Source organism: Pseudorca crassidens, chromosome 6 (assembly GCF_039906515.1).
Source record: "Pseudorca crassidens isolate mPseCra1 chromosome 6, mPseCra1.hap1, whole genome shotgun sequence".
Lineage (NCBI taxonomy): Eukaryota > Metazoa > Chordata > Mammalia > Artiodactyla > Delphinidae > Pseudorca > Pseudorca crassidens.
The window spans coordinates 3,438,660-3,550,695 of NC_090301.1; the positions used below are offsets into that span (position 1 = coordinate 3,438,660).

The window sequence follows — 112,036 nt, forward strand, 5'->3', positions numbered from 1 at the left end:
AAGGGCTGGGGCATACGCAGAAGTCAGAGTCGCCAGCTTTTCCCGACAGAATGTGAGGGTAAAGCGTTGGCTGGAGCCCCTGGGAGCACGGAGTTGACCTGAGTGGATGCAGCAGGGTTTGGGGGTAAGATCGGAGTTCAGTAGGATGGGCTGACTTTGAGATGCCAGAGGAAGAGGCAGCTGGTCTGTGGTGGGGACCTCGGGGGGTCTGGGCTGCAATCCAGCCACAGGTGCCTAAAGCCGTGGGACCTGATGGGGATGGAAAGGAGATTCGACATCAAGGGGCCGAGAGGGGCTGAGGAACCAGCGCAGGAGCTGGGAGAATTCACATCCCCGGCACCCCGGCTGCTGCCCACAACATGGGTGCAGGTCCCTGGGCCATGCACACCGTCCGGGGCCTCTGCAGTGCTGCAGAGAGAATGAAAGAGTGAGTGTAGCCCTGACCCTAATCGGAGACCCCAGCGAGAGGCCTTCTGAAGGAGGGACGGATGTGCTTCCAGGTTGGAAGCTCTCTGAGCTCAAGTTAGCAACGGAGCTAAGTGGCCACTACGGTTCCGGGGCACAAGGCCTCACGTGCCTGCTGCATCACACCCAGGGCAGTGCTGCAGGCCAGCCGGGACTGCCTCTTCCTTGATGCTAGGAACTCACACTGACTTTAGTTTACTCTGTGAATAAGGAGGGGTGCACGGAGACAAGGATGGATCCTCTTTGGCTTACTGGAATCCTTTAATCATTTTCAGCGTTGAATTAGGAGCTGACTATTTCAAGCAGCTTTCATTCTGAGAAGGAGTTTCAGAGCCATCTTTTCTGCAAATCCCAGCACAACCTGAAGCCTAGTCATTCAGATCAACTCAGATGCTGATTCGGAAAAGCGCACTGGAGCTGCCACGGGCCAGCCCGTCGATGACACGGTCTCTGCGGTGACCGTGATGCTATAGGCTCAGTGGAAACGCGAAGGGAGCTCGTGATGCAGAATCTGTAAACCATGGGTGGGGCTGTGTCCACAGTCAGTCTTCGTATCAAAGGCTCTTGGGCATCATTTATTCACCTCTTCTTTCAGTTACCACAGAACACAGACACCAAACCACTTGAGAGAGCAAACTCAAAGCTGACCCAGTCACTCCGGAACGTATCAGGATCACAGGGGAGGCTGCCTCACACTCGGGGCTCTGTTCCCTCCTCTGCAAAGTGCGCTGTTCCGAGGACTCAGTAAACCGGTCCCTCTGAAGCACGCAGCCGTGCTCAGCGAGGGGAGACAGGGTTACTGTGCTCAAGGCGGCTGTGGAGGGGGTCCCAGCGGGCTCCCCTTCAAGCTGGATGAGCCACACAGACACCCAGACTGTCCGAGGCTGAGCAGGACTTGGAGATCCTCTGCGGACCGACGGCAAGTGGCCTCCTGGATTCCACCGCAGCGAGTGGCAGTGCCAGGCTGGGCCCCGCCCGTCCAGGCTCCGCCAGTGCCTCCCGGCAGGCGGTCTGCACCTGCACCCGGGCTTTGAGCAAATGCTCACTTGCTGCCGCTGGCATGCTCTGTCCTCGACCACAGTGTGCTTTCTCCCAGCCTGTGAAGCACAGGCTGGGAACTTGCAGACTAGGTGTGTTTGTGTGAGGAGATGCGGGGGTCTATCCCTCCCTCTTATTCAGATGGACATGAGCTCAGTGACTTGTCCTGACGTCCAGTCGCACCCACACACCTGCCCTGGCTCCGACAGACACAGTCAGGAGTGTACAGATGGCTGGTGCGGTCACTGAGTCACCCCTTTTCCATTCTGGTCATGAAAGCAGCATAAGAAAGCCAGCAGTGAAAGGGCTAGAAGATCACTGAACAAAAGCTTCTTTGTGTCCTTCAGAAAGCTTAAACCCTAAAGGAGAGACGCGTCAGCCTAGATGTTTCTCACGGATCAGAGCAGGTGGGCAGGGGCGCCTTGGAGGTCATCAGAGAACGTGGGTGAAGAGCTGACGGGCTGAGAACTGCCGTCAGCTCACAGACGGGGTTTCTTCTCATTCCTCCACTGGGCTGCGTGCATTGGAAAACGCGGGGCAGGTGGAGGGACACGGAGGCTGAGGTGGAGGGACAGGACCGGCGCCACTCCTGCTCTGTCCCGTTCAGACGAACCTCCCGTTTAAGGGCTGGTGGGTCATCACGGGTTTCTGTGAACACACATGGACACGTCAGCATGCACAGGTGGGTACGCACACAGATACACGGGCGAGAGCACACGCACACTCACGCAGGCGTGGGCACAGAAATACACGGGCGAGCACAGAGGAACATGTAAACACACAGGTGTGCACACAGGTAGACACGCACTTAGCTATATGACTGTGTGTACATAAAAACACACGGCACGTACACAGACACACACACGGGAGAGCACACAGACGCGCACATGGGCTTGCTGGCCAGGAGGCATCGGTCAACCCCCTGCCGGGTTTTTTTTTACTCAACCTCTTTCTGCCTGTTTCCCCAGCTATGGGTCAATGACACCGACCCTCATCAAATGGGCTGTAAGGACGGCAAGTATGTGACGATCTAAAGCTCTGAAGCACGGAAGGTGCGTTCGAATTTGAAAGTGTGTAGACTTTCAAGCCCCCGCTGGTGATTTCTTATCGCCCGCCATCAGCCCCTGGGGATGGCCACGCTCTGGCCACGGTCCAGGCGGCCTCTTCCGGGCTCAGGTGGGGCCTGGCAGGGAGCCTCTGCCCTCTGTCCTTTCCTGTCGTCTGGGGCGGCCTAACGCTGGCTGTATCGGACACGTGTGCCCCATCTCCCCGTCTGCCGACACAAGGCTCGCACACAATCATCAGCAATGAGTACTGTGAGAAACTTTGAAAACCCGATTAAAAACGGAGTTTGTGGAAAGAACAGAGCAGTCGCTCCGTCTTCCTGGACAGCGAAGCCGTCGACTCAGACTCTCGTAACCGGCATGAAGCCATAATGACTGCTGGGTGGTCGCAGTGTGGACAGCTGTGGGGATGGGGGTGTTTGCACCTGACGTAGGCCACTGAGACCTCATGCCCACCCCTGGGACGTGGGCATGACTCTGGGGTCCCTAGAGGTCAGCTGTCTCTCGCCGTTGCAGCCCTGTGTCTGTGGGGTGCCGTGGGCACCCAGGCAGCTGACACGCCCGTCAGAAAAGCTGGTGCTTTCACCAGGCTCTCGTGCGGCTGCAAACACCAAGGACCGTGGTGCCAGAGAAGGGTGTGCAAGGTGCACTTCTGCGGGCATCAAGGCCATGACCCCGCCAGTACAGCCTGATGTCCCCTGGGCTTTGGGAGGCACTTCACGTTCTTTCTGCAGAGAGCCCTCTCCCACGGAAGTCGGGGGACAGCCTTGACGCCGGCACCTGCACAGGTGGTTCAGCTGAATGACCTTTACAGCGCTGGGTGGGCAGGTGGGGCTGCGTGGGGAGTCCTCACTGCCTCATGCGCTGTCCCCATCCCCAAGCCCAGAGCCCCCCGGGGCCAGGCGACCCCGTCACTGGTACACTGTGTACCTTTAAGAAATGTTTCTGTTTTCCTTTAGACCTTTTGCTGATTTTACTATTCCTGTTAGTGTACCCCAATTCTTTACTTTGCAAACTTAAAATCAACATGTCAATCTGAGAGAATTTTAAAGCCGCCTCAGTGAAAAGAGAAAACTTACTGCAACGCTGTGGTTGGCGGTTTCCTTCCTGCCACTGGGGTTTCTCTGTGTCAGGGATCCGCGGGACACGGACTTCCGATCGAAAGAGTCATCATCTTTGTCTTTGAGGAAAACAGGAGGCGGGGGTGCTTATTAATCACAAACTTACCCCAAACAAGTGTCTTTGCTTCCTAAGAAATTTTAAAAGGAGCATAAAAACAAATGTGCCGTCCAGGACGAAGCTGATGTCCTCGTCACCACCAAGACATCAAGGCGGGCTAATTATGTCCTGTGCGCTCTAGAAGGTGGGGAGCTTTGCACCATTATTAGCACGATTTACATCGCAGGACAAGGAAACCACCGCTGCCACCACCGTCAACACCCTTATGTGCTTCAGGCAGCAAATTCCAGGTATCCAGACACCACGTCACTGCAACGGTCCCTGAGGGTGGCCCGAGGGTAATGGAGTGTCCTTCGGGCATCAGTGGCATGACATGCCGGGTCCCACGGGTTACGCAGAAATATGGGGCCCCGACTGGCCATTTTCATGCCCCTGAGCTCACCTCCCAGGCCTGGGGGACGAGGGAAGCAGGTGACTCTTACCTTGACTTCTGGGGTGATCACTGAGCTTTCTCCTCACAGGATAGGGTACAGCCACCACCTGGAAGAAAGAAGCCGTCTCTGGGCGTCAGTACCTTGCTGTAATTGTTAGGAACACCGGGGAGCTAGGTTTGGATTTCTCATCATTCCTGCAGATTCGGATTAATCAGGGCAACTCTCTTCTGTTCCTGGGCAAAATTTGAACTTTTAACAATATTAAAATGCACGCTATCAATACATTATGCAACAAATGCCGGAATATAAAAGAGCTGCTTAGCTTTCGGAGAGCTGCAGCCTTGGGTGGGTACAGCGGAAAAGCCCAAGTTCCAGCCCCACAGACAGGTTCAAATCCTATCGCTACCCCTCACCACCGTGACAAGGACGATTTACATCTTCTCTCCGAACTGTCTCCTCATCTGGAAAATGGGTCAGCAGCCCCTGTACAGGATATTGGAAGATTAACTGTACCTAATACATTCTCAGCGCCCCATGGCGGCTGGGCCCCCCACCTTTCTTTCCCTGCCCCTTTCCTGTTGCTCACCTCTCTACTCTGGGCTAATTCATTCGCTGTTTTGCCTCTTCAAGGGGGAAGCTGAGAGCAAAACAGCCTGACTCCCTGGAAGTCCTGCCAATGCCTGACTCCCTGCGATTCAGCCTGGCTGGTTTTGTGGGCTGTACCAGGAGGCTGGCTGCAGACACGTTCAGGCTGGGCTTCCCGGGACAGGTCAGGGAAGACCACAGCCCCGAGAAGAGGGTCAGGGTGGGGCTGGGAGGCCGGACTGAGACCGCCTGTCGCTGGTCTGTGTGGTCTCAATCCAGTATGTCTACCTCCCCCAACCTCAGGCTCCGCACTGGAGCAACAGGGGCGATATCCACACCTGCTTACCAGGTTGTTTGAACATCAAATGGAAGGACGGAAAAAAAATACCATTTTTAACTACGAAGAGCTACCCACTGCTGTTGTCACGAGAAGCACAAATGACTAGGTGCTCATCACAGCTCACAAGGGGCGTATCAGGCAGCAGGCAGGACCCGGAGCAGACGGCCTGCTCTGTGCGTCCCGCCCATACCCCGCGTCCATCCTTGTGCCGTTTCGCGCACACCGGCTCCCGCGCTTCGCTCCCACGGCCGGGACCCGCGGCTCCCAGGGGAGGCCCGTCCCCGGGCCCTGGAGCCTGCTACGTCTGTGAATGTTCGTCACACAGGACAGGGGGGCATGGGGGGCAGTACGTGCCCAGCACCCGGCCCCCGTGATGTGCACTGTCTCCAGGGCTCTGTGTTCCTCTCAGCCAGTTCCCCTGCCTGGGGTCTGCCCTCTGCCCTCTGCCCTCTGTCCCACCCTCCCACTCCCCTGGCTGGGCTTTCCTGGATTTTCCCCGACAGACACCCTATGGGGAGACCAGCCTGTGAGACTTGCCAGGTTTCTAAAGTCCCAATGTTTCAGCTCCACCCCCCGCCCCCTCCGTACTTGTCACGCTTCTGGAAAAGTCGGGCCAACCGTTCACCCGCTTTCAGCCTCTCGAGCTTGGATGTAGTGACACGTACCTCGACCTCATCTGAAGGGTCTGCACGCGGATTCTTAGGACTCTGGCCCAACTTCCCAACAAGCTGGGGAAGAAATACCTGGAGAACAGGGAAGGAGCCTGTGCTTATGACTGCTCGTCTGACCTCCTGCCACAGGGCGGGCGGGCAGGACACACGGAGGGTGTTCTCTTTAGTCCTCGGTCTGGAAGGCCGGGACGGCACGGCAACACCCACAGAGCACACACCACTCCAGGGCTCTGCGCCCAGGGCTGCTGGGTTTAGCAAATTAAAGTACAGAACGCCCAGCTGGCTTTGAACTTCAGATAAACAATGATTAAATTTTTTTAGTGTAAGTATGTCCCAGATATTGCACGGAAATACTTATACTAGAAGATGACTTGCTGTGAATCTGAAATTCAGATTTGATTGGGCATCCCGGCAGCCGCATCTGGGCCTCCCCTAAGAGCATTTATCATCCTTCTGCCAGATTTCCTCATACTGTGATCTGTCTGGAGACTCCCGACTTGAATCGGGGGGGAAGGATGTTGGTCTCAGGTCTCTGTCCTGGGCAGGTCCCCATCCTGCTACCGTCACACCCGCCTTGCAAAGCGCTTTTATGAAGGCCGCCAACACGAGGTGCTGTCCAGCCTGCTTCCTTTGGACTTTAAAGCGTGTGTGTGTGTGTGTGTGTGCGCGTGTGCGTGTGTGTGTGTGTGTGTGTGTGTACCACGTGGCTGTGTTTCCAATTCTCACGCAGGAGCTGACGGTCCCCCCATATAGCACTCTTTTCCGTTAGAAACAACACTAGCAAATGAAAAGGAATCCCAGCGCAGCCCACAGGTCACTGACTGCAGAAACATGAGGCTGGCAGATTAAGGAGGAGGGCGGTGGCTGCCCCGGGGGCTCTCACTGCCAGGCCCCGGGCTGCCCTGTGCTCCTGGCCAGGGCCCTGCGGCCCCTCCACTCACCGGGAGGCTGGATTTCTTCCGGGGCTTTGCCGAGGTCCTCACAGTGAGCCCTGCAGCCTGCAAGGCTGCAATCCTGTACTCGATATCTGACACCTGGCGGAACCACAGACAGACAGACAGATGTCACTTGGACGTCCTTTCAACGTCACAGGACAGGAGGAGCTGCTGCCCCCGATTCACCGATTTCATCGTGCTTCCCCTAAGATGGGCGACCCGCCCAGGGCCACTTCCTGGGCGCCCCATTTCCATCCGTCTTCCATGGCTGTCGGGAGGGTCACCCCCAAGCGGGGGAGGGGCTCCATACATTTTCTGGGGGCTCATCCATGAGGGATTGAGGGAGGGGTAGTGACGGGGGGAGAGCTGAAGGCAGAGCCTTCTGGGAACAGGAAACGGGCCCCCTTCAGGCCCGTCCAGATCCCTCCCACAGCCCCCAACCCTTCTCACGGTCCTTGGGGCTCTCTGGAATCTGCTCTCCTCCCAGACACTCCCCTTCTCATTCCTGGGCTCTGGCGCAGGGCTCCACTGCGGATCCCCGAACACGCCACATTCGACACCGCCTCGGGGCCTTCGCCCGGCTGCCTTCTTGTATTACCCCTTCCCGACCACCCTTCGAGGCAGCCGCATCCGAGCGCTCCCTGGGGCTACCCTCTCCTCAGCCTCGGCGACTTGTCCTGTCTCCTCCCACTAGAAGCACAAGCTCCAGGAGCGCAGGGGCTTGCCCTGAGGTGCCCACAGCTGCATCTTTCGTGTCTACACACTGCCCGCCGCACTTGGGGTCCCGACTGAGAACTGCTGGCTCCATAGGAAGGAATAAATGAACGCAAAGTTCTCAGGCTCTCTTGCGCCCCCTAAGGCGCACGGCCTGGGGAGGCGCCCCTTCTTCCTTGGGGACGGAAGGGCACTTGCTGAAGAGAAAGGAAGCTGGAATGAATGGACAGTGGGTGCTGGGTCCCCTGCACTCGGACGGGCAGACCTCCTCTCCTCTGGGGTCAGCAGGGGGAGGGCAGAGCAGAGCCCAATCACCTTGACTGTCTCTGGGAGACCCTGGCTCTGTCCTTTGACCTTTGCACACCACTAACACACCTCCTACCCTAACTCAAGCCCGGGACCCAAGTTTACAGGATGCCCCTCCGTCAGAGTCTGGTCCTGAGCCCCGGGGCTGTCCTAAAATCTAAGCCTGCTTCTGGAGAAGCCCTCCTCATGGGGCAGGGAGGGGTAAGTGTCAGCATCTTCCTTCCGTGGCTGAAAACGCCACCTGTCTCTTGTCAACCTAAAAGGGAAATGGGCAGGGGTGCGGCACAGGGCGTGGCGTGGAGAGTGATTCCACGGAAAGCCCCAGGAGCCTGTCCTGGAGCCGACAACGTGGGCTCCCTGTGTGTGAGCCCTTCGGGGGGCTGACCACCCTTGCCAGGCCTCCAGGGCCCCCACTATCTATCTGGGGGAGCCACCTGCTCCCGGGGCCGCCGGGGCTACCTCGCTCTCTGTCCGCTGCACCTGAGAGGCCGTGGCGGCCACTCTGTCCTCCAGCTGCGACAGCTCCTCGTCTGTGGTCCTGCTGGGCTGCACGGGGTCCTGGGGGCCCCGGGCCCCCTTCTCCCGGCTGGGCGTCTGGCCTGCAGCTGTGCACACCTAGGAGAGGGAAGCGCCGCACGTGACCACCAGCGGGGGAGACCGCAGGGCTCGCCCCAACGCACGTCCCATCCTGGAGGTGCCCCTTTCACTACGCCAGGAGCTGCCTGGCCAGCCGGGCAGCCCGCGGTGGGGCGCCGTGCGCAGCTGGGGCCAGGCCCCCCCGGCCCCGCCTCCGAGTGCGTGCTGCCGGGGTCGCTCAGGCAGCCTCACCTCCGGGGCGGCCCCGGGGGGGTCCTCGCTGGGGACGCTGCTGCCCTGCTCCGCCCCTCCGTCCTTGCCCTCCTCCTCAGATGAGGCCCGCTGGTCACCGGCGCGGCTGATCAAGGCCTCCAGTCTTCTCTTTAGGGCCGCCTCTTCCACGTCGGCGCCTGTGGGCTTGCTGCCAACTGGACACTGAGATGGACGAGTGGCTGATCTCAGCCGGTTGGTCACCTGGAAGCGCTGAAAGCAGAAGCAGGGCTCCGGAAAGCACCGGCCCCCAGCACCCCGGGGGCTTGGCCGGAGCTGCGGCCTCATCTATGCCCCACACGAGCTCGGCCAAGGGGCCCGCGCCGCCTGTGCTCCAGAACCAGGCCCCGAAGGGTGGGATGTTCCTGGCGATCCTAACAGCACCCAGGCCACCTGAGACGCACCATTTTTCAACTTCTGTTCCCAAACTGGGTCCCCAAGCCACTTCCTAGGGTTTAAGCATCCTCATGGCGCCAAACCAAGACCTCAGCCCGGACTGTCTGCATCCGCCAGCTGAGGCCACGGGGTGCTGACAAGTCTGTTCTGGGGGTTTTTCTCGGTCGTCCCGTGATAAGACTGAAGTACACGACGGCCGTGTGGCCTCAAGCATCACCCGAGGGCTCGGGGTGGGTCCTGAACTTGCATAAACGCTACAGCACTCATGTCCACTGTCCATGCTATGTCTCTGTGTACCAGGCTCTGTGTCCACGGTCTCTCCCACGAGCCTCCTGTCGGCTTTGCAAAGGAATCGTACTCCTAGACGCGGGTCTGGAGCTGACTGAGAAGTGTCTACAGTGTACTTGTGACTCTTGGAAAACTGCAAAGTTGTGTGAACCTCTCAGTGATGTTTTCCATGACACAGTGAGTAGCACCCTTTGCCACTCACCCCTTCCTGAATCTAGCGCCAGGGAAGTTTGCCACCCAGGGTGGACTTGGAGGAGATTCATACAGCCCAGGATATCTATTTATCTGCCTTGGCTGGTGAGAAACTCAGAGCTAGACAGCGCTCATTTCTGGAAATCTCTTCTCCGAAGTTTAGCTAGGCCTCTGTTTCTTGAAATTATTTTTCAGGGTTGTATTCTTTTTTTTTTTCGTTACGTGGGCCTCTCACTGCTGTGGCCTCTCCCGTTGCGGAGCACAGGCTCCGGATGCGCAGGCCCAGCGGCCATGGCTCACGGGCCCAGCTGCTCCGCGGCATGTGGGATCCTCCCGGACCGGGGCACGAACCCGTGTCCCCTGCATTGGCAGGTGGACTCTCAACCACTGCACCACCAGGGAAGCCCCAAGGTTGTATTCTTTGGTCATAATTTTCTAAGTCTCTATAAGGGGGTGGGAGTCCCTCATTGATTCCAGCTCTTACCCTAATTCTACAGGTGGGGAAAGGATGCTCAGAGCCCCTCCTTTGCCCGGCCTCACTCAGTAAGCATCATACCAGGACCTAGACTGCAGTAAGCTCTGGCTGCTACCCGTTCCTGCACTCCAGCCAGCGGTTCACTGAGCAGCTATGTGTTTCATCTGCCTGTGGACACGAGCTTCATGTGAAGGCATTCAGTGTGTCGGTTTTAAGAAGTGACCAGAGTCATGTGAAAAAACCAGAAAAATGGCCAAATTATCCCAACTGCCCTTTACAGCCAAAATGACTTGCGAGGGGATAACGAGATTTAAAAGTTAAGGGCAGGGACTTCCCTGGTAGCAAAGTGGTTAAGAATCCACCTGCCAATGCAGGGGACACGGGTTTGATCCCTGGTCCGGGACGATCCCACATGCCACAGAGCAACTAAGCCCGTGCGCCACAACTACTGAGCCTGAGCTCTAGAGCCCGTGCACCACAGCTACTGAAGCCCGTGTGCCTAGAGCCCGTGCTCCCAACAAGAGAAGCCACAGCGATGAGTAGCCCACGCACTGCAACAAAGAGTAGCCCCCACTCGCCGCAACTAGCGAAAGCCCGCGCGCAGCAACGAAGACCCAACACAGCCAAAAAAAAAAAAAAAAAGTTCAGGGCAATTCCATCCCACAGAGCTTGCTCAGGCCAAAACCCTGGTGTCATCTGACCCCTCTCTTTCTCTCGTCCTGAATCCATCCCCACTGGCTCTGCCTTCAACAGGTACCCAGGGTCCACCTCCCATCACCTCTGCTGCCCTGCCTGGTTCACCCGCCACCTTGACCTGCCTGGACGATCCACCAGCCTCTTAACTGGCCTCCCGTTTCCACAGCCTGTTCTCAGTTTGCCAGGCAGAGGGCTCCCTGGGGGTCGGCGGGGGGACGTGAGCAGGGAGGCCGGTCGCTCATTCACTCACTGGCTGCCTCTCCTTCGGCCCACAAAGCAGACGTCAGAGTGTGAGGTGAGCGTCCCCCCAGGACCGCCTTCCGGGACTCTGAGATCCCCCTCCCCGTCCCTTCCTTCGGGGAGTGAGTCACCCGCTGACGATGCTGCTGGGAGGGGGGCTTCTGCACCACGACGTTACTCACACCCACAGTGCCTGTCGGGCTGCCTTCCGCCCCCTCGGCCCCGGGTGCTCCTGCCAAGCAGAGGGCAGTGCTGGCTATCACTTAATTTTCTCTGTGAATGGCACCAAGCAGCCTCGCAGACGAGTGCCGAGGGCTGGAGTGAGCTGACGGGGAAGCGGCACGTCTACTGGGACCCCTTTCTACAGGCTCCCAATTTCCCGAAGATGCTCAAAAAGCAAATCTCCTCAGAGGCCCCAACGGGTGAAGAGAACCCCTGTGACGTTCGGAGGGTAGATTCTATTGGGTCTGCTGGGAATAAATCTTTCAGAGCAAATGAGGTTGAGAAACTTCAGAATCCCCTTGAGAAATGGGAACCTGAGGCCACCCCAGGCAGGAGCTGATGAGGGTGTGGGGTGGGGATTTATGAGCTGCTGTCAGAAGGGGGCGCTGCTTCTACCTGGTAAATAAACACCCCACACATACAGACACACACACACACGCACGCATGTCCAACACACATGTATGCATACAAACACATATACACGTGATGGCAGCTGGCCAGCATGACAGGATACAGCTGGGGTGACCAAGGTATCCAAGTTTGAACCCCGAAAGCCCTATGTCCTGGGAACGCTTCGGCCCCTGGCAAAGAGGGGCACGGGTTGCCCTGGTGATGCTGGTGGGGGAGAGCGAGGCCCAGAGGGGGATCTGGGTCAGCCTCCAGGACGGGGTGGAGGCAGCCTGGGGTCTGGGTGGCTGGGGGTGAGCCCTGGGGTCCTGCAGGCTACCGGGCCTGCGTGGGGGACACCTGTCACAGACTCAGGTGAGAAGGCCTGTCCTGAAAGCATCCTGAGGGGCAGAGGGCCTCTCCCAGACCTGCGCAGGGGCGCTTCAGAGTGTGTTCCCTGCCGGCCATGGGCTCTGGAGTTCCCCTCCTGAGAGCCTGGGCCTGTTTCCTCAGCTAAAAACTGGGGACTGAAACTCTGTCTCTGGGTCAGCCTGGCCCCGCCGGCCCACAGAGGGTGTCAGAGGAGGGCACCTCCGTGGGTGAAGGTGGCTGTGGCCCTGGGGGCGCGTGGCTCCCACTGCCCACCCCAGCTGCCACCGGAGCTGATCTCCAGAGCCCTTGGGCGCTGCAGGGAGGGGGCCGGGTGCTGAACCGGGGCCGTGGCTCAGGCAGACTCGAGGCAGGGCCTGAGCATCGCCGCCCCTACGCCCACAGCTACCCGGCTGTCTGTCTGTCTCTCAGACGCACATGTGCATTAGACCAAGGGTTCTGTTCCATTCACTCCCCAGAAGGTGGCCCCTGTGCGCTGGGTACACCCTCACACACAGGGTGGGCAGGAGACCCCTGCCCGCTCCAACGGCCTGGACCCCCAGGCCGGATACTGCAGGACCAAGCGAGGTCCCCGGGTCTTCGCTGCTCTGACTTCCCAGCCCCTCTCTCGTTACATCCGCACCAAAGGCTCCACACCTGCGCCCCTCTGAGTTCTGCACCTTTGGCTGGGCCCACAGATGCCCAGGCTCTGCGCACAGCGGACGGCAGGGGCCTGGACGGGGCAGACGCCCCCCCCCCCCCCAGCTGTAGCACAGCGGACGGCAGGGGCCTGGACGGGGCAGATGCCCGCCCCCGCCTCAGCTGTACGGTGGAAACCCGTTCAGCTCTCTGAGCCCCATGCATGAGCTCCCAATCGAGAGTCTTCCTTGCAAAGCCCGTGTTGGTGCCTCAACCTCCCTTAACAAAGGGGCTTCAGTGGGTCAGCAGGCGGTCCCCGGCTGACATGTACTTGTTCCGCTCAGAGATCTGCAGCAGAGGGAGGGAGTCAGTAGCTGGAGGACAGAGCCACTCCGGCCAGCAGGACACTGGCACCTACCACCTTGGGAGCACCAAATTCCCAAGCAGTGGAAGGAAAGGTCAGGTGACCATTCGTCATGTGCCCTGGGAAGGTAACTGTGAGGCCCATTTTCTGATAGCCGGGGTTCTGGAACGCCAAGCAGAAGCTGGGAGTGGTACCAGAAGCGGAGGCGGGGGGCGTTGGGAGGATGAATAAAGCAGGACAGGTGACACATTCAGCGTCACTGCCGTGGCGCAGCCATTGTCACTGCTGAACCTGAGGTGCACAGGAAGGTGTGAATTGATTATGCCAGGCTGCTCAAACTAAAAGTCAGAGCCCCGGGTCAGCGTGGGCCAGGAGGCCTGCCAGGTGATGACCTGAAAGTGCGACTGGCTCATACCTTGAGTCACCAGCTCTTGAGTCACCGGAGTCTATTAACTCCCAGGCCGGGAAATGAGAAAATCAATTCTCCTGTTTTCTTCCAAGCCCGGCAGATGCATCTGGCCTGCCATTATCTCCTCTGTGGTCCACCTTGTTTTAAAAGAGGGAGATGGCTCCAGCAGGCTGGTAAGACGCTTTTGCATTGTTCCGCAGGTAATTAGTTTGATCTTCACAGCACCGAGGGCTCTGAGTGGGCAAATCTGCCCAGAGAAGAACACAAGCTGAGAAGCTTCAACACGAGGGTTTCGGCGGGAGTGGCCCCAGCCTCGAGTGGCTGCTGGTAACTGAGACCAGCTGTGGGTGCACTCATGGCACCTGAGAGGCAGTGATCAATACCTGGGAGGGGGATGCTCAGCAGACAGTCGTGTGTCCCCGGGGAGCGTGGTGGGCATGAACCCACGTCAGGAGAATAAGAGCTGACCCAACCAGGGTCCGGCACCGGCACAGTGAAGTACCACCTCCAGAGCGAAAGAGAAAGGAAAGCATCCCACGACGAGAGCTCGGAAAGTTCTCATCCTGATGGAGGAGGGACACGAGCTGGGGGCAGCACAGAGCCGTGGAGAGACCACAGCCCTCGGAATGGGAGGTGAGCTGCGGGCTGGTGGTTTTCTCTGAGCAAGAGAGCCTGTCCGCATGCCGCCAGGACAGCCTGGACGCGTCCCGGTTTTCCATCTGGGATCAAGAGCCGTTGGCCCCCTGTAGACACCCCCCAGCGAACACCTGTCTCTCAGGTGCTCAGGGGCCCAAAGTTGCTCGTGCCCCTCCCTTCGGCCCAAAGCGGGAGCCGCTCTGTCCCGTGTGAGCTCCGTCCAGGTAAATTACATGCTATCTGGACACACGGATGGCAACTTGGAATGAACTTCCGGTGTTTCCAACTCGTTTGCAGCAAAACCCAGATTTACAATTTAGGAATGCAGTACAGACAGAGGAGGAAAATGAGCGACTGTAGTTTGGCACCAGTGAGGCTTTCGTGGGGAAACCGAGTCAGTGTCTTTAGCCTGCGCTCTTGGGGCACCAGGGGCTCACTACCCACCACACGGGGCAGGGTGCGTGCCAGGGCTCCGTTTCCTGCACCTCCTTGATCTCAGCCCCTTGGAAGCATCCGTCCTGGGTACCACATGCTGTGCTCTCTCTGGCCTCCCTCTCAGCATGAGTGATTATTTATAGAAAGTCTTTGCTGACTATCCCTCACCCAGAAAGTCCTGACCACGAAGACAGGCAACAGGTCAGGGGAGGACCATTCAGACTGACCCCAATAGAACATTATTCTCGAGAACTCTCGAATCCCCAAGGCATGTCTGTGAGTCCTGTAAGAGTCGGCCCTGGGTCTTCCCCGATGCACAGGGACGCTACTGCCCTCTGGAGGCCGCTCTTTACACTGCCTGATTCCCTTTTCACAAAGATGCAGGTGAAGTCAGAGGAAGTAAATAAAGTCAAGAGAAAGAAATGAAGAAGAAGAATTCCAGAGACAAGATACAAGCATGAAACAGAGAGTAATTTTCAAGGAGGCATAAAGGATGACTGGTGTCAGTAGGACTAAATACCGGGATATGTGTTTTACTGAACGTCACTAAAGCTGCTAAATTAAAAACTTGCTGAAAATAGACAATTTAATTCTAGTCTTTATCCCATTGTCTTCTGGCCTGGACACTGGGAACTTCTCTGCCAGTGGTGGTTCTGCCACCCAGGGAGGTCTCTGTCTCTGCCCTGGGGAGGCCTCTGCCCCGGGGAGGTCTCTGTCTCTGCCCTGGGGAGGCCTCTGCCCCGGGGAGGTCTCTGTCTCTGCCCTGGGGAGGCCTCTGCCCCAGGGAGGTCTCTGTCTCTGCCCTGGGGAGGTGTCCGTCCTGACCGCACTGGCCCTCCACCATCATCCCGCAGCCTTCCCAGGGGCCAAGCCAGTCACTCCCTGGTCTGAATCAAAGGACACTTCCTTGCATCAGCATCTCCCCTGTTCCATAAAAGAAGAGTGAGCCCCTGGGTTGAATGGCAGAGAGCGGGGTCTTCACTGCAGGCCTCCTGAGGGCCTTTCGTGCCCTGCTGTGCTCAGGGCAAAGGGTCAGTGGCTTCTCTCAGAGGCGGAGGTCGGAGCAGGGGGTACGTCCAGCCCCGGGGTCGGGCCATGCTGCCGGGTGATATTATAGGGAAGAGAGCCAGCTGGGCCTGCGGGCACTGACTCTGCAGGGGGAGACGCAGAGTTTAAAAACTCCATGCTTCTGCCCTGTTGACATTTTAGATCAATTTTAGAACAACAAAAAAACCTCCCAAAACAAATAACAAAACACCTGACACTGATCCACCAGAAAGCCATGCGAAGAAAGGCACCTTCTTGGCCTTCCCTGGTGGCGCAGTGGTTGAGAGTCCGCCTGCCGATGCAGGGGACGCGGGTTCGTGCCCCAGTCCGGGAAGATCCCACATGCTGCGAGGCGGCTGGGCCCGTGAGCCATGGCCGCTGAGCCTGCGCGTCCGGAGCCTGTGCTCCGCAACGGGAGAGGCCACAACAGTGAGAAGCCCGCGTACCGCAAAAAAAAAAAAAAAAAAGAAAGGCACCTTCTACAAGTCAGGCGCTCCTCTTCGCAGATCATTCACTTCCGGAGCACAGCTGTGAAGGGACTGAGGCTGGAAGGGCCCCTAACCTGTTCTAGGTCAGCTTAGACTGAGGAAGGGCCCCCCCAACGTCCGAGCCCGGGAAGGGTGAGCCCCGGGCAGATCAGAGGGGGAAGCGGGTGCGGACGGAAGCAGAGGGCTCAGCAAAGGCCGGGCCCGCTGGCAGCCCTGCTTGTTATCCCCAAGGCCCTGGAGAGCAGTCTGTAGCCTGTGGCTGCAGCGCTGGACCACACCCCTCGTCCCAGGGCTTCTGACATTGCACATCTCTGCTGAGCAGGCTTGTGCAGTTTTATAGTTTTGAAGTACTTTTAATTTCTCAGCAATGAACTGATGTTAAGGTAAAAAGGCACCACCCAAAGAAGCAACTAGAATGCATTCTTTCCGGCCGCCTTACCTGCTTCTCAGACAAGGTCTGGCCTCTCCGTCTGGGATGGTGAGAGGACACCCTCTGAGCCCAGACGCTTTCTTCATCTGAGGTGTCCACGTCGGCCAGATAGTGGGATGGGAGCTGCTCATTCCAGAGGACATTTGTTCCTTTGGAGGAAGAGTGGGTTTGGATTATTTGGAGTGAAAAGCTGAAAGCCAATGGGCATTTTCTCCAATGAAGAGAAATCAGAAATCGAAGAAAACGGAGACATGATTCTACTCCATTGATATTATGGGGCTGAGATCCCTAAACCAAGTAAGAATGGAACAGAGTCCACGGTCCCACACTCGGAATTTCAGGAGCAGAAGCCCCTGCCCCGCCAGCACTCACGGGGGGCTCCAGGGTAGGAAAGCCAGGTGGGCAAAGCAAATGTAATATAATTACATCACACGGACTTCCACGCGCTTCGGGTGTGGCGGACACGCGTCCCGGGAAGTTTCCACGAGTGGAGGTGACTTTGGGAAGTCTTTCCACATTGGTCACCGGGGACTGCTTTTCCTGCCAGCCTAGTGATTCGCAGACTCTCGTGGGCACGGGTCACCTACCGTGTGGCCTGAGACGCTTATTCCTGGGCTCTGTTGGTGGAAGAGCCCCATGTTCTCACCAGAAAGTACCCCCAGAGCTCCAGGTTGGCCTGGAGGGCACCACATCCAGCCGTGCCGGGAGGGGGAGGGCTTGACCCTCCTGTGAGGTGCCCCACAGGAGCCAGGGTCCCAGGAATCAGCTGCACGAGCTGTTTCTGTGCTTGACGTGCAGCCGGCCACATGGCCCTGCCAGCACCCTGAACGACTTGGGGGCAAGGCCCTGAGCTCCAGCTGAGACTCTGGCCCCGTGGACACTGTGGTTTCAGCCTGGGAGACGTGCGCTAATGACCTGGCGGTGCCGTGTTGGATGCCTGGCCCCCGTAAGCTCATAAATGTGTGTTGTTTTAAGCTGGTAAGTTTGTGATGGGCCATTATGTCTCAAGGGCTAACAGATGCAACCAAGGGCTCAAGGGCTAACAGATGCAACCATCCCATTCAGAGGCCACAGCAGTGCGCTGAGTTAGGCACTAACCCTATTTTACAACGAGGAAACCGAGGCACGGCGGTTCAGAGGTTTGTTCAAGCACACACCACACTCCTTTACACCGCAGACCTTGTAGCTTGTCTGATGCACTATTAAGAGACAACACTGCCAATCTATCTCCAACACACTCTCTTCTACCACACTCGCTGTAAGACGCTCCCAATGTGAGACGAGGTGACAAATGTGTCTTAGAATCAATGAAATCGGGTGGTGAGTTGGTCGAAAGAGCTGGGCTTGAAACTCAGAGCTGCCTGCCTCCCGGGCGCATTTCCCAGCTCGATACCGTCTGTCTCAGCCTCTCCCTCTCCCCGCTGCCACCCCATCCACGTGCCGGGGTTGATTAGGGACCCTGGGAGGAAATGCGTGTGTCCGAGGCTTCATCCTGTGACTTGGTCGATGTAGATTCGTTTACTGATTGTTTAAGGGGAAGTAAAGCTGCCCTCCCGCTGCCCCCAGACGCTCCAGGATCCTAGTGGGCGTGTGAATCATGAGCTTACAGTCCCTATAATATAATGAAAAGGGAACATGGAAAGCCGGCCCACTTCCTGGCAGACGGCATCTTAAGCACCTTTCCCCGGCAGCTGGTCCCACGCTGCAGCCACGTGGGAGCAGGTCGGTGGGAAGCAGCCCGTGCTGCTTCTGGGGTCTCATCTGCTCCTTCATCACGAGGGTACCTGAACCCCGGACCCCAGTGCACACTCCCCCAGGGCACAGGAACAGACAGTGGTTCGGGATTTCATCAGGAAGCCGACTGTGTCTGACAACAAAATTAAACTGAGGATTTAAACTAGGGTCTCAGCACTCAGGGACCTCCCGAGTCATAGCTGGAAGGGAGGTGCGCCCCAGGTTTGGAGCTCCCCTGTCCTGTGGTTAAGGGGGTCGGTCCGGGTGACCAGTGATCCTATCATCTCAGGGACACCTGCACGTCCCTACCCCAGTCCTGCTCGATGTCCCCCCATCCAAGGTGGCAGTGAGCTGTGTGGCCAGGGCAGGCGTCAATGTTGGTACTTCTGTTACCAGGGAAGCGCGCAGCCCAGGGGAGCAGGGGTTGATGGCGTGTGCCAGGACTGCCCATGCTGAAGAGTCAGAGTGAAGAAGGGGCTACGCACTGTAAACCAGTCAGGGGGCTGGCACAGATCGGGGTGGTGGGGCAGGCTGCCAGCGACCCTCTCCTCCACGCAGAGCCCGCGCGGAAGACGGTGGTCAAGGGCACCTACCAGGTGTCGCAGTCGTCCCCGGGACCATCGTGCAAGACTCTCCTGGCAGGCAGAGCTCAGCAAGGGCGTCTGGTCCGGCAGGCGAGAGGCTGGCCATCTGCCCTTCTGGACAGGGGTGGCACCCAGAGGCCCTGGCGTCAGCCCCATCCAGGACCACGGGCTCCTGGGAGGTGGTCTCCTCCGCGCAGGGCTCACCTGTGAGGGCCTGAGCACATGGGGCCTGTTGGCAGGTTGTACTAGGAAAGGGCAGCTCCCTGGAATGTGGGTCTTTCCAGTCCAAGTCTTGAGGGTTTCCAGGCATCATCTGACCGACTGAACACTGGACACCCATCCTCTCTGCTCCTGGAGACTCAATGCCCTTTCATTTCAAAGGGCTCCGGACTTGCCGCTGGAGCAGGACCCGTGGCCCAAAGACCTTTTGGGTGCTGGCTCCCAGCTCCCTGCTCTGTTGCGCCCCCGCCCGGAGGCGTCTGCAGATCAGCCCCGGAAGACCGAGCCTGGCCCCAGCTCTGGGCTGGTGCCATTTGAGCCCGGGCACTGAGATGTCAGGGCTCCAGCCGAGGGCGTCCTCGCTCTGGGGCTCGTGCCCCAGCTGCCCGTGCTGTGTGTGGTGGTCCTGTGTGTGCCGGGCTCAGCCTCTAGTGCCTTTGGAAAGGGATCCTGTGAGGCTGAGAGGATCAGCCCTTGTCCAGGTGAGGCGAGGGGATGGAGCCTCACGCAGGGTCCCCAGGCCAAGGGCACACAGCTAGGGAGCAGTGACTACATGGCCGGTTCTCCTGGGCGGCCCCCGTGGAGGCCGCGTGTCCTGGTGTAAGTATTAACGGCAGCCCGTTCCACCCACAAGGCTATCCTCGTTTGGGCGATGAAGCAGAGGGACCCCCGTAATGAGCCGCAGTGAGTGCAGGCACATGCCGGGCCCTGTCCGACCCCAGGGCGATGCTGTTCCTCTGCCCTCGCTCGAGTCTCGGGGGTTCTGCATTCATACGGGGACAGGCACCCGCCCCGAACGCCCCAGGGCCCTGACTCATTTGCCCCGTGCCCCACTTCTCCGAGCAGCCGACCCCGTCTCTCCAGGGACCGGAGGGTGTGACGTTTCTATGCCCCCAACCCCCGCTGTCCCCCTGCCTGTGATGCCCCCATGGCCATCAGACTGTTTCCCAGAATGCTGTCCCCCCACCCGGGGCCTGAAAACCTGTCGCCCAGGTTATCCTGGGATGGCCGGGGGCAGAAAAGAGAGCCCACTGACCTGCGGGTTGTCCGCGGCCACAGAGACCAAGGACAGCCTTGGGGGGTGCCCGCAGGACGGAGTGGAGTCGTCAGAGTCTGCCTCGAAGTCCAAGCCGTGAACGGGGAGGACACGCTTTTTCTGAGCAGGAAGGGGTGCGGGAAAGAGGAGACAGAGGGTCAGCCTGACTGTGAGGGCCACACGCCCTCGCCTCGGGCAGCGGGGAGGGCATCTCCAAGGGCACAGCCACCATCTGCGGCGGCGCCGGGGGCCGCCCAGAGCCCCCCACCCATCACAGGCTCTGCATCCCCAGCGCCTCTTAGAAGAGCAGAAGGAATCGTCTGCTCAGCCCCCGACGGGCACACGGCTGCACACGGCCCAGCAGTGCCGCCCTGGGGGGCAGGCAGGCTTCTCTGGGCCGATGGGTGCTTCTCACCCCTCACACTTTAGCAAATGAGGGGTGCCCAGCGCGGGGAAGCAGAGCGGGGAGGGGGGCTCCAGAGAGCTCCATCGTCTTTAGATGCAAGAGCAGAGTTTATTCCGAATCCTTCCCTCATGATGGTTTCCATCCTTTAAACGTATTGTGTAGGGAACATTCAACACTGGAGAGTACTTGCTGAGCTTAGTCAACGAGACATATAAAATTTTCTCATAAAAAGATGCCTACGGTCCCCGGGGACCAGCCGCGCAGACCAGCCGGTGTGGTTCTCAGAGACCCTGTCGCTCTCCAAGGGGCTCCGGCCAACATCACCGCCCGCCCCGCCCCTCCCCTCCCTCCTGCTGCCCTTCTGTCAACCTGCCCAGAAACCCCGGGGATTACTTTGCTTGTCTTTATCACCAAAAATAAGTTAAAATATAAGTGAAAGCAGAAGCAGACACCAATAAAAAACAAGGCTCATGGCCGGCTATAAACAAAAGCAAGGACGTTCACAGAGGAAAGCCGGAGGGGGTTCGCTTCCCTGAAAGGTGCAAAGGCTGTTTCTGGGGGACACCAGTGCCCTCACGACCACGTGCCCGGAGGACACTGGCCGGATGTCCAGGCAGGGCTGGAGGTCCAGGAAGGCCTCTCTGCAGGCCCCGCTCCCCTGCAGCTTGCTCTGGGGTTTCCTATGGAGAGACCTGTGCCGAGAGCACACTGCTGCTTGGTGCTCAGTGATCTCAGAGGCTGCGGGGCATGGCGGAGGCAGGCGGCTCTTCGTGCTCCCGGCCCGCGGAGTGATGGAGAGCCTGAGATTCTCAGGACATCGGAATCCGAGCCTCCAGCATCAGGGAGGGCGGGGCTGGGGGAAGACTTACTTTGCTTCCAACGGGCTGGGCCTGGGCCCCTGTGTCCTGTTCTCTGTCCTCATCCGTGTGCTCGCTGTCTCCACTTCTCCCTCTGGGGCCTGGCTCAGGCCCACCTGCAATGGACGCCTGCATGACTCCACCAGGACAAGACCATCCGTCCATCCGCCCACCCACCCCTCCATCTGCTGTGAAGCGACCAGGCAAGGCCCTCTACTGGCCTCCCAAAGACCTATCTGAGCATCAGGTAGAGCTGGTCTGAATCACAGCAGAAGACGAATACTCTGCATCAACTTCACCAATGGTCCCCTTCACTGACCGCTTCCTAAGCCGTCTGAAGACACCGCAGTCTGGAAGCAGGCCTGGAGCTAAGTCACCTTTTCCCAAACTAACCTCTTCACTTTCAGTCTCATTTCACTTGCTTCTCAGCCCCGGGCCTCCCTCCCCTCCCTTCTCTGCCCCCCCAGGATGCCTTTTTCACCTGAGTCCCCAGGTCTGTCCCCCGACCCCCAGCACAGCCTCACTCTTCCCTCTTTCCCCCCAGTCACACTGGCCTGGCCGGTGTTCTGTTCCCTCAGGTCACTACAAAAGAGTGATGCAGTGCATTCTGGGGTTTTAGTCTGGAAGCCCCATGGACCATCCACCTTCCTGGGGGGCCAGGGGCACCCCGGCATCCTTGTGAGCACAAAAGACTTACTGCTGACGTCAGGTGAGTGCAGCACTTGGTCAGGTAAACCTACAGCCGAAGAAAAGCACTCAGCAGAGACCCCAGCGGCCCTCACCAGCTACCCCCCTGCGTGAGGCCCCGCCTGGACCAGCTTTTGAAACATTAACTTGAATCACTTCTTCTTCTTTTTTACGTTTGACTACTTCGTTTTAAAGGTACAACTTTCCCGATTTTGTGCTCTTTCCGTGTGCCCTTTCTTGGTGTGCTGCGTTCACAGGTACCAGCAGGGAGAATGCAGCCCCTGGACCATCACCCCACCCGAGACCTGCCTCACTGGGTCCGCAGCAGCGGCTGCAATCAGATTTTTTGTTGCCCCCCAGTGCCATCTCCTGGCCCTCAGTGGTGACAGTTCTGAAACTGGCCGCTTCTGGGTGGCACTGGCTCCCAGCTCTGCAACCTGGCTGGGCGCCAGAATCCCCGTGACCTTTTACCTAACGCAGATTCCTGAGCCCACCCCAGTCCCTAGAAATCAGAACCTCCCGGGGCCAGGACCAGGTCCTCAGCGTTGTGACGTGGCCTGTGGTTTCCCACCGTGAACGGGGCCTCCGGCGTTGAGATTCTCAGACGCTTCGCGGTGTGGCTTTTCCCGTGCTACCTGTGGTTCCCACACCTGAGCCCTGCGGCGGTGGTGAAACCACACTCCTGCTGCAGGAAGATCCCTCAGCGGGCTCCCGGCCGGCCGAGCGGGCACGGGGTCGCGGGTGCACGCGGCTGTGGGATTTACTGATAGGCTCCAACCGAGACAGAAATATCGGCCACGATCCTGGTGAGGATCCTGGTGAGGAGGTGGGGAAAACTCCCGAAGAACAGGGTGACGGTGCCCCCCGCCCCACCGTGTCACCAGGACACTCCTAGTGACGCCAGCTGTCTCAGCACGGCTATCAGGAGAGCCACTTTTACTCTTACAAATGTCCTGGTTTCGATGATTTATCACATGCCCCCTGCACCCCCGGCCCAAGGAAGCCCCCTACCCCCGCGGTCTGTTGCTCCAGGTGCCAAAAGCCATCACAGGTGAGGAAGCCTCTCGGTGGTCTGTCCTGAATTCAACAGTGTGCTAAGATTGCTCAGAAACACCTGTGCCAGGCCCAGTGCGTGTGCCCATGCCCTGAGGGTGGCTATGCCTGCCTCCTGCATCTGCCTATCAACGTGGGGCTTTACGGGGCCCGAGACACAAGTAAGGCGCCTCTCCAGAAGGCCTGGGGGAGACGCCCAGGCTGGTGCACAGTGAGGACACCCCCAATCCCAGAAGCACCGCCTCCGCTCGGACGTGCAGGAGCTCCAGACCCCGGGGCATTCTCCTCGGTGCCCCAGATGGAGACGGTCAAGACACCGAGCCCCCAGATACTGGCCTGACAGGCCGTCACAGCCCGAAGGCCTGGCCAGGTGTTGGCAGAGCCTGGGACTCTGGTGACAGGGACAAGGCAAGAGCTTCCCGAAAACACCGCTCAGTTCTCTCCGTTCAAGTTCAGGAGACACTTCTAAGCTCAGGCAATCTCACGTCCTTCCCCCGACATATCCCTCTACCCCCATGTCTTCAAGGTGGACAACACAGATGAGCACAGGTTTAGTGCAAGAACACCGTCTGGACCTCAAGCTCTTCATGGAATAAATACTTGGATTCAAAATATTAAAACAAACGATTGAGCTACAGCCCATCTCTTATGTCTTGATGATCTTATCGGACTCACGGGGAATGCCTGCCGAAAAGACAGAGTCTGGGTCCCGTACTGGATGCCTGGGGAAGAGGCTCACTCCTTACCTGCTCCCTGCAGCCTCCCGCAGAGGGACCGCGCTACCTGGGCCCCCCCGGAGTGCTGGAAGCGGGCTCTCACATGCCTGTAGTACCATTCCAGGGAGCCCCTCTTCACCAGCCTGCAGAGACACAGAGCTCAGGCCCGGGCGGGGCGGCACACACCCCCGTGTCCTGGAAGGGGCAGGCCAGGCCCCCCGCCGGCAGGGCCACTTGATCTCCAGGTCCCGGCTCACCTGGCCAGGTGGCAGGGGTCGCAGAGCCAGCCCTGCTCCTCCGGGTTGTGGCCGCAGCCTTTGCAGGTGAAGAGGCCACAGTCCAGGCATTGCCTCTTGGGGGTCTCGAGGAGCCGGTAGGGCTGCAGGCAGCGGGCGCAGTGGGTGTTGCTCAGGTGGGCCGTGTCCGAAAGCAGCTCCCTCTTGGAGTTTTCCTTCTTAATCTTGCCTTTCAAACCCCTGAATCGGAAACAAGAAAATATCGGATGCCTTGTTTCTGCAACAGGCTTTAAATTCAAGGGCACGCGCGCGCGTGTACACACACACACACACACACTCTCTCAGATGCAGAAAACAGTGACCCAAAGTCAGGTAGCACCGTGACTTTCTTTCATTGCTAAAGGGCTGCGAACCATACAGGTTCAGAATCATAGGAGGGAGCAGGCCCACAACTGCCCGCACCACCTCACATAACTCAGTATAGCGGGAAGAGGGTGCACAGAGGTCCTGGACCCCAGGTTGGTTCCCCAGCTCTGACCCTGAACCCGGAGCTTTTCTGATGTACAGCCCAGAGCTTGGAGACTGTATAGCTGGATGAGTGTGGACCCGTGGCCACTAGCACCCAGTGTCCAAGCTCCGTCGGACCAGACGGGGTTGGCGGCTCTGGGAAACCAGCAGGGATGGGGCCCGGTGAGGTCCTGGGGGTGCAGCTTGGTTGGGCCACACAGTTATCTAGAGCCAATCTGTGGCCCAGTTTAATTGTTTAGCAGGAAATTAGAGGAGAAAAATCCAAGAGGTTCCTGGACCGGTCAGAGCGGCAGCAGGAAGAGTCACAGAGGATGGAGCAGGACGGTGGGCAGACGGTGGGCCAGGCTGACGCTCTCTTCTGTGAGGCCCAGGTCAGCCACACCTGCTCTGCCACCCTGGCCTGAGTTAATGGTCCTGAGCTGAGGATGACACCAGGTAAGTGGAGGTCAGGTCGGCACCCTACAGTAAGAGTTGAGAAGCTGAACCCACACAGCCAATAAAAAAAGCCCAGTGGTGGCAGGAAGCTAGGAAGAATGCTGTCATCCACTGACTACAGGCTAGATAGAGCTGCATTGACACGGTAGAGAAAGTGTCCTCCTTAAACCGCAGAGCACCTGGGGCCAGGTGGAAAGGGCCTAGTGTCCTCCACGTCCACCCCTGATGTATCTGCTTCAGCCAGAAAACCTCAAGGCCACCCCTTGGCTGGGCAGGGCCTTGTCCAGCTTGTCTCCCAGCATGGGTCCCCCATTCTCCATCCAGGTAGAGCCGGACCCCCGGAAAGAAAGACGAGGACGTGTAGAGGTACACTGCATCCCAGGATGTGAAGTCCTCTTCAATAAGAGCCCGCGAGAGTCCTGGGGTGGCGGCTGGAAACCTTCAGGTGTTGAATTTGGGGGAACAGATAATGATACTCTGCTTCAGATTCCTTTTTTGTGAATATATTTATTTGTAATATATATTATTTAAAATAAATTTAAATTTTTAAAAATTAAAAAAAATTTTATTGGAGTATTGTTGATGTACAATGTTGTGTTTGTTTCTGCTGTACGGCACAGTGAATCTATCATACATATACGTATATCCACTCTTTCTTAGGTTCTTTTCCCATATAGGTCGTTATAGAGTACTGAGTAGAGTTCCCTGTGCTCTACAGTAGGTCTTTATTAGTTATCTATTTTATATGTAGTAGTGTGTATATGTCAATCACCATCTCCCAAGTTATCCCCCCTACCTCCCCCCGGTAACCATAAGTTTGTTTTCTACATCTGTGACTCTGCTTCAGATTCTCTAAAACACAACTTCTCTTCTTCACAGCTGGAAAACAGGAGGGAGGGAAGAGGGGACCCTGCATGGGTCCAGCAGAGTTAACAGCAGATGCCTGCCAACCAGAGGGCATGTCAACAGACCTGGAGGATCGTGAGGGGCCAGAGCCATCCTGCTTATCGCAATCACAGGGTCGACCAGATGTCCCTGCACTACAGGCAGGGACGAGCCCAACATGCAGCTACAAGTTAAGGTCACCTTCAGGAAGAAAAGATGCCCTGAATGTGATTGACTACACAGTAGTAGTAAACAGAGGAAGACTTGAAACTAGTCTTCCTGTGTGTGTGCTGAGCGGGCCTAAGAGAGAGGAGCAGGAGGTAAGAAGAAGCCAGGCTGAGGTGGAAAGACCACAGGCTATGTTCATGGAGGTGGAGAAGACGGGGCTAAAGTGAAGATGGAAAGGAACTGAGGTGGGCAATGGGGAGGGAAACGGGCAGAACATCAAGTCCAGGGATTCAGAACAGTGGTTCTAAAGGTGTGGTCCAGGGACCTACAGGGGCACCTGAGACCCTTCGACAGGGTCCACAAGGTCAAAACTCCTCTCACAGTAACACTAAGGTAGTATTTGTGTTTTTTGCTCTTTGACCCCCGCACCGGTGGTGCAAAAGCTATGGCGGGTGAACGTTCTGGGGCCTCAGCACAGATCAAGCCAGAGGTACAGAGTGTACCAGCGGCCAATCTGCTCTCTGCCAGCAAAGAAAAGAAACGAAAGCATGTCTTGGTGAAGTGCGTCTTTGATTAAAAGTGTGTCAAGTGACAGTATTTGTTGCCATTGACAAAACTCAAGCTTTCAAGCTCAAAGACTTTTGGAAAACTTTTATGTCTCTGCTGACTTGGGCCGGACAGTTTTCATCACGGAGCGGTTTCTGATAAGATCAGCAGTGATTTGATTTTTTGGGTTCGGTATAATGAAACGTGTCGACATTTGGAAAGTCTGCATAGGTGTCACAAAATCATGCGTGGACAGAGATTAACTTCAAGTGCAAGATGGACCAACGGATTTTCATGAAACAGGAAAGGTAAGGTTCATTGACATGGTTTCAGATTCCACATTGTAACTTCCTTTAAGAAACTACCAGTCATAGGGTTTCCATGTATTATCAAAACAATGTCCATAATTATGTGAGAAAGCTACTAAAACGCTCCTCCTTTTTCCTACTACATATCTGTGTGAGGCTAGATTTTCTTCCAACACCTCAGACAAAACAACATATTACAACACACTGAACGCGGAAGAAATATCAGAATTCAGCTATCTCCGATTATGCCAGACATTAAAGGGATTTTCAAAAAATACAGAACAATGCCATTTTCCTCACTTATGTTTTTATTTTGGAAAAAAAGTTATTTTTCATAAAAATTTTATTATGTTGTAAGGGGTTTATTGTTGTTTTAAATAAATGAATGACTATTTTTAAAACGCCCAGTTTTAATTTTTGATGGGATAAATACTGACATCTATAACCCAGCTAAACAAAAGCTCCTTGGAGTTCTCAGTAATTTAAGAACATAAAGGGTCCCTCAGACCAAAATGTTTGAGAACTGCTGATGTGGAAGCCATACATTTACTCTCCTAGAATGCAAAGAAAAGGGCTGAGGAGACAGAAATGCGGAGAGAAGACGATGGCCAAGGCAGAGAAGGGCAAACACCTGACGGGTAATAAGGCACACCTTGGAGACATTGTGGGTTCAGTTCCAGACCACCGCAACAAAATGAATATTGCAATAAAGGGAGTCGCAGGAATTTCTTGGTTCTCCAGGGCAAATAAAAGTTATGTTTACACTATACTGAAGTCTATTAAGTGTGCAATAACATTATGTTTGAAAAAATAATGCACATACCTTAATTAAAATATTTTCTTGTTAAAAATTGCTAACCTTCTTCTGAGTCATATTCTTTTTGCGGGTGGAGGGTCCCGCCTCTGTGCTGGTGGCTGCTGACTGATCAGGGAGGTGGGTGTTGAAGGCTAGGGTGGCAGCAGTGATTTCCTAAAATAAGACAACAGTGAAGTTCGCTGCATGGACTCTTCGTTTCATGAACAATTTCTCTGCAGCATGCAACGCTGTTTGATAGCAATTTACCCACAGTAGAACTTCTTTCAAAATTGGAGTCAATTCCGTCAAATCCTGTTGCTGCGTTATCAACTCAGTTTATGGAATATTCTGAATCCTTTGTTATCATTTCAACCATCTTCACACCATCTTCACCAGTAGATCCATCTCAAGAAACCGCTTTCTTTGCTGATCCATGAGGAGCAACTCGTCATCTGTTCAAGTTGTATCATGAGATTGCAGCAATTCAGTCACATCCGGAGCCCCACTTCTGATTCTAGTTTTCTCACAGTGTCCACCACATCTGCAGTTACTTCTTCCACTGGAGTCTTGAACCCCTCAAAGTCATCCGTTGAGAGTTGGAATCAACTTCTTACAGACTCCTGTGAATGTTGATATTTGGACCTCTTTCCATGAATCATGGATGTTCTTCATGGCATCTAGGATGACAAATCCTTTCCATGGTGTTTTCAATTTACTTTTCCCACATTCATCAGAGGAATCACTGTCTCTGGCAGCTATGGCCTCATGAAAGGCATTTCTTAAAGAATAAGACTTAGAAGCCAAAATTACTCCTCAATCCATGGGCTGCAGAATGGATGTGTCTTAGCAGCATGAAAACAATATTAATCTCATTGTCCATCTCCATCAGAGATCTTGAGTGACCAGGTACACTGTCAATGAGCAGTATTATTATTTTTTGCGGTAAACAGGCCTCTCACTGCTGTGGCCTCTCCCGTTGCGGAGCACAGGCTCCGGACGTGCAGGCTCAGTGGCCATGGCTCACGGGCCCAGCCGCTCCGCGGCACGTGGGATCTTCCCGGACCGGGGCACGAACCCGCATCCCCTGCATCAGCAGGCGGACTCTCAACCACTGCACCACCAGGGAAACCCAGCACTATTATTTTGAAAAGAATCTTTTCCTGAGCAGTAGGTCTCATCAGTGAGCTTAAAATATTCAGTAAACCGTACTGTAAACAGATGTGCTGTCACCCAGGCTTTGTTGTTCCATTTACAGAGCACAGGAAGAGCAGATTTATCATAGTTCTTCAGGACCCTAGGGTTTTCAAAATGGTAAATGAGCCCTGGCTTCAACTTAAAGTCACCAGCTGCATTAGCCCCTAACAAGAGAGTCAGCCTGACTTTTGAAGCTTTGAAGCCAGGTATTGACTTCTCCTCTCAAGCTATGGAAGTCCTAGATGGCACCCAAAATCAAGGTGTTGGTGGGAATGGGATTCTTCCTGGAGGCTCGGGGGAAGGTCTGTGCCCTTGCTTTCCCAGCTTCTAGAGGGCAACTGTATCCACTGGCTCACGGCCCCTTCTTCCATCTCAGAGCCAGCAATGGTGGGTTGAGTCCTTCTCACCATGAATCACTCTTACGTTGCCCTGTGTCCCCCCTCCTTCCATCTGTCAGGCCCCTTGTGTCTCACCTGGATAACCCAGGACTGTCTCCCTGTGTCCAGGCCCTGATCAGCATCCTTCCATCTATCAGGCCCCTTGTGGCCACACTGGCCCACCTGGATTACCCAGGATTGTCTCCCCATGCTGAGGCCCTGATTGGCACCCTTAATTGCATCTGCAATCTTAATTCCCCTTTGCCAGGTAGCCCAGTATACTCACAGATTTGGGGGATTAGGACATGGGCATCTTTGGGGGCTCATTATTCTGCCATGGTTCTGAGGGGAAAATGTGTGAGCAGAGATCTCACTCCCAGCTGAGAGATTCCCAAATATAAAATCCCCCCCCCACCATGCCATTCCTGAGAAAACAATGTGAAGATGTGCTCCAGAGGACTGAAAATCGAATCTCAAGTATGACCCTTAAGAATGAGGTGAAAGGACCAATGAGTCACAGAATTGAGACAAAAGTATTAAAAGTACATCAACCAAACTAAAGTGTCAGAGAGAATTGCTGAAAGAGGACAAACATACTGTAATAAGAACTGAAGAGCAATTACATGATCTAAGGTCCTGATTATATGAGTTAAGTATCAGGAATTATAATGAGGGAAATAGACACTTGCTAAAGTTCTTTGAGGTCTTCTGAAGAGAATGAGCAAATGATGATAAAAGGGATAAAGAGGAAATACGTGGTGATGTGTGAACTGAGGGAGGCTCACAGGAATCTCACAGGTGAACCCAGACCACAGTTAATCTCCAGGCTGCGCTGGCGGCTGACTTCCTGTTTCAGCCCCTGTGTTTTCAACCCTGGAGTTGCCTGTCTGTGGTGCCAGGTGGCCCAGCAAAGGGTGACCTCAAATTCCTTATTATTTATTTTTAAAGCAAGTCATGGTTTGCAAGCCACGTGTCACACCAGGAGCTCTTTCGTGGGTAATCTCAGGCATTCAGGTCTGTTTGCAAAGATTGCAAATCCACATCACCACCTGTTTGCCTTTCTGGGGAAGGTCTGCACCCTAATATTTGACTTGTGGGCTGTGCCCTTGAAAACAGGGTGTTCTATTTAGGTAAACTTGGGTCCTCACCCGGCGACGTGAGTCACCCATGCATTCTCATTTATCCCTTTCCTATGTAAACTTTGGGATTTCTGTGTTTTTCTAATTTGGAAAACTTCTTTATCTTTCTGATTTTAAGACACTCTTTAGAGATCAAAGATATGAATCACTGCCATTTCTGTTAAAACTGTTTCTTCTAGGGGCTTCCCTGGTGGCGCAGTGGTTGAGAGTCTGCCTGCCGATGCAGGGGACGCGGGTTCGTGCCCCGGTCCGGGAAGATCCCACATGCCGCGGAGCGGCTGGGCCCGTGAGCCATGGCCGCTGAGCCTGCGCATCCGGAGCCTGTGCTCCGCAACGGGAGAGGCCACAACAGTGAGAGGCCTGCATACCGCAAAAAAAACAAAAACAAAACAAAACTTTTTCTTCTAATTTTTAAAAACTTAAACATTTTCCTTTAAATTCAGATGTATGTATTTAGTCAATACTCATTAGTATTTTGTGTCGTGATGTCTACCTGTGTTGTCATATGTGGGCTTTTCCACTCCAAGATTATGTACATATTTACTTATATTTTCTTCCAATAATTTTCAGTTTCATGTTTTACATTTTTAATGTATCAGTTATAAATCTAACTGAGGTCAAACTCCCTCCCCCAGCCCTGCACTCATGGTCAACTATTCCAACACTTAGCTTTAACTAATTCTTCCCTCTTTTACTGATATGAAATGTTACCATTGTACTAGATATTGTTATACACACTTGGTTGCATTTTAGGACTTTCATGTTGTTTCACTGATTATCTATATCTGTGAAAGGGCTGGCTGCCAGAACAGACCAGCGGAACATGAGGCAGATGTAAGGATGTGCAGCCCTTGAGTGTACCAGGGTTTAGCAGGGTGTCAGGGACAAAGGAAAGGCTTTCTGTGTTTTTTCGTTGGTTTGTTCTTGCTTTTGTTTTTTTGTTCCAATATGGCGACTGATCCTACTGACATTCCAAGTAGGAGCTATAGGGCAGAGAGGGAGTAACTGAGGCAGCTCCCTGCTCCAGGAGCTGGGAGCAGACAGGAAAGGGCCAGAGCACAAGTAAGGGCCAGGAGAGGGAACACAGGGTGGGCATGAACACAGGTAAGGACGGGGGCAGCATGGGGGGAGGTTACACCTGGTATCTGTGAGCTTTCTGTGAGGAACTGGGTGAGCTCACTGCGACAGTGACCGGGGTCTGGAGGAGAGTGAAGGCTTGAGGAATTGCCTAAGAATTTTTGTGCATCTTTGGGTTTTGGATTCTCCAGAGTGTAGCACTGTGTTGACGGGAAGCCAGGAATAACATCACACCGCGTACAGTAAACACCCCACTCCCGAGTCCCTGGTCACACATGCTGACTTCAGGGAGAGACTTACATCTGCCTGGGGCTAAATCGAAGGTCAGATGGCCTCCCCCTTCCTTCCCCTCGAATTCCCGAAATAGCCTGTGAGAAAAGCCATTTGGAAGCTCCCCAAGGCACCTGCCACTCAGCAGCTAGACCCCCAGGGACATCCTCCTGGGCAGTTCAGAGGGTAGCTGTCCACACGGTCTGCCCACAGCCAGTCCCTGGAACGAGCGTGTTCTGTTTGAAACGTCCCTTTAAGAGGCTCATGGGGAAGATGAACCAAGATGCTCCAGCCTTTGCCCTTCACCACCGGATGGCCTCCATCTTCCCCATGGGGCTGTGAGAATCCTCTGCACAGGGCAGGAGGTCAGGCCTGGCCGAGGGGTCAGAGGCTTTCATGTCATGGAGATGGTCTACTGGGCATGCGGGCGTTAGTGCTGGGGACCTGGGCCAGCTCACTGGTCACACACTTTGACAGCAGAAGCCAAAGAGGTGCTGGTCCTACCCCACAGGAGAAGGTGCCGGAGCCCTCACCCAGGCCCCATCCCAGCATCCTTTACAGGGTGATGCTCCCACATGGGGAGAAAAACTGAGCAGCAGTCCATCAAACATCCATTCCTGTTAACTCTGTAAACACTAAAGGAGACGTATTCCTTTTTTTGTTTGATTGTCTCCTAACTGGTATATTCGGTGAGTTGGCTGTTTAGCAAATCGCCTCTCCGGTAAATGTGCTGCTGGTGAACTGACCTTGAGCCCACACACTATGTCCACTTGACGTGTATTCAGGACAGGAAAGTTCCTTCCAAGTAATGCAGGTGTTTGTGTCTTGGTTTCACGGTTTCCCCCCTATTAACTTTGTTCTGTCAACGACCTCGGTAGGTGTTTTGAGCTGGGCCATCCATTTGGCATCTTTCAGAGTGTGTCAAGGACATCAAAAACTCATCTGAGTGCTATACATCTGAAACCAACACAACCTTGTAAATCAACTATATCTCAATAAAAATTAAAAAAACAAACAAAAAACTCATCTGAACAACCCCTGAGCAGCTCAGTTTGCTAAGGTCACCCACGTAGTTGTCACCTGAGGGCCAGTTTCTCCATTCAGCCCATTGTTGGTTCATAGATTAGAGAATCAGGAACTGGGAGAAAGTATGAGGACTCCAGGGAATCGTGGAGAAACCAGACGTGTGACAGAGAATGGGATACCGCGGCTGCAGGAAATGGACGATTAACGTTGATGCTGGTGAAATGCACAGATCACCACTGAGAGGAAGGGAAGGCGGGGGTCATTATTCCTAAACTGTCTTCGGTCTCATTGTAGACTGCTGGTATTGTAGCCAACCTGCTCTGCAGAAACAATCTCAGTGTCCAGAACCCAAAGGTCTTTATTCGGAGCTTGTTTCCGCCACGCCCTTCCTAAGTCTCAGCACCCACCCGAGCAGAACTTGAACCCACACCCCGTGTGTCCTGGCCTCAGAACCACATGCCTGGGCCCTGCTCCCAGGGGTCACGGGGACCCTGGGGATAAGGCTTGTCACAGGCAGAGGCGGCTTCACCTCTTGTTGCACAGTTAACCAATACCACAGTGAGCAAGAGACAGAAACATCAAAAAATAAAACCCACAGAACACCCTTCACTAAGCCCCCGCTGTTTACACGACTCTTCCCAAGTGTGTCATCAGGGGCCTGTGTCTGCACAGGAAGCACCAATTGCGGGAAGGCTACTGGGGCTCCAGCATCCTTGCCTTGACTCTGATGTGGATTCTCTGAACCACCACCTCTCCGAACTAGAGCATTTCCAGGGACCATGTCCTGCGCTATTGTATTTAATAAGCTCACCATCTCATCGCACACGGAAGGCCAAGAAGACACAGCAGAGCGGCCGACCTGAAGGCCGCTTGAGCAGAAGGCCTCAGGCACTTCCCAACAAGGACGTCACCCTGACCGTGACCGACTGGCCGGGGACCTGACCTGCCCCATAGGCCCCCCAGAAGTGGAGGCAACACAACCCGCATCCTTAGGAGACTTCCTTTCCCAGCAGTAACTGGAGGTTACCCGGGCGTGTCTCCCTTTTACGGTGTGAAATGACTAGAGGAACATGGAAAATAAAGAGGAAGGGTGTCAGGAGGGCATCCCCCGTAGACAAGAAAGACAGGAATTTCTGCAAAACCACCCGAGCTCTGCCTGGACGGAGGGAGGGGCTGACCCACTCAAGGGTCTCCCTGGAGGGCTGGGTTCCCCTCCCGTCTGACTGATCTGCGATTCTATATACGTATCGAATGGGACGGTCTAAGCTGTCATTGAAAATAAAAGTACATCAACTATACTTCAATTAAAAAAATAAAAAAAATAAAAAAATAAAAGTGACAACAGCTGGGCTGCCTGGAGAGGCTGTGATCCCCAGAGCAAAGGCCAGGTGGGCTCTGTCGCTGAGAGCCTGTGGCCCTGGGCCCCGGGGGCAGCCTCCAGGCCACGGCTGAAGCAGAGGGAGGGGACGAGGGGCGGGGCGGGCCCAATCAGCACCAGGACGCTGGCCAAGGTCAGCTCTGGGCCCCAGTCCTGGGGTCGCGGGGGGCTGAGTCAGGGCCCCAGACACCAGTGGGGAGAAAGCACCTTCATAATGAAAACCCGGGGGCGGGGGTGACCTGCAGCCCAACACAGAGCGGAGGGTGGAGAGCTCCACAGAGCGGCGGCAGGAAGCCTCGCGGTCCTGGTCCGATGCCTCCCCGCCATCGAGAGAGGCGCTAGGCTCCAATGGACGTGCTTCACTTAACAGTTCGTCTGTTTGTGTGGACTCTGCTCTGTGTCGGGACCCAGAGACTCCCACCGCTGCTCCTTCTGTCTCTGCTGGGGTCCGTCTTTCTCTCTGTGTCCTCCCTCCAGACCCATGGCTTTAAATACTGGGGCAGCTAAGTAATGATCCCTCTACCCCAAAAACGTTGTATGTCCTGGTTCTTAGAACCTGGGACTGTGTCTCCTTACAGGGCAAGAGGGACTCTGCAGGTGTGATTAAGTTAAGGGTTGTGAGTTGGTGATGGGATTAGCTGGGTGGGCTCAGCGTGATCGTGAGATCCTTCTAGGCAAAACAGGAGGGCAGGAGAGTCAGAGAGATGCGACGACAGAAGCAGAGGTCAGAAAGACAGAGACTGGAAGACGGCAGGCTGACGGCCTCGAAGAGGCAGGAGGGGCAGAAGCCAAGGAGCGTGGGCCCCTCGAGACGCTGGCAGAGGCAAGGGACCCTCCGGAAGGCGGGCAGCCCCGCCCACACCTCGGCTTCTGGACTCCAGAGCCGCGAGGGACGTGTGTGCTTTAAGCCACCAGTCTGGAATGATTCCAGCAGCCACAGCATCTGTAGGCGGATGCGCCCTCAGTCCTGTCTCTGCTGGGTTCCAGCCCCGTGGGTGTGGGGCTTCCCTGGCCACTTCGTGTCTAACAGGCAACCCAGTGTCAACAGGTCTGACCCGTGGCCTGGTTTCCTCCACACCTGCTCCACCCTCGCCTTCCCCAGGTGAGGTGACGGCACCTCCATGCCCCAGTTACTCAGGCCATGGCTCTGGAGTGACCCTGACCTTGACGCCTCCCATACTCCACACCCCACATCCAACCCGTGGGCACACTTGCAGGGGCCCCCTTCAAAGCTCATCTGACCACTTCTCTGTAGCCCACCGCCTGCAGAGCAGAAGCCGGGTCTTGTTACTCTGCCCAAAGGCCTGCAGCCACGTGGGGAAAGGCCCAAGTCCTGCCCGGGTCCTCAGCCCCCCGACGGTCTGCTCCCCATCATGGCTCTAACCTCCTCTTGGTGCTCCGCCACCAGGGGCTTTTCAGGCATTTCCTTGGCTACCTCCCCCCCCACCCCCGAGTCTTTATACAATGTCTCCTTCGCAATAGGCCTACCAACCCACAAAAGTCACCAAGACAACAGGGAGCCCGGGGGACAGCTAAGCCTTGGAGGTCTGGTGGAGGAATATGCAAGGGCAGAGGGGGAGTAAGTAACGCCGGGTGGGTTTTAGCTCAGCCCACGGGGAGAGACATGCAAAATGGCGCTGGGGCCTCCATGCTGAGGATGAGGTGCCCCAACACTGCTGGGAAGAGGCGGAAGTCAGCCTTTGTCCTAAATGCCCTTGCTCCCGGCTTCTGGGTGTCTCAGGCCAGCGTCAAGGCTTTCCCTATTCATCACCTCTAGCTCTTTTATTCGTGCAATGCCATGCCCTAAGCATCACCCCACTTAGGAGAGAATGTCACCCTGGGGCTGGATCAAGTTGAACTAAACCTATTCAGGGAATATCTGGCTCTCAGGAGCAAAGTCAGATCTCCTTGTTTTAATTAGGAAGAAACTTAATTAAAGTTTCTTAAGGCCAGAAAGCAGAATGTTTCCCAGCGCCCGGCTTCCGGCCAGTGTCCTGTACCCGAGCTCCTGCTGTCTGTCCACTTGGAGGGCCACGAGGTGACAGCCCCTCCGGAGGCCACCAGGGCTGCACTGCGGGGGCCCAGCCACACACACTCACTCTAGTCTCTCCTCTTCTTTCCTTCGAAGGTCAAAGTCCCGTTGAACCACTTCCCAGACGTGCTTGGCCTCTTCATCTGTGAGCGTGGAAAGATCCAGTTTTTTCCCCATCTCTACTTCTCGTTGGGGTCACACCTGCAATAACACAGGACCACAGTGTTCAGCCCAGGAAGCCCCCGTGCAGATGCCGGCCAATTCACAAAGAAGAGGCAACACAGCAAGTGCTGATTTCCCAGCAGTTGGAACCTGGGTTAAATGGTTTTAGAAAACAGGCAAATGGGTGTCTGGAAATGTGTGCAGTCGAAATAAACGAACCCATGCGTACAACCCCCACAGCCCAGGAGTCAGGCTTCAGATGACGTTATGCCCTTTCCGAGGACACTGAAGACCCCAATCAACGCCAAGAGGACAAAGGAAGGAAAATCCAAATGTCAAAAAGCAAGAGAAGGAGAGCTTTACCACCTTGCTCGCTATGCAGAGTGTGCTCTGCAGACCAGCAGCAGCTCCCGGAGCCTGTGAGACATGCAGACTCCCAGGCCCTGCCCCAGCACTCCTGACTCAGAATCTGCATCCTAACAAGATCTTCTGATGACCCCTCCACCTGTCTCTCCCTCCCCCATCACGCCTGCCCCTTGAGTATTTCTTCACACCTAACAGTTGGTGACATCACATATCGCGATGACGGCGACTTCTCCCTGGCACATGGGGGTGCTTTTCTGGGCTCCCACCTCTCTGGTCTTCGTCAGGCCACACAGGGGCCCCTTGGCCAGAGACTGTGGCCACTACATCCAGTCCAGCTCTGCTCTGGGGGAAGATTCTGTTTGGGTGACAGGTTCCCTGTGGGCAACCGTGAGTTCAAGAACCTCTGGGCGACTTCAGCCACTCTTCACTGAGGACTGAAAACTGCTTTTTAGGAACATCAGAGAAGGGATCCAATCTGTCTGCTCTCACTGGGAAACCTTAACACCAATCGAAAGACCCAATGTTGCTTCTGAATTCTGGGGAACTTCTCCCTCTCACCAGTGCTGACCAGCCGAAAGTACTCTCTGCAGAAATGTGAACACAACTTGCTCTGTTAGAAAACTGCTTTGCTGTACAAGAGGTTAATTATGAAAAGTGCCGTTTTCTGAGAAACACTTGATGCCAGCTAAAATGGAGATGTCCACGGAGATCCCACGGCTGTCAACTAAACTGTTTCCTGGCTTGTGCCTTAAAGTCGGTGAAAAATAATTTCTTAAATTTTTTGCACCGACCCCTCAGTATTTCCATCCTCAAGCACCGTGCTGACTGTGAACGATGTGTTAAGAGGATGCCCTGATGTGCCAGAATCGTTCAAACTATTTTCATTACGGTTGACTTTAGATTTTGGACATGAAAACATTAAACCAAGACTGATTCCTGATGCTCCTCTAGAGCACACAGTTTCCGTTTTTAAAAAAACTGGAGGGCTTCCCTGGTGGCGCAGTGGTTGGGAGTCCGCCTGCCGATGCAGGGGACGTGGGTTCGTGCCCCGGTCCGGGAAGATCCCACACGCCGCGGAGCGGCTGGGCCCGTGAGCCATGGCCGCTGAGCCTGCGCGTCCAGAGCCTGTGCTCCGCAACGGGAAGGGGCCACAACAGTGAGAGGCCCGCGTACTGCCAAAAAAAAAAAAAAAAAAAAAAAAGAAAAAGTCATTTGATGGATGACTGGGGTTTACTCATTTTTGTTTTTCACCATTGTTGAAAAAAATTCTATCATAAGAAGCCCATTCATTGAAATTCTCTTCCCAGAGCAGAGGAAAGCCGTGACCATCAGCTGAGTAGTTAGCATTCTCTCTCCTCTCCTAAAGGAAAAGTCACAATTCCAGGCCTTATTTCAAGAAACTAAAATTGTGAGGTGTGGGGGAGAAAAGCAAAACAAAAGGAAACAAGTATATCTTTCTTGTCACGCAAGCGTAACCATCTTGGAGCATGTCAGTGACCGATAAGGGATGGATGGAAAGGTCACTAGGAGTCAGAACTGCCACCCGGACGCTTTACACCCACAGGATCCCCCCCCCACCCCAGCCCCCTCTCAAGTCTGTTTCTTTTGTTTGATGTGTCTTTCTAATAAGGATGGTACTTGGTTTCCCAGTTCAGATAGAAAAGGCCATTGAGGGCTGGGAACGGGCGCGCACTGGACCAGGGAGGGTCCGGGCACCTCTGGTGAGGTGGGTGCCTGCCGGGGTCGGGTGGTGAAGAGGCCCAGCCTGGCTGCCTGGAGTGATGCCGGGCAGCAACCTACTGAGATGTGAACAGGGGAGACCAGGATGCAGAGGGAAGCAGACAGCCTCCCACGCTTCAAGGGGACCACGGCACCACGGCTTAGCGCCGTTTCGGAGGTGCCAGGGATGACCCTGAATTGTTGAGGAAGGTGATATGTGTTCATGATGCTCTGTTTAATGAAGCCAGGAGTGACGCAGTACAAACTCTGAAAAACACGCATCCCACAGACTAAACCAAGAGCAGACGGCTGGTGCCTCACGGATGAGACATCATCTGAAAAATTTTACTCTGGGGCCTATCTTTATTTTATTTATTTAACATCTTTATTGGAGTATAATTGCTTTACAACGGTGTGTTAGTTGCTGCTGTATAACAGAGTGAATCAGCTATACATACACATATATCCCCATATCCCCTCCCTCTTGCGTCTCCCTCCCACCCTCCCTATCCCACCCCTCCAGGTGGTCACAGAGCACCGAGCTGATCTCCCTGCGCTATGCGGCTGCTTCCCACTAGCTAGCTATTTCACATTTGCTAGTGTATACATGTCCATGCCACGCTCTCACTTGGTCCCAGCTCACCCTTCCCCCTCCCTGGGTCCTCAAGTCCATTCTCTACATCTGCACCTTTATTCCTGCCCTGCCCCTAGGTTCTTCAGAACCTTTTTTTTTCTTAGATTCCATATGTATGTGTTAGCATACGGTATTTGTTTTTCTCTTTCTGACTTACTTCACTCTGTATGACAGACTCTAGGTCCATCCACCTCACTACAAATAACTCAATTTCGTTTTCTTTTTATGGCTGAGTAATATTCCATTGTATATATGTGCCACATCTTCCGTCAATGGACACTTAGGGTGCTTCCACGTCCTGGCTATTGTAAACAGAGCTGCAATGAACATTGTGGTACGTGACTCTTTTTGAATTATGGTTTTCTCAGGGTATATGTGGTGCCTTTTTTTTTTTTTTTTTTTTCCCGTACGCGGGCCTCTCACTGTTGTGGCCTCTCCCGTTGCGGAGCACAGGCTCCGGACACGCAGGCTCAGCGGCCATGGCTCACGGGCCCAGCCTCTCCGTGGCATGTGGGATCTTCCCGGACCGGGGCACGAACCCGTGTCCCCTGCATCGGCAGTTGGACTCTCAGTCACTGCGCCACCAGGGAAGCCCTGTGGCGCCTATTTTTAGCTCTGGCCCAACTTCTGGGTGAACAGGAGGTGCAGGCAGAGGAGGGGAGGGAGAGTGATTCCAAATTTCAGACACATCCCGTGTGTAGCGTGCTGTGCCATGCAGCAGGGACGCGATGCTTCCGAGGGAAGCGTGTTCTCAGGACAGCCTGGGGTCAGGAGCCTGGCTCCCGACATGGGTCCACGACACGGGGGGTCCACGACATGGGTCTTTATCTACTGTGACCAAATCTTCCCATGTCGTGAATTAATGATGTGCAGAAGCTTAAAGCTATTTATTTATTTAAAGATTTTTTGATGTGGACCATTTTTAAAGTCTTTATTGAATTTGTTACAACATTGCTTCTGTTTTATGTTCTGTTTTTTTGGCCCCGAGGCATGTGGGATCTTAGTTCCCCAGGCAGGGATTGAACCCGCATCCCCTGCATTGGAAGGTGAAGTCTTAACCACTGGACTGCCAGGGAAGTCCCAGCTTTTTATTATTTTTATTAATTTATTATTTTCGTTGTTCTTGTTGGTGGTGGTGGCGATGATGGGTGGTGGGGTGATGGTTTAAAGCTTTTAAAAAACTATCTTCAGAAAATAATCTGAAGTCGAATGGAGAATATGTTTGATTTCAGTATTCAAAACGCATAAACCAAAAGTCTCTGGCAATCGAGGAGTGTGTTGCTAGCACCCCTTCTAGCCTGCGTCAGGCTGATGGGGGAACTTGGGGTATGGGGGAAGGGCAGCCCCTCTGCCAGGTATGGCCATGCTGAAGAACCCACGTGGGTTCATGGAAGGGAACAGCCTTTCAGCCACAATCATCTCTCTCCTCACTCCCCACTTAGCTTGCTCACCAAGACCCTGATCTCCAACCGGTATCCCTCCAACCGTAACAGTCGAGGGGGAACATGGCAGCAGAGGACACGCTGGACCCATGGAGGGGGCCGGGCTCTGCCCTGCCCTAGCCTGGGGGAACCGCCCAGGGCATGCGTGCTGGGGCGGGGGCAGACCCCACCAGGCTCCACGTGCTCCTGACTCCACTTCGGTGCAGATTATGCCCAGTCATGAGCTTCCTGAACAAACCACTTTCAATTTGCGCCTGGTCCACGGCTCAGATGTAATCACATTTTTAATCTTTGAGCCTGTGAGCCCTCCCCCACTGCTTAAAAGCTATAATGGAGAAAAGAGAGCGTGACACCGAGGTTAGTGAGTTGGGAAGAGACAGAACAGGTTTTACCAAGTGGATATCCCGAACCCAGACCACCGCCATTTCAATGGTGGGTCATCTTTATCTGTTAGAGATCTGAGTTCGTATTTTGGCCACATTAAAGGGAGATCTGGGCGGGGATCCCTCCTACATAAAACCTGGGCTGGCGGCCCCCGAGCTGGAAGCGACAGCAGTTATGCGTAGTCACCACCGCTGGAGCAGATAAACTCTGCAGCAAGTCCAAGCTCCTCTTCGATGCCCAACAAACAATGGCAGGAATGACTCAGAATCAGGTGGGCAACTCTTGCTGATAAAGGTGTGGGCACGTTCCTGAGGGAAGGCCAGGCGCCAGCTGTGGCGCCTTTGTGTTAACCCTTTGCGGCTGCTTCCCAAAGCTGGCCTGTGTGGTCACTTCTGCAGGCAGGGCCTGCTGCCCTCGTCAGCTGCAAAGTGAGCACCTTCCCCCCCACCCACGGCGGGTGCTCTGAAATAAGTCCAGCAGCAACGGCCCTGCAGCTTGCCTCCCGCCTGCCTGTTCTCTCCGTTCTCCCAGCTCCCTGGGAAGCTGCTGGAAACCTTGTTTACGCATGGACATAGTTCTGCACCTGCAGCTAAAGCCTCAGCTCTAGTCTCCACAGCAAGGACGGGTCCCAAGGTGACGCTGAGGGACGAGGACGCGGCTGAGCTCCAGGAATTGGGTTCCTATCCTAGTTCAGGCACCAGCCAGTCCTGCGACTTGGGACAAGTCCCCTTCCTCTCTGGGTCTCAGGTTTTCCATCTGTACCATGACCTCTATGTCTCTCTCCAGCCCTGGGTGATGCCAGGATGTCAGGATTAAAGGGAGAGGTTACAAGGTGGGTAGAGGGGAGCGGGCTCTTCCTCCAGAGACTGCTTCTGAAAAGAACGAGACAGCCCTAGAAGGCTGACCCAATGGCATGAACTGGGGGCAGCCACGAGAAGTCACCACACTGTCATCCGAGGCATCAAAGTCTCCCTTCTGTATAGCCTACAGGGCTCTGGAGCCTCTTCACCACCCCCAAGCTTCCACTCAGCTGGCTTTAACTTTTCAGTCACAAATGCCTTAATCAATAAGACCCACTGACTGCTAGTCTATGTGCCTGGAATTGTCTTCAGTGAATCCTGCGGGGCTCCTACCACTGCATCCAGATTTTGGAGGTGGTGGAGCGCAGGCACCTATGATTGGTGCTTGGATCTAAGGCGTGAGGCCCTGGAGATTCAGGCAGGGGGCTCTTGCCCAAGAGAGCTGTGTCTTACTGAGGTCAGCGGAGCGGCTGACAATCCAGTGGAGGGCTGGACGTCGGAGGACAGAGGTGAACGGGCTGAACCCAGGTGCCAGTGTCACTGCTCCGCCGCCATGGTCTGCAAGCCCTGGCCTTCTCCTCGGGGCTTCACGGCCAAGTGCAGTGCCACCTTTGCACCTGGTGGGCTAGTGGGGGCCTCACCTCCCCCCTTTATCATTCCAACCTCTCAGAAAGAAATGTGTAACTAAAATTTTAAAAAACAAACATAAAAAGGCAAAGACCCCAAGCCAACTGAAAATGAAATGGGGTTTTCACCATTTGGTTAAGGTGAGTAGGACACAGTCTAGGAAACTGCAGGGGATTTGTAAAGAGGTCTGGCTCAGGCAGGGACCCGGGGCCACCCACTGTGTGACTCTCCTCGTCTACAGACCCTTCCCCCATCCCGATAACAAGATGGTGGGCTGTCGAGGGGCGTGTTGGAAAACAAAACATAATTCCAATAAAACTGGGGCTTTCAGAGGCCCCAAAGTCCAGGACGCCTCCTCCCATATGCCATGACACCACCCGGTCTCTCTCTCTCCGGGCAGGAGGGGTCTCTCCCCAGACAGCCTCAGGCCCCTGGGCGACCAGCCAGAGTGAGTCTCCTCCGAGGCCGGCAGCCTCAGCCCCGTCTGCATGGAGATCCGCAACAGGGCTAAAAGGGAGCACGCCTGCACTGCTGGTGGGAACGTGAATTGGTGCAGCCACTATGGAGAACAGTATGGAGGTTCCTTAAAAAACTACAAATAGAACTACCAGATGGCCCAGCAATCCCACTACTAGGCATATACCCTGAGAAAACCATAATTCAAAAAGAGTCAGGTACCACAATGTTCATTGCAGCTCTATTTACAATAGCCCGGAGATGGAAACAACCTAAGTGCCCATCATCGGATGAATGGATAAAGAAGATGTGGCACATATATACAATGGAATATTACTCAACCATAAAAAGAAACGAAATTGAGCTATTTGTAATGAGGTGGATAGACCTAGAGTCTGTCATACAGAATCAAGTCAGAAAGAGAAAGACAAATACCGTATGCTAACACATATATATGGAGTTTAAAAAAAAAATGTCATGAAGAACCTAGGGGTAAGACAGGAATAAAGACACAAACCTACTGGAGAAAGGACTTGAGGATATGGGGAGGGGGAAGGGTGAGCTATGACAAAGCGAGAGAGAGGCATGGACATATATACACTACCAAACGTAAGGTAGATAGCTAGTGGGAAGCAGCCGCATAGCACAGGGAGATCAGCTCGGTGCTTTGTGACCGCCTGGAGGGGTGGGATAGGGAGGGTGGGAGGGAGGGAGACGCAAGAGGGAAGAGATATGGGAACATATGTATATGTATAACTGATTCACTTTGTTATAAAGCAGAAACTAACACACCATTGTAAAGCAATTATACCCCAATAAAGATGTTTAGGAAAAAACCAAAAAAAACCCCCCAAAAAACCCCACTGTTTTGGGCTTCCCTGGTGGCGCAGTGGTTGAGAGTCTGCCTGCCGATGCAGGGGACACGGGTTCGTGCCCCAGTCCGGGAAAATCCCACATGCCGCGGAGCGGCTGGGCCCGTGAGCCATGGCCGCTGAGCCTGCGCGTCCGGAGCCTGTGCTCCGCAACGGGAGAGGCCACAACAGTGAGAGGCCCGCGTACCGCAAACAAAAAACCCCACTGTTTTGCTCCCTGAGGATCCAGACCAGCTTGCCAAGCTATCTGGGTGAAGCCTGGGTTTGGGGTTCGGTGGGTTGGACGCGTCCTCCTCATCGGCCGGGACCGAGGCCTGGGGGCCCCTGGGGGTGTTTTCACACCGGTGGGGCTGCACGCAGCACCGCGGACGCGCCCTGAACCTGCGGCCTCCATCCCGGGCGCCACCGGACCCCGCCGTTCCCCCTTCTCCCCGAACTCACCGACTCCTTTCCGGGTGCCTGTCGGCCCTGGCCCGGACCCCGGGGTTGCTCTCTGCGGTCCTGCTAGGGAGAGCAAGGCGACGGGCCGGGCGTCGGGTCGCGGTGCGTTGAGGCCAGGAGGGCAAATACAGGCCAGGCAGGGCGCAGGGCGCACAGCCAGGAGGGAGGGGCGAGGTCCCGGAGGCGTCCGCCGGGTCACGAGGACCGCGCCGCGCCCAGCTCCGGGAGCGCCGGGCACCTCCGGGTGCCGGCGGGGCAGACACCCGGGGCGCCAGCGCGGGAGGCGCCAGTGCCGGGCAGAGCCCGTCGCTCCTCGCCCCCAGCCTACTTCGGGGAGGAAGGCGGGGAGGAAGGCAGGGAGCGGAGGGCTGAGCCCACACCTGGCGAGTCGGGAGACTGCCCGGTGATGAGGCCGCCGCCGTCCTGCCCTCGGCGCGAAGGGAGCCGCCGGCCTTTCTCGCCCTCGGAGCGCGCGGGACCTCGTGTAATTCCCATCCCAATTCTGCGCGATTTACTCCGGTTTTACAGATGGGGAAACTGAGGCCCAGGAAAGAGCGTTCCCCAAAGCCACAGACTAACTCGTGGGAACGCCTCACTCGTAAATGGGACTCTGGACCCCGTGTTTCCTGCGGCAGACGCGCGCCCCTCCACGTCTTCCCTCCTGCCTGGACGCGGCTGGACCCGGAAGCTCAAACGCCAGTAGCCCCGCCACGGGGAGGGCACCGAGACCTTGCGCGCCAAAAAAAGTCCCGCAAGTCACAGCCGCGGCTCGCGGCGCGGTCAGCATCCGCGCACAGACGGGGCGGGGCCGGGGGCGAGGATTCCCTGCGTAAGGACCTCCGAGTCCCCGCGCCGCCGTCTCACTTTCCGCGCCCGGACTCGCGCTCAGGGGCGCCTCAAACCCGGAGCGTGCGACGCACCACCGCCAGCTCCAGCCACCGTGCTGTGCCTGCTTGTCCTTCCCAAATCCCCTGGACATTAAAGGGCGTCACCATCTTCCCTTTCCCTTCCGGAGCTGGGCGCATCAAATCACTCCCCCCTCCTCCCTCTCACTTACTATTGATAAAGAAAGATCAAACAAAACTACATTCTTTCCCCCAGGAACTACTTTCGAAACTTTCCGTATCTGCGAAATGGGGATAGGAATGTAAATAAATACATAAATGATCAGTGCTGTTAGGTGAACAAATACTGATATCTCCGTTTTACAGAGGAGGAAACTAAACCTTATAGGATCATTGTGATGTCACATTGGATAATTTATAAGGCACTTTCAAAAGGCACACAATTCTGCTCGGGTTAGAGCTCTGGTTGTCTGCTGTGCCCGCGGAAGCACTGGAAGTGCGTGTGGCTATTTCTGTCCTCTGGGCTACATAGGCGCTCTGGCCAAGCACCATCAACTCTGTGTGCGAACCCGGGAAGTAAGGTGACACTTATACGTAACCCAGAGTTTCCAGAAACCCTGTGAGCCGGTTCTCATGTTTTTCATTTCCTTACCATATACTTTACTGTTGCTTATAAAATTAACAGATCCCTTAAAAGTCGGTATCAGGACCGTTTCTTTTTAATATGTATTTTATCTTTTATTTTTTAAAAAAATTGAAGTATAGTTGATTTACAATGTTGTGTTAGTTTCAGGTGTACAGCAAAGTGATTCAGGTATGCATATACCAATATCTAGTCTTTTTCAGATTCTTTTCCATTATGGATTATTACAAGATATTGAATATAGTTCCCTGTTCTATATAGTAAGTCCTTGTTGTTTATCTATTTTATATATAGTAGTGTGTATCTGTTAATCCCAAAGCCCTAACTTATCCTCCACTCCTTTCCCCTTTGGTAACCGTAGTTTGTTTTCTAAGTCTGTGAGTCTATTTTTGTTTTGTAAATAAGTTCATTTGTACTATTTTTTCGATCTCACATATAAGTGATATCATGTGATATTTGTCTTTCTCTGACTGACTTCGCTTAGTATGATAATTTCTAGGTCCATCTATGTTGCTGCAAATGGCACTATTTCATTCTTTTTTAGGGCTGAGAAGTATTCCATTGTATATATGTACCACATCTTCTGCCAGTGGACATTTAGGTTGCTTCCATGTCTTGGCTATTGTAAATAGTGCTGCCATGAACATTGGGGTGCATGTATCTTTTCAAATGAGAGTTTTCATCTTTTTTGGATATATGCCCAGGAGTGGGATTGCTGGATCATCTGGTAACTCTATTTTTACTTTTTAGAGTAACTTCCATACTCTTGTCCATCGTTTTTAAATGTTTTTTATACTTTCATGCTTATTTATTTAAATTAGTGGGTTTTAAGTAATGTGTAAAACTGATACATGGTGATATGTGATAAAGATATATGGTAAAGAATATGAACAGTATGAAATGAAAAGTCAAACTTAATCTTATTCCTTCACCCAAGCCCACTTCCCAAAAACCATCATTAGCAGTGATGCCTTGTGTATTCTGCCCAAATTATTGTGTGTGTTTAAGCATGTGGACTCTGGAACCAGCTGCAGGAGTTGGACCCCAGCTGACCGCATCCTCATTGGACTGTTACTTAACCTCCCCCAGGCTCAATTCTCTCTTCTACACGTTGGGGAGAGCAACAGGTTCTACACAGTAGGGTCGTTCTGAATCAGTATACACAAAGCACTCGGATGAGACCTGCCCTGAGGTGAGTGCTAGGTAGATATTAACCCCTGTTAGTATAGACCTGGTTCATTCTTTTTAATGGTTGCAGAGTAGCCACTGCATGAGTTTACCATCCTCATTTTACTGCTCTCCTATTGATGGACAGTTAACTTTGGATTTTTTGCTATTTAAAAATATTTCTGGGGCTTCCCTGGTGGCACAGTGGTTGAGAGTCTGCCTGCCGATGCAGGGGACGCGGGTTTGTGCCCCGGTCTGGGAAGATCCCACATGCCGCGGAGCGGCTGGGCCCGTGAACCATGGCCGCTGAGCCTGCGCATCTGGAGCCTGTGCTCCGCAAAGGGAGAGGCCACAGCAGTGAGAGGCCCGCGTACCACCAAAAAAAAAAAAAAAAAAATTTCTGCCATAAACATCTTGCGTATAATGTGTAATATCACTGGCATATACATATTTATGATGGTACATAAATGTAATTGTACCTACATACGTATCACTGTACATACATGCGAATACAAATATATCTATACAATAAAATCCTAACATTGAATTGCCGAGTCAAAGGATGTATGCAATTTTTAAGAGAAAATTCTAGAATTGAAAAAGTTTAAATTATTGAAACAATCTCAAAAATGACATAAGTTTGGAAGTATGATACAAAGAAGTCCTCCTTCCAATTTGTAAGTTGCTGACGTGATGTTTTAGTATGTATTTTACAAGCAAGGACAAACTTCTACAAAACTTCAATCCAGCCATCAAAATTGGTAAATGGTATGCTGTTATGTATAATCATGAGAACCCTTTCCAATTTTGCCATTTGTCTCGATAATTATCCTTTATTGTGAAGGATCCAGTTCAGAATATCTTGATTTCTTAATTTAGCTATTTACGGGGAGAAGGGAGGGGACGGAGAGCAGAGGAGGGGGAAGGTAAGCAGTGGGGCCTGGTGGCTGCTGGCCAGGATCTTGGGCTCGGTTGTTTCTCCTTCTCCTGGTATTCTTGGCTTGCCTGGGCCTTACCTTTGGAGCCCTGGCCCCTTCCTACTTCTCAGGGCTCCCGATGTGCCCCTGGGTGCTACCCTCTGGCTCCCCTTTTGCCCCTGCCCCTGTATCTGTCCTTCCTCATTCACTTGCTTCGGGCTGGCTTTCCTTTTTTAAGACTATGTGGTCCAATCCTGTCTCTTACAGATGAGAAAACCGATGCTGAGAGAGGGGGTGGCATACACCCAGGGTCACACAGTGAGTTGGAGATGGCTCGCCTCTCCAGGAGCAAGCGTTGCAATCAGCCATCACGGACCCTCAAGAAGTCGGCTTGGTGGGGGGACACCAGAGGGAAGTAGAGCCCCCCCCCCACTTCCTTGTCTTAAAGTGGCTGTCAGGAGACCCTGCCTTCTCTGAGGTTTAGGGGTGGACACAGCAAGGAAGGCAGGATGGCTGTCTCGGCCATGCCATCAGGAAGCTCACCATGGAAGATGGGCCTCAGGGCAGCGCCCTTTAATTTCACTGTTTGGAAGTCCCCCATCTTCAGGGATAGCTGGACAGGCAAGTCCTGTTGAGGGCTGGGCTGGGACTTCCCTCATCTGTGCTGGTAGAGAGGAGACGCCAAGGGGGAGGAGGCCTCCGGCCCACCAGGGAGCATCCTGCAGTGCCTGGAAGTACCAGCTTCCCACGATGGCAGATGCAGGGTTAGTGCTGAGAGGCCTGGGGTCCCCTATCCACCGCCATCGTTGGGTCCTTGATAGAGCTCACCGGCAGGCAGCAGTTAAATCCTTCCTGCCTTCTCCCCTGGCTAAATCCTCTGGGCTGGTTTGCCATTGGGCTAACCAGGGCATCTGGAGTTTTGAGACGAACACCCAGGAAGTTGAACACACGTAAAGTACCACCCCCAATCCCAGCCACGTTCAGTAAACTATATTTTACAAGAAAACACATTTAAATGGTACAAATGAACTTATTTACAAAACAGAAATAGAGTCACAGATGTAGAAAACAAACTTATGGTTACCAGGGGGGAAAGAGGGGTGGGGGAGGGATAAATTGGGAGATTGGGATTGACACATACACACTACGATATATGAAATAGATGACTGATAAGGACCTACCGCATAGCACAGGGAACTCTAGTCAATACTCTGTAATGACCTATATGGGAAAAGAATCTAAAAAAGAGTGGATATATGTATGTGTAGAACTGATTCACTTTGCTGTACACCTGAAACTAACACAACATTGCATATCAACTAGACTCCAGTAAAATTAAAAAAGAAAATGCATTTACATCAAATGCTGAATGATTTTCTTTCTTTTATAAATCTGAAAAACTGAGAAAAATCCCATCTTGGGAAGTGTTCTCCTGGCTTTGTGGTTGTTCTCCTGGGCGGGGAATCCCAGGGCCTTTGAGGAGGTGTCACCTGACCCTGCTGCCTGCTGGCTCTTCAGCGCACAGGGCCCCGTGACTGCAGTGGAGCGCACACAGTGACCCCTGAGCTGTATGTCTCGGGGTGGGGGGTGGGGTCTGGGGTCAGAACCACTCCCAGGAAAGCGCCTGTCTGCTCGTCTCCCAGCCTCCGCCTGCCTTCTCTCTGTTTCCGAGCTCCAGCCCTTTTCAGAAAGATGTCCCTGCCCCACTCACTTGCGCAAGTCCTACTCCTTTCGGGTGTCAGCTCAACTGTCCTCCCCTCAGAAAAGCATTTCCTGCCTGTCCAGCCCTCCCCACTATCAGACTCCCCGTTATTCCCGTCACGTTCTTACAGAACCATTCTCATGGTTTCCCCACCACATGTGTGAGGTGCTCTGGTAACGTCTTTGTCCCCCTGCTCTAAGGCCCGGGAGCTCCAGGAATGGGATGTTCACTTTGACGTCCCTGCTGCCCATGGTTGGTCTTTGATGACTACTTGTTGAATAAATATTGTTCAGTAATCATAATAAGTATTTTGATGATGCCCTTGATTTTAACTTTGACTGGTGGTCTCCAAACAGAGCTCTGTTCCCACCACCCAGGTGAACTAAGCCCAGGGCACCTTCCGGGGAGAAATGTTGGTTGAGAAGAGGGCTGGTGGAAAGGTGGGATGCAGGGTTGGGAGAGGGAGGCCTGCTTTCTTCTGGGGCCATGATTCCCCTCTTCCTCGCACCCTTCATCAGCCCTTGCTGTGTTTTGAGACAGCAGCCCCCAACTCAGCTCAGCCTCTTCCCCTATCTTGGGCTGGTCTGAGCTCATCCTTGCTTTTTCTCCCCAGGAAGGATGTGTCAGAGGGCAAGAAACAGTCCCCTTCTACTCAGAGCTGAACAGAATTCATTTGCCTGTTTCTATCCCATGTTCAATAGATCAGAAATGTAGAGTTTGCAAACTCATTTTGGCAAGTTGCTTTCCCGCCATCTGAACACATGAGGAATTAGATTTTGATAAGTGCCTAGAAGGAGCTCTAATTAGGCAGAGAGGCCAGCCAAGAAGAGGGAAAAATCTGAAGAATGAAGCCCTTGACTCTAAAGCCATCAGACCTCTCAGGCTTTCAGGGTTTTGGAAGCTTCAGATCATGTGAGACGTGAGCCAGTGAGCACTTGTTTTTCCCTAGAGTAGCTTAATGAGGAGTTTTCACTATGCAGCGTTCAGGAATCCAGCAGAAGTGGTTCCTACTGAAGGGAAAGAACTTAGGCAGAAGTTTTATGCTCTATTCTCAGAAGACCCTCTTCTGGAAACCTCAGTTGTGTTTATGAAGGGAAGGAGCATGAAGGGAACTGATGCTCACTGAAGACCTACTGGGTGCCTGTGAGCACTGTCTGGTTGCCCAACTTCTATAATATCAATTGTATTGTGTGCCTGACCTGTACAGCGTTAGTTGAGTTGGGTGCCTGACCTGTACAGTATCAATTGTGTTGGGTGCCTGACCCGTACAGTATCATCTGAGTTGGGTGCCCGACCTACACAGTATCAGTTGAGTTGGGTGCTTGACCTATACAGTATCAGTTGAGTTAGGTGCCTGACCTATGCAGTATCAGTTGAATTGGGTGCCTGACTTATACAGTGTCAATTGGGTTGTGCAGGTCAGGAAGCTAAGACACTAGCCCTAAGTCAGTCAGTTAGAGAGGTGAGATCAGATTCAAATCCCGGTCTGAGAGTCTCAAAGCCTAGACTTTCACCTTGCCCTGTGGCTCTCACCACTGCAGGAGTGACCAGCTCAGTTGGTGTTGGCATAACCAGAGGTAGAAAATCTGTGAAGAGCAGCCCTAGAAACTGAAACCCAGTCACCCCCCTTCTGGTGGTTACTTGCCGGGGCACACAAGGGGAAGTGGCTAGGTTAGCCCCTGAGAGCATCCCGCCCTCCATCATGGGGTGGTCACCTCCACCCCCAGGTTCCCAAGTCATGGCTGCTAAATCAGGCATTACAGTGACAATTCTTTCCACCCCTCCTTCACTTCCGTAATTCACAGAATGACCTGATTTCAGTTCTAACAGCGGAAGTTGCCCTTCACATTAAACTCTCGTACAAAAGTTCTGGAACATTTGCAGTGTTGTTAATGACCTTCCCTGCAGTGAGATCTGTCACAAGATCTCTCACTTGAGCTGCTGCCACCCTCACCCTCTCTGTCTGATGCCAGAACAGGCTCGGGAGTCAGTGCCAACTGGAAACCAACCCAGAACAGGGAGTGGGATTCCAACAGTACCTCACCCACTGCTTCCCCACCCCGTGGCCAGATCCCAAAGCCCATGGCCAACCCCTCCCCATCCTTAGCCCACGAATCCTCCCCTCACACTTCCTCTAACCCCATATTCACCCCCATTTTTGTGTTAATGGTCCTGTTTCCCGCACCGTCACCACCACCTGAACCCCACACCCAGTTACAGTTTCCAGCTTCCTGATCCCAGGAATCCAAACGGGCTTGCCTGTTTCTTGGAGCACAAGCTATGCCTTCAATTCGGGGTGGAAACTTTATGTCAAACTGTGCTTTCGTGCCTGCACTTTTTCTCCTCCACCCGTCCACAGTTCACCTTCCAAACTGGCTGAAATTCTACTAGCTCAGGAGGCCAAGCTAGGTCACTGGTTTTGAAATTAGCTTTGTAAGTGTATTTCAGGGTTCTGGAGATACCTGATTAGAATTTGCAGGTTTTAAAGCCATTTAAAAACTGTAATAAAAACCCAACATCCTTGGGGAATGGAACGGCAGGCTCCAATCTCCGTCCTCAGGGCTTGCTATGCAAGCCGAAATGCTTATCACGGCAGTGTTTAGAGAAATCCGTATCTCCTGCCGCCTTGGGGCAGACTGTGCTGATAATCGGACACAGAATTTAATTGTAAGGGTGCCAGTGTAGGGGTTCCAGATAAAATACAGGATGCCCAGTTAAATTTGAATTTTAGGTAAACAATGAACCTTTTTTTTGTTTTTGTATAAGCTTGTTCTAAATGTTTCATGGAGCATACGTATTTATACTAAAATATTATTTGTTGTTTATCTGAAATTCAAATTTAACTGGGGATCTTGTACTATCTGGCAAATATGTACCAGCACTACAGAGGGAGCACCCTGAGTATGTTTTCTATGCTAAAGTCAGGGCCTCGAGAGGGAAGTGCTGGCATCCTGTGACCTGGAATGGGGACATTTGGGTGGATGAGTCTGAGCTTGAACACCTAGATTTCCCAGAATTCTCTGGGCATAGAGAGGAAGCCCTTTTCCTCTCCCCAGAGGTACTGGTACCCAGAGACTAGGGAAGACTTCACCGGAGGTGCTTGTCCTCAAGATCTGTCCCCATCTCTTCTTATTTCCTCTAGATTAAAAACTGGGGCCAGGTCTCAGCAGAGCCTAAGTGGGAAGATAAAGTTCCTGCCCTGGGAATAAATAAGCTCCTCACTGACATAATGACAGGTCCTGACTGGTATGAATCACCAAGTGACAGAGGGAAATGTGTGGGAATGCACCTTGAAGATATTGAATCGAGTTTATTGATCAGCAAGAATTTCTCCCATGTGTCAGGATTTCACTTGCTGGCAAGGACACTTAGAAATTAGCCAAACACACCGCTGAGATGGCTCTGCAAAGCTTGGGCATGACATAAATGAGATGTAGGCACTGCAGTTGTCTTCCTAGAGTGTTAAGTAAGAGCTTAGAGGGCTTAGGGAAGTAGGAATACGAGACTAGACTTATTATGTAAGATTGAAGACTCCACCACTTGGCTCTGCTCCCTGGGAGGCCCCAGAGGACACTTGCTTCATCCAGGCAGTAAGGGACACACGGATGAGGGGAGCACCTGCATCTTTGGGCAATCAGTGCTGGCTGTCCTCTGTCATTAGTGCTGACAGTAGGAGATTATGCCGTGGAACTGCCCTCCTTAGTGTCCAAGGGGATGCCGTCATTCTGAAATAGCAGAGTCTGGTGGCGGTGCTCCATTACCAGAGGCAAGGTGGATGAAATTGTCACAATGGCAGAAAATCCACAAAGGCGACCAGGGCCCTCTAGCTCAAAGGTATCTGTGGGACTGGCTAATAGACCATGGTAGTCCTTGGGGCTTAGAAGACTGGCATCAAATTAGGGCATTGCTAGATTGGTATATGTAGAAGAATTCAAGAACTGGTGAACAGAAGGTTGATTTCAGACGTTGCAATGAAAAATTACAATGCCACACCCAGTTTCCAGATCTAAACCAGCTTTCAACCCCAGAGCCACTTGACTAAAGGAGAAAACAGGCCCCCTTGAGGACGGACCTTACAATGTCACTACACAATATATACCGTAATTATTCCACATTCCTTCCTTCAAGGGGCCTATGGTTGTTTACCAGAGTAACTGCCCTATTGGAGAAGAGGAAGTACCCAAACTTGGGAGGGAGATTGGACACAGATTCTGAGCTGCCACTCATCCAGGGAGTCACTACATCATCATCAGAAAAGAGGAGCTGAAGCAGTTAGCTTTTACATGGGAAGGACAGCAGTACACCTGTTGTCCCAGGGCTGTATTAACTCTGATCTCTGTCACAATATCATCCTCAGAAAACTTGACCATGCTTGTTCAATATATGGATGATCTTTTCCTAATTATACCTGGTGTACTGGAAGTGGCAATGACTCTGGATGCCCAGGGAAGACTTTTAGGCACCAGAAGCTGGAAGCAAATCCTACAAAGATTCAGGGGGATGCAACTTTGGTGAAGTTTTAGGGGTCTAATGATCTAGCGTATGCTGCAAGTTGCCCTCTAAGGTAAAGGCAAGTTATCCACTTTGTAGTTCTTACCACAGAGGCAGAGCCACACACTTGATGAAACTCTGGATTTTGGAGGCAACATATGCCCACTTGGGAATACTGCTCCAATCCATTTAGCAAGTTTTTCAGAAGGCTGACAGGTTTGGGTGGGGCTCAGAGGATGGGGGAATTCTGTAGCAGGTTTAGGCATTAATGCAAACTTGGTTGGTCAGGGAACTAGAGGAAATAAGATGGGAAAATTGGAGACAGGGGCATGTGTGTGAATCTTGGGAGTGGGTACCACAGGTGAATCTTGCATCTCAAGTCAATGCTCAGCAGAGGCCATCTCCAGTAGAAAGGACACTGAATGAATGGGTGTACTGGGTGACCCTTCCTGTAGAGGTCAGCCTCTGTGCTTGGCCACCTCAGTGTTTACATGGGTCCAGCTGTACAGTCTCCCTCTCACCAAGGCTGATCTAGCTGCTTCTGTTGCTGAATATCTGACTGATGCTAAGCCCTTTATATGACACCATCCCTTGAGAAGATAACATCCCCTGAAATTGCTGTGTACTAGGAGTATTAAACGGGGGTTGTCAAGAGATTGGAAAGTGCAATTATAAAGGACTTAAGATTTTGGTTCTGGAATAAGATGCATAGACTCAATTTCCCCTGCTTGTCTATCATAAAAACAAATAAACACCCTGGAAATTATTCAACAAATGATACAAGGACTCTGAAAGATGGGTGGAAGAGGGTGGACTGGCCAGAGACCTCATGACTGGAGGGAGGACCATGTGGTGAGTTCCCTGGGTTTTCCTTTTATCTACTGCTCAGCCCTGGGCTGGGTGCCAGAGAAACCTGCAACCAGAACCTCCAACAGGCATAGATTAAAAAAACCCCAAACCCGGAAAAGCCTTCTCTCTCTGGCTAAGGGACTGGGGAAGGGGACGCCCGAGAGAGAGTTAGTGAAGGGCTCCAGTCCCCGCTCAGCATCCCGGACCCCAGCAGGCAGTCTGATCTGTGAACAGTGGTGAGAGCACCCAGGCTCCAGGCCATCCCAGCCCCTCCATAGCTGGGCCCCTGGTGGTCCATCTGCCCACAGCTATAGCAGCCATGAAGCTGTTACCAAACCAAGCTTGGGTCTGCTTGCCCATGTGCAGTAAAGCCAATCTACTGACACCAGGTTGTGGTGAAAGAAAGGGCAGTGTTTACTGCAAGAGCCAAGCAAGGAGTCCAGGCAGCTAGTGCTCAACCCCCCTGAGCCCCCAATGGGTTTCAGCAAAGCATTTTTAAAGACCAGGTGAGGGAGGGGTGTCCCAGGGTGTGTGATCAGCTGGTTCACAATCCTCTGATCAGTCGATGGTGAGGTAACAGGGTGGTGTCACAAGGGTTAACATTATCAATCCTTAGGCACCAGTAGCTCTGGAGGCTACATGCTCATGGTCATCTAGTAGTTAATTTCTTCCATTTGGTGGGGGTTTTAGCATCTGTAAAACAACTCCGGAAAAGTGCATCAGATACTATTACCTAGGTACCTCTGAGAGAAGCTACAGCAGAGGGTATGGGGATGGGGGGTGGTCTGTCCTAGGAAGACAACATAGGGTCCTGCTCGGTTATAAAGACATGTGTCTCCTTGCCCTCCATCCAGTGGCATAAGGAGACCTAGGGCAGTCGTTCCAGGTTCACCCAGTGAGGGCAGGTGGCCCAGGGCAGTGCCTTCTGGCCTCAGAGATGACACCAGCAGGGACTGAGAAGAACCCCAGCAGCACGGGAAGAACGAAGCAGCCCCGGGTGACATGACGAGGGCTCAGGACACAAAACTATTGGCAGGCAGTCAATCTCCGAACTCCTTGTTATGGGGAAATGAAGCCCATGAATGTAGGCCAGAAACTACACCTCAACTGAACAGGTGACTGTTGCCGAAATAGAAGATTTTATCAGGATCGAGTTTCCTACCATAATAACCAAAATGTGTAGGGCATAATACAAAATCACTGGTGCTGCCGAGAACCAGGAAAACCACTGGATGAGAAAAGGCAGTGAACTGAGGCCAGTACTTAGATGAATCAGACAGGGATTTTACTTCATTTTTTAAGAGATTTATTTTTATTTACTTATTTATTTGGCTGTGCCGTGCAGCATGTGGGATCTTAGTTCCCCGACCAGGGGTTGAACCTGCAGTGGAAGTGTGGAGTCGTAACCACTGGACCGCAAGGGAAGTCCCCCTGACAAGGATTTTAAAGCAGCTGTCATATATCAATGTCAATGCTTCAAAATCAATGTCAGAAAGGCCTCAATAATCAATTAGAAGTCGTGGATTTATAAAACATTATTACTTAGAATTAGGAGACCAGGACGTCACCCACTCGCTATGTGATCTTGGGGAAGATTTTCAACCTTACTGAGCCTTGATTTCTCTGTCTACAAGGTAGAAATAATATGTCTGACCTGGCAGGTGAGATGAATCATACAACAGCATGCTGGTAACACTGTTGGTGCCCACTCAACAGCCATGTTCCTTCTGTACTCGCAGCACCCTGCTCTCATGGAGAGAAGAGATGCTCCTAGCTGACGGTGCACAGCTCTCCAGCCTCCCTTGCAGCTAGGATGGACCACAGGACACACTTCTGGACGATGGAGGTATGGGGGTAGAGGTTCCTGGAGAGGGCGTCCCTTCCAGAACAAGGCAGGAAAGTCTCACTCAGGGAAAGCCCTGTGTGTCTTATCCTTTCCCATTCTTTCTACCTGGAACTTGGATGTGAGGTCTGGAGTGGCAGCAGGTATCTGGCAACCAGGAGGAGGCAGGCAAGGGTAGAAAGCCTACCTGCTAAGGCTCCTGGGGTGGAAAGACGAGCCTGGAGTCCTGGCCTGAGCTGTGCTCCTGGCAGGCAGTCGTCAATCTCTGAACTCCTTGTTATGGGGAAAGACGAACACCTACGTATTGAGGCCACTGCCGTGTGGGTTTTCTGAGCTTATGGCAGAAAGCACTCCTGATGTAATGACGAAGGTGAGGAAGAGAGTGTTAGTGACGGTTTATTCAGTGCCAGGTACTGTTCTGAAGGATGACAGTCACCTTTAATCCTCACAGCTACCCAGGGAGGTCGGGGCCAGTCCTGTCCCCGTTTCAGGGAGGGCTGAGTAGGGGTGTGGGTGCCTGCCCAAGATGCAGGGTAGGCAGGAGGAGAGGCAGGAGTGCATACACCCCGCCTTCCTTGTACTGTGGCTCGATAAACATCAGTGGTTAACATTTTCTTTGTCGTCGTTAAGGTTACATTAGAGGATTTTCGTGTGTTTGTGTGAAAACCCTTAGGAGGGTCAATGCTTATCGCACTGAAACTTCCTCTCGCTCTTCCTCTCTTCTGCCCCTCTTCCAGCATCCTGACCTTCTGCCATGTGGGTAGCACATGATGCACAACCTCCTGCCCTAAAGGAGCTGGCAGGGCCAAGGTCAACCTGCTAAGCCTGCTGAGGCTGGCCTGGGCTCCTGCCCCGCGAGGGCTGTTTTCCCACCCTTAACACGGGGACGCCTTGCTGCGCTCAGAGAGCATAGGCAGCCTTTGAGCATAGTGCTGGGCGGTGGGTGGGTGGGGGGGTCCCCGTGCAGCGGGATTTCTGCGGTGTGAATGAGGTCGCATCTCACCCTCACGAGCGGGACTCCCTCCCCATCCCACGTACCCCCCACCCTTAGTCCACCCACCGCCTCCATCTGGGCCTGGCTGGGGCCTCAAAGGCTTTCCATCTGTGGCCAAAGAGCTTAACTCAAACGCATAATTGAAGACAGGGATGCGGTTTTTGGCTGGAGGGTGAGCGCCACACAAGCATGCCAGCGCCCTGCCCGCCCTCGCATGTCTATCCCCTGGGGTGGGGCCCATGGGAGTCCGTCCGCCCACACCCAGGAGGAGCAGTTGAGAGCAGGGAAGCCCAAAGCTCTCCGGTGCCTCTGGCAACCCTCAGGGACACCCTCTCCGGTGGACTTACAACCCCTGGGGACCAGGGGTCCGCACCTCCCACCCTTTGACTGGGGGAACCTCAGCAAAACCTTGCAGTTACGATGCATCAGCGGCGACTAGGACCTCCAAGCCCAGAGCACGGGATATATTACTCCCTGCCCACAGTGTGATTCAAAATAAACCCGGACAGACCAGAGCGAACTTCTGGCGATCCAGCACTGGCCCGCACCCCCCATCTCCCGCCAAGAGTTTTTATCGACAGTAGTTAATTGAATATTGTTCTCGGTTTGGTTTTGTTTTTAATATCGAATTTAAGAAAAAATTCATCACTTGGTGCACCTGCCCGGATTGTTGGTGGCCCAGGCCCCCGTGTGCCGGGATCCTCGGGAAATCACCTCCCTGTGGGCTGTCATTCGGGAGCTGCAGGGACCTGCACCGGCATATCACATCACTTCACCCTCTGCTCTGGGTCCAGCTAGGAGAGTCCTGGGCCCTCCCCGGGGTGGGGATGGCGCCAGTGCCGGGACTCCCCTCCATCCCCACATACGGGGTCAGGATCCCTGGCCTGGTGCCCATCACAGCCCCTGGACCTCGAGGCCTGCAGAGGCCTCCAGGGACCCACCCATGGCTGCCCGGGGCTCTCCAGGGCTGCCCCCTCTCTCTCCAGCCCCAACTAGCAGCTCCTGCTAGGAAGTTGCTCCCAGCAACTCCCCTTCTGGCTGGAACCACCCGACGAGGCTGGGCCCCCGCCTCCCCACAGGGCAGACCCGTGGGGGGCATCACTTCAGGCCACAGCTCTGGGAGAGGGGGCAGCAGGCGGGTGGGCCGGGAGGGCTGGGTGGGAGAAGTGGCCAGGAATTACTTCTAAGTCTCAGGAGGCAGACGGGTGGGACCTGGGTCGACCATTTCCCAGGAACCAGTGGGAAACCGTCGGCGTCTGCTGGCGGCTCAGTCGCGGCACAGGCTCTGCGGCTTGTGGTGCGGGGCTGGCCGCGCTGGCTGTGGGAACGTGCATCCCGGCCTCCAGGAGACTGAGTCAGGGCTCTGTGGAGACACTGGGAAGCCTTGCTCTCACTGTCCGCACCCAGCATCCGCTGCTGACAGGGGCTTCCCTGGAGGGCGGGCGCCCTCCGTGGTTGTCACTCTGTGGAGTCCTCCATGATGCTCTGAGGCCTGGGAGGCTCCGGGACCTCTGCGCCACCACCCGCCCCGACCTGGGGTTTGCCCCAACTGCTCCGTCTGTGCCCATTCTCTTAGCCTGGTCTCGTGGGGGCTCCAGGCCGTGCACCCCACAGGCCTCCCCGAGTGCCTTCTCCCTGCAGGGTCTGGAAAGGAGACAGCCACAAGAGTTGCTGCCCAGGGACCCCTGGCAGAGGTGTGGGCAGAGTTAAGGGAACCAGCAAAGGAGACTGACTTGGCCCTGGAGCTGGCCACAGTGGAGGCCACAGTGGAGGCCGTTGCCACCTTAGGTCTTAAGGGGCAGATGAGGGCGTGGTTTCTGGAACGCGGAGGGTGGAGCTGCGGGGGGCCGTGTCACCGGCGCTGTGGGATACGGCCCAGCCAGGGCCACTGCGTGCAGGGAGGGGAGAAGGACCACACTCTGCAGGCTTGGCTGGCGCCCCTCGTCGGCTGGGCCCACTGGGAAGCCAGGAGCAGGGGCACAGTTGATGCAGGCCGTAGAGGTCAGTGTCCGGGACCCAGAGCAGGGTGGGGAGGTGGGGCCCGAGGGGCACAGAGGCCCCACGTAGGATGACCGCACATGTCCCTGGGCTTCCAAGTTCCCAGCAGCCCTTTCTGCCCCAGGCTCCCTGGGGTCCCTAAGAAGCAGCAGTTGGTGAGGTGAGAGGCTGCTGACCCCCTTCCAGGCCTCCTGACCCTCTGGCCACAGGAGCCCCCACGGCAGGCAACACGGGAGGAGCCTCCAGGGAGGACGAAGCCTTCCCGTCCCTCTGCCTCTCACGCCCTGGCCTGATTTCGTTCCCAGCTGTAGGCCGCGCGCCCACAGTGGTGTCTGCAGAGAGCTGGCAAATACCTGTGGATTGAAAGCATAAGTGGGTCCTGGGCCCCTCCCTGCCACTCCTTCTCAAAGAAAGGCCACCCCTGCAGGAGTGGGGCAGGCAACCTTGGGCTCCCTGGGGGCCGGGGTACAGCGCCTAGGGTGGTCCCCAGGGCCCTGTGAGTGGGGCACTGCCCTGGGCCTCTGTGCCCGTCACCTGCTGATACAGGGGGGCCCAGCTGACTGTCATCTCCTCCCGCTGCACATAAAGTGACAACTGCGTGACGCTAATCGTGGCTCCCAGATACTGAGCCCTCAGGCCATGCGCAGCCCTGCGCCCAGTGTCACTCATGCGACCTCACTCCGTCCCTGTGGCCTCCTGTGGGGTAAACGCTGCTGAAAACGTCCTATTTTACGGATCAGGAGACTGAGATTCAGGGTGGTTGGACGTCAGTTGAGCGACTTTCCAAAGGTCCTGGACGGTGCGGGTTTGGCCGGGGTTCCTTCTCAGGTCTGTGCCTTTTTGCCGGGAGGCTTTCCCCGGAAGGCCACCTGGGCCACTGGCACCCCTGTGCTGGTCCCCGGGGAAACTGACAGCTGAGGCCAAACTCCGCTGACCCCCAGTCTGGTGACTGTTGGCCCAGCCCTTGGGCGGGGGTCAGGCACTAGCACGCACCCCTTCCACGTCTCCATCACCTTTCCCTTCCAGACCCTCCTCTGACCCCTCACCATAGACCTGGGCCAGGCCCCCAGCACCCCGGCCTGGGATGTACCCCCTAGAGATCCCCAGTGCTGTTCTTATCTCCAGCCAAATGCCCCACCACTCCGCAGAGGGAGCTTCTAGCATGCACACCCCTCCCCCCTTGGCTTCCGTGGTCCCCTCAGGCCCTTTGTCCCTAGCTGCATGACCGGGCACCCTCGGGCTCCGGGAGCTGAGCCCACACCTCCTCGTCCCCTGCCCACCTGCGAGGTCTCCCCTGGCATCTCTCCCATGGCTCCCTTGGCCTTGGAGTGTAACAGGCTGCCCGCCCTCCAGGAGCTCAGGACTGAGGGCAGTGGCCACAGGTCTGACCCGGAGGTCTGTACCTTCTGGACGCTCTCCCTGGAGCCAAGGAAAGAACCCCCCAGGCCAGCTGGGCCTGGACTCCCTGGTCCACTGCCGGTTCCCGCTGCCCTCTGATGCCCTCTACTGTCCAGAGCGGGTAACTACAGCCGACCCTGCCGGCCCAGGGGACGCAAGATGCCCAGGCCTTAGTCCCAGCCCCACAGCAGACCTCTGTCTGCTAAGCTTGTCCATCTGCCCTGACCTGGAGCCCACGGCGAGGCCCCGCAGCCCTCCCCACCCCCACCGCAAGCAGCTTGGGGGGCTGCAAGGCGGCCCCATCTGATCTCCATTAGCGTCTGAGGGACCTATAATCACAGACTCCTCCAGAGCAGACCTAGCGGCTGCTTCAGTGCTTTAAGGCTCGCATTCTTCTGCTAAATGGCTTGCCACGTCTTGAGGTGTCTGGTTTCAACTTGATGGTCTTTTGGCATCTTAGAACGCCTATGCCTGATTTCATAGGCAGAATGACTTCAGCCGTCTGGATGGTAAAGTCTGCAAGGGTCCTGCCAAAACGTCTGTTGTGTAAAATCCGGAATGGATGTCCGGAGGCCGGGAAGCCCTCCTGCCGCGGGAGCTTCCCAAGTCTGGTGGCCGTAGCCCAGCAGGTACGTCTGTGTGTCCCTGCGCACGAGGAGTTCGGAGCCCGTTAGGGCAGCTGGGCGGCTCTGTCCCCAGCAGGTGCAGCCCACCCTCACCCACTCTCAGACAAGGGTGCTTGGAAGCTGAGCAGGAGCTGGCTGGTTGGGAGGAACTCATCCTCCCCTCATGGTTCTTTTCCTTGCATCTTGTGAGTGTTGATCAAAGCTAAGGGCTCCCTGCTTTGGCCCTTCTAAAGGTTTCCATCCCTGTCTCAGTTGTATTGAGTTAAAGAGGCATCACTAGTATGAACGGTTTCTTCCTCCTTTCCTCCCTCCCCCATCCCTCTCCTTCCTTTCTTCCTTCTTTCCTTTCTAGTTACTACTTGTATTAGTCTGCTTGGGCTGCCGTAACAAAACACCACAGACTGGGTGGCTGAAACAATACAAACGAATTTTCTCCCAGTTTTGGAGGCTAGAAGTCCGGGATCAAGCTTCCCACCAATTTGGTTTCTAGGGAGAACTTTCTTCCTGGCTTGCAGATGGCTGCCTTCCCACTATGCTACGTCCTTATGTGGTCTTTCTTCTGTGTGGTTGTGTGGAGAGAGAGAGAGAGAGAGAGAGAGAGAGAGAGAGAGAGAGAGAGAGACCTGTGCTCGCTCCTCCTGTTCTTATAAAGACACAAATCCTATCGGATCTGGACCCCACCCTTATGACTTCATTAAACTTTCTATACCTCCTTATAAGCCCTGTCTCCAAATATAGTCGCATGGGGCTTAGGGCTCAACAGATGAATTTTGAAGGGATGCAAACCTTCAGTCTACAACACTATTCATTTTTATGAGAATAAAACACGGCATTCAAATAATTGCCCCCCTCTGGAAGCCTCTAGATAAAAATGCCAAAGCTGCAGTTACTGTTGGCTGAGACAGACAGCTTCGTCATGTGAGAGCCTGAATGTTAGGGAGTGGTTGGTCCACAAGAATGGAGACCCACAGTGAAGACAGTGTGGTGCCAATGCAAATACAGGCCAAGGGCAACCAGCTCAAAGCAACCCTGGGCCCCGCTCTCAGTTTGTGTCCCCCAGAAGCAGACCCTGAGCACATCTGATGCAAATAATTTATTTTTGGAGGTCATTCCAGGGAAGAGGGGAATTAAGGCTGGGAAGTGAGGTCAAAGAGTGTATTATCAAGTCAGTTACACCATGGGCGACTGGAGTCGTGCCTGGTGGGAGACGGGGTGTGCGGGGAGCATATGCCTCGGAATTTTCACATCCTGGGTTGAGGATTCTGAGATTTCATCCACTAACTCCCTGTCCATCACTGATGGAGACTCTTACCCTCAGGAAAGATGGTTCAGGCACAGAGCTTTGCGGTTACCAGTAAATTGCTTCCGGTCACAGCACCGGGTACAGATATGTGTGGCACTGAAAACACCACTCTGCTATAATTTCCCCATATGCCCTGTGACCTCAGAGTTTGTCCAGACCCGCAGTGGGGCCTCCACTGAAACTTCCTGCCCTGTGCCCAGATGCCGTGTGCCCAGATCTCCGGTGCCCTGTGGCTACAGCCCTACCCTCAACCCCACCCACCTGTGCAGGTTGGGAACCCTGCTGAGCCTTTTCCATCCCTTCCACCTGCCCAAGGGTTAAGCCCCACCCCGTTTTCTCTAGTGGTGGCCGGACTCAGGGCTACATATGCTACTTTCCCGACCCTCCCTGTGTCCTGACTCTGGCAGGATCTTCAAAGGATGTGAGGAAAGTTAAAAATAAATTTAGTTCAGATTACTTTGTTTTCTTAAAAAAAGAATGATGGGCTTCCCTGGTGGCGCAGTGGTTGAGAGTCCACCTGCCCATGCAGGGGACACGGGTTCGTGCCCCAGTCTGGGAAGATCCCACAAGCCGCGGAGCGGCTGGGCCCGTGAGCCATGGCCGCTGAGCCTGCGCATCCGGAGCCTGTGCTCCGCAACGGGAGAGGCCACAACAGTGAGAGGCCCGCGTACTGCAAAATAAATAAATAAAATTAAAAAAAGAATGAATTATGATGTTAATGTCACTATAGAGCTACAGCAATTAAGACTGTATGGTATTGGCAAAGGCATAGACACAGAGATCAATGGCTGAAAATGGAGAACCGGAAATAGATCCACTCAAACATGCTCAACAGATATATTTCCCCTTTTTTTTCTTTTCTTTTAAAAATGTTATTGGACTACAGTTGATGTACAACGTCGTGTTAGTGCCAGGTGTACAGCATGGTGATTCATTTATACGTATACATGTATCTATTCTTTTCCCATACAGGTTATTACAGAATACTGAGTAGAGTTCCCTGTGCTCTACAGTAGGTCCTTGTTGGTTATCTATTTTATATATAGTGGCGTGTGTATGTTAAGCCCAGGCTCCTAATTTATCCCTCGCTGCCACGTTTCCCCTTTGTCACCATAAGTTTGCTTTCGAAATCTGTGAGTCGGTTTATGTTCTGTAAATAAGTTCATTTATACCACTGTTTAAAAAATTAGATTCCACATATGAGTGATATCATAGGATGTTTGTCTTTGTCTGTCGACTTACTTCACTCAGTATGACCATCTCCAGGCCCATCCACGTTGCTGCACATGGCGTTATTTCCTTCTTTTTTATGGCTGAGTTATATTCCATTGTATACAGGTGCCACATCTTCTTGGTCCATTCCTCTGTCGACGGACATTTAGGTTGCTTCCATGTCTTCACTGGTATTTGACAAAGATGCAAGAGCACCCATCCAGGAGCGACAGTCTTTTCAACAAAGGGTGTGAGGGCAAGTGGACATCCAAGGGCAAAGAAATGAGCCTCAGCCCAAATGTCACACATTTTACAAAAATCAGCTCCACGTGGATCACAGACTTAAATGTAAAGTATAAAACCAGTACATTTTAGGGGAGAAAAAAGAAAATAATTTAGATCAAGGGCTAGGAGAAGAGTTAGTTGTTTGACGTCACACCAAAAACACTGTCCATAACAGGAAAAAGAAATGGATAAACTGGAGTGTATCAAAACTAAAAACTCTTGCTCTGTGAAAAATTCTGTTAAGAGGATGAAAAGAAACGTTATACGCTGGGAGAACATATTTGCAAACCATACGTTCAACAGAGGATTAGTATCTAGGGTACATAAAGAACTCTTAAAACTCAACAGCAAAAAATCCCCCAAACAATCCAATTAGAAAATGGGCAAAATAAATGAACAGACATTTCACCAGAGAGGATTCCCAGATGACCAAGAAGCACATGAAAAGATATTCACCCTCAATTGTCATTAGGCAAATGCAAAGCAAAACCACAATGAGATATGACTACCCATCTATAAGAGTGGCTAAAGCAAAAAGTAGTGATGACACCAAATGCTGGAGAGAATGGAGAGAAACTGGATCACTTATACTTGCTGGTAGAAATGTACGATGGTACAGCCCCTCTAGAAAAGAGTATGGTAGTTTCCTACAAAACTGAACATGCCCTTACCCCGATGGTCCTGCAATTGCACAACTGGGCATCGATTCCAGAAATTTGAAAACGTATGCTCACACAAAATCCTGTATACAAATGTTCTTAGAAGCTCTACCTGTATTAGCTCTAAACTGGGAACAACTCAGTGTCCTGCAATGTGTGAAAGGTTAAACAACTGTAAACTGTGGTGCATCTATAGCTTGAAATGCTTCTCAGCAGTAAACGGAACAGACTATTGGTCCATGCCACCACTTGGACTGTGATTTATGGGAATTATGGTGCATGAAAAAAGTCAATCTCCAAGGGTCACAAATTGCACGGTAACATTTAAGTAGCCTTCTTGACATGACAAATTTATAGAGGAGGAGAAAAGTTGAGTCGTTGCCAGGGGCTAGAAAAGGGGGAGAGAGGGAGGTGGTCATGGACGTGGAAGCCATCCTTGTCAAGGAGCTGGTCTGTATCTTCACTGCGGTGCTGGCTATAAGGATCTGCAAGTGTGATGAGATTGCACAGAACTAAACACACGCACACACGTGCACCCACACCAGTGCACATAAAACCAATAAAATCTGAATAAGCTCAATGAATTGTATGAAGGTCAACTTCTTGGTTGTGATACTGTGCTACCGTTATGCAAAATGTTGTCCTGGGTGGAAACTAGGTAAAGGGCATTTGGGTCTCTCTGTGTTACTTCTTACAACGACATGTGAATCTACAATGATCTCAAAGTAAAAAGTTAGAAAAGTGTGAATGAGTTAAAAGAGAGATGAAAACTGGTACACGATGTCCATAGCATAATTGCCCACAACGGGAAAGAATGCAAATATCTGTTAATGGGTGAACAGGTGAGCGGGTAAGCCAAGTGGGGTCCTCTGTGCAGTGGAATGCTAACGACTCTTCAATAAAAAGTGACAAACTGATGATAACACAGCAGCTTGAGTGGCTGTCATAGACACGCTGAGTGCGAGAAGCCAGACACAAGAGGACGTGGAATATGGGCCCATTTACACGAAGCTCTGCAGGAGACGGATCTAATTTCGTTGAGGTAAGAAGTTGTCTGGAGCTGAGGGTGGGGGCTGACTAAGAAGGGGCACAAGGGGTCCTTTTGGGGTGATGGAAATGTTCTCTGCCCTCATTGAGATGGTGGCTACATGGATGCATGCATTTGTTGAAACTCATCAAAATATGTACTTAACGTACCTAGGTGTACACATTCATCAGAAATCATTATCCCTTCATCTGTCGATGGACATTTAGGTGGCTTCCATGTCCCGGCTATTGTAAATAGTGCTGCTGTGAACATTGGGGTGCATGTATCTTTTCGGATTATAGTTTTCTCCAGATATATGCCCAGGAGTGGGATTGATGGATCATACGGTAGCTCTATTTTCAGTTTTCTAAGGAACCTCCATACTGTCCTCCACAGTGGGCACCAATTAACATTCCCACCAACAGTGCAGGAGGTTCCCTTTTCTCCACAGCCTCTCCAGCATTCACCTATAAAGGAAAAGAATGGAAAAATAGTATATATATATGTATGTATAACTGAATCACTCTGCTGTACACCTGAAACTAACATGACATTGTACATCAACTAAACTTCAATAAAAAATAAATACATAGTCACAGAACTTCAGTTTTTGTTCCCCTTTCGTGTAAAATATATAATTGGAAATGAGGATTTTCTTCTATTTCTGGGTAACTTCACTAGACATGTTTCTCTCACACTATCTAATTACATATACAAAGAAAGAAAAAAATCATTGAAATATCCATTTGAAATGAGTGCATTTGGGTGTAAATTATATCTGATTGAAAAGGATAGGCTTCCCTCAATCGGAGCGGGAGGTTTTTAGCTCAGCGGTAGAGCTGGTTACAAACGTCAGTTTTAGAGCATAGTTTCCCATGTTGCAATTGACAGCTGGATGAGAGTTCTCTCTTAAAATATTTCTCTGCATTCTGTAGATAATTTAACTCATTCCAGCTGGGCCCTGACCCTCCCATTCCCTGTGGCTCGTGTGATGAATCGTCTGTTTAAAAGTGCCTGTAGAGAAGAGATTTTTGGCTCTGGGGCTACACATCAGTCTCTTGGGGTGGGCCCCCCATTCTTTCTCATATGGGGTTCCCTCAGGGTGAAATCAAGATGTAAGTGAGACAAGTTTTTACGAAAGAGTAGCTTGCTGTTGCCAATATGGAGGTGAGCCACTAAGATTTCCCTTTAAGGAAGAACTCGCTGGAAAGCTGGAGAGAGTTTGCTGGCAGCCTGGCTTTTCAGCACCCTTAGGATCCATTCTGGTGCGTGAGCTGAGGCAGCTCCTGTGGGCAGCTCTGGACAAGCTCCGGGCACAGTGAGGGGTCAGAGCCTGGCCATTTCTACCCAGCGCAGGACGATCGCAGCTGGCTGGTGCGTCCCAGCAGAGCACTGCAGTCCAAGCACTCCCACCACTGTCCCCCTTCTCCCTCCCTGCTGGTGTCCCAGGACCACCTGCATCACCTTCTCCCTCGCCTCTTCCTTTCCCAGGCATCGTCCACCACAGGTGTCTTGCACTCTACCTCTGCCATGGCCAGTGCCTCCCGAAGACTGGAAGTCACATCCTTGCCAACCTCTTGCTTCAGCCGGAATCCAAGACCACAGAATCCACGCCGGTTATTTCAGAGAGAGGACACAGCGCAGGGAAGTGTTTCCACAGGTGGCAGAAAGAGGTAAGGAGCAGAATACAGAATAATAAGACAATCAGGACATTAGCAAGAGGAGGAAGTCGCCCACGCCTCTAGGTCCAGAGGGATAATGGGAGGAGGTGTTGCTGGAGCCCAGGATCTGGGGCCATCCGGTGGACAGTGGCTTCACTTCAGGCATGGCATGTAGGAGCTGGGATCCCAGAGGGATGGGCTGGAGGATCCATTGTAGTCAGGTTGGGGGGCACCTAAAATGGAAAGGGAAAGAGAGACAGTGAGAGAGAAAGTAAGAGAGAGAGAGAAGTAGAAACACCCTGACTCGTCCCCTACCTGTCCTCCCCCACCAGTGTCTGCCCTTATCTAAACCCACCCACAAGCTAGAAGACAATGGGGAATATTGTCAGGATATGAATCTGAAAGAAAACAGGCAAATGACCGGGACATCTTTCAAAACCTCATCCTTGCTAACTTACTGGAAGCCGCATCATGAATTTACGTAGGTGGGTAGGTGGAGGGCTGGATGTATGGATTGCTATGTGATAAAGCAAATACCGTGATGTACTGACAGCAGAAACTGAGTGGAGGAGATCTGGACATTCACTATAAGGGGCTTTCAACTTTGCTGTATGTTTGAATATTTTCGTAATAAAATATTATAGAAGAAATGCCCTCTCTAAGCGAAATTTCCACCTTTCAGTGGGGAGAGGCAGGTTCGTTTCTGGCATAGCCACGTCTCCCTGGAGCACAGTTATACAGCCCTTTCTCTCGCTTTGCTGAGAAAACAGTGAGGGACAGTGTAACGCCCCCGGTGGGCAGCATTTGGGTTTCTCTTCCATCTCGGTGGGGCTGAAAGTGTGGGCCCACGAGCACACTTCAGTCTGTGACACATTCTGTGTGGCTCACCCATTGTTTTACAACTTTTGAGTTAGCTACTTACATTGAAAAATTATCATAAAAATCTAGAAGGTCCAACTTTTCTTTGCAAACAGAAGATCTGACCACACTGGGCCTGCGTTTCTCCATAGCAACCGTTGAGTAAAACCGTTGAATGGAGTCGAGCCAGTTGGATGGTGCGTGCTCCCTCCGGTTTGCCCCTGTCTCCACCGCTCCCTGTTGTCTGGCACCTGGTCCACTTTACTCACTTAGATTTCCTGTCTGGTCCCCGAAAACAGTTGCATTTAGGACCCTGGGTTCATTAAGACATGTCTATTTATAATGTGCATGCTACGACCATCCCTCTAAGGCCACATTCCTTCTTTGGCTGCGTGAATCCACGAAGCCCCTTTGTGACTTGCTATATCCACGTGCCACCTCTGTTTGCTCACGACTTTGAAATGGATTCTTTTAAAGTCAAGTCCTAGTTTTCACATTTGCTAAGTAGTAATCCTGTAAAACCAAGAGTTTGGCGTACCCTGAAGTTTTATTTCTAACACAAGATAAAGCATGCTTGTGCCTGAAACACTGGAGGTCACCTCTCGCGCTCCGGTGGCACACACTCCTCACTCCAAGAGTGCACATTTGTGACGCCCGAACGCAGGTTGCCCGAAAGACCCACCCCACATCATCGACTTGGTCGTCCCTCTCCCCAGCAGCGCCTTTCACGCTGGGTTACACGTTAACCATCCTAGGCCGTCCTGCGGGCCCGGGCTGCCTTTCACATGCATCTGAAACTCAAAGTACATAGAATAGTCTCTCAAGCCCTCCTCTCTCCGAGAGCTGCCTGGTTCTTGCCCGCCCTGAGTCCTGCTTCTTCGGTGCGTCTTGGGATTTCAGGACATTCCCCGTTTGCTTGAGTTCACTCAAGTTCATCCAGAAGATACATAACCAGTTCAAACTGTAAGTTCTTCATCAGGGATGGGGTGTGGCGAGAGATGGGATCACGCTGGAGAGAGAGATGGGTTTGCAGGGCCACACTGAGGCTCTGTCCTGTCCTGTGACTGTGAATAATTTCCCCTCTCCATTAACCCAATAAGTTGTAGAAATTGTTCTGTTATCCCAACATAGTTGGAAATAGGCATAACGACATTGTTGACTGAAAAAAATGCACAGCCTAAAAAAGTTTAGAGTTATGTTCTGTTCGGCAGACTTGCTGGACTCCAGCCCAGGAGGAGCCTCTCCAGTGTTCTGAGGGATGGCTCTGAAAAGCAAGGGAGGAACCAGGATACATAGGAGTTTTTGCAACTAAGACCAGGTAGTCGGAACATCAGAAGATTACCGTTAAAGAAAAAACAAGCATCTCAAGTTAATGGATTTAGCGCTTTTCTAGATATGGGAAGATGCAGGAGGCTGGGCTCATGGAAATCATTCCTTTGATTTGCACCTCAGCTATGTAGGGCCAGTATCCTGCTTTTTCCATCCTGAATCCACTCAGGGTGCACAGCTGGGGAGGCTGCAGTGGCCGCAGCATCCTTTGTTGACTGATACGGCAGTTGGCATTTTTCGTCCCCAGCATGCACAGCGAGAACACCGCCCGCATTTACTGAGGGCTGACCACGAGGCGGCACACGCACCGTCTAATTCAACGGTCACGCGAGCGCTGCAAGGGAGCTACCGTGACTTTGGCCACTTTACAGGTGAGGAAATTGACATTCAGAGAGGTTAAGTGTGTGACTAAGGCCCCACAGCTGAGAAGCGATGGAGTCAGCCCCCGAATCCAGGTTCGTTCAACACCAGGTCCGCACTCTGGACGACTTGCTGTTCGTGGGCATTTGACGCTGATTCATTTCCTGTTCTGCTGGTGAGTTAACCCCAGTCCCTTCCCCCTTCACTTTATAGGTCAAGTGGTTTTGTTGCTCTTGGATTTCCCTCTGGTTTCCCCACCTTTGCCTTCGTACGCTGCCCTGAATTGGGTGCAGTGTTGTGAAAAGGCCACACAGATCAACTCGCCCCGTGAGGCCAACTTTCCTCCCACAAGGATGCCGTGTGTTCTCCTCCTGACTAGGTGGGAATAGGCAGCGTCATCCAGGCAGCTTCCACCCTCGAGAGGAATGAACTCCTCTCTATCCCAGCCAGCACCACAGAATGCTCTGCAAAGACCAGAGGTTGGTGTCCTAACATTACTCAGCCCTTGTTGTCTGTGGCTGAGTAACGCCCACCCAGTCTTAGAGCCAGTGGCAGGGGTGGTCTGTGCATGGCGTGGTCTCCACACCCAGCCAGGAGAAAGCAAGAGACTGGGGGTGAGGAGGGGCTCCTGCTACCGTCCGGCAGAGGCCGTCCCTGTACTAGGGAGGGGGGTCTCGGCGTAGGCCCACCAGCGCGGGGTACCATCCTTTAAAGGGGACGGATGATGGGGCAGAGGTGGAATAGGCATCCGCTCCTGCACATTTCTACACTTCCCTTGTGGCCAAGCTGGGAGTCACAGGATTAGTTCTGGCCAGTGGAAAGGGCCGTGTCACTTCTGAGCAGAGGCGTTTACAAGTCACTGTGCTTCCTTCAGGTCCCTCCCTCTTCTCCTGCCATGATGCCTTTGGAGACCACACGTTGCAAATGATGTTAGTGACAAGATGGGGATGAGCCACCCACCTGCTGAGGGCTATGGCTTGAGTGAGTGTGGCACTCAGTCTTAAAAGACGGCCCCCAGAGCTTCCCTGGTGGCGCAGTGGTTGGGGGTCCGCCTGCCGATGCAGGGGACACGGGTTCGGGCCCCGGTCCGGGAAGATCCCACGTGCCGTGGAGCGCCTGGGTCCGTGAGCCATGGCCACTGAGCCTGCGCGTCCGGAGCCTGTGCTCCGCAATGGGAGCGGCCACAGCAGTGAGAGGCCCGCGTACCACAAAAACCAAACCAAAACAAAACAAAAGACGGCCCCGATGAACCACACTTCCTAATCTTCACTCCTGTTTTAGTCTTTTCGAGTTGCTGTAATAAACTACCATAGTGGTCTGTGGCTGGTAAACCACAGACATTTATTTCTTACGGTTCTGGAGGCTGGGAAACCCAAGATCAAGGTGCTGACAGATTTGGCATCTGGTGAGAGCTTCCTGGTTCATAGATGGCTGTCTTTTTACTGTGTCCTCACATGTGGAGGGGGCAAGGGAGCTCTCGGGGTCTCTTTTATAAGGGCACTAATCCCATTCCTGAGGGCTCTGCCCTCATGACCCAATCTCCTCTCAATATCAAATCTCACATCTAATATCATCACTTTGGGGATGTTCAGTGCACAACACATCCTTGTGTAACGCTCTCCCATGCTGAATCTGGACTGGCCCTCTCTTGAGCCAATGGAACGTTGCAGAAGTGGTACTGGGTCAGTTACAGATCCAAGTTCTAAGAAGGCCTGGCGGTGGATGCTTTCCCACTTGGGAGCCCTAAGATGTCACATAAGAAGTCCGGGTACCCTGCTGAACTTACCAAGCACAGAGGGAGTTGCCCTGGGGCTATTCAGAGGGAGAGAGGTGCTCAGCTCTCTCAGGGTCCCAGCTGAGTCCGGTGTTCGGGCTATCCCTCCGAAGGGGCCAAACCTCTGAGTGAGCCATGCTGGACGTTCCTACCCAGTCAGGTACCCAAGACGACCGCATCCCCAGGCAACACCAGGTGGAACAGAAGGATGACCCAGCTGAACCTGTCCACCTACAGAATCATGAGTGAAAAGACAGTGGTTGTTTTGAGCCACTGAATCTCGGCATGGTTTGCACACAGCAATGGATACCTAACAAGGTGAGAGAGGAGACGCAATGGTGCTGTGACTTGGGGCTTTGTCTGTTGCAGCAGCTGGTATTTATTTCCCTGATGTAACAGATGATAGCCCAATAGGCCAGCCAGGAGATAGCAGGGCCTACACGCTGGCAAAGATGCCAAGACTGGGAGGCTATGCAGAAACAGTCCTCAAGACCTGATTGACTAGATGAGGAGAATAAGGGAAGTGCAGAGGCTCTGAGAGACCAAGCCTGCGACTGCATGGGTGGGAAGGTCCTCAGAGGGGGCTGGAGACCCAGGAGGAGGAGAGACCTGCTTGGGGAAGGAAGCAAGAAAAAGAAGGCATTGTGGTTTTGGATTTAAGGTGCTGGTGGGATCTCGGTAGGAAAATAACCACCAGGCATAGTGAACCTGATTTGCTGCTCAGGTAAGACATTAAGCCTGGAAATGAGTGGGGGAAAGAGAGCTGACTCCATGGGAGAATGATGCCCATGGAGAGGGTAGAGAGAAAGGGAGGATGGGGCTGAGGGAGAGCCATGGAAAATACCTCTGTGGACATGGCATCCGAGGGACCAGCAGTCAGGGAAAAAGGCTAAGGAAGAGCTGGTGCAAAGAGGTGATTCCTCAGAGCCTGGGGTAGGAGAGTGTCAGTGACTGGTGGAGTCAATGGCATCAAAGCCTGTGGCAGTGCTAAGGGGCGGGGGGCCTTGAGAAGAGGGCCCTGGGCTCCAGCCAGAGGCAGTGGTGAATGAAAGGAAGGCAGAATGTATTTGATCTTCATACATTTATTCATCCATCTGTTATCCCTCTGTTTGTCCATATATTTATTTATCCATCCATCCACCCATCCATCTCTCCATCCATCCATCCATATATCCATCCATTTATCCATTCACCTACCTACCCATCCACCCACCCACTCATCCATCCACCCATCCACATTCATCCATCCATCCATTTGTTCATCTATCCAAACCTTGTTAGAGCTTACCATGGGCCGTGCAGGGGAGTTACATTAGAGTAAAACAGATGTGGTCCTGCCCTTTGTTGGGAACACTCAGTGAACCCCCCTAAAGCCCGAGATGCTCAGATTTGACGATCAAGCTCTCTCCTGCACACAAAAGGTCACAGTAAAGATACCAGCCACCATTTGTCAAGCTCTCGTTTGGGGCCAAGCCCAGTGACTTGTGATTTATGTGTTTTCTGCCACGTAGTCCTCCCAACAATGACTAAAGTGGGAACCGTTCAGAGATGACCCGACCGAGGCTGAAAGGGGTTACAGATCTTGCCAAAGCTTGAAGCGGGTGCTGGGATTCAGGCACACAGCTGATGGCCACCTACCAGGTCTACCTGCCCCCACCCATGCCCTCCCCACCTCCCCCCCCCCAGGAGAGAGGGCCTCCCTTGATCTGCTCGGAACATCAGGATTTATCTTCTCACAGAAGCAATGCCAGAGCTGATGCTGAGGGGAACCGGAAAAGTGAAAATGGTAACGTACTTTCATACATCATTGGAGGAAGAGACAGCTATGGGTTAACTTGATGACCCATGAACACAGTTTCTATGGGAAAATACATCTCAAGTTCCAAAGGACTGACTTGGAAACACAGCCCTGGAGCTTAGCCTGTGTATAAATCAGGGACTGTCTGTAACTATAACATTTGTTTAATTTGAATGCGGACCCGACTGGACTTGCTTTTTCTCACTCTGGTTCCTTCTCTGACTTTTTTCTTTTCCTTATGCTGTGCAAAGACCCTGGGCTTCCTGTTCAAGCTAACTGGCAGGAATCGTACTGTCCCTTAGGAGACAGAGCATGTATTTTTGTAAATACCCCCTAGAGATTTATTTCATCGCTATGGAAAATGTAATTCTGTTTTCCTAGGTGATGGCTCTGTTCATGCAGGGACTCCAAGTGGGCTCAAGGCCTGGCCAGATGGTGCCGGATGTGCTCCGTGCAACGTGAGGAGCTGAGGCCTCAGGTACTCCCCGGCCACGTGACTCTTGGCGAGAGCCAGGTCTAGGTGGCTGCGCGGCTGTCCGATCTGCCCACGCCGGGCTGTCCATACAGGACACCCAGTCCTGCTCCTTGGACACCTAAGGTGGTGTAGAGGCAGAGGAGGGCTTGCTGGAGCTGCGATTTGGCCCTTCCAGCCAAGTGTGAGTCAGACCTATTTTTAGCAGTGCCACTCCTCCAGGTGGGCCAGGTTTGACGCTGGGGGCTTTCTGCGTTCGGCATCTCTATTTCCTTGGTCCAACGGCTAGATGGTCTGGGGACTCGGCATTTTCCAGCTGATATTTCTGCACACGTGACTCTTAGCAAGGCTGGCGGTGGAGGGAAGGAACATTAGCCATTGCAGGAGCTGGTGACATTATGACAGTGAGGTTTGTTGAATGACTCTACGGGTTCTGCCAGCCCGTGGGCAGGCGCAGGCATGGCAAATGGCGAGGCACTTGCTGTATCCCCCACCTGTTCTACCAGTGCCAGACATGACTAGGTGATCAGGATGCTCTCTCTCCCTGTGCTTGGAGAAAGGGGGCTGTGATCAATTAGCAATGGCTGCCACTAAGGCTGTGGAAGTGTGGGGACCGTGTCCAGCTCTGTGCCTTCTGGGGTGGAGGGTATTTGTCTAAAGTTTAGCTACTGTATGGAATCACTTATATCTGCTCTATTGACGATAGTTTTTTTTAGTGTGTTCAGAGCACTTTAATTTGGAATTCTGCAGAAGCAGACCCCCAGACCAGAGTTTGAGTGCAGGTCGTTTATTTGGGAGGTGGCCCAGAGAAACGGGAGGCCAGAGGGTCAGTGAGGCCGCAGGTGTGGACGCACAGCTTCCCACTGTGGGCCACGGGGGCCTCTCGGAACTGTGTAGACTGTCTCCAGGGTCGTCCCCTCAAGGGGCGAGCAGCGGAGTACTTATTCTGCGTCCCCGGCCTATCGTTGGTGGAGGGCTGCTCATGGGTCCCTAGTGCCTCAGCACTTTCGTCCTGCCCTTGAGTGTGAGCCGTTCAGGTTCTTGTTTCCACAGACACAGCCCTCAGGCCGAGAGCTTCTGGGTTGTGGTGGGAAGAAAGGGGGGAGTGTGCCCAGGGTGAGGGCGGGCACCGTGTCTGCCCCAGAAGAGCAGCTTTGACAGTGTCGTGACAGACAGAGCACCGCTCTGGACCCAGATGGTCTGGGGTCTGGCCCCTGCCGCTCCACGTAGCCCTGGGTAGCACCCAGACTCTCTGGCAGGTATCATTCCTGCCCTGTGCCCCAGAGGGCTTTGCTACGGGGGTCAGATGAGGCAATGCCTGTGAAAACGCTCGGTTAAAAGTCTGCATCAAGGTCATTTCCGGCCGCCTGCCTCCCTCCCCTGGGGTCCTCTCCTCCCTGTCACTCTGGGGAACGGCTAATTAGGATCCCCTCATCCCAGCCAGCCACGCTGGGCCAGTGGAGGGTCCCCGCCTCTCGGCCACAGTGCACGACCCCAGAAGAGCCAATGTGAGCCTTCCTTGGGGTTGAGATGTGGGCCCTGGGAGCCAGGAGACCTCTGCTCCTTATTGCAGGGCGCTGCAGCCTGGGGGTGCTGACGGTCACTGTCCCAAGCAGAGCTGAATGGCAGAGTGAGAGAGAGGGACAGACAGACAGACAGAGATGGGGAGAGAGGCCTGATGACCTTGTGTGAGTCGGGATCCCGTTGTCACCGAAACTCATGCCTTTCTTGAACCTTCCTGTTAGGTGAGTCTTTTTGTTCATTGGAACAGGGCTTCTGTGATTGGCAGCGGGAACCCTTCTAACTCAGGATAGAGACACAAGTGCTGGGTTATGTTTGCTGCAACTGGAGGATCTCAGAGCAGCCACTGCCGGACCCTCGTCAGGATGGGGTGGGCCCCAGGCCAGGCAGATTCAGATTCACCAGGGACAGTGGGGGAGACTTGGCAGCTGTCTGTGGGTCCTCCCTTCCCACCCCAGTGCCCCTCGGGGCCAGTGTCTGCGAGCTCCGCCCTTGGGCTCCCCCGCCCCGCCCCCCTCCCCCAGGGCTCCTGCCCCACAGTCTCAGGGCTGCTGGTCTCTGTGATTCATGCTCAGCCCTTGAGGAATGAGGAATGAATTCCTGCTGGTGACCTCACAGGCGGCCTCACCCAGGGGGCACGTTCACAGCTTCTTGCTAAAGTCTGGAATTCTCACACTTTCTCCCAAGTAGGCCCCTTGGGAGGACAGGGAAAAGCAGCCCAGACGTCAGGGGTCCGGGCTGGGCGGGCTGGGTGAGACCTCTCTGATGCCTGGTCATCACTCCCCCTTAAAGCGCACGTAAAATTTGCTATCACACAATCCATCGCCATAAAATCTCGCTTTTTGCAGTGACTTTGGTCTGCACTCCCTATACCCTCATCTTTGAGTTCAGTGACCCTCCAGGGCGATGGTGGAGGGTTAGCCCGTGATGCCTCACCTCACCTTGTCCCCCTGGGGGACGAGGACCCTAGTGCCACAAGCAGGGCCCGTGTTAAAGGGGGAAGCTGGGGTGGAGGCTGGACTCTCAAACCCCACAGATGAGGCTGCCTGCCCCACTCCCGGGCCCTGTACCTTCCCTGCCTCCCAAAGTCTGACGGCCCTCCTTCCTTCTCTCAGAGACCCTCGCCCCCCCTCCCCCGGGGCAGCCGCAGGCCCAGCCCCTCCCCAGGGCCTCCTGGTCTTCCAGAAATACGAGGTCCCCGCAGCCCTGGGGTTCTGGCCGCTCCAGACTCGTACCCAGTGCCCCCACCCCTGGCACGCTGAGAGGCCTGGCCACCTTTAGGGGAGGGAGGGTGCACGACGTTGCCTCATCTCTGTCCCTGCAGCACAGGGCAGCCTGCGTGGCACCTAAGCAGGGCTGGGCCGAGTCCCCGCAGGGCTGCCTCCCTATACCTCACGTGGGGCTGATGATGTCCTTTCTGACCATAAGATGAGGCGGTTTGAAAAGGCTCAGCTGTCCCGCGAGGGGCCGGAGGGAAGTGGATCTGCCTGGGTGACACCAGTGGGACCCCGGGGCTGCTAGGGGAAGATGGAAGCTGCCTGCCGGCTGATGAACGGGGAGGGGTTGGGGGTGGCGCAGAGATGCTTCCCAGCGTTGTGCATTTGCCAGAAGGGGCGGGGAGGAAACGGGCTCAGCCCCAGTGGCAGGGGGCCCGTGTTAACAGGGTGGGAGAGGCTGCTGCTTCAGGGCCAGATGCTGGGAGGGGCTCTTTGGGGACCTAATGGTGTGGGGTCCAGAGGGGGGCTCAGGAAGGAGCCCCCTGGCTGGTTGACCTTGGACATCACAGTGGAGAGCCCACTGCTGACCACCCCCAGTACATGGATTTCAAGGACGCTCCGTCCCCCTCCCCACACGCGTCTGCCACCAGACTAGCGGTGGGTCCTGCGTGGTGAAGGGGTGACGACGCCGGGGCACGCTTGTCTGGGTAGCGTTTTGGCTGAGCCCCCCTGGGGTTATCAAGGGGTTGTGTGTGTCCCTACAGTGGCCACAGGGCTGGATGGCGGGTGAAGACATGGCTTTCAGGCTAAGGGCTACCCTGGGCCTACGGGGACCTGGCCTTTCCCGTCCAATCACACTGACCAAGGTGAGCACATCCCACCGGGCAGCACGGAGCTGAGCTTCCACGTTACACATTTAAAACTTTGAGCAGCTCCGTGAGCTAATTACAAGCATGAACACGAGTACACCAGCTGATTTTTGACAAAGGTGCAGAGGTAATTTAGCGGGGGAAGGACTCTCCAACAGGTGGCCTGGAGCGACTGGATATCACAGACGGAAAATGAACCTGGACCCATCCTCATACCTTCTACAAAATTCAGCTCAAAGTGGGTTACGATCTGAAATGTAAAATGAAACCACGACACTCTTAGAAAAACCAGAGGAGGAAATCTTGGGGACCTCGGTCTGGGTGACAAGTTGCTAGATTTGGCATTAGGAAGTATGATCCATAAGGAAAAAATTGATAAATGGAACCTCCTCAAAATTAAAAACTTCCGCTCTGTGCACGACCCTGGTAAGATGAAAAGACAAGGTACAGAGAGGGAGAAAACACATGCAGGGGTCCGACCTGACAGAGGACTAGTGTTAGGACACGCGAAGAACTCTCAAGGGAGAACGTCAGCTGAGGGAAGACTCCGGAGATGGGTCTCCTGGGCCCTGCTCTGTCCAGCAGAACTTTCTTTTGTCCAGTATGGGAGCCACGGCCACATGGGCCTCCCTGCCCACCAGGATGGGTCTGAGGGTGGACACCTGGCCCAGGGTCTTGGCTTGAGGCCCGACCCAGCCACCAGCACTCACCGGCCACGTCCAGTGGCCCTCAAACTGATCTGAGAGAGGTGCTCTGTCCCACTTCCCAATGATGCTAAGACAGTGCGAGCTGGACACTGCAGTGAGGGCAGCAGGTCCAGGAGGGAGCCTGAGCCTGGCACTCGAGGAGGGATGGGGGCTTCGCCTCCCCCCTGCAGGGCAGCCACGTGAGCGTGCGGGGGCAGAGGCTGCCCGGCCGGGTGGTGTCCTGCTCCTCCTGGCCCTGCTGCTGCCGTTCTGTGCAGTGGGGGCGGACAAAGGTCTGGCTTGGGAAAGGGGGGGCTGATGGGCGTCGGGGGGCTCCTAGCCCCCCTTCGCTGCAGCTAACCGCTCTCTCACGCCGGCCTCATCACCCCCCCTCAGAGAGGAGGTACAGGGCTTGCTGGCCAGTCAGCCCCTGGCTGTCCTGATGCCAGGCCCTGCACCTCCTTGGGCCTGTTCCGTGATCACGCTTATGCTTTTCCCAACACTGCGAGGCCAGCTTTAAGGAATGTCTTTAGCAGAAAAGTATCGTCTATTCACGTGGTATGAAAATGGCCTGAGTTTGTTTCACTCTGGGATTTAAAAAGTTACGACTTTATGGTACCCTGGAGCCCAGGACTCAGGTGGCCACCGTCCCTCCTGGTGGGCCTGGTCTGGGAAGGTCTTGCCCCCTGACTCTGGCCTGGCCTTCCCTACCAGGCAGCCAGTGTGACCCCCCGAGAGTGGAGTTGGACCTCATGTCTTCTCTGCTGGGGGTCTTGAGGCCTCTCCCCTCACTCAGAGCCACGGCTGGGCCTCCACGCGCCTCTGGGGCTGTGTTCCTTCATGCCCCCACCTTCTGGAACTTTCCATGTCATTACTCAGCCAGGCCCCAGACCCCTCACAGGCCTCACGTCAGTTGGGCTCCCCCCTGGATGGAGCCTGCATGAGGGCTGGGGTCTGGGCCTGTCCCCGTTGCCCAGGGCGTTACAGAGCCGTTCCTGACACGGGGCAGGTCCTCGATATGGGGACACGTGTGTGAGGAACAGATGGTCACACCGAGGTCTGAGCACGTGGCACCACATGCCACGTGTGTCACAAGGAGAGTCAACTTGATGGCATCAGAAGAGGTGGGTGGGTGTGCCCCGGGCGGGAGCTCGGAGGACTGTCTGGTGCGTTAACGAGTGATTTTCCAGGCTGGCTGTGTGTGTTTCGTGTCATTTATGGAGGAAGCAGCAGTGGCCAGGGAACTGATGGAAGTTCAGCCTCACCAGGAAACTGGAAGCCACGGCACTGTGCCTCCTCCGAGCCAACTCCGTGACCACGAGCACCTCCTGCTGAGTCCCTGAGGGGTGCTTCAGCGTGGCCGGGGCCAAGCGGGAAACACTCGGGTTTCCTGAAAAAGCTCTTTAAAGCTTCGACCAAAGTGCTAATCTGGACGATCTTGACGTGGATGTTGGGAAACTGGGGTGAGATGTCGAGGATTCCGCGGGGGCCGCCAGCACACGTGGTGTTTCTCCAGGATCACGTATGTCACGTATGACATGTTCCTTAGCTGACATCTAAGGCAGAGAGTGGGGGGGGCAAGGGGGAGAGGAGGAGAGACAGAGGCTTCGAGAGCCTCTGCGGAGGAAGGTCAAGGCCTCAACAGCACCCTGCTCTCCAGCCCAGAAGCCCAGAACTCCGAGGGTCCCCTGGATCAGACTGGCTCTCACCCTGTCACGGGAGGGAGAAGACAAGGAACAGTTGAATAAATACAACTTTCCACTGGAAAATGGGCCTCAGACATATCATGTTATTCCCATTTTTTTTTTAAAGTATGAAGATAATTCTCCACATCTTGGCTTCTGAAGGGGGTTGTATTTCCCTTCTCTTCTGCGTGTTCTTTTCCAGCCTGGTAAATGTCTGCTTAGATTAGGGATAAGGAGGACCACATGAGCGAGGAAACTTCCAGACTTGGGGGTGGGGCCTGGCTGCCTCACACCCCAGCCCCCCGCCTCATCTGGGCCGGGCCTGACCCGGACTCACGGCCTCCCTGTTGCTGTCTTGGCCTGGGTGGGCCCCAGGGGTGCTGCTCTACAGCCCCCATCAGTCCAAGCCACCCGGCTGTGCCGCCCTTTGGCTTACGACGGGGTACAATCAATACAGCCCTGCGTCAGGATCTCTGCTTGTAACTCTAACATCCTGGGGAAACTGGGTGTCGCTGGTAGCCCATGCCTTGAACATGGTGCACCTCGCCCTGAACCCCAGTTTTCTCAAGCAGCCCCTCCCAAGGGCAGGCCTAAAATAAAATACTGTAATGAAACGGCCCCCCTCACCAGCCCAGACAACCCCCTGCCCATACCCTGTCTTGGGAGGGTGGTGAGGGTCCTGAGTTCCTTGTCTAGCCCCTCCCTGGGGAGAGGACACCCTGAAGGTCACAGCCGTGCGGTCCTTGCCCCGTGAGGTACTGGGACAAGTGCCCGGCCAGGAGCAGCTGGGGACCCTCCCTCCTGCCTGGTCATCCAGGTGGCCGGGGTCTCCCCACTCAGTTTGTCACCTGCTTGGGCAGATGGCAAGGAGACAGTGAGGCTCGTACATGCAGGGAAAGCTGGAAGGTGACCCCGAGTTGGGGGAGAGTCACCGCTTGAGAAGCTGGGTGCAGCGGAGGACTACTGCCGGGCTCCCGGCTGGGATGCCATCGTGAGGGGTGGGTAGGGGGCAGCGATCTTCCGCGTTTGCTTCTCCCGTGTGTCCTCAGGGATGAGAACAGTTCAAGCCTCGTCGGATCGACACGTAAACGATGTCCCAGCACCTCCTGTTCCAAAGCAAGTCTAGACTAAAAGAAAGGTGTGTGGATGATTAAAGAAAAATCCCTTGGGAGCTGGAGTTCAGCCTCCCTCTACTCACTGATTCCAGGCATCCCGCTTGACCTTCAGACCTCAGTTTCCCTGTTGGGAAACCGTGGGAACAACAGCCGGCCGCATCGCTGTTGCTGGAGGGCGTTGGGGGAGGAGGGATTCCAGGGCTCGGGGTGGGGAAGCAGCCACGGGCCAAGTAAACACGGTTACTTGCTGTTCACCAGGGAAGCGGTAGCGGGGCTGGGTCTCCCATCACTGTCCAATCAGTCACCCGGGGCTGCTGACGTTTCTTGGTGGAAAAGATGGTGAACACGCAGAGCCTAGGGAGCTGGGACACAGCCTACCCAGGAAACCTCCGGGAGGGGTCGGTGGAGCCCACCTGAAGCCAGATCGGGCAGCGGGGGGGGGGGGGGGGGGGGGGCAGCGCCTGGAGGGGGCAGGTCGTCAGGGAGTCAGGCCCCGTCTGCTCTAGCTCCCATTTTGAAATTGACAGCCGTGCGACTGGAAGAGGGAAGACCAAATCTGACTCCATATTGGATCTGTTTCTTTTACTTTAACCTTGGTATTCTATTGCTTTGGCTTCCAGGTAGGAATGTTGCCTAGTGCCTGAAATATACAGGATAGCCCGTTCTCAAGGCTGACCTTTAAGGATGTAACACTTTTCCATTCATATAAAAATAAAAAGTTGGGGGTCGGAGAATAACATGTGTCTTGTGTCTTGTTGGAGGTTTACCGGGACATTGTGACCTAGCCTACCACGCCCCTCCCTCATGTTGCCTTTAAAAGTGCTTTGTTGAAACCTTCCGGGAGTTGGGGGTGTTTTGGGCATGAGCCACCTGTCTCCTTGCATCGCCCTGCAGTAACCCTTTCTCTGCTCCAGACTCCAGCATTTCAGTGCTGTTTGGCTTTGCTGTGTGTCGGGCACGTGAACTGCTGTTTGGGGACACACATAAAATCATTTACTTCCAAAGAATAATCTTCCCTCGGCTCAGTATTCTGGATTTTTCCATGTCGTTTGCATTTCGAGGACTCTATGTCACCTCAGGAATAATTAATATACTGAAGTGTCATTAAAGCCTGTGAACTTTGATAGAATTAGTAACACACACATTCACATTTTTTTCCCTTATTTGAAAAAATAAAGCTCTTGGCCAAACCCCTAATACAGGGACTTCTCTGGTGGTCCAGTTGTTAAGACTCCGTGTTCCCAATGCTGGGGGAGCACAGGTTCGATCCCTGGTCGGGGAACTAAGGTCCCGAATGCTGCATGGCATGGCCAAAAAAATAAAAAAGAAAGAAAAAACCCCACCCAAACCATAATGTAACAGTGTCAGGAAATGAAGCACTTTCAGAGGCTGTTTCTAATTATAATGATTTCAGGTTTTTTTAGTTATTCTGCTCCAAACGTTTATCTTTACACTTTGCTCTGGTGTGAAGAGGCTCTATTTATAAAACAATATAAGAAAAACGGTTTTATGTGGAGACTGAACTCTTTCATAACTGAGGCAATTAATATGCAACGATATTAAGCTTTCGTCTATATGACTTCTACATCATTAGCTAGAAATTAGCCTGCATGACTTGCCATAAAATTTCTTTTTCCTCCTCCCTGAGGAAGGAATGTTTTTATTTGGAAAGTCTAACAGAGGGATGAAAACAAAACCACATGTAGTTTTGCATATCACAGACCCTCTGCTGAAAGGAATAAAGTTGAGAGAGTCCCCAGCACCATGGGTTACGAAGGCTACAGGCATCACGAGTGCAGAGAGGATTTTATTTTTTGAACAAACACATGATTTTTTGTGATATCAACCAATAAAAGAAATCTGAATATTTATTATTCTAATTGGATGAGTTAATCTTCCACAGTTTCAAAATCCCAGTTTCAATACAATAATTTGTCAAGCCCAGGTCTGCCTCCATGCATTCTTTCCTTCCACAGATATGTGAGTGCCTATGGAGTGTCTAGCCACGTGTTAGAGGCCAGAGGCTGATACAACAGATGAAGTCCCTGCCCTGGGTCGGGGGGCTGATGGTCTGGTGGAGGAGAAAGAACAAAGAAACAAATGCATTGCCACTGAGTCCAAACTGTTCTGCTCACCACATCTGCTCACCACAGGACAGGCCAATAATTTGGGAGACCAGTTGCTGGGGCAAGGAGTAGTAACTTTATCGGGAAAGCCAGCAGACCGAGAAGACAGCAGACTCGTCTCAAGGAACCATCTTATCCCAGTCAGAATTCAGGCTTCTTTTATACTAAAAAGGGAAGGGGGGTGGTTGGTCCTGGCAAACTTCTTGGTGCTGGAATCCTTTGTTCTTGCAGCTGCTCCCCTAGGTCAGGTCACGGTGCTCCTGTAAACCTCCAACAAAACCAATGTTATATTCTGTTCTGCCCCTTTTTATCTCCATAGGAGTGGAAAAGTGTCATACTCTTAAAGATCAGAGCCTTGAGATGGGCTCTCCTGCATATTTCAGGCTCTAGGCAACATACTTTTACAAAAGGTGCAGAGCCAGCCTGACTCAGCACAGGCAACAGAGCACAAAGGTTCAAGTCAAAGAAAGAGATCCAACATGGAGTCAGATTTGTTGTTCCCCCTTACAACATCAAGAGGAAACCTTCTGATAGCGATAAGTGCTCTGAGGTGAGAAGGTGGGGGGCGGGTCCCTTCTACGGGGCAGGGGGGTCTCACTCACCAAGGTCACACCATGTGCTGTTAGCAGGCGGTGGCTGAGCACGTGGGGTCCTGACCCAGGCCTGTTCCTGCAGCTGTGGGACCCTCTCCAATGGAGACTTTGGTTCTCAGACTTCCCGGCGGTCTGGCTGAAACTTTCTTGGAACAGATGGAGCTGGAGGCTCCGCCATCCTCTTCTCCTTTCACGGGTGTCACACCAGCATCCCAGCCTGCAGGGGCCCCACCTCGTGCTGCCCCCTCCCCTTGCCCTCATCCACAGTGCCCCCCAGTGACTCCTACACGTTTAGTCTCTTCTTGGCCTCAGCTTCTTGAAAGGACTGGACCAACAGAGGCTGTTAGGAAAAAATACGAATATTTAAAAAGTGTGTCATGGCAGGAACATAAAAACGACCACCACCGTTGGTTGGAAACATCTGATCCCTATCGATTTCCAAGTTGGCTCAAGGCTGCTTGCATGTTTCATCTTATTGTCAAGCTGACACCCTGACAGAGTGTCTTCCCTCCCTCCTTCTCTCCCCCAGCAGGAAACAGGGTCCTGGCCAAGCTTGCCTCCCTGTGCTTTGTATCTTGCTTTCTTGGTAGGGTCACCAGCCTCTACCCATCCCCTGAATATCTTTGCTGCATTTCAGCTGCCTTTGTAACATTGTAACAACCCAGCCCAAATGAACGTGTGCGGAAATCTTAGCTGGAGAGTCCGAACTGGGTGTTGCTCCATGCGTGGAAAAAACGCAGTGTTTCCTCTCCGAGGAATTCAATCCACACGGCGCTCGGTCCATCAGCTGCGCTGAGGCCTGGGCAAGGGCAGGTGCTGGAGGCCCCGGCCAGGATCTGCCCACCCTGCCCCCTGACCTCTTTCCAGCTGGGGGTCACCCCACAGAGACATCATGCTCCCCAGGCGATGACACCAGAGCCCCAAAAGGAAGCGCCCCGTCCTGGGTGGCTGCTGTGTCCAATGCAGGGCATGCTGTCTCCTGGGGCTGAGGAGTCCTCTCCCCTGAGGGGGCCTCAGCCACTCCCATGCAACAACACAGACTTCTCTCTGAGAAGAAAGGTGGCAGCAGGTGCTGGGGTGTGAAATGTAGGGGCAGTGGGGAGGGTGAAGAAACCGGTGGGCCAGAACCAAACCAGCAGTGGCTTTACGAACCCCTTTCCTCTCGAATGCATGCATTATGGATCTGACGGCGCTGCTCAAATGTTCACTGAAGTCTCATTTCCTGTGACGGAATGAATTGTGTGCTGTATAATTAGGCATATAATTAAATGCAAATTTTGGAGCTTAGGGAAGTATTGGGACGAAACCCCCTTCAGTGCTGGCATGAAAAAGTCTAATGCGTTGAACTTTTAATGTGTGTGAATCTTATCTCTGCCTTGACTGACCGTGGGGGAGGGACGTGTAGGATGGGGACAGTGCCTAGTATGGGTGTCCCTGGCCCCTTTGGTCTTTTCTCCCAGGCTCGACCTCCAAGTGCGTATTGAGGCTTCTCCTGGACACTGTCCCCTCCACCACTGGCACAGCCCTCTCCTCTGGACACTGGTCACTTTTCTCCTCACTGGACGCCTCTGGCTGGAGAGCGGCAGGGGTCAGAATGGTTCTGCCATGTCTGGTGTCCCCGAGGTGCCCCAGCCAAGCTGCCTTTCAGCGATAAGCAGGACGATGCTGGCTTTGGTGTCTACGCTTGGCGAGTGGATGGCCAGCCGCTGAGCTGTGAGGGGTGAGGACCCAGCCGGGGGCAAGCCCCGAGGTGGCAGTGGTGCAGAGGGAGCCTGCTGGAGAGACTGTGTCCAGGAGACCCTAGGGTGGCCAGGGTCTGTCCTAGGCCAGCCTGAGCCACTGTTGCAGGGAGTTTTGTGGGAGCTGTGACTGTTCTCTGCTGAGCGGTTTGGAGAGACACAGAGGTGACTGTCACTGCTGCTTCCAGGAACGTCTTGGCAGCTGGGACCTTTCTCTGGGTGAGACTGTGCACGGAATTGTATGCATGAGGCTCCCAATTCTGCTTTAGAATCAGAAGGAGGACAGCTGATTGTGAGGATGGGAGCTCAGGGTCAAGAGGGAAGAGGTAGGAAGCAGCGAGAAGAGAGGAAGGTTTGAAAGCTTCACCATCGCAGGCGCAGAAATAGAAATAGTATGACTTATCTATTTCCAGAACAAGGTCTGCGATGGCCTATGATAACCATGCTAGTTCAAGGCTTCCAGGTCGAGATGAGGGAGGACCACACGCCTTTGTCTTGTCTCCAGCCTACAGCTCCACTAAACGATAGTAAAGGGATGGCTGAAAATTAGAAACTCACAAAGAAAAAGAGAACGGGAGGGGAGCCTTCAGAGGATGAGAGATTTCAACACACTTGGGGAGGGTGGAGAAGGGGGGAGGTGTCTGGTGGAGGAGCCTCAACACACTCGGGGAAGGTGGAGAGAAGGGAGGTGTCTGGTGCAGGGGGCAGACCCAAGGAGGGGGTGTCAGCCCCATGGAGCCTGGAGACGCCCGGGACTCAGGGTGCCCGTATGGAGAAGACCACGGCCCTGAAACAGGGGGGTTAAATGGAAGTGCACCCCTAATCCCCCCTCCTTGGAATACCTGGCATTTAACCCTGCCCCCCTCCCAGACCAGCTCACCTCCCCCTGCAAATTCAACCAACCAACCAACTAATCGACCATGGGTTCTGCTCTAAGGAAATTTAATGAGTCATTTTGGGAGAACTGAAGTTGGCATGGCCTCTGCTGGGTACCCCAGAGCCAAGCCCTGGCAATGTGACATTTACTGAGCCCTCCTCCGGACCCTGTGTCCGAGGTCCTGAGGGAGTGTTTGCCCCAACTTGATCACCCATTGTGAGGTCTGCCAGCTGCCAGCCCCTTTCCCAAACAGCGACTATCGCCCTGTTCCAATAAATGAACACACAAGCCAGTAATTTAAGCAAAGCTGGCAACGTGAAGAAGAGGAACAAAGAAAAACACCCATAAAAAAATGCAGAAGAAAAGAGCATTCAGAGACGGACGTGGCAGCCATAGAGGGGTGCCACTCTGCTCCCCCTCCTAGCAAGATGGCAGCTCGCCGACAACTCTGGCTGGGAGTCTTCAGGCCCTGCGCCACCTTCAAGCTGATGCTCTGTGCTTCACTGGCACCTGCAGCTGGTGGTGAATAGCGGTGCTACGAAGCTCACCATTTCTGGCCAGTGTGGGATACCGGATGATGTCTGCCGCCGAGCTCCCTGATGGGCTGGATGAGATGTCCTCAGAGCTGCGTGGTGGTCTCGGGCTTCTCCTACCCTGTCTTCCTCCCTTCCCCTTCTCCTTTCACAAGAGCTAGACCTGCATCATCATCTGAAGGCGCTCCTGCTTCCTCCTGTCCCTCTCCCTCTTGTTTTTCACAGGTGTGATGCCCAATAAATCTCTTGTCTGCCTTTGCTTCTGCTTTGCAGAGGGTCCAAGAATTGGGACTAGATCACTCCCAACCTGGCCGGCAAGGGAGACCCCATCCCAAGTTGTATGTGGGCTGTGGGTAGTCCCTGGCACAGGTTGTGGCCCAGATGCCAACAATTTTAATGGTGGTGACTTTGGAGAATGTTTCAGTGAGGGGATGCCCTGACTAGCGTGATGATCCAGTCTGTTGAAAATAGGAAGGCAACAGTGCACGTGAAGACAAAGGAAATGGCTGGTTATGACTGCCTCGCATTCAATACTACATTCATCCCCCAACATGTCATTGAGACCCATCTATTTGGTGGTGGTGTAAGCAATGTGCTGGGTCCTCGGAGCATAGAGAAAAGAGAAGACCAAGTAGAAACCTCAGCAGCTACCCCTCCCTCCACTTCAGCCAAGAGTGTGAATCAAAAACGGTGTCGCATTCACGTGAGACCAGCAGAAGAATTGTCCATCTGAGTCCAGTCTAGATTCCTGACCACAGAATTATGAGCAAATAAAATGGTTGTTTTGTTATGTTAAAAAAAGACAAAACAAAGCAAGAAAAATTAGTGTCACATTGTGGAAGGCATGTAGGTTGGCATGATCAGTGCTGTCCTTGAAGATTTTAAGAACACAGGGTTGGTGGTCCCACTCATATCTGTTTACGACCCACTGAGTCATGAAGCTGGGTGTGTCGAGGGTGGTCCTTTTTAACATGGAGATGGTACAGCTGGGATGGAGCCTGAGTGGGACCAGAGGGCATGAGTAAGTGGTGTGAGCAGGTGCCCAGAGCACCCACCACATAGACCAGTGCCTAGTCCAGTGGGCATCTCCGGCCATGTGACCTGCTGGAGGAGGAGGGAGAAGCCCCAGCTTCACAGATGGGTGGGCTTGGCATCTGGAGGCAAGATGGAAATGCTTCTGCATCCCTTGAGTTCGTCGTCACAGGCTTTACTGCCAACGAGTCTCAGTACCTTCTAACTCCATCTTCTGCTGCTTTGCAGATGATCCAATTGACACACTCAAAGAAAAAACACAAAACACAACAGTGAGAACAAAACAAGTAGAAAGAAATAAAACAAAAACTCAAACCCAAGCTCAGATTCATTAATGTTTTCAATGAATTTTTTACAAAACAGATAATGCATCCATGAAACAGGAGCACAGGGCTACGAGAATACAACAGTCACAGCAAGAGAGCGCTGCAAGATTAAAAATATAGGAAAACGTTTCATTCAAGTGTCAGAATTAGAAGAAATGTCCTGGAAAATAGTGCAAAAGACAAGAAACAGAGATTATGGGAGAAGATCCACAAATGATCAACGTCGTAGCTCTGTCGCCTGACGGGCAGTTTCAGAGACCACTACGGGGGCAGCACCTTCTGCTCCGATGCACGGGCCACTGTGGCCTCCTGCTTCCCAGCGTCCTCCTCTCTTTGCTGTAGTGACTCTCCTGACCAGTAAATTTGGGGGGGGGGTCACTGGGCCGGGCAGCCCATCTTTCTCCCTCTGGGAAGGAACTGCCTGTAGGGTACCATTGTCTCTCTGTCTCATTTTAAAAAGTCTCATTTTAAGAATATGTTATTTCACCTTATTTCTCAGAGGTTTCAAATATGGTTTCTCTAAAGATTAATTCTGCTCTCTTTATTGTTTCCTTTTTTTCTACATTTGTTGATTTTCCTTGGTCTTTGACTTTCATGCAGGCACATATTTAAATCTGGGTCCTCGGGATGCTGGTGGAAGGTCCCTGTGTATGGGTGACCTGGAGGTCAGCAGTGTGTTGGTTAGAGACCAGACCCCTCCCCTCCATCTGTCTCTGCAGCTGACCTTCCCACTCCTCAAACGGGCTCACGCCCTAACTGGACAAGGGGGCCCATGAAACCCCTTGCAAGGGCAGCTCTCCCTATTGGTTTCCTCACGCTGCTCTGACAAATCGTCACACACTTGGTAGTTTTAAAACAACAGAAATTAACTTTCTTGCAGTTCTAGAGGCCAGAAGACTGAAATCCAGGCGTCAGCAGGGCTGTGCTCCTTCCAGAGGCACTAGGGGAGGGAACGTCCTCACTTCCACCTTCTGGTGGCTCCAGGTGCTCCTTTGTTTGTGGCCACATCACTCTGGTCTCTGCCTCCCTTTTCCTCCTCCTTCTCCCTGTGTCTCTCGTCAGTCCCTTATAAGGGCACTGATCACCACATTTAGGGCCCATGCAGGGTATCCAGGACGTTTTCCTCTCAAAATCCTTAGTAACATTTGCAAAGGCCTTTTTCCAAACAAGGTCACATTCTGAGGTCCGGGGGGTCAGGACATGGACATATCTTTTGGGGGAAACACCATTCAACCCAGTATACTCCCTAAACTTCCAACACATCCCCTTTTCCAGCCTAAATCCCTGGACAGTGAGTTCTCTGCAGAGTCTTACAGAGGAAGGCAAGGGACACAGCCACCTGTTGGATCTCCAGGGGGCCACTCTGCTCTGTGACACTACAAGGAGGCATAATAAACTGTGTGAAAGAGGGACATCTTTCAATTTCTATTCATTCAGCAGGTGTTTACGTTCTGTGTGGCACAGAGTGGGTACAGTGGCAGACTGCCTTCTCCTGGATATACTTCTATGGCTCCCTTTGGGTGATGCTGGTGCCTGAATCCTTCTCCAGGCCTGCAGACCCGTGGCTGGACCTTGACATTGGCTTTTCTCCCTCCTGGGCTGGCCATCCTCTGGGGTTGACCAGTTGTCTGGCCATCAGGCAATGCCTTGATATCCCCATGGTTCACTCATTGAACACCCAGATCCCAGTGAGGAAGCATGGGTTCATTGCCCTTCCAAGGTGGGCATTTCAACAGAGCAGAACCTTCCTCCAGAGAAGGGGCTAGCACGATAAGTTTAGGCCATGTAGTCAGTCAAAAAGGGTCATTTTAGGGAAGGGAGTACTCCTTAAATTATAGTAATAACACCACATGTAAACACTTAAAAGGAATCGTAGAAATAAAAGAGCAGACACAGGATAAAGAAAAGGGGTGGGGGACAGTGGACCAGAAACACTGCATTATTCCTCAGAAGTGCTGACATTTTCTGTTTGGGGCCTGTTGCTTAGTGAAATTCCACAACTGGGGCGTCATTCCTGCTGAATTCAGGCTTGTCCAGAAACCTCATGAGACCAACGGCTTCTACTATTTTAATATATGGGTCAATGGAAAACAGTTGGAAATCTGGTAGTTGGTTAAAATTTCACTGGCCAGGCCCTGTTTGAATAGACACATTTATACTTTAGTTGATGCTCAAATAAATTACACCGAGAGGCAGTTATAAAATTTGTCAGACAAGAATTTATTTTGGGGGGTGGAAGGAGTGGAAGACCCAGCAGCGTGGAGCTGAAGGGGCACTGGAAGACCACTGCCCCGCCCCCGGCCCCACTGCATGGTTGCTGAGGAGCTGAGGAGGGGGCTCCACGCTGAGGACAGGACTGAGACCCAGCCTCAGGTCTCAGGATCCCAGCCGTCCCCCTTCTGTGACAGAGGTCACAACCGGAGGCCTGAAGCACGTGTTTTGTTTCAAAGAAAATGTGCCCCAAGCTTTAAAAATCCAGATGTCACACAGAATGAGATCTCCAGCTTCTCCTGAAGACCTAGAAGTTCCGGCCGCATGGGGCTGGCACCCCTGCAAGGCAGTGGGATGGTCTCCTTTGGTCCCCTGGTTCCCACCTTGCCTTAACCACATGGAACTGTAGAACCGGGCTGTGGGAGAGCATTCTGGAGAGGGGTGGCAGGAGAGAGAGGGAGGCCAGCATCTAGGAACCCCAAACTTGTCCGTGGGAGGTTTGTACTGCACGTGGACATTCATACGGATGCACGAGCATATATGTGTATTCATGTTTGTCTATGTGTGTGCCTATCTATCTATCCATCTATCTGTCATCTATCTACCTATCCTGCAGATAAAACTGGTAGATCTGGAGCCAGCCTGGGAACCTGGGCTCAGGTGTGTGGACCCCCTGGGTGAGAAGAGCTGAGGGTGATCTCCTTAACCCCCCTGGTGTGCTAGATGGAACCTGTGGGGAAGGAAGGACATGGCCAGCCCGCAGCAGCTGGGCCTTGGCCTGAAATCCTTCAGGGCTCCAGAAAGCTATGGATACCTCGACCAGCACTTCCAGAGAGGAAACATCCCAGTAAAGATTGTACAGAACTGGTTTCTGAGAAACTACTTACTATATTTAATTAAACAATAAATCAATTAATATAATAATATATATTTAACACTTATAAGTATAATATATAGTATAAAGTTATATATATTGTATTGTATCTTATTATGTATAATATATAATAATATAATAATTGATCATTTATATCCTGACGTTTTTCCTAAAGCAACTGAGGTTCCTTAGTGTGCACATGCATATCCTTTTATAGAAAGCATTTAAAATAAGAGAAAAGGCGAGATCAGCAGGAAAAAAGGGTTATAAGATAAAGACCAAGAGAGGTAATTATTTTTTGAAAATTAGTTATAGAAGGAACCAATCACATGGCTTCTGAGACAAACTTCTTGAAGTGTCAGTCTGTAGCAGAGTCTCAGTGATGCCTTTTGGAGCTGGGCCCTGAAGCAGCTGAGGGCATGTAAAGAAGGCTCTTGGTGGGGTCAGGCTGACAGAGTCCAGGAAGGTGGCTTTCTGTCCCTTGGGGTGAGGTGAAGCTGGGCTTCCAGACTGAAGAGCCACAAGTTCCGTCACCCCTCAGAAGGTGCCCCTGAAATCGTCTGACCTCCTCGGGTGGCCTGAAGGAGGGGATAGCTTGTCGTGCCACCGTAAATTCCTTTTATCAGGTTGGGATAGTGAAAGTGATGTTTAAAAACCTGTACGTTTCATCGCACTTTGCCATAACTCATGGCAGAGCTAATGGAATAACATACGTTAAGGTTTCACCGTCGGCCTCGTTCAGTTTCGGTTCCATATTCCTCTTTCTGACACATTTCCTAACAGGATTGTCAGGAGGATGGATCACTCCAGGAAAGAAGAGCTGTGAGCTTTTCAGGAGGAAAGCTCTCTGTACCCTGGAGACCGCGATGAGGAGGAAATCTAATCAGCAGAACAGCTGACGCTGAAAGTGATTTGAAGTTTGAAAGTTCTTTTTTCTGCCGGCACATTGGGCTCCTCTCTGGCCAAGGGCAAGGGGCAGCCCTGGTCTGGGGGCACAGAAGGGCTCTCCCTGGATAAGGGCTGTTCTTTGCTCTTCCTTCCTCTTTCCTTCCCTCCCTCCCCTACGGGTGCTGTAGTATTTTTATTTAAATAACACCATTACATGCCCACAGCATTCCGTTACGCAGACCAATTCCAATCATTTTGACATTACTCACTTAAAACAGAGATGGATGACAAAAATAATCCAAATTACAGTCTCACTTTTTGGGGTCTATTCCTGTGTTTTATTATATTTTAAGTTCTGCCGGGGCTGGGGCCGTGTCATCAGCTCCGAGCCGCCACTGGCAGATAGCAAATGTCTGGTAAGTACTTAAGGATTAACGACGCATCGTTCTGATGCGCCTGCCGGGACCCCTCCTCTCGAGGATCCCTCCTGCAAATGATCTCAGCAGCTGTGGTGTCTGGAGAAGGTGCCAGCTCTCTGCATTCCTTCTGAGGGTCTGGGGAGGGCAGGACATGCCCGCCTTGGGATGTGAGGCCTGCCTTCTTGAGGGAAGCAGCCTCCACCTTTGTCTGGCAGACACAGCCCCTCAGGCTCCTAATGGGATGAGGGAGGGCAGGGAGGGAAGCTTCTAGAAGACACCGAGGTCTTTGGGGTCACTGTTAGGTTCCAGTGGCCTGATGGAGATGACTCGTGAGGCCTGGTCCCCCTGCAGGGCTTCATTCATTATATCCTGGGTGATGTGGGGACAGAAGAAGACACAAGGATGAGGACAGCTGGCAGGATGGGAGCATCCCCAGGGCCTGTGAGAGCCTCCAAGTGTGGCCGGTACAGAAGCACGGCCATCCTGGGCACCATGAGTCACTTATTCCAGGTCCAGTTCATCCCAGGACCTGCCACCGCCCTCACGTTCCTGCCATGCAGAAATGCTCATAGACCTCTGCACCCACCATGCAGCTCCAGGGCCCCTGTCTGCTCTCACTGTCCCCTCTGCCTGGAATGCCCTTCTCTGCACCGCCTCCCCCTTTAGAAAACTCCTATACATCCTTCTAGACCCGGTTCGGGTATCTTCTCCAGGAAAGCTTTTATGAGCCTACCACCCTGGGGGCTTGTCAAGGATGCAAGTCCCAGAAATGACTGAACTAGGGGTGGCGGGTGGCACTCGAGGGGAGCTAGCCTTTTAGTAAGTCCTCAGGTGATTCTGGGGAGGAGCCAGGTTTATAATCGCTGCCCTGCTCAAAGTTGCCCGCAAAGGCCACTCGAATTTATATGCTTATTTTTGGGGTAGACTTAATCAGTTCTTCAAACTTTCTCCCTGGAAACGAACTTTCAACCTCAGATACTGGATAAGACACCCCCAAATGAAAATTCTGGACATGAAAAATCGGTACCTAGCTGGTTTGACTGTGATGGTCTCTAGGAGGTGAATGGATGGACATTTGGTGTCTGCCACATGGCTCAGAGCAGGCCGCCTACTTGACACAGAGTGGAAAACAATGGGCACCACAGGGCTTTCTTCGGGCAGGGGGTGTCCTAACCTTCAGGTGTGTTAACGCACACACGTAATCTGTATGACACCCATGTGGACAAGTACTTCCCATCCCTACTTTACAGAGGAGGAAACAGACTTGGGGAGGGTCAAGACCTGGCCCCAGGTGGCCTGGTGCAGCTGGGATTTGATACAGACGTTCGGGCTCACAGCTGGTTTAGGGCTGGCTCCCTGGAAACAGAGACCGAGATGGATTCTCCTGTAAATGACTGATGAAGGGGAGGCCCAGGGCACACCTGTGAGGATGGGAGGATGGAAGCAGGGGACGGGGGAGGAAGGGAAGCCTCGATGGGTTCAGGACGTGCAGCCACGCGGGCTTTCACCGTCGAATCTGTCCTGTATCGCTTTGCACCCCTGCCTCTGTCGGTCTCTGGCTTTGAGCCTCCCCTCAGGAGTAGGGTGGAGGGGAACAACTTCCTGGCACTTCTGGGGAGGTGGATCCCATTAGTCAAGGGCAGAGAGAGGTGCAGGTGAGAGAGGACCTTTCTCAGCCACACCTGCAGCCGCTGGGAGATGGGCTTCCACAACCTGACACAGGGACCCCAGGGGCTGAGCAGGGAGCTCAAGGTGTGGCTGTAAGAGCCCTTATCCCTGAGCAGTGCGCAGCAGTGTCACCCATCCCAACAGGTCCAAGCCTGGCCAGCACAATTCTTGAGAGGGGAGCGCTTCTGGGGTTTTTCCTGGGCTCCAGCATCTTGATTGTGGCAGCCAACAATAGGTCTGATCACCAGGCATCTCTACTGCTACCTGGAGGGAATTAGAAGTGATAAAAGGATGTCCTGAGACTTTCCAAGCCCTTCCTCTGTGCTGAGGGCCGCCTTGTGTCTCTAGCCCTGGCAGGTCCTGGCACAGGCGAGCCCTCAGGAAAAGCTTGCTTGTATGAGTGAATGAATGAGTGAATGAAGGAATGACGCCTCCAGGCTTGTTGCCATCAGGTCTGGCCTTGCTGCTGCTGGGGAGGCAGGTCTCGCTTTCTGCCCCTTCTCGGTCTTTCTGGGCAGGACTGCAGCCCACCCACCCCCTGTCTCAGAACTCGACTGGCAGATTCCACGTACGTCCGTGTATCTTTTCAAGTGTTCCCTGTGTGTTTCCTCAGGAAGCAGGGCTGCTGTGTGGGTGAGGAGTGGTGGGGCAGCTTCTGCGTCGTCTCAGCTCAGCGCTGGAGGCGTGAGGGGAGGAGAGGGCGAGGTGGGGACCCACGGGCATGGTCACAGTTACTGTTGACAGCATCCGGGCTGTAGCAGTCGGTGGAAAAAGGATTTCACCGTTGCCTGTAAACCATGAATCAGTGGCCGCTCTGGCCAACGGCTTCCTCAGTGAGTAGCCCATTCATTCTGCCCCGGAGGGAGGGCTGAGGGGGCACTGAAACGGTGTGCCTGTGCCAGTTCTGGTGAACGGCTGTCTGTCTGTCTGTTCCGCTCCAGATGCTTCATCGACCCCAACCCGGTGCTCGGCCCCTCCCGGTGTGTGGCTGCGGTGGGCGGGTGGGAGGTGACCTGGCCCTCCTTTGCTTGCTTCCACACTTACTCACTGCCCAGTCACCTTCCGGTGTCCCCACCCACCTGCTGATCGTCTCCTGGTCCTGCGACAGCCTCTGCAGGGGCGGGGAGCCCACCTTCCTCCCCGTGGTCTCCCATCTCTCTCCAGCCTCCCCCTAAAGGGTGCCTGGCACTCCCCGCTCCCTGTGCTGTCTGTCAGCAGGGTGCTGGGTGCAGAGAGGGGAGAGCCCGTGTGCAGGGCACAGAAGTGACAACACTGGGAGTTGAGCACAGACCCACTGGCAGCCCCCTGTTAGGGGCAGGGTGCTCTGGGGGTGCAAGGATGGCTGCCCAGAGGAAGTGACCATCAAAGGCAGAAAGGCAGAAAGGCAGAAAGGACAGAAAGGGGCTGTGAAATGGCAAAGCTCGTTACCTGTTACACCTGCTACGACTTCCTGGGGCCTTTGAAACTCTTTCATTTTCCCCTCTCCACCACCCCCCACGATAACCCTGTGAGACCAGAAAGATGGAACAATTACTCTCATTTTACTAGAGAGAAAACTGGAGCTCAGATGGGGTAACTGGCTCAAAGTCCCGTGGCCAGACAGTGAAGAGCTGGGTCTACCATCCAAGCCCCCTTGTTCAAGCCAGAGGTGGTGCCACTGCCCTGCGCTCTGCCCCACATTTGCTGACTGCCTGGTTGATGCACAGGACCTGTGTTATTCTGTCCTATTCTATTCTATTCTATTCTATTCTCCTGCCACACCTCCCCCCAGCTCTAAGCAACCACTAATATTCTTGTTTCTATAGATTTGCCTGTTTGGACAACGCATATAAATGGAATCATACAATACGTGGTCTTTTGTAGGAATGTAATTGCTGGCTCATATGGTAACTCTATGTTTAACCTTTTGAGGAACTGCCAGGCTGTTTTCCCAAGTGTTCAATAAATTGGTGATTTTTACATTCTTATCAGTAGTGTAGGAGGGTTCCACTTTCTCCATATTCTAACCAGTACTTATCATCTAAGCTATCCCAGTGGATGTGAAGGGGTATCTCATTGTGCTTTTGACTTGCAGTTCCCTGAAGGCTGTGATGCTGGGTATCATTTTATATACTTACTGGCTATTTGTACATCTTCCTTGGAGAAATGCCTATTTAGATACTTTTCCCATTTCAAAATTTAGATTGTCTTTTTGTTATTGAATTTAAGCGTTCATTATATATTCTAGATACAAATTCCTCATCACTCCTTATGATTTGCAAATAGTTTCTCCCATTCTGTGGGATGTCTTTTCACTTTCTTGAAGATGTCTTTTGAAGCACAGTAATTAAAAAATTTGATGAGTCCTATTTATCTGTTTTTTTCTTTTGTTGCTTGTTCGTTTGGTCATATCTAAGGAACCACTACCTAATCCAAGTTTGCGAAGTCTTGCGAAGAGAAAGACCCCTAGTCTTTCTCTAAGAGTTTTTTATAGTTTTAGCTCTTAGATTAATTTTGAGTTAATTTTTGTGTATGATGTATATGATAGGAGATAGGGGTCAAAGTTAATTCTTTTGAATGTGGATACCCAGTTGTCCTAATACGGATGATTGTAAAGACTATTCTTTTCCCTTGGAATTGTTTTGGCACTTTTGTTAAAAATCAATTGAACATAAATGTAAGGGTTTATTTCTGGACCCCATTCTATTCCATTAATCTATATGTCTGTCTTTATGCATGTCCCATACCATCTAAGTTTTAAAATCAGAAAAAGTGAGTCATCCAGCTTTGTACTATGTTTTCAAGATGGTTTTGGCTGTCTGGATCCCTTGCAAACTTCTATGAGTTTTGGAATGAGCTTGTTAATTTCTACAAAGAAATCAGCAGGGTTTCTGATAGGGATTGCACTAGGTTGGTTTGGAGACTAGCGCCACCTCAGTAGTATTGAGTCTTCCAATCCATGAATGTGGGCTATCTTTCCATTTATTTAATTCTTCCTTAATTTCTTTCAATAATATTTTGTAGTTTTCAGAGTGTAAATTTTGTACTCCTTTTGTTAAATTTACTTCTAAGTATTTTATTCTTTTTGATGCTATTGTTGATTGCTTGGGATTATCTGCTTAATCATGTCATCTGTGACCAAAGAGTTCTATTTCTTCCAGCTCAATCTGTGTATCTTTTATTTCCTTTTCTTCTCTTATTATATTAACTATGACTTCCAGTGTGATGTTGGTAGGAATGGCAAGGGAAGACATCCTTGTATTGTTCCTGATCATAGGGGCAAAATGTCCAGTTTTTCATCACTGATTATGATAGCAGTAGATTTTCTGTAGTTTCCCTCTATTCCAAATTTGCTGGGAGTTTTTTTGGTTTTTTTTCATGAATAGGTGTTGGATTTCATTGAATGCTTTTTCTGCATCAATTGGTATGATCATATTATTTTTCTTCTTTAGCCTATGGATTTTCAAATGTTGAACAGACTTGCATTCTTGAAAGAAATCTCACTTGGTTATAGTGTATAATTCTTTTTATATAGTGTTGGATTAAATTTGCTAATATTTTGTTGGGGACTTTTGCATGTATGTTCATGACAGACATTGGTCTCTAGCTTTCCCTATAATCTTTTTATCTAGTTTTGGTACTAGGATCCATAGAATTGACTTAATAGAATTAGTTTTGAAGTATTCTCTCTGCTTCTATTTTCTGGAAGAGATTGTGGAGAATTAGAATCATTTCTCCTTAAATGTTTGGTAGAATTCACCAGTAAAACCATTTGGAACTGGTGCTTTCTTTTTTTTTGTAAAGTAATTAGTTATTGATTTCATTTCCTTAATAGATATAGGCCTATTCAGATGATCTGTTTCTCCTAGTGTAAGTTTTGGTAGTTTGTGTTTTTCAAGGAATTGGTCCATTTCATCCAAGTTACCAAATCTGTGGACATGAAGTTGTTCAAAGTATTCTTTCATTATTCTTTTAATGTCCATGGGATCAGTACTGATGATACCTCTTTCATTTCTGTTAGTGGTAATTTGTGTATTCTTTCTTTTTTCCTGGTTTTCAGCTTCTAGCTGGCTAGAAGTTTATCAATTTTATTGATCTTTTCAAAGAACTAGGCTTTGTGTTGATTTTCTCTATTTTTTTCCTGTTTTCAATTTCATCAATTTCTTCTCTAAGTTTTATTATTTCCTTTCTACCTAAGAAGAAAATTAAATTGCTTTTCTTTCTCTATTTTTCCAAGGTGGAAATTTAGATGATTGATTTTGGATCTTTCTTCTTTCTTAATATATGCATTTAGTGCTACAAATCTTCCTCTAAGCACTGCTTTTCACTGCCTTGCACAGCTTTTTATAAATTATACTTTCATTTTTATTTAGTTTAAAATGTTTTTAATTCCTTTTGATACTTCTTTGACTCATGTTGTTTAGAAGTGTGTATAATCTCTAAATATCTGGAGATTTTCAAGCTATTTTTCTGTTACTGATTTATAGTTTAATTTTATACTTTGTATGATTTATATTCTCTTAAATTTGCTAAGGTGTGTTTTATGGCCCAGAGTCTATCTCTGTGAATATTCCATGTGAGTTTGGGAAAAATATTTATTCTGCTGTTGTTTGATAGAGCATGTTATAAATGTTAATTAGATTGAGTTTATTGATAGTGACATTCAGGTTACCTATATCTTCACCTATTTGATTGATTAATTAATTACTGAAAGAGGGGAATTGAAGTCTCCAGCTATAGTAGGGGATTTGTCTATTTCTCCCTGCAGTTCTATCAGTTTTTGCTTAGTGTATTTTGATGCACTATTGTTAGGTACATACATGCTAAGGATTGTTCTCTCTCCCTGGAGAAATGACTCCTTTATCATTATGTAATGCCCCTCTTTATTCCTAATAATATTTCTTGTTCTAAAGTCTGCTTTGCCTGAAATTAATATAGCTAACCCAACTTTCTTTTGATAAATGTTAGCATGATATATCTTTCTCTAACCTATTACTGTCAATTTACCTGTTTTTATATTTAAGTTGGGGTTCTTATAGAAAATATATAGTTGGGTCTTTTTTAAAAATACACTCTGACAATCTTTATCTTTACTTGGCACATTTAGACTGCTCCCATTTATTGATATAGCTGGATTAATATCTACCATGTTTGCAACTGTTTCCTATTTATTGCACTTGTTCTCTAGTTCTCCTCCCCACCCCCATCCCCGGCCATTTTTATGCCTTGTCTGGTTTTAATTAAGAATTTTATATAATTTAATTTACTTTCTTGCTTCAGGATATCAATTACACATCTTTTTAAAAAGACTTATTGGTTCTTCTAGAGTTCACTGTACACATTTACAGATAATCTGCGTCCACTTTCAAATAACACTATACTGTTTCACAGGCAGTGCAGGTATCTTATAACAGAGTATTTCCATTTCCTTCCACCTGTCCCTTATACTGTTGCTGTTATTTATTTTGCATCCATATGCTATAACCACCTAATATATTGTTTCAATTATTACTTTGAGCAGTTATCTATTATATCCATTAAGAATAAGAAAAATAAAATATTTTGTTTTACTTACATTTGTTCTTTCTCTGACACTCTTCCTTCCTTTATGAATAAACAAGTTGTTGATATCTGGGCCTTATTAAGCCCAAGGGATAATCTCTGGCTGGTACTGGAAGAACATTAAGAAAGCCAGGTACTATGGAGACAGAGGAATGGGGAGCAAGGGCTAGAGGTGGTGGAGCACAGCAGTCTGAGGTTATGGGCTCCAATGGGGCCATGAAGCCAATTTTGCTTTGTTGGGTGCTTCCCTCCTGGGATGTGGGTGAATTAAGGGTACTGACAACCCCCAGCATCCTATGGGGCTGTTGAGCAACCTTTGCTAAAAGTGCTTGCCAAGTTTGGGACAAACTCATGCTTATTTTGGGGTTAACGGAAGAGAAGAATTTTGTTCCCAACTCTATACTTATTCTGACTTTAATTTTTGTACATCAGACTTGGGCTACCTACATGTTCATTACCTGGGAGACCTGTGACCCCAAATGGTCTTCTTAAAAGCTGCATCAAAACTTCAAATGTCTTACTCCTGGATATGAACCCGGGGCTAGAAAGCTAGCAAGGAAAGGCAAAAAAAAACCTCATTTCTTTTCCCAGGAGCACTGCAGGGATTTGACTCAGAGCCACTTAGGTGTTGCAGATGACATGAGGAAAAAACCAGGGTTGAGTTGTTCTGTGAAAGAAAAATCTCATCACAGTGTATCTTCTGATGAAGATTTAGATAGTGAAAAGCTGTCTACATTTGGAGGATGAAAATAGGCAGGATAGAGAAAAACTCAATGTTCTTTTCAGGCAGTTTGTGGTTAAGGGTGAGAGAATGTATCAGCCCACAGGGAGAACTGCAGAAAAATGAGAAAGTCATCAAGAGGAACCCTGTGACTTGCAGGGCTGGGGAGCCTGGAGCCTGAGTTCCAGGGCTGGCTCTGCAGCCAGATCTTCCTGTGGCCTGATGAGTCTTTTCTGGCCTCGGTTTCCTCACCTGTACAATGAAGAATTTGTGTTAGATGCTCTTTCAGGAGACTTCAATTCTCAAATCCCCTAATGCTATGGATTGACACATTTTGACGTGAGGGAAGGTTTTCCTTTCTCTGTTGCATCAGTGGTTTGAACAGACTCATGGGGCTAGACTGAAGAGCAAGTTGAGCGTAAGCATTTGTCTCCTTTGCTGACCGACAGCATCCAATTAAACTGTGAGGAGAAGTGGTTTTGTTTGGCAAGGCATTCGTTCGCACACCAGGAATTGAGGAAGCTTGATTTTCTTCCAGCTCTATTCCAGAACTAATCTCAGCAGACATCAGGATATTTTAAGAGGAGGGAGAAGGGAGGAGTTTTGAGAAAAAGTTATGAATGGAGGAAGAAAGCACAATGAGGGGCTGGGGCTGTGGGACTCTGTCTGTCTGATTCCCAAGCACCCTTAGGACTAAACTCTGTATCAAGTTGATGTCTTTCTTCATCTCCCCCCTTGGAAGAACGTATAGGGGCCAACTGCTTGGGTACAAATTTGTGCCCTACTGTTTATTAGAAGTGTGAACTTGGGCAAATGTCTTAACTGCTCCAAGCCTCAGTTTCTTCATCAGTAGATGCCAGTTATGACAGTGGTATCTTATGGGGTTGTCACGAGGTCAGAGGAGGCAAAGCATGTGATGCCCTTGGCGTTGGGTCTGTTCAATGCTGGTCATTATCACCTGAGGGTGCAGACATCCCCACAGATCTCTCAGACCCTATAGCAGATGAGGCTTCCTGATCTCGAGCCCCACTGTTCAGAGACTGGGCCCCCCAACAGCGACCCGGAGAGCTAAGCATGTGCTGATGACAGGGACACAAAATTGGACGTATTTAAGGAAAAGAGAAAGCACAGACTATCTGATGACAGGGACACAAAATTGGACGTATTTAAGGAAGAGAGAAAGCACAGACTATCTTCCACCATCTTTGGAGTACATACATACCTGTTGCAGTCATACTACTATCCTAGTCTAGTAGTCAGTTCTGCTGTGATAACAAACAATCCCTAAATCATAGGGCTTTCAACATTGATGTTTATTCTTTTTGTCATGTTGCATAAAAGTGGCTATGGGTGGGCTGTAGCAGCTCTATTCCATGCGTCCTCGAGCTTGGAGAAGCAGCTTCTCTCTTGGACACACTGGTTTTGTAGCTGATGAAAAAAGAGTTAGAGGGCTGCAGAAATCTGTGAGGCATTTCTTCTATATCATGTCCTCACACACTCCACTGGCCCAAACTAGTCATGTGGTCTAGCTTGACAATGGGATGAGAATTATAATCTGCAGGAAGGTAGATGCTGTAAATCAATGACCATTGGAGGGAACGCATACTCTTCTACTGGGGAAGATGATGAATATTAGGGGGACAGTTATATACTCTACCACACCCAGCATGTTTTCCTCTCTATCTTGTAAACAAGGGAAGAAACAGAGAATACTGGGAATTTCAGATAGACTTTAAATGGTGGAGTGGGCTGTTCATTAGATGGAACCTTTACATTTAATGCAGTACCTACTGCTTACTAAGCGTTTGTTGAGTTAAATAATGACACAATACATATGTACCCGAGAAAATCACTAGTAGCTGTTTTATGTGTGTTGTTTCAAATATTTTGAAACACAGAAGCTGCAGTGAATTTCAATGATAAAACAAGGTACATTTGGGGAGCAGCTCTCAAGATTACCTTTTGACCTTCTTTTCTAAGCAAGGAAAATTCCTTGGAACACAGAAATGGCAGTTCATTTAGAATTAATGAAAATAAGATATTTATAGCAATGTTTAGAAGGGTTTGGAACCCTTCCCTGAATAAGCCTTTTGTCTTAGAAGACATTAAAGGCACTTTTTGAAGACAAAATGGCATGGCACAGCTAAAACGTCTCAGTCCATGTAAATATCAGACATGAGTTGTAAACAGCCCTGCTCTCTTTGGCATGCAGCCATGCTCCATATGCAGTACCCCACGCTACGCCATAAACATTCGCTTCAGATCACCAGGGAGGAGCTTTGCTGTTGGTTTGTGATGAGGTTGGACTCTGTTTCACAAAACACAATGTTTTAATCATGACAGAGACTCAGTTGTAGAAGAATAGATGAGCGAAAAGCCTTTTCGATGAAGGTTCTCCTTGCTTCAGCCTCCTATAGGACAAATCCTCGAAGCTGAGACCTCAGAAACAGTGAAACATCCTTTGGTTATGTTCAGGTTATTACTCATAGTTACCTGATAAGGCTGTTTATGAAGTTTTGGATTTTAAGAAAGTGTGTCAACACTTCTTTTTTTAAATGATGGAAATGTGTATATAAATTTATGCCCCGAAGTTTTGAACTTTAAGCCAAAAAATCCATTCCTCCAAATCAAAAAGTAGTACTTGGGGACATATTAACTTGATGCTGGTGTTAGGGATCCTGCTCAGAATTTTCTACCCTTTAATCATCTTCAGAAATTTTGGAAACCAAGTACTAAACCTAGAGCTAAGTTATTTGATTTTCTTCCTGATTTTGTTTTTCTCTCTTTTTCAAAAAGGGGAGAAAAAAATTTTTTTGTAACAAACTAAACCCAGCAACCCTTTGTCCTACCCTCTTCCTGAAACCATTTTAACTCTTTTTTCCTTTCTTCTGATACTTGTCTCCATCTACGTGTAATGCTTGTACTGTTCTTCTCAGCTTTTTCATTCACAGGTATCTTCTGACTTCCTTCCGTGGAAATGAGTGCTCAGCTTTCTTAGGTCCACCATTCCCCCTCCCTACTGATAATTTTATCATGTGTTTTGCTTAAACAGTTCTTCCGTGTTTACATTTTTAGGAGAGTTACTAGTGACCTCTTCTTTGTTGTGCTAGTCTCTGTACCTATGCGTATTTCTTCCCCAAACTCCTTTCAATAATCACCCAACACAACATGAATCTATCTGTTTCCTAAGTTCCTGGGGGCCTCCCTTTTGGACCCCACCTTTTGTTCTCATCCTGGCCCGTTAACTTCCAAGCTGGTTGTACAAGCTCTTGTTTTATACCAACTACCTGGAAATGCCCCTTTCCTGCCCTTTCTGTTAGATCCCTGTCTCCCAGAACCCTTGTTTCCCTCTTCCTGGTTTTCTTTCTCATTTTGGTGGAGCACATCCTTTAGTAGACTCCTGAGAAAAGGTACTGGAAAATAATTTTCTGAAATCTCGCATAATGGTGTCTTTGCTCTTACCTTTGATTAGTTGGGTGTGGCATTTTAGGATGGAAATATTTATTTTTTTCCAGACATTTAAAAAATTTTTTTAACATTTTAATTAATTAATTAATTAATAATTATGGCTGAGTTGGGTCTTTGTTGCTGCGCATGGGCTTTCTCTAGTTGCGGCGAGCATGGGCTATTCTTTGTTGCGGTGCACGGGCTTCTCATCGCGGTGGCTTCTCTTGTTGCGGAGCATGGGCCCTAGGTGCACAGGTTTCAGTAGTTGTGGCATGTAGGCTCAGTAGTTGTGGCTCATGGGCTCTAGAGCTCAGGCTCAGTAGTTGTGGCGCATGGGCTTAGTTGCTCTGTGGCATGTGGGAACTTCCCAGGTCAGGGCTTGAACCCGTGTTCCCTGAATTGGCAGGTGGAGTCTTAACCACTGCACCACCAGGGAAGTCCTTTTCCAGACTTTTGAAGGCATTTCTCCATTGTCTCCTTGTTTCTGGTATTAGTTTTGAGAATGTCTGATAGGTCTTCTGATTCCTAATCCTTTGTGCAAACCCCCAATCTTTTTGCCTTTTTGACTTTCTATAAGTTTTCAGGATCTTCTCTTGATTGTCAGTGTTTTGTGAAATGTGGCAAGAATGTGCCTTGGCAAGGATCTTTCTTCATTCATTGTTTCATTCATTGTCCAGAAACTCAGACCCTCCAATTCTGGGATTTTTTTTCATATTATTTATTTGATAATTTCCCCCCTGTTGTTTTCTGTTCTTTCATTCTGTGCTTCTATTTCTTAGATTTTGGGCCTCCTGGATGGGCCTGTAATTTTCTTGTCTTTCCTGTTTTATTTCCTCTCTCTTTGATTTTTGTCATACTGGCTGAGGGATTCCCTCTTGTTAATTGTCCAAAAACTTCTATCGAATTTTTTAGTTTTGCTATGATATTATTTTGCATATTACCACAATCAAGCTAATTAACACATCCATCACCTCACACAGTTACCATTTTTTTGTGTATGTACTGAGAACACTTAAGATCTGTTCTCTCAACAAATTTCTAGTGTCCAATACGGTTTTATTAACTATTATCACCATACTGTTCTGATCCTCAGAACTTATTCGACTTATAAATGAATTTGCACCAATATCTCTCCAACATCTCCCCATTTCTCCCAACACCCAGTCTCTGGAAATCACCATTCTACTCTCTGCTTCTGTGAGTCAACTTTTTTAGAATTCACATATAAGTGAATTTTGCTAAGGTATTTTTAACTACTAAACGCTTTCTTAGCCAGTAAATATTAAATATTCTCATTTAAAAGGTAGCATCCTTTTCTTGTTTCATGGATGCAATATCTTTCCTTGGATTTCTATGAATGCTCACCATTACTCTGTAGAAAACTTTGCTCCCTGCATTGTCTTTATTTCCTATAAGTTTAATTAATTTATCTGTGTTCAGGTAAGGGGCTTGTTGAATAATGGGTTCCACAGTGGTGTGAAGACCTGCCTATCTTCTCAGACTTTTTTCTTGGTCCAGTGAATTTCGTTACGGAGGAACTTTCTGGTTTTCTGTTGGGAGGGTGTAATGGGTTGAACTGTGTTTCCCAAAAAAGGGATGTCCAAGTCCTAACCCCCACTGCTTCACAATGTGACCTTATTTGGAAACAGGGTTGTTGCAGATGTCATTAGTTAAGATGAGATCACAGTGGAGAAGGGGGACTCATCCAATATGACTGGCGTCCTTATAAGAAGACAGACGCACACAGGGAGAAGCCATGTGATGGCAGAGACAGAGATTGGATAGAGAAATGCCTGGGCACCAGCAGCTGGAGGAACAAAGGGGGGATCCTCTCCTAGGGGCTTTGGAGGGACCGTGGCCCAGCTGACAACTGGATTTTGCACTTCCAGCCTCTAGAACTGAGAGGGAATAAATCTCTATTGTTTTAACTTTACTTACCACGTCCCCTCATGCTAGTTCAGGGTCTCGCCCTTGCCCTATTCTGTGCCCGGTGTCCGTGGACCTGGAGTTCGTTGCTCTTGGAATTAAACTTCCCGTTCCTCTTGGGGTGAGGAAGGCGTGAGTCTCATGGGGCAGGGATCTGGGGCTGTGTCCTCCTCACTCAGACTCCCAAGTAGCCTCAACTCACTCTTGAAAAGTAACTGGAACCTCCTGTTCCTGAAGGACCTGCCTCCGCACACCAATGTCGCGTTCTCAAGTCCCGCAGCCAGAGGTCACATCTTCTAGGAATCCCTGAACCTTCCCAGACGGAGACGAGGGCGCCCTCTCCTGGCCTCTCCAAGCATTTTCTCTGGGCTCCCTTTAGGTCTCACCTGGACCATAAGATCCGGGAGGGAAGCCTTCCTGTCCGACGCATCCCAGCTCACCTCCGCCTCCCAACAAAGCGCTTTTCTACACAAAGGCCCCTCAGCACGTGTCTGCTGAATAAATGAAGGAATGGAGATGACCTGAAGCTAAAGTGAGGAGACATTTGACTTTATGACTAAGGCTAGGATTGTTAAAGAAAGAACCAGTGCACCCATTCTTTATGAATGGGAGTTTATATCTCAAAGCTGGAGAAATGGGTCAAAATTAGTGTCGTCTGATAAGTATAAGACCAAACATCTCCTCGCTAGAATTTTTGAATTCCAATCAACCGCAAAAACTTCCTTGGCCGCTCTCACAGTCGGGTTTGCCATCCTTAAAATGAATCAGCTGAGCATGGTTTACAGCTCACGAAGTTCTAGGAAGAATGCTATAATTTTAACTGGGCAATTTTACACAGATTTTCCTAGACCCAGCTCACTGCTGGCAGATTACCTCTACTCAGTGCATCTTCTTATTCCCCCAAACGGAGCCGGTTAACACGTTCCCCCAAAGTTACTTATTCAAGGTAAATATAACATTCCTCTTGTTAGGCAATTCTTTGCAAGAACGTGTATTGTTACGAGGTGTTTCCCGTGCACTTAAATTTGAAAACTCTCTTTAGGATGCAAAGCCCTCCCCCGTGTCTTCCTGGGTGGAGGCTTTGGAGAATCCACTGAATCTCTAGTTTCCATGGCAGGCTTTTGAGTCCATGTGACACTCAGTGACAACACTTTCTGTCTGTTTGATTAGAAAAATGGCTTTAAGAAAAATCAAAGAATTAATGGAAAAGAATCTGAAAAAGAATGTTTATATATTCAGATATATATCTGAATCACTTTGCTGTAAGCCTGAAACTAACAGAACGTTGTACTCGGCTATACTTCAATTAAAAAAAGAAGAAAAATCAGGGAAAATAAAGACGGGGTACATTTTTATTGCAGCAGATGTAATCATAGAATTGCCACGGTCATTATTGCAACGGACTGACTGATCTGCTAGCCTAGGACTTAAATTAGAAGGTTGCCCTGTGAACAATTTTTATTAGTGCATCAAGCAAGACTCTTTTGGTGGCAAGTCTTGAGATCCTAACTCGAGTTAGGGTAAAAATGAATAAGTTTTGGCTCACATAATCAAAGGGAGAGTTGGGATGGGTAGGATGAGACCAAACAAGGGTGTAGGCTCAGTCTTGGGGCATCTGGAGCCAGGAAGCTGATGGCACTCATTCTCCTTCTCTCCTCTCTTTTTCCTTCCATCTGGCCGCCTTCCTCCCCATGGCAGGAAATGTGGCAGCTCCTGGGATCCTGAGATGGGCCGGCTGTAGGAGTGAGCTGGAAACCCCAGGGAAGGGCTGTTTGGACCGCTTGTGTCACATGCCCATCCCTGCATCAACCAGTGGAGGTGGTGCTGGCAGGTTCTGCAGGAAGATGGCGGCTCCCTGTTGAAGCACATGATGAAAGCAGGGAAAGGGCCTTTCCCACAATAAGGGAAGCACTGGTCTAGACAAATGACACAACAGATGTCCCTCCACGACCCGCAGATATTTTCCTTTGTAGCCTGCTATACTTTATTTATTTTTAAAAAATTTTTATTGGAGTATAGTTGATTTACAATGTTGTGTTAGTTTCAAGTGTACAGCAAAGTGAATCAGTTATACATGTATCCACTCTTTTTTAGATTCTTTTTCCATATAGGCCATTACAGAGTATTGAGTTCCCTGTGCTATACAGTAGGTCCTTATTAGTTATCTATTTTATATATAGTAGTGTGTGTATGTCAGTCCCAATCTCCCAGTTTATCCCTCCCACCCCCCTCCCCCTTATTACCTGGTAACCATAAGTTTGTTTTCTACGTCTGTGACTCTACTTCTGTTTTGTAGGTAAGTTCCTTTGTACCATTTTTAGATTTCCACATATAAGCAATATCATATGATATTTGTCTTTCTGTGTCTGACTTACTTCACTCAGTATGACAATCTCTAGGTCCATCCATGTTGCTGCAAATGGCATTATTTTGTTCTTTCTTATGGCTGAGTAAGTATATATGTACCACATCTTCTTTAGGCAGCCTGCTGTATTTTAGTAATTGGAGGTGAGGTGTCGTTTAGCTTTAGACTCAAAAACTGCTGCAACGGCATTATTTGAACAGTAGACCAGAGTGGTGGGAGGATTGCGTCAATGCACACGTACCAAGTACATGGGGAGCAGGGCGAAGGGCAGTGAGCCCACCATGTTTTCCGTCCTTGCCCCTGAGACTGGGGTTGGGTGGGGCTGAATCTGGAGGTGGAGAGTCCGAGTTTGCAGTCCGGGGCCAAGGAGGAAGTAGAGGCTGGAAATCAGGCCGAGGCAAATGTGCTGATGCAGCCCCAGCTTCCCAGGGACCGATGCTGGACCGTCCCGGACACCTTGGCGCACAGCTGCCCTTGGTCTACAGACGAGGAGGCTGAGCCGCCCTGCCCAAGACCTGCAGTTCATTAGTGGCAGAGAAGGACTAGGGCCTCGTTCCTAGCCGGGTGGCCCATTTCCCACTGTGCTGCTTATGGAGGCTGAAAGCCGGCATGGGGATGGAATGAGGAATCCCAGCCGCCCTCCAGCTGCAGGGTCAGTGGAAACCTCAAATCCTCCCCATTGGTTGGACTCATAATCCTTCATCTCTTGAAATAGTAATGCCTCTGTGAAAATTAATGTGCGGTTGGTGACAATGTGCTTTTCCTTTTAGTTTGGGATTCTTACGAGTTTTTAAGATCGGGACATAATTATGCAGAATTGGGATGCTTCTTTTCCCACAATGCTGTAGCCGCCGCATCTGCTTGTTATTTGCCGAAGCTATGGTCGCCTGTTGGGAAGAGCTTTTTGGTCTCGAGCAGCATCCTGGGGGCTGAGGACTCGGGGATGCTGGCTGTGACCCAGAACAGACCTTTCCCGTGTGGAAGCCATCGAGGCACCTCCCGACTTGTCAAGGGACCGTGAGCTCAGAGGGCCAGGCCCCCGGATCACATATCTCTGAACTGGAGACCAAAGTCACAATGGCAGGCTTCCAGCTCCCGTCAACTCTGTTAGGGCTACCAGTGTCTATTATGGGATGCTGGTTGTTATGACAATGGGGGTTGGGGGTGGCAGTAGGGAACTGATCTGAAGGGGGTTATTAAAGATGTAAAGTGGAAAAGGGCTCAGCTCACATGCACTTAGAGAAGCTCACTCCTGTGAGCTGGGTGTGAATCATTCAACCCCTTCCTCCCAAGGCATCTGCCAGGGAAATTTCTTAAGATTCTCATGAGCTCCCCAGTGGTCCTTCTCAATGGAGATACCAGTTACAATTTCAGGGTCATACGAGTTGTGTTATGTACATTCTCCTCTCCATCAGCATGGACTTACTATGTTGAATTAAAAGAGAGAAATGGCACTCGAGGAGAAATGATTTCACATTTCTTCTAAAAATGTACTAAAATTCCATTTAAGTGTAGACTTCCACACGTACGATAGTATAGCTGAGACATTGCGATTCATTGTAAGAGTCTGTGTCCGTGCGGGCTGACTCCGTGTGTTAGTGTGGTGAAGTCTGCAGATGGCAGAGAGAATTTATCAGCAGTAGTGCCAAGACAGAAGTACAAGAAGACCAATAAAGGCCATCTTCTTTTTTTTGTTTCCTATTTTTATTTTTTGGCCACGCCATGCGGCATGCGGGATCTTAGTTCCCTGACCAGGGATCAAACCCGCACCCTGTGTAATGGAAACATGGTGTCTTAACCACTGGACCGCCAGCGAAGTCCCTAAAAGCTGTCTTCTAGGGAAGAGACTCAAAGGCAGAGAGGCCACCAGTTACAGAATAATCTATGTATGACTGAGCCAGAGACTAATTAAATACAATATTACATCTACAATCTCATTTGGGCATAGTGCTATTTTCGTTTTGTTCTGTCATATAAAATATATAAGCACAGGCTGTTGGAACTGAAAGAAGCTTTAGAGCTGATGTAATACATCTGTTCCAGTCGGGGTTCCAGGCAGGAAACAGAAACCGCTTTTGCTACTGTGAGCAGAAGGGGATTCTTCGCCAGGAATTATCAGGAAGGGCCAGGGGAGTGGGTTTGAGGCGGGGCCTCCAGTAGTAATTCCCAGGGCATTCCAGCTTGATCCTCTGGCCCGTTCTGGGAGGGAGGGAAGCAGGGGGCTGCACTGCAGAGCCTGAGTTTCGGATCACAGCCGGCAATCCAGGGGTAAGGGAAGGAAGACGGGGGAGGGGCACTCCCCAGCCACCACCCGGATGGATGCTGGGCTGAGGGGTCTGACTGCCGCTGCTGCCTTCACAAATTCCCTTCAACTTACCCTCAGCACCTGGGAAGCTGGCGTCTCCCTTAGACCTACCACACTCATCCCAGCCCCTCCAGAAGAGGCAGCTTCCAGCAGGAAAGAGCAGTCCTCCAAAAAGGGTGCTGTGTTCCAGCCTTGGAAGGGGTCTGGGAGGGGCTCCCTTAGGGCCTCCGCACTATACTTGCCAGGAGGGAAAAGACCAGCCAAAGTAGTAGAGAAATCACCATGCCTCTCCCCACCTTCCTATATATCACAGCAGTGCCTAGGGAAGCCCTTAACTACAGCGGAGCCTGGGAAACAGGGTTTGTAACTTTCTAACTTGTGCAGAAGGAAATGGGAAGAGGTACCCAGGTTCAACACAGCATTTAAGAAGAAACTGGACTGCGAGACTCTGTAAGGTCCCTTGGGTGGTCAGGCCCAGACCCAGGACCCTTGATGTTGAGGTCAGTTCTCACCTTTGAGATGGTTTCCTCTTGGGACCAGATGGCAGGAGGAACTGGTCATTTCACCGAGAATCCCAAATCCCGGTGATTAAGTGAGAAAACCATAGGAGCCATAATGCTCTCTCTGGTGTGTTCAAGGGAGGATGTGGGAGGTTTTTCACCAACAGCTGCCAGCTTCCAGAAGTTTCTGAGGCCACAGACAGTGTTGGTGAGGGTCTAGATTGTCAATGATTAGTTACAGTTAAATATTACAGAGAACCGTTCCTGCTTGAGCAGTTTTTATTTCTTTAAGTCTTGCTCTAAACGATGCATCACCCTTGCCATTGAAATAGTAGAAATTCCTAATAGCAAGGAATGTGTATTTCTAGCTATCTTGAAAAGCAATAGTTGTATCGGTATTTGGGAAAAGGAACCACTGAATGGAAGTACATAGGCCACACTTGTTCCATTAACCTCTCTGAGCGGAGTTGCTTGGGACAGAAAGTTGTAATCAAACGTTGCCTTAATTTGCAGCAGGCGATGTGCCTTGGAGAAATGGTTCTCTCCAGAGCTGAACTTGCAGATGCCAACCGATAGAGTGGCAGCACATGTCCCAGCTCCTCGGGTCCGAGTCCACGCCTGCCACGTGGAGTGGGGACTCTGGTGGGAGATGGGCTGCCCTGCATGAGAACATTGTCTTCCCACACGTCACACGGGCAATGTGGCTCCTACTCAGAGCCTCTGCTCATTTCTTCTTCCTCTACAGGTGATGGACAGGAAAA

At 51.8% G+C, this 112,036-nt stretch overlaps 1 protein-coding gene and 1 long non-coding RNA gene across 16 annotated transcripts; one reads left to right on the top strand and one right to left on the bottom strand.

Annotated features, from left to right (window-relative positions):
* Positions 1 to 707: 707 nt before the first annotated feature.
* MLPH (melanophilin) lies at positions 708 to 44,608 on the bottom strand. Of its 2 annotated transcripts, none has more exons than XM_067740119.1 (16): positions 43,881 to 44,608; positions 36,045 to 36,178; positions 23,840 to 24,058; positions 23,613 to 23,725; positions 21,824 to 21,862; positions 21,139 to 21,242; positions 19,864 to 19,983; positions 18,618 to 18,822; positions 16,300 to 16,439; positions 8,560 to 8,742; positions 8,191 to 8,346; positions 6,718 to 6,810; positions 5,771 to 5,848; positions 4,229 to 4,286; positions 3,647 to 3,747; positions 708 to 2,151 (listed from the first exon to the last, which is right to left on the bottom strand). In XM_067740119.1, exons 2-16 carry the CDS (start codon positions 36,152 to 36,154, stop codon positions 2,107 to 2,109), a joined length of 1,764 nt encoding a protein of 587 aa, XP_067596220.1. In that variant the 5' UTR covers positions 36,155 to 36,178; positions 43,881 to 44,608; the 3' UTR covers positions 708 to 2,106. The 2 variants fall into 2 exon arrangements, with proteins under 2 accessions (XP_067596220.1, XP_067596219.1); XM_067740118.1 differs by having other exon boundaries at positions 8,560 to 8,790; positions 43,881 to 44,606.
* Positions 44,609 to 60,870: 16,262 nt separating this feature from the next.
* Positions 60,871 to 80,153, top strand: LOC137226055 (uncharacterized). 14 transcript variants are annotated; one of them, XR_010944141.1, is made up of 8 exons: positions 65,875 to 67,006; positions 67,331 to 67,512; positions 67,833 to 67,985; positions 69,570 to 69,676; positions 69,935 to 73,462; positions 73,561 to 73,607; positions 74,022 to 74,097; positions 75,665 to 80,153. It is a non-coding gene; the product is annotated as an uncharacterized lncRNA (long non-coding RNA). The 14 variants fall into 14 exon arrangements; XR_010944146.1 differs by having other exon boundaries at positions 65,877 to 67,006; positions 69,935 to 72,139; positions 72,483 to 72,545; positions 73,333 to 73,462; positions 73,561 to 80,153; XR_010944139.1 differs by having other exon boundaries at positions 73,561 to 74,097.
* The last annotated feature ends 31,883 nt before the right edge of the window (positions 80,154 to 112,036 follow it).

Excerpts from the sequence above, each read along its gene's own strand:
- MLPH (XM_067740118.1), bottom strand. The coding sequence starts at position 36,154 with ATGGGGAAAAAACTGGATCTTTCCACGCTCACAGATGAAGAGGCCAAG. Across the intron at positions 8,791-16,299 it reads AGACCTTGTCTGAGAAGCAG|CGCTTCCAGGTGACCAACCG; the intron begins GTAAGGCGGCCG and ends TTCTGCTTTCAG. Across the intron at positions 8,347-8,559 it reads CCCCCGGGGCCGCCCCGGAG|GTGTGCACAGCTGCAGGCCA; the intron begins GTGAGGCTGCCT and ends TCCCTCTCCTAG.